Source organism: Salvia hispanica, chromosome 1 (assembly GCF_029641045.1).
Source record: "Salvia hispanica isolate PSC_SH4W2 chromosome 1, Shi_PSC_v1, whole genome shotgun sequence".
Lineage (NCBI taxonomy): Eukaryota > Viridiplantae > Streptophyta > Magnoliopsida > Lamiales > Lamiaceae > Salvia > Salvia hispanica.
The window spans coordinates 2500478-2623395 of NC_142692.1; the positions used below are offsets into that span (position 1 = coordinate 2500478).

Consider the following 122918-nt stretch of genomic DNA (forward strand, 5'->3'; position numbering starts at 1 on the left):
ATGTGAGTCCTTTCAAGGAAGTGTTTTATGAGCTAAAACCTGTAACTAAAACCTTTGTGTCAATGGCTGATGACAAGAAATGTGAAATTCTTGGTATTGGCACTGTGTGTTTGAAGTTTGAAAATGGTTATGTGCTTAACTTGAAGGAAGTGAGATATGTTCCAGATCTGTGTTATAACCTTATGTCTTGTACTGCTCTTGAAAATGAGGGTTTGGGGGGAAAGTGGGGAGAAGGCTGCATGAAAATCTGCAAAGGGTCTATGTGTCTGTTCAAAGCTAACAAAAAGTGTGGTTTATATGTCTGTACTGCTGTGCCTCTTTCATGTGAAAAAGCTTATGCCAATGTTGTTAAAAATGATAGAACCATGTTGTGGCACAATAGGCTTGGTCACATGAGTGAAAAAGCATGCCATCCTGTCTGATAATGATGTCCAAAGTGAGTTGCCCTTTTGTGATTCTTGTGTGCTGGGTAAACAGCATAGGGTTTCATTCCCTACTACTCCTGCACCTGCTAATGTGAGTAAATGCATTCTGGAATACTTGCACATGGATGTTTGGGGTCCAGCTTCTGTGTCTTCTCACTCTGGTTGTGTATATTTCTTATCTGTGATTGATGATTTTTCAAGAAAAGTTTGGTGTTTTTTGATGAGACACAAGTCTGATGTTTTTGAAAAGCTTAAAACTTGGAAAATCTTGATAGAAACTCAAACTGGAAAGAAAATTAAGGCTATTAGAACTGATAATGGTCTGGAGTTCTGCAATAATCAGATGGATGATTTATGTGATGGTTTTGGAATTAAAAGACATAAAACTGTGCCATATACTCCCCAGCAAAATGGGGTTGCTGAAAGAATGAACAGGACTCTTCTTAAAAAGTGAGATGCATGCTATCTAAGTCTGGTTTGTCTAAAAAATTTTGGGGTGAGGCTTTATTAACTGCTACTTATTTGGTGAATAGGTCTCCTTCTGTGCCTTTGGTTGGTCAGTGTCCTGAATATGTGTTCTATGGAAAACCTCTTAATTTTTCTCACCTAAGGGTCTTTGGCTGCTCTGCTTTTGTGCATCACAAGTCTGATAAACTTGAGCCTAGGTCTAAGAAAGGTGTTTTCCTAGGGTACCCTGAGGGTGTTAAAGGTTATAGGGTCTGGCTTAGGGATGAACCTGGGTTTAAGGTCATCATAAGCAGAGATGTAATCTTCAATGAAGATGAATTCCCCTGCTTAAGATTGACAAGTACCCCAGATCCCATAGATGTGGACAATGAGCCTCTTAGTGAGGTGGAGTCCATAGACTCACTCACTGCTGTGGAGCCTCTCAATGATGCTTCAAGTGAGGTGGAGCAGTCCTTCTGGAACACCTATCCAGCCTATATGCCTGATGAGACACCTAATGAAGGACACCCAAATGATGTTCAAAATGATGTGAATGCTCAAAATGTTTGTGACAACCTGTTTGATATGCATGATAGTCCTGCTAGAAATTTTCCTCCTGCCCCTGTTCAAAATGTGATTAATAGCCCTGCTGGTATTCAGAATGCCATTGAAGTTCCTAACTTACAGGATTATGTGCTTGCTAGAGATAGAGCTAGAAGAACTAATGTTAAGAAACCTGTTAAGTTTGATGGCTTTGTTGGTTTAGTTGCTCTTATAAACTTAGCTTTCAATGTTCATGAGTCAGATGGGGATGAACCCCAAACTTACAAGCAAGCCACTAAATCTAAATTTTGGAGTCAGTGGCATAAAGCCATGGTGGAGGAAATGCACTCTTTAAAAATTAACCTTACTTGGATTCTTGTACCTTTGCCTCCTGGTGCATCTGTGGTTGATTGCAGGTGGCTTTATAAATTGAAAAATGAGGTGGAGGGCCTCAGGTACAAGGCTAGACTAGTGGCAAAAGGCTTTACCCAACAAGAGGGGGTAGATTATACAGAGATTTTTGCCCATGTTATTAAATTTACCACTGTGAGATTAATACTTGCCTTATGTGCTCATTTTAATTGGGAATTAAAGCAGATGGATGTTAAGACTGCCTTCTTGCATGGTGAGTTAGATAAACCTATTTACATGAAACAACCTGAAGGCTTTGTTGACCCCAAGTTTCCTAATCATGTGTGTTTATTGAAGAAGGCCTTGTATGGTTTGAAGCAATCTCCCAGGCAGTGGAACATCAAGTTCAATAATTGTATGCATAAGTTAGGCTTTGTTAGAAGTACCTTTGATGCATGCTTGTATATTAAAGATCTTGCTTCAGTTCCTGTGTTTCTGTTGCTATATGTGGATGATGTTTGATAAGTCGTATTCTAAGCCTTGGTTACTGGTCAGTATGTCGTGAAATACATGTATTATCTGCAAAACAGTTGCTTAAGTGTGCAGGATTGAAGGATCCAAGTCAGTAGGTGACGATTCGTGTGACGCAAGTGAAGAGGGCACTAGAAGGGTGCGATACTGACCAGAATGCATGCCAGAGAAAAGGCTCGAGATGGAGAAGGAGGATAGCTGGGATGATTATTTTACAAGGGCAAAAAGGTCAAAATGCGGGAGAAGTCTACCCTAAAAGCAAGGGTAAGCCTCCCTATAAAAGAAGCCATTTGGAGAGAGAGAAGCAGTTCGGTCCGGAGTTTGACAATCACACTTAGTAGAATTCTCTCTAGAAGATCCATCCTTCAGCATTATCTTACCTCTCGTTCCTCGCCACAGCCATGGTCACTTGACGTCCAAGCATCTGCCGGAGAAGTCATCAGTTCGCCTTTCCAGCCAGTTATCGCAGTAGTGTAGTAGTATCATCGCCCGGAGTGGCACAAACAATCTTAATCGCTTTCTTAGTTAAAGTTTACTTGTTTTCATCGCTAGTTATTCTGCAAACACTCATCGTTGTTGCCCTTTTGAAGTACTTTGTTAAATTCCAGCCTTTTCATTATGAAGTTTCTATTTCGCATGTCACTTTGGTTTGAGTTTGCTTCATTCTGCCTAGGGAAGTTAGATTTAGTTATTGCTTTCAATTTCTAAGTGTTTTCTTATCGGGAGTTGTTGATTTGAAGTGGTAGCTAAGTTGGTCAAGTTTTCACGTATGAATTTCTTTTCTGCGCCGTGATTACCACCTTGCATGTCAGTCAGTAGAAGTAAAAGTTGCAGTTTACCGTTTAATTTAAGTTTAAGCATTTTAATCGATGGATCTCGAGTTTGAATTCATGAATCTAAAGTTTAGTTATGGTGTCTGTGTTCATATGATTTTTGTCAATACTTGGTGAAGAAGAAAACGTCGAAATCAACTTTATTTGGTCCACTTTTACTTTTAAGTTACTTTTTACTTTTGTTCCCTACTTTTCAGAGGTACTATCCAGACTTGTCAGAAAGCCCCCAGCCATCAGATACACCTTGTTTTCTAACTTTCCTCTTTTAGTAACTGTCTACTTTCCATATGTCTCTGATACACCTTGTCCCCTACTTTCACGAACACTCCCACATGTCCGTTATTTTTTCCGCCTACTAGTCAGTAGAGTACTACCTTATTTCCTGTCTAGGTAAAATCTCAACCCAAGCGTGGTAGCTAACCAAACACCCAAGGAAAGTCACCACAGTTATCTAAACGTGTCCATCCTCGTGGGATTCGATCCTTACCTCCGCTATCCTAATCAGTAGAAGTGGGTTGAGGAAATTTGTTTGAAGTCAGGTCTCGGTCGTCGTATCAACGACTCAGCTGGTTCGGGAATCTCTTCCTGATCAGTTGGAATACACTCCAATTTCACACGCGAAACCATCGAGGACCAAGAACCGACCACTTCAAAAATGGCGCCGTTGCCGGGGATGGATGGCGTTCATACCTGTCATTGTGTGTGATCTTTTTTGGTGTACATACTGTTTATAAATTTTCTTTTCTTTTTGTTTTCAGTTTATGAGAAGTGGCTCGGCTCCTGGCCAGTGGAGACCAAGGATACTTCCCAGAGGAACAATACTCGTTACCACTCGTTCTGGCCTGTCGACAGCACTGTCCGACCTGGGCACGAGTAGCGACGAAGAAAAAGAGGAGCTAGAGTACCAGCTCCCGGAGCTTCCACCCCAACCAGTAAGGACACTAGTGAGGATAGCTGACCATGGTGAGGACGATCCCGAGCTCGCAACACTTACCGCACATGCCGACGGAGATCCCCCACAAGCCATAGTGGTCACCCCAGGCCAGACCGCCTGTGATGTGAAACCCCACGTTATCGCAATCTTACCGACGTACTGTGGGAAGAGCTACGAGGGACCATACGAATTCTTAAATGAGTTCTGCAAAATCTGTACGGCACAGAGGCGGCCAGCAGGAGCGAGCGAGGACGATTACCGACCGAAGGCCCTGCCCTTTGTCCTAAAGGGAGAGGCCAACACTTGGTTCATGCGCCTGCCAGCCGACTCCATCAATACATGGGCCTACTTCAAGTCAGTATTCCTAGCCGAATTTTTCCCATCTTCGAAGACAAGTGCATTGAAGAGGAAAATATCGTGCATAAGGCAAGAATATGATGAAACCCTGAGCGAGTACTGGGAGAAGTACATGAGCCTTCTGGAGTCATGCCCCAACCATCGCATGAAGGAGATAGAGGTGCACCACACCTTCTATGAAGGGATGAACAAGGAAACCAAGGATCTGGCAAATTCATCATCTGGAGGAGATTTCACCCAGTTGAGAGTGAGTGAAGCCAAAAAGGTGCTACGCAAGCTGTTGAACGCGAAGAAGACGTACGACAACGCGAGAGATGGGTACAGCAGAGAAAGGGTAGCGAGTGCTTCGGCTACTGACCAGGAGGAACGGATAGACTTGAAGATGGAGGAATTGAAGAAGGAACCGCTGACTGCATTTAAGCAGAACACTCCACCACCTTCTCCAACTGGAGGCCAAGAAGCCCCAGCACTACCGTATGATCAACCGGACAACTCGCCGGATGTGGAGCAAGTGAATGCCGCAGGTTACTACAATTCCAACGGCAATTGGATTCCGGGGAAACAAAGAGATGCACCGTGGAGGGACCACCAAAATTTCCGATGGGGAGATGGGAATCAGAATCAGAACCAAAATCAGGCTCCAAATCAACCCAACCCCCAACCGAACCAATATCCCAACCGTGGACCAACGAACCCTGACTACCAGTCTAACTAGGTAGGAAGAAACCAGCATCCTCAGAACCAAAACCCTCAAAATCAGAACCCGAACCCTACCTATGTGCCACCCCATCAGCGAAACTCTCAAAACCAAAACCAGAACCAATTTAACCCAGGGCCTCAACATAACACCCACTACCAAAACCAAAGTCAGTACCAGCACAACAACGACCAGTATAACCCTCCTGCCCAATATAACCAGTACCCACCGAACCAAAACCAACAGAATTTCTCAGGCTACCTGTCAAACCCACCACCTCAGTATAACCAGCATCAGAGCTCGAACCAATTCCATCACCCAAACAGGTCGAGGAGGTCCATGGAGGACATGATGGGAGAGATGCTTGCCTCGCAGCAAAGCATTAAAAATGACTTGCAGTCCAGTAATGAAATAATGCAAGGAATGCAAAGTGCCTAGAAGGAGCATAGGGCAAATATGGATATGATGAACAGGCAGTTGGCCCAGCTCGCTAACTCAGTGGGTGAAATGAAGGGAAACTCAGGGAAACTCCCATCTCCAGTCCATATACCGGAAAAGGCAAATGTGAGCAAGATTACACTGCGGTCAGGAACAGCTTACAACGGACCTCAGCTTAAGAACCCTGTCGGGGAGTCAAGTGGAGAAGGGGTGCTGAGCGACGTCATCCCAGCGGAAGAGCTCAAAAGGCCTCTGCCTCATGTGGAGGATCCGTTTTTTCTAAACAAGGAGCCTACCGCGGAAGAAAAGGAGGGAGAAACACAACCTGGGAATGAGCAACCGGGAGGGGTGATACCCACATCAGACCCGCGAACTCGGGAAGCTCAAACGGGAAATCCGCAAGGATTGACTGGAGAGGCTAAGGGAGAAAAACCGTTTCCATACCGGTTTGTGACAAAAAGGAAGAAGGAAAACCCTGTGGATTTCATGTAAATCTTTGGGAAGCTGGATGTCACCATACCATTTCTCCAAGCCGTGAGACTGCCCCCCCTGGAGAAGTTTATAAAGGAGTTCATAGCTGGGAAAGCCCAGGAGGATAGAAAGATCATGGTGGAGGGAATAGCGTCAACAATTGTACAGGAGAAGCTACCACCCAAGAGAGCCGACCCAGGTATGTTTACCCTACCCATAACGATTGGAGATGTGAAAATCGAGCATGCAATGTGTGATTTGGGAGCATCTATCAATGTTATGCCGCTATCTATTTATAATCGGTTAAAAGGGGTAAAATTGTCGAATACTAGGGTGTTGATCCAACTGGCTGATAGGTCGTGTATCAATCCTGAGGGTGTGTTAGAAAATGTGTTGGTCAGGATACAGAACTTTACTTATCCCGCGGATTTTTATGTCATTAAAATGAGTGAACCAGAAGCTAGGGAGTCTAGCGGGATACTGTTAGGAAGACCATTTTTAAGAACGGCTAAGACAATTGTGGATATGGCCGAAGGGACAATATGCATTTACTTTAATGGTGAGAAATTTGTCTTTGACATCAACGAAGCCATGAAGAAACCAATAGACTCTGAAAATCTATGTTATGTTGATGTAATTGACCCCCTAGTCCAAGAATTTCTTGAGACCGAATTATTGCGGGAAAAGCTCCAAGCCTTGGATGTGTATGCCCAGGCTGATGTGGAAGCAGCCGCATGGTGTGATCTGATCAGTAGCCGAGGGTTGACTGACGAAGAGATCGAGGAAACAATTATGAAATTCTGTCAGAAGTCAGAACTAGCAGGATCCGTAGGGGCCATGGTACCAGCCAGTATGGAGGAAAAATCAGATGCTGAACAGGACAAAAGAGGAGGATTCAAGGGAAAACCCTCTACCTACGGACACACTACCCCCGCAAGTGGAGTTGAAAAAGTTACCAGCAACACTTAAGTATGCCTACCTAGGGGAGGAAAACTCATTCCCCGTAATCATCAACAGCAGGTTGACTGAAGAACAAGAGGCAAGACTACTGACTGTGTTGAGCAAGAACAAGAAGGCTATTGGATGGAGCCTTACGGACCTGGTAGGTATAAGCTCGGACGTCTGCATGCACCACATTAGGCTAGAGGATGGAGCCAAGGTGCATAGGGACTCTCAAAGAAAGGTGAACCCAAACATGCGAGAAGAAATACTGAAAGAAATCTTGAAGTTGCTCTCACTGGGCATTATATACTCGGTGCCAGACAGTGAATGGGTTAGCCCAATCCATATGGTCCCCAAGAAGTCAGGGATCCAGGTAATCAAGAATGAGAGGAATGAACTAGTGCCCACCAGACTGGTTACTGGTTGGCGAATGTGTATAGATTACCGAAAGCTGAACGCTGCAACCAAGAAGGACCACTTCCTCCTGCCATTCATCGATCAAATGCTGGAGCGACTAGCTGGGAGGAAGTACTTCTGCTTTTTGGATGGGTATAGTGGATACTTTCAAATCTATGTGAACCCGGAGGACCAGGATAAGACCACGTTCACGTGCCCGTTTGGAACCTATGCATATAGGCGTATGCCATTTGGCCTATGCAACGCCCCCGGTACTTTCCAGCGGTGCATGATGAGCATATTCTCGGACTTGATTGAAGATTGTATAGAGATCTTTATGGATGATTTCACCGTCTATGGAGACTCTTTCGACTCGTGCTTGCAACATTTGGATATGGTGCTAGGAAGGTGTCAAGCAAAGAGTCTGGTCTTGAACTTTGAGAAATGCCACTTTATGGTTACAGAAGGAATTGTCCTAGGACACGTGGTGTCAGAAAAAGGAATCCAGGTGGATCAAGCTAAGGTGGATGTCATATCCAAACTACCCTTCCCTACTGATCAGAAAGGAATAAGAGGTTTCTTTGGCCATGCGGGATTTTATCGAAGATTTATCAAGGATTTCGCCAAGATTGCCCAACCACTCACCAGGCTTCTCCAGAACGAGGTGGAATTCATCTTCGATGAGCATTGCAAGGCTGCTTTCAACCTCCTTAATGAAAAATTGATTTCTGCACCGATCATTCAGGCTCCTGACTGGGATCACCCCTTCGAGGTAATGTGCGATGCTAGTGACTATGCAGTGGGAGCCGTGTTGGGTCAGAAGATAGACGGAAAAAGGTACGTGATATTCTATGCATCAAAAACCCTGAATCAAGCCCAACGCAATTATGACAATGTTGGCGGTTTTCTATTCATTCGAGAAGTTCAGACAATACCTACTGGGATCCAGAGTCATCGTCTATACTGATCATGCGGCGATCAAGTATCTCATTGCGAAGAAGGAGTCAAAGCCCCGACTAATCAGATGGGTGCTGCTTTTACAAGAATTCGACTGGGAGGTAGAAGACAAGAAGGGAGTCGAGAACAAGGTAGCGGACCACTTGAGCAGAATAATACAAGAAGGGAGCAGTGAAGATGTGAGGGATCGATTCCCGGAAGAGCATTTATGTGAAGTAATTTTCTCCGCAAGGAAGATCAATTGGGAAGAAGTGATGAGACTTACTGGTCAGGACGCAACAACCAAGGGTAAGGAGAAAGTGGGACATGAACCCTGGTATGCGGACTTGGCAAACTACTTAGTAACAGGAGAACTGCCAATGGTGCCAAACGTAACGAAGGCTCAGAGGATGAGGATCAAGAGTGAAGCAAGGTATTATTTCTGGGACGATCCATACTTGTGGAAGGCAGGAGCAGACCAGGTCATTAGAAGATGTGTTCTTGACTGGGAGCAACGGGATGTACTGACGCATTGCCACTCCTTGGCATGTGGAGGGCATTTCGGACCTAGGAAGACTGCTAGAAAAGTGCTAGATAGCGGATTCTACTGGCCAACCCTGAATAGAGATGCATACGAGTTCTGCAAGGGTTGTAACCGTTGCCAACTGACCGGTGGAATCTCCGCAAGAGATGAAATGCCGCAAGTTCCAGTAATAGTTTGTGAGGTGTTTGACATCTGGGGTATGGACTTCATGGGTCATTTTCCCTCATCTTATGGAAACTCCTACATCTTAGTGGCAGTTGACTACGTGTCGAAATGGATAGAAGCCAAGGCCACAAGCACTTGTGAATCTAAAGAAGTCACAAAGTTCCTCAAGAGTCATATATTCAGCCGGTTTGGGGTACCAAGAGCAATCATCTCTGATCAAGGGACTCACTTCTGCAACCGAACGGTCGAAGCATTGATGAAGAAGTACGGAGTTCATCACCGCCTATCCAGTCCTTACCACCCCCAAGCCAACGGGCAGGCAGAGATCTCAAACAAGGAAATAAAGAGCATCTTAGAGAAGACAGTCAACCCCTCCAGAAAAGATTGGAGCATAAGGTTGGAAGATGCTCTGTGGGCATATCGGACAGCATACAAAACTCCTATAGGGATGTCCCCCCTACCGCATCGTCTTTGGGAAAATGTGTCACTTGCCAGTGGGAATTGAGCACCGAGCATACTGGGCAGTACAACAGGTTAATGTGGATGCTAAGGCCTGTGAAGAGGAAAGGAAGCTGCAACTGCAAGAGCTGGAAGAGCTCAGATTGGAGTCATTCGACTCAGCCATGTGGTACAAGGAGAAAACAAAGATGTGGCACGACAAAAATCTGAGAACCAAGGATCTCCAAGTTGGTCAGAAAGTACTACTCTTCCAGTCAAGATTAAAACTAATGCCTGGGAAGCTCAAGTCCAAATGGGCAGGACCCTACATTATCACTGCGCTACGTGCTAATGGAGCGGTCGAGATTTCAGGGAGTATCCCTAACTCTGAACCTTTTGTCGTTAATGGACATAGATTAAAAATATATAGGGAAAATGAAGAAGTGTGTGTAGTGGAAGAAATTCCACTACACTTTAAGAGCGTCTAAATGATCAGTAGGAAAGGGGGTTGAAGTTTCACTTGGTCAGCGGCATAGTATTGTACTTACTGACCGGGTAAAACTTCAAATACCCTTAGTAAGGATGTAAATATTGTAAATATTTGTTATTTTAATTTAAGTCAAGAAAGAAAAACAACAAAAAGATTTTTTTTCGGATCTTAAATATTAATTATGAGTTCGTACTGACCATGAGGATACCACTTGGGTGAAACTCTGAATTATATTAAAGAGCCATTTAATTGCTTTGTTTCTATTTCTAGCTAATTGAGAAGAGGGAGTTGAGTAAAGTTTGAATTTTGGGTTTGTGCAGCTTTGCAGGCGGGTGTAGAGGCTGGGAGGCGCGTGAAGCAAGGACGTGACAGGCAACGTCCAATCAGCTGCCAGCAAACACAACCGCCTCCACACGAATCGTCTCAACCGGACTCTCTTCCCACCACCCTATAAAATACCCCACCGCCTACTTACCTTCACTTTACACTCTCTTTTCCACAACCGCAACCCCCACTCCGAAAACCACCATCCACTACAGAAACAACCACAAACCACCACCGGCACAGCCATGGCAAAGAAGAAGGCAACCATCAACCGAGCATCTACCGCCGGCGGGGCCTCGTCTGAACCCCAGACAGCAGCCGAATCAAGGCCGCCAAGCCCACAACAGGCACAACCACCGCCGACGACACAAACTCCGGCGATGGTTCCTTTAGACACATTGGCGGCGTTTCTAAGCCAACATGACCCCAACAGAGACTGGGCAACAACCCTAGCCGGATTTGGCTTAACCGGAGGAGTGCCGGCGACATTAAACCCTACCCCAACCACAACCACAGAAAATCCACCCACCACCACCCCAAAAACCTCAATTCCAACGTCCGAAAAATCTTTCCCCAACAATTGCTGCACAAGCAGAACCCTCCCACCCTTCTCTCATACACCAAACAGAGCCGCTGGACGTCAGCCCTCTTTCCGCCTATCAAGATCCCAACTGGGGAGAAACAGAAGATAAGGAAGGTGGAGGGAGAGCAAGCGAGAGCAAGAAGGATGAAGCAGAGGAAATTAGGGCCACTGAAGCAGAAATCGATGCAGCGAAGGAGGAGATAGATCTGAACGAAACAGCCAAGAAGCAAGGGTTAATGACGGGTGAAGAATTTCAAGCGGTTTTGGGAAAAGGGGATCGAATCGTGGTGAACCCTGAAGGGGTGGCTGAGGTACTGGACCTCGCATCCCAGGCAGTAGGGGAAGAGGAAGTAGCAAAGGGAGAGGAAAAGTCGGAAGGGACAGTCCACAAATCAGTGGAGGAGAGGACAGACGAACAACGGGAAAAGGCAGAACAACCTAAGGAAGAAGGCCAAGAGCCAGAAACACATTAAGAGGAAGCCTCAGTGGTGACTAAACCCAAGCCAGTAAAGGGGAGGCTAGTGTTGAAAAACGAACCCAAGGCAGAAAGGCAGAAACCCCAAAGAGTGTCACATAGATGTTTAGGGATGTGGACGTCAAACAAGGCAGGAGCAAACACCGCAGCAGATGCAGTGGAGGTTTCGAGTGATGACGAGAAGACTAATCCTACAAAACCTGGGGAGGAGCCCTCGAATGCTAGCCAGGAGGACACCCAATTGGCAACAGGGACAGTATCAGCAACGCCGACTGACCAGGAGGAGAATACTGACAAGATGGCTGAGGGTCTGGACCTCGCATCAGAGTCAGTAGGTCGGGAGGAGGCAGCAAGAAGTAATACTAATGCCCGCATGGTGGCCGAGCCTACCGCCCAGGAGGACACTTCAACACAAGCCGACGAAGTAGCAGAGGCAATGGATATCGAAGGAACCAAGAGCATTCAGGAAAGGAAGAGGAAGGGGAAAGCCCCTGTCAAAACAAAACAAGTAAAGAAGAAGCAGCGCACTGCCAATACAAGCATAGTGATCAGAGAGCCAGAAGAGAAAGAGAGATCAAGTGACACAGACTACACTTCCAGCGAGGATTCTGACTCAGAGAGTGATATCTCTCTGGAAGGAGAAGACTATCACGAGCAGCAGCTCCCAGACAACCACTTTGAACTAGTCCACCCTCCGGTAGAAAGGATCGTGTACCGGCGGTGGAGGGTAACGCTCACTGATGAGCTTATGGAGGACATGAAGCACTTCGACACCCAAAAGCTTCAGGACACATTTGACGACAAGGATGACAGTAGCAAACAAGTCAAATGCGGAAAGGTACTCCATATACCCTCTTTGGATGAGTTGTCTGTACGTGATTCTTTCCTGGCCAGTATAGAGGCATTGGGCTTTAAGTGGCTGTTAGATAATAGGGACCCAGAGATATCTGTGAGATTAGCGAAGGAGTTTTTCACCACGTTTAGGTTCCAAGTAACCACAGACCTAGACGAGGTGTCAATCTCCTTTAGGATATTCAGTGGTGAACTGTCGATGAATTTGATAGAGTGGACTGTCATATTGGGAATGTGTAGCCTGGAGGAGGCTATAGGTCCGGACTGGAGAAACCGTGAGAGGGGGGTACCGAGGCGTCATATAGAATTTGAGCCCCAGGAAGCCTGGGAGGAGTTAACCCACCCTAATGCTGGCCAGTTCGCCTCCACAAAATCCAGATCCACCCACTTCAACAATTCCATGCTACGATTGGTGCAGCTTTACTTAGGCTACAACCTGCTGGGGCAGAGTAACTCCGCCGCCAGAACGTCCATGACTGAATTGTACCTTGTGTGGTGTGCTAAGCAAGGAAGAAAACTACACTTGGGATTTTGGACAGCCTACCAATGCCATCTAATAGCCACATACCCAGCCAGAAACTTGTCTCTCTGCAACATCTTGGGAGCTTTTGTGCGCAACAACATAATCATAACGGAGGCAGAGGATTTGTCTCCAATGTACATGGTCGACGCTCCTGGCCTATTTGATGTACCCTTCTTTGTCCGCACCAACTTGGTATACTACAGAGAAGGAGTACCCCAGTTCTACCCAATGGGAGAAGCCCCTGGGGGAAGGGCACAACAAGGCCAGGAGGTGCAAGCTGCCCCGATCGACCAAGCGCAGAGGCTGAGGCAAGAGAATCTGGAGCGGGCAGTGAATGAGCTGGCTGAGGAGAACAGACAATCGCGGGCAGAGATGGCGAAGCTGACAGCACTGATGGAGAGCGTACTAAAAGAGTTTGCAAGAGGGAAAGCAAGCAACGAAGCCGGACCAAGCGGACATGGAGGACAAGAAGCTGGAACCACCGGACCTGAGGAAAAAGAAGGTGATGAGCAAGAACAGGACGATGACAACCAACCCGGACCTGCTGAGGAAGAACCAATGGACCCACCTGCACAGAACCCTGCTCCAAGAAGGAGCAGGAGGAACATCTGATCGAACCACCCCAACTGACCAGTTAGTTTTTCTTTTTACTTTTTTTAGTGTCTCTTTTATTTTGTTATTATGTCTTTCTTTGGTGCATATGTTATAATGTTTTTCTTTGTGTTTAGTCGTGAGCATGTTATCTCACACTTAGCCTACTGCGTAGTCTAAGTGTGAGGAGTTTATATGTTTATATTTCATGTTTGTAACTATGTTTTTTCTGTTTCGTACATCTATGTTTATATCTGAAACTCTCCCACTTAGCCTATTGCATAGTCTAAGTGTGAGAAGTTTTTAGATATAATATGTGTTTGTTATACGTGTGTGTCCGTCATACTAGCCATTCCCACTTTTCACTTCACAGCCCGTATCTGGGGCAGACACTTGTGAAGTGAGAGGGGGGAGCAAATGGCCAGTATGACATATATATATATGTGTTATTTGAGTCAGTACATGTTAGTTTCTTTTTAGGGTTTGTTAGGTCTAGGAATTATGTGTTGTGTTATGTTTTATGAATGGGCTTAAAACTCAACTGCCTCGAACTGACGGTGAGGGGAATTGAGGGAGATAAGACACGCCGGAAAACGGAAACCACCTCCTCCAGTAACCCCTAGTCAGTATAGATGATGCGAGTATGAAGGAAAAACCCAACCCTTAGGTCAGACACGAAGGCCCTCTTAAAAGGTGAGTTAAAGGCCTAAGGTGGAACCACTTTCCACTAAATACTGAAAAAAAAAGAGAGGCTACCACATGATGTCTAGGGCAAGGTGACCGCGTGTAGCAAACCCTGAAGGCAGTAGGAAACCCCTCGAAAAAAAAAAAAAAAAAAAAAACTACCTTTAGAACCCCATTTTCTAGCTTGACTTATACCCCGAAATAACTCATCAGCCACTGGAACTGTGTGCGTGCAAGGCATGAGGCAAGGAAGCAACTGCCCAGGAGGACATACAAAAGGAACCAGCTGAAGAAAAGAAAGGCAAGGAAAGAAGGAGAAAATCGATCTGGAATTTCCAGGTCCAAAAAAATAAAGAAGGAATAAGGGTGGCAAAGCCACAAAGAAGAAAATTGAAGAAAATGGTCGCAGATACTTGACCACAAAAAGATGAAGGAGGAAGAAGGAATAAGGGTGGCGAAGCCACAAGGAAACTACTGACCAGTTGGAGGCCAATGTCAGAAATTGTCCAGCCGAAGAAGAAGCCCTAGCCAGAAGCCCGAGTGCACACAGTTCTCCCTCATCAAAATAAATAGTTAGTTTTTGAACTTAGAGCCTTAGGGACAACTACCCCAAACGCTACAAGCCACTAGCCCCATTACAAGCCTTAAAGACCTTCGGGAGCTGCATGTGAGATCTGAGTCCGAAACATCTGTGGTTTAGCATTGAGAGAAAACAGTCCTAACATCCCCTGTGAGGAATGAGTGACTGAGTGAACCCAGTGTTTGGCCTAGGATTGGGTGATCTTGACAAGCAGATATACTGACTGGGGAAGAAAAGGGGAGCGGCGGAAGTTCAAGGCTGCCTAAGGCCGGATTGCACCTGATCTCGAGGGAAAGGGTGGTTGAAAATATAGCCTGTTCTATGTGTTTAAGTTAACTATATCTGTATGTGTTTGTGTCGTTAGTGTTTTCTTTTCTTTTGCGTCAGAGTCTGGAGTCTAGCTAGGTAGAGTCGGTCAGGGGGAGTAACCAGGCTCGAATTCGACTTATTTCTTTTTGTTTGTCTTCACGCTTGAGGACAAGCATGTGGTAAGTGTGAGCAGTTTGATAAGTCGTATTCTAAGCCTTGGTTACTGGTCAGTATGTCGTGAAATACATGTATTATCTGCAAAACAGTTGCTTAAGTGTGCAGGATTGAAGGATCCAAGTCAGTAGGTGACGATTCGTGTGACGCAAGTGAAGAGGGCACTAGAAGGGTGCGATACTGACCAGAATGCATGCCAGAGAAAAGGCTCGAGATGGAGAAGGAGGATAGCTGGGATGATTATTTTACAAGGGCAAAAAGGTCAAAAGGCGGGAGAAGTCTACCCTAAAAGCAAGGGCAAGCCTCCCTATAAAAGAAGCCATTTGGAGAGAGAGAAACAGTTCGGTTCGGAGTTTGACAATCACACTTAGTAGAATTCTCTCTAGAAGATCCATCCTTCAGCATTATCTTACCTCTCGTTCCTCGCCACAGCCATGGTCACTTGACGTCCAAGCATCTGCCGGAGAAGTCATCAGTTCGCCTTTCCAGCCAGTTATCGCAGTAGTGTAGTAGTATCATCGCCCGGAGTGACACAAACAATCTTAATCGCTTTCTTAGTTAAAGTTTACTTGTTTTCATCGCTAGTTATTCTGCAAACACTCATCGTTGTTGCCCTTTTGAAGTACTTTGTTAAATTCCAGCCTTTACATTATGAAGTTTCTATTTCGCATGTCACTTTGGTTTGAGTTTGCTTCATTCTGCCTAGGGAAGTTAGATTTAGTTATTGCTTTCAATTTCTAAGTTTTTTCTTATCGGGAGTTGTTGATTTGAAGTGGTAGCTAAGTTGGTCAAGTTTTCACGTATGAATTTCTTTTCTGCGCCGTGATTACCATCTTGCATGTCAGTCAGTAGAAGTAAAAGTTGCAGTTTACCGTTTAATTTAAGTTTAAGCATTTTAATCGATGGATCTCGAGTTTGAATTCATGAATCTGAAGTTTAGTTATGGTGTCTGTGTTCATATGATTTTTGTCAATACTTGGTGAAGAAGAAAACGTCGAAATCAACTTTATTTGGTCCACTTTTACTTTTAAGTTACTTTTTACTTTTGTTCCCTACTTTTCTGAGGTACTATCCAGACTTGTCAGAAAGCCCCCAGCCATCAGATACACCTTGTTTTCTAACTTTCCTCTTTTCGTAACTGTCTACTTTCCATATGTCTCTGATACACCTTGTCCCCTACTTTCACAAACACTCCCACATGTCCGTTATTTTTTCCGCCTACTAGTCAGTAGAGTACTACCTTATTTCCTGTCTAGGTAAAATCTCAACCCAAGCGTGGTAGCTAACCAAACACCCAAGGAAAGTCACCACAGTTATCTAAACGTGTCCATCCTCGTGGGATTCGACCCTTACCTCCGCTATACTAATCAGTAGAAGTGGGTTGAGGAAATTTGTTTGAAGTCAGATCTCGGTCGTCGTATCAACGACTCAGCTGGGTCGGGAATCTCTTCCTGATCAGTTGGAATACACTCCAATTTCACACGCGAAACCATCGAGGACCAAGAACCGACCACTTCAATATGCTTATTATGGGACCTTGTTTGAAAACTATTAAGGCTGTGCAATCTTCTTTGAGTGATAACTTTGATATGAAAGACTTGGGAGATGCTCAGAAAATTCTTGTCATATGCATTGTGAGAGATAGGAAACAGTGTTCTCTTGTTCTGCATCAGGAACCTTATGTGTATAAAGTGTTGAAGAAATTTTAACATGTTTGATGCTAAGCCTGCTTCTGTTCCCCTTGCTGCTCATTTTATGTTGAGTAAAGATATGTGCCCTAAGTCTCAGCTTGATATTGACGCCATGAAGAAAGTCCCTTATGCTAATGCTATTGGATCAGTGATGTACTTGATGGTCAGCACTAGGCCTGACATTGCCTATGCTGTGTCTTGCCTTAGTAGATATATGGCAAATCCTGGTTCTGTTCATTGGGAGGCTTTGAAGTGGCTTCTAAGATATCTTAAGCACACTGCCAAGTATGGGCTATGTTACTCTAAATGTGATGATGGTGTTTTACTAACTGGTTTTGTGGATTCCAACTATGCAAATGACAGAGATAAGAGGAAGTCAACTACCTCCTATGTGTTTACTGTTTGCAGGTCATGTGTTAGTTGGAAATCATAGCTGCAGCATATTGTGGCCTTGTCTACTACTGAGTCAGAATATATTGCTATCACTGAGGCAATGAAAGAAGCTGTTTGGTTAAAGGGAGTTCTCTCTGAACTTAAGTTTGTGAATGAAACTCCTACTGTGTTTTCTGATTCTCAATCTGCTATTCAGTTGTGTAAAAACCCTATTTTTCATGATAGGACAAAACATATTAATGTGAGATTTCATTACATTAGAGATATTGTTGAAAAAGGTGAAATTTTTCTTCAAAAGGTGCACACTGACAAAAACCCTGCTGATATGGGGACTAAATGCTTGCCTGTTGATAAATTGCTCACTTGCATTAGGATTTTGCATTTTGATTGTGGTTAGCATGTGCATGTCCCGGGGGTAAGTCCTAGGTGACTCTGTGAGCCTTGGCTCTTTGAGATCACTAGGCATGAAAGACCTACAAGACTAGTTGATTTACCAGTAGGTGATCTTCTTGTAATCTTGTTAGGCAATGCTTTGGTTATTTCCTTGAATAATGAGCATTAATGCTCTCTGGTGTCAGGATCTAACCTTGTGGACTATGATGAAAATGCCTAAGCCTTTAGCCCATGCTTGGTTTCCTAGAATAAGAGTCCAAGGTGGAGTATGTTGAATATAAGTGGACTATTATTGCTTGGGCCTGATTTAATTTGTGTCTGGGCCTTTATCCATTCTTTGGACTTGACCCAGAAGCCCAGCTGCTTCTCCCTCTCACACCAGATGCTGCCACGTGTCTCTTCACTTGGATTGTGCTCTTCAGCCGTTGGATTAAGGGTTTGTGATGTGTGTTTGCTTATGTGTGAGACTAGCCGGTTTGTCTTCTCTCATTATTCGATACACTCTCTTTCTCTTCTCTACTCTCTGAGACTCTCAATCTTCTCTCTACTCTCCGATTGCCTTTTCCGATTGATTTCTAGAGATGATTCACCATTCTTGTGTGAATACTTGATCCTTGAGTTGTTTGGAAGGCAACTGCTTCGGTTGCTTGTAGTGTGAGAACTAGGGTTTCTGTTCTGAGGTGGTTCCAGTGACCTAATCCGGTGTGAAGGGGCGGTTCGGTGAAGGTTGTGACGGTGTGAGGGTAGACTCCAGTCGTTTCATCGTTGCTCCCTTGGATTTGGTTCTAGTTGAATAGATCTGGGCTATGTGGCGGGCTCTGAGCCATATTATGTGATCTATTCAGTTGTCTCTTTGTTATACTGTGTTGATTGTTGTTTAGATCCGCAAGGATCTTGTGTTGTTATACTAACAATCTTCTTGAGTGTGTAGGTGTATCAAGATGTCAAGATTACTCAAGAACCCTAGCTAGAACTAGTTACTGTAATTGTAATAGTTGTGAGGGATTCTCCTTCGATTCGGGCCAACTGTAAATCAGCTCAGAAAGATAAATCCAACGTATTATTCGAACTTTATTTTCCTTTATATTTATTTTTTTAAAATTACATAAAACAAAAGTGGTTGGAAACGTGAGTGTTGTTGGGCTAACCGCAGCATTGGCACTTTCCACTACGCCCACAGCACGGAGATCGTCCTTTGGGGCACTCAAAACCTCCATATATTTCACCTTCTTTATCTGAATTAAATCATACCCAGAGTGTAATTAGTTAATAATCTTTTTATCAAGTGAATATTTCACATTTTTTTATTAATCAAGAAAGTGTTTTGCTTCTTAATATTGAAAAGAGTGTCGACTTAAATCCATATAGTCATAATCTACTGATGAATTGCCAAGACCTGTAATCAAAATATTTTATGTTTAATTTAATTTGAATTCAATCTATTCCTTTAGATTCCACCAATCTAGTTCAAAGAATTACCTGAGAAATTTTGATTAACAGTGAAAGAAAAGGAGTGCTTACATGGAAATCGATCGAGCTGTCGAGCGTCTGCAACTTGTGAGAAAATGAGAAGAACCATAACTAAGAAAAGAGCCATAGTTTTGAACCTTAAGGAAACCATTTGTTGATTTGTAGATAACCTAAAGCAATGTATTGGGGATTTATATAAAAACTCAAGATCTACTTTTCCTTTGTTTGTCAAGTATATCCATAGTTAATTGGAGTCTAAAATCTAATACTCCCCACCCTCCCCCCCCCCCCCTCTCGCGATATGAGTCCTGATTTTCTATTTTAATCTGTCCACGAATAGGAGTCCCAATTCACTTTTATCATGAAAGGCAATAGAGTCACACATTTCATTAACTTATTATCTCATTCACATTTCTTTTAAAATTAAATCTATATACAAGTGAAACTTATATTCCATTAATTTATTTCCATCCATATTTCTTAAAACTCGTGTCGCCAAGGAATGAGACTCTTAATGACGGACGGACGGAGGGAGTAGTGTATTTTTGTTTTTCTCGTGTGGATTCCCACGGCTTGAAATTAGAATGAAGGGCGACTCGTTTGAAAGTTTGACTCTATTAATGACTATTGAATGCTCATTTGCGACAGATTGATATAGGTGACTTTGTATTTCAATGTGAATTTAGTAAATGTATATATATAGAATAATATAAGGAAAATAATACCAACATTTTAGTGGTGTCCATTTTTCTTATTACATATATAAGTTATACTCCTTCCGTCTCATCTCATCTCAAGTAATTAATTTCTTCCTGGCCGTTATTTAGCGAAGATGATAATAAGTAGTTAAAGTGAATAGAAAGTAAAGTAAAAGAGGAAATAATATAGAAGAAAGTCGTATCTATATTATTCTCTTACTTACTTTACTTTTTCTTCATCTTAACCATTGAAGATGACCCACTTTCCTTTTTGGTTTGTCCCAATCAAGATGACCTATTACTTAAAATGAAAACACCTTTATCTCTACTTTATTCTCTCTCTTACTTTACTCTCCCCTTTTACCACACAAAATATAACTGCACCGTGTCGCCCAAGGAAGGGGTCATCTTCCTTGGGACGGAGGGAGTATTTATTAGTACTCTATCATTTTCTCCAATCACGTGTCGCAGAATAAGCAATCACTTGAGATGAGACAAGATAGAGTATTTATGGAAGAAGGGAGTATAGATAGTTCAAATATGAAATTTAAACACTAATGAAAATTAAGGTACCATTGGTTTTGGCTGTCAAACAATATGTTTGTGACCAATTTTTTGGGTCCGCTACGATGCTCACACATAAGCAGAGACCAAGCAAATGTATTAAAGAGCTGAAGCCCTTAATAAAATTATAAAATTTATTATGTTTTATTAGATCTTCAAATTTATTTAAATTAAGGTACATATTATGCAAAAACTATCAACGATCTAAGTCATCCAAAAAAAATACTTTTAAATAAAAAAAATTACTACTGAAACCAATCATTTTTCCTTAACTAAAATCACCTGTAAAATCCAAAGGCTCGTTGCACACTGTTATTCATCAGTATAGGACTTGTTGACTCGTTCAAATCTAGTATCAAATGAGAAAATACTACTAGGTAATTTCTTTTTGAAGTATTGATATAGAATGCGTGGACAGTGGATGCAGGGAAAGATATTTAGGGCCCGTTCGCTTTTCCTCAATTGAAATAGCCATAATTATATGCAGTCAGTGGCGGATCCAGGACTCATAAATGGAGGGGGCGAAATGTATATTAGTAGGTGGTTTAGGGCGAAAATGACAAATTTTTTTCAATTTTTGGGGCAACGTCGGAGCAAACGGAGGGGACGGACATGGTAAATTTACGTCCGGATAAGAGGAAATTAGTTGCACGGAGGGGGCGACCGCCCCCTCTTGCCCCCCCCCCCTCCGATCCGCCACTGTATGCAGTGGCGGATCCAGGATTTTAGGTTTGGGGGTACAATAAATATCATAGCGAGTTCGACACCTCAAAGTACGAGTAACCGTTAGCAAAATTTTATAGCAATTCAAGTCATCTTCCGTATTAATACTCGTTAAAAAACAATTGACTTGGATGATTGAATATTTTTTAATATATTAGTTAAATTTTAAATTTGACATGAATATATTTAAGTAATTTTTTTTCTGTTTATAGTAGTGATTTTGGTTGTATAGAAACACATAAAAATTAATAGTATATACATTATTAAAGTAAAATTCATATTTTGCTACTCAATTTTATGTATACAATTCAATAACGCTAAATAAAGTATGAAATCATTCTTAAATTCAATTTATATATAATATTTATAATCTTATATTTCAAAATCTAATATTCCCTTGTATTTTCAAATTTATAAAAATATAAAAATTAAAACAAGAAAAATACTATTTCCACACAATTAATTAGAGAAAATTTTCACGCATTTACACCGGTCAAGACCAACTAGCAAAACAGAAGTGGCCCCCAACCTCATATGCAAAGGCGCACCCATTCTCTCTCTTTCACTTTCCACGCAATTCCTCCCCCTTTCTGAGAAATAACTGTCTTAACCTTGTTCTATGCTGCGTCCGCCCACTGATTATATGTCAACTTAATTGTATCAGCATTGTCCCACCAACTTGTAAATACACGTGATAGTTTGCTGTTCAAGATTTGACTGACAAGACGCAAGGCAATTCCAAGTGATAAGACATTTCCGACCCTACCAAAATGCAGATGGGGCGTGTGAATGGGGGGAAATCAAAATGATTGCGGGGCGTTTTGGTCATTCCAACGTCAATTCTGTAACACTGTAGCGTGATACTCCCTCCGTTCTATGGTAACGGAGGTAAAACTTTTTTATTTAAATGAGTTAAGTAAATAAAATAGATGTGGAAAAATGTATTGACTTTTATTAAAAAAGGGAAATGACTCTATTACTATGAAATGGACGAAAATGGAAAAACGACCATGTTACTATGTAATGGAGGGAGGATATTTGTAGCGAAATTTGTGAGGAACAGTGCGGACCGAAGCGGATATCGAGGACTATGCATAAAAATCTATTGGACACCGAAAGATACAAAACAAGAAAGCGATGGGAGTAGTTAGAGGGAAATTTCCATGCGCGTGCTATAAAATTTGCGTGATGAATTTATATACATTCCGTCCCACTAATTTGTGGTTTTTGTATCTGGACAAGAATGTGTACGCTGATATCATATGCCGTATGCGTATTACGTAACGTACACCGCATATTGTATAAATAAGATGATTCAAATAGTTTGTGTATTTTTCAAATTTTCGAACATGTAACTTTTCTTTTTAAATGAACATATTAATGAACATCGTAGTTTTAAATTATTCTCATATTAATTTAATCAGGATGTATAAATAAATATTCACTTTTTATATTATCAGAACTCAGAAGTAAAAAAGAATTAAAATGAAAAGAGATGAGACTCCGCAATTTGTATTGGGCTAGCCTATCAGGCCATAATGATTATAAAATATTGAACTTACATGGATTATCTTTTGGGCTAGCCCATCAGGTCATAGTGCATATAATATATTGAACTTATGAATTTTCTTGATAAGTATATTCTTGTAATGAAAAAATGATCGCTTTTCTCAAATTAAATTATTTAACTTAGTATTAGATGTAGAAATAAGTAATGTTCCAACATAAACTTGCAGAATAATCTGTAAATTACATTGTGCGGGTAAAGATTTGATAATTAGTATACTACTCCACTTCGCGTTAATTATTTTCTTCAATTTTCATGCAAGAAATTTGTTTACACAGCAAGAAAATAATGAGAAACTTTACGATTAATCAGGACAACTCAAAATTTTCAGGCAAGCCCAAAAGAAATTTTTTCAATTTTCAGGCAAGTCTAAAAGTAATCAATCTTGGGCTATTTTTTTTTCGGGCGAATCGTAAAACAACTAATTTGTTCAAAAATAAATCGTACCTTTATAAATAGATAGACTTTACGTTCCTTAAACTTTTTGAAATAAAATACTTCCTTCATCCCGCAGAAATTATTTATACTCTTTCCGTCCCAAGATAAAGGACTCACTTATTTTTTGCACTTGTTTTAGAAAAATAATATAAAATAGTTGAAATGGAGAAAAAGTAAAATAAGAGTAAAAATTATGTAGAGAAGATTCTCCTTTACATAATTTTCTCTCTTACTTTTCTCTCTCTCCAAAATGAGGGCAAAAAAAAAGCGAGTCGCTTATCTTGGGACGAAGGGAGTATTTCCTTTTTCGTCCGTCCCATATAAATAGTCCATATCCATTTATAACAATTAAAATAGCAAGGGAACGGCTTAACAATGAAATCCAATGAAGAATAGATATCACAATTTATGCTCAAAACGACAAGGGTTTAATATAATCCAAAATGTATCATGTCTCAATATTCTAAACAAAATGGAATAAGTTCAAACTCAATCAAACGATAAGAAGTTCATGTTTCAGCGGAAGCATCCAAGAGAAAAGTGAAGTCATGTACGATGACACAACTCCACTTGAAGTTTCAAAATGACCATATTATTATTCAATTAATTTGTTCAACACCGCCAACTGTTCGTCGCCGCTCAACCTGCACATAGGAAAAACACATGTAGGGCTGAGTACTTTAAACATACTCAGTGGGCTCATGTCAAAACATTTAATAGATATGCCATCCTTACCATAATGAACTCGAGTTTGCAGTTATAAAAGAATATCATCGAGTATCACAAAATAATTTCATAAACTGGTCAGTTAAACAATTTCCCCCATTTTCTCAACAATCAACAATTCCATAGTGCGACGAAAGTGTGGCCACACTATTCGCCCACGAGACCGGCCGACTAGCAAGGACGGCTCTCGATCCCAACTGTGTACACTAGCCTGATAGGGTTTGCGGCTCTACTCAGACCCAAATTCGTTTATATAGCCCTATAGCCTAATGGAGTGAACTCACATACTAGGCATCAGGCACACAACATTATCAAAACATTCACAGGCATGACATAACATTTAAACCACCCTTATAACACCATAATCATTATTTTTGTAATAAAAGAGTTTAGTAAATAAAGCCTACCTCGACTCCTTAGATCTCAAGTACGCTCTTCTTCTTGCTATCACGCCGAGAGCGCGAGTTATCACCTTTAATTTATGTGTATCACAAGTAAGTCTCAATCATCTATTCAAAATCATGCATGTTCCCAACGTTTCCCCTTTTCCCGTCGATTCGTTTTATATTACCATTCAAAAATCAAGACATGCTCATCATATCAATTTTATTCGCACCACAACTCCAGATCTATCAAAACATGTCACGCATGAGTGTTCTTCAACACATCTCCCACGCACACACAAACACACACGCACGCATACCGATGCGCACACACACACACGCACATCACTTCATATTTATCAATTGTTTTCCCCTTTTCACACAATCTATATGCATGAGGGTTCAAGAACACCGATTAATCGGTTAGATGAGAAAAGATAGATCAAAATACCTCTTCTTGATAAAAATAATTGGTAGAAACAAAGTAGAATCTTGATTCTTAAATAATTCTTGAGGCTTCAACTTGAATTCTTCTTAAAAGATGAAGAAATCTTGGAGAAAAATAGAAGAAAATTTGAGAGAGAGTGGGAAGAGGGAGACGTGAGAGAGGGAGAGAAGTAGGTGTGTGGTAGTGGTGGCTAGGGTTAGGTTTTCCACTCTTATTTATAGAGTTCAAGAATATAATATCTTTAATTAAATAAATTAAAGATTTGAGAAGATTTGGAGGAGTAGTTGGTGTAAATTTTGGGAGAAATAAAGGGAGTATTCGAAATCTAGGCTATTTAATTAGCCTATGATTTTATTTGGTATTTTACGTAGTAGAATAAAATATCACGGAGCAGAATAAAAATAATAATCCTCCCAAATAAATAGGAAAGTGGCGTGAAATATGCTTCTTTAGGATATGACAAGATCTCCTTAAATATGGTAAGATATGCTAGGATATTTGAATTTATTCATGGGAGGTAATAAATAAGGGATCAAATAATATAATAAAATAATTCCTTCTCCCATAAATAGGAGATTTTCGAAATCTCCCTGGAATAAACATGGGTATCGATTTTTCTCATGGAAAAATATGAAATAATTGGACTTTGGGTTTAACTTGGATAATTATTCCAAGCAAATAATTAAATCCAAGAAAAATAGGATTCCTCTCCAATAAATCAAAGGGGTTGAAAATTCCAAACAAAAGGTGTCTGATATTTATAAAAATCCTATTTAATCTCACTTATCCCATAGGAAATAATTCGCCACAATATATTTCACCCCGCATCAAAATATTTACACAATCACATAACAAATTTCAACCATTTTCACTTTCACCTTATATTCTCAACACATTGACCTTTCAACAGCCACGTCATATATTTCACATCTTTGACTATTCAACAGCCACGTCACATACTCAACATATTTGACTATTCAATCAATCTCATCCAAATCGCAATTAGGTCACAAAGAATCATGCAATTAATTCAGTCAACATTTAATCCACATACTTCATAGCATTAAAAGCATTTACTGCAAATATTTTATGTCTCGAAAATTAGGGTTCGAAAAGTGGGGCGTTACAAAGTATGTGTGAATGGTTTTGTTAGGACAGCATCTCGAAATATGGACAGAATATTACACTCCCTCCGTTCTATAATAATTGATGTGTTTCTTTTTGGCACAAACATTAATAAAAATTGTGTTAGGTGAGTTAAGTAAATGGAGAATAAAGTGGAAAATGGAAAAATGTAGAGAGATGAAGAGAGAAAAAACTCAAAAAGTAAGAGAGAGTAAAAAATATGTTGACTTTTATTAAAAAAGAATATGACTTTATTACTATGAAACGTATCAAAATGACAAAATGACTCTATTACTATTGAACAGAGTATACCAGAACACCAATTACCCACCACTTTCTTGTTAAAATCACTTTCTCTAATTGACTGCTTCATATCATCAATTGTAAGAAAATTTTGATAAATAAAAGTTTTTTGATAATGATGACGTCTCCACGTCTGCCACATAGGGGAAAGGGGTCTATAGTAGTCTGCCACGATTTTTAAATAATTTTTTCAGTTGCCTCGTAGTCAATAACTTAAGGAAAATTATGTGTACTTTTGATAAATAAAAATTATAAGAATAATATATTCAACTATTTAAATGATATCATTATTACGTGTAGTAAATTATGTCTTTAATTTTTACATATATATGCAATTACGTTGATGAATTTAGAAACGAGGCTTGATGCAATTTTTTGATATGGAACGATAGAAAATCGTCAAAGTTAGGATATAATTGACCATTTTTTAAAGTTATTGAGTACCAGAATTTGAACAAACTTCATGGTTTTTTTTGGCTATTTACCTTATAAAATATCTCTAAATATAATTTTAAAACATATTTTTAAAAAAGACATGGATTTTATTGTAAAATTGATAAAGTAAAATAGAAAAAAAAATAAGTGTGTTAGTAGAAAAGGTTCATCTCATTAAGAGAAATAAGTTTTCTTAAATAAATAGTTTGTATTTTTAGAAAAGGACTATAAAGAAAATAGTTTCTATATATGAGATGAAGAGAGTACTATTAAACTTGGAAAAAAAATGAAAAAAAAGGTAAAATTATACAACGTATGACATGGATGCAACCTGAAAAGGTGGTTTATACAATTATGTGAGATAAGTGGTTTATACAATTATGATTGGTTAAACACTCTACGGACAATATGTCTAGAGATTTGTGTTAAAATGACAACCCCTTTTAAAGTGACACCATGGCACCATTTATACAACAATATTATAAACGCTACACAACAATATTACAAACACTACACAACATACCCTATAGATCACTAAAGACCACCAAATTGTTGGCCGTCTTTTTCAGATTTTTTTTTATTTTGCCACGTGGCAGCTTATTATTCGTCCACGTGTACAAATAATTGGCTAGGAATGGTGGTATGGTGTTATTTTAAAGGGTGGTGGCACCCTAACTACCCTATAGATCACTAAATTTTTATTCTTGTATGTATAGATCACTAAATTTTTATTCTTGAAAAATGTGATAGAAGCCCAGAATTTTAAAGTGTTTAAAACGTCACCAAATTAGTCATCTATTTTAATTTGGACTATTACCAAATATTGTCTAGTACTCCGTACTTGTTAAGTTCAAAATGTCAAAAAACTCTTAATTAAAATAATCATTCAATGTTTGTGACGATAATATGTGGAGATTTAAATAAAATACTCTTTGAACAAGTGCTCCAAAGAATATTAATTTGATATATTAATATAAGTATTAAGTGAGAAATGAAATTGGACGGATATACAAATTAATGGTCAAAAAAGGAACCAAACTCAGCAAAAAGGGATTATTCCAAACAAAATGGACGTTTTATATATATATAGAGTATAGACATAGACGAATGCTCTACTCAAAATTACTACAAAATAAAAGCAAAAAAATATAAACATAGATACAAATAAGACTTAAAAAAGACAACAACTAGCTAATTTAGTTCATACATCCAAAGAAAAAGGTTGTAGTTGAGCTAGAATGTCAGCCAACTCATTTTCAACAAGAGTAATTGGCATTCTATCTCTTGGATTCTCCTTTGAGCATGACACACCGATATTCAAAATACGCCCAACAAACTCCATTTTCAAACCTCCCATCTCTAATCGTGGATCAATAATATCCATTAATCCATGTGGTAAAGCAGAGCTCACATATCTATGGAGATTTACCTCACCACCAAACAAATCATTTGTTGGTCTTTTATTTATGAACATCTCTAGAAGGATGATCCCGAAGCTATACACATCCCCTTGCATAGAAATCGAGCCAAACGTGCCATATTCTACACAAAATTTACAAGAAAAAGAGTTAGATTCAGGCTAAAAAGTCATCATTGAGTAAATTCGGAATATATAATTCAAGAATATACCTGGAGGGAGATAGCCTAAGGTACCCTTGATCCCAAAGGAACTCGTGTTGCTTTCATATGACGATGAAAGTATGTTTGAGGCAATCTTAGCTAATCCGAAATCCCCAACACAACCAACCATGTCATGATCTAAGAGAATGTTGCTCGGCTTCAAATCACCATGGATAATAGACGAGCCACTACCAAAGTGAAGGTATTTAATCCCATGAGCAATATCTAAGGCAATGTTAAGCCTCTGTATTATGCTAAGACTCTTCAAATCTTCACCACTTTCTTCCTTATTGTTGTGAAGCCATTTGTCTAGACTCCCGTTGACTTTGAATTCATACACCAATGATTTGAAATCATTGCCTTTGAAGTCCACACTATCACAAACACTTACAAGTTTCACCAAATTCCTATGCCTTATGCCTCCCAATACTCTGCACTCTGCCATGAATGTCTTTGACGCCCCTCTGACCTCAAGATTAAGCACTTTGACTGCTACAACTATGCCTTTCTCGTCATCGAGAACAGCTTTGTAAACGGATCCGAATTTCCCAGAACCAACCGCGTTACTTTCGGAGAATCCATTTGTTGCTTTGAGGAGATCTGCATAAGAAAGTCTCAATAACTGGCCACCAATAGCATCCTCCGATGAACCAACGGGACGAGGATTTTCTTTTGTTTTCTTGCACTTGAGAAATACTACAATCACAATGCACAATCCTCCAATAACCACTATTGGAATCAAGATCTTCCACAAAGTAGACAATTTTGCCTTGGAAGATTCCACTCCTTTGCAAGGAGGGAACTTCAACTCTTCAATTCCGCCACAAAAACCTTGGTTTCCATCAAGAGAAATTGAACTTAAGTTCGTAAAAACTCCTCTTGATGGGACTTCTCCTTGTAGCCTATTGAAGGACAAGTTGAGCTTCTCAAGCTTCAAATTCTCCAAAAACGAGGGAATTGATCCAGACAGATTGTTCTGCGAAAGATCCAACTCTTGTAAGCCCATCAAAGAGCTCATTCCTGGAATCTCACCTTGAAGAAGATTCTCATCGAGGTAGAGCCGTTGCAAGCTAACGCAACTACTCAAAGAGGTGGGAATCACTCCAGACAGTCTGTTGCTAGACAAGTCCAAAGCCGCGAGGTTTCTCAAAGAGCGAACTTCACTTGGAATAGAGCCCTCGAGCGCATTGTGAGAGAGATTAAGCACAATGGAAAGCGACGAAAGTCTCATGATTTCTCGAGGGATCAACCCAGTGAACTTGTTTCCCGAGAGGTCTAACTCTAGCAAGTTGGACAATTTGCCAAGACTGGAAGGCACATTTCCAGAAAGCTCATTCCCATTTAGCTGGAATCGACTCAAAAGAGTCATGTTTCCAAACAAGGATGGTAGTTCGCCTTCAAATCTGTTCCTACCCATAAAAAGATTATGCATATTCGAAAGCTTTGACATTGACATGGGAATTTGGCCATCAAGAAAATTTTGAGATAGATCAACCACATCAAGATTGACAAGGTTTCCAATTCCTGAAGGAATGCTTCCATGTATCTGATTCTTGTGTATATCAAACATATTGACAAGAACAGACAAATTGGCTAAGGATTCCGGCAAAGAACCACTCAACATGTTCTCACTAACATCGAAACGCTCTAACTTGGTCGAATTTGTCAATGATGAAATGAAGCTCATATCATCTTCAATCAAGTTTGATCGCAAGTAGATATTTTGAATCAAAGTAAGTCTCTCAAGATTTGGTATAGGTCCAATAAATTGATTAGAGGACAAGATGATCCATTCAATCAATGAAGCATTTGAAATGGAATTAGGAATTGGCCCACTAAATTGGTTTTGTTCAAGATAAAGAACAGCAAGATTAGGGAGTGTGACACCAATAGTGGAAGGAATAACTCCATGAAGACTATTAACAGAAACATCAAAATAATAAATGTTAGTTAGATTAAACAGACCATGAGGAATAGTACCAGTGAAATTATTTTGACTCAATTGAAGAAATGTGAGGCGGCCGAGGCGGCCGAGTGACTCGGGAATCTCTCCATACAATCGGCACGCTCCTAAAGACAGCTCTTGGAGGGTTGTTATGTTACCGATGGATGAAGGGATGAGCCCGGAAAATCGGTTACTTGAAAATAGTATAGCTTCAAGTTTAGGCAAGAAACTTAGTTCATTAGGTATGGTTCCGGAAAGGAGATTAGTGGAAAAAGCAAGCTGCACAAGGTTGATGCATTGGGACAAGTTTTTAGGTAATTCACCCATGAAAGAGTTGTTGCTAAAATCAAGAAACTCAAGCCTGCCTAAGAGAGTGATTTCTGCAGGAATTGGGCCTTCGAAAAAGTTGTTAGCGAGGGTGACGTTGGTGAGAAGAGAGAGGTTACCTATGTGCGGGGAGAGACTTCCGACGAGGCCTAGAGACGACAAGGTTATGGCGATGACTCTGTTGCCGCGGCATTGGATGCCTGTCCAGCTGCAGAAGGGGAGTGTTTGGTTCCATGAAGAGAGAGCTCCTTGTGGATCTTGGAGGCTGGATTTGATGGCTAGTAGTGAGAGTTGGTCTGTTTGGTTGGTGGAGCATGTTGTAGGTGGAAGAAGGGTGGTGAGGAGGAAGATGAAGAGTGATAGAGGAAGAAATGTCATGAGGTTTGCCATGCTCGTGAATGAGAGGTTAAAGATAGGGATTAGTTGCTAAAATATAAATTTATATTTATAATTATGGTGCTAGTTCGTAGTTCCCATGGGCCGGGACGGGACCAACACGAGACATGTTCCGGTCACTTAGTGGAACGAAGGGAGGCATGACGTCCCACAAATTTTAAGTACTCATCACGTCCACGAAAAATAGTCTCATTTTGTCATTTTGGGATGTCCATAAAAAATAGTCTCATTTCTAAAAATGGAACCTTCTCACGGGATGTCGGGCCGGAGTGTGGGCCGCAAGGCGACGGAATCCCTTTTTTGCTGCAATTATTAATCCACTATTAGAGAGAGGAGGTTTGAAATTGAACTTTATTAGTATAATTAGTACTGTTTAAAATATTGGGTGTCATTCTCAGATAAGAATCATAGAATTCAAATTACTCTTGTTATTAATGAATTGGCTGAAATTTTAGATCAACTATGACCTTTTGATTTATAAATTGAATGATTTTGGATAGAGCGCATTTTGTGAACACGTTGATCTTGTTGCTTTTTGTATTGTTATTTCGTTGTTAGCCATTTTATTTGACTGATTGAGCATTTCATAACATGTTAAAAAAACTATTTATCTTTGAATAAAATGATTTTCCTCATTTGCTGTATCACTCTCTCTATTTTAACCAACTTGTAACGCACTATTAATACTTCTATTTAGTGAAATTTTGATCTCTTTTTCAACCAAGTTGTATAACGTATTCATATGTAATTAGAAATTTTGATCTCTTTTGCAACCTACTTCCAACGCATTCATATTAATTTGAAATATGATCTCTTTTGCAATCAACTTGTAAAATTTCGATCTCTTTTTCAGCCAACTTGTAACGACTAACGCGCTAATATTAAATTAGAAATTTGGATAATAAATCGATAGGATCATAGGAGTCCCTTGTTGAAACTAATACTCCCTCCGTTCCACCACAAATGATAGATTTCTTTTGGACATGAAATTTAAGAAAATAATATATATTGAATTAAAATATAGAAAATAAATAAATAAAAAATGAAGTAAGAAAGAGAAAATAAAGTAAGAAAGAGAATAACATAAGAAATGGTTAAAATTTTGTTTTTATTAAATAAGGAAAATAACTTATCACTTGTAATGGGACAATCCAAAATTGAAAGCTGATCATTTTGAATTTTTCTATGTCTATATAAATATCCAAATCCTTCTTTGCTATATGCATTTTTTTCTCTACTCAAACACATTAAACAACATCTAAAAAATATCACGTGTTACCTAATTAACAAGTGTGACATCTTTTGTAGGAAGAAGAAAAACAATACTTCATCAATCTCAAAAGATTATGCACTCTTGGTTGGAAGCATATTTTAATGTACATAACTTATAAAATATGAGGAAGATAAAAATATAAAGTTAATAAAATATTACTAATAGAAAATAGGCCTTATCTTATTAAACGAAAATAAATTTTAAAATTAAAAAAGTTAATTTTTTCAGTTTATATGCCAGAAATTTTTTATTAAGCATTGGGGAAAATCAAAGTCAATGCTCTACCAATAAAATTTAATACTACAAAGTCAAGAACCAAGTCCATATGTTTGACAAAAAAGTATACCAAGAAAATTGGTAGTATCTGCCAATCAGGTCGTCTGTCGGGCTATCTTCTATTCGAGGACGTCAAAATCAGCCATTCATTGCAATTGTAAATAAAAGGTGGAGAAATACATCCAGCAAAAAAAAATTTTTTGTTAAATATATAATTAATTTTATTATTTTTATCTTAACTAAAATTAGAGGTTGCAAAGTGGACGCATTCTGAAAAGGCAAAAAGTTAAGTTAATTTATCCTTTATATTGGAACGATTTTTTTTAGCATATACTAAATTGTCGTTATTTTATGTTTTTAAAAAGTAAGTTTTTCTTTATCGCGACGGACTTTACTTACCTACTTTCCTACTTTTATAATTTGATATTTGTTTATTATTCGATATTTGAAGTTTATAGTATTTGATGATTAGAATTGATTATTATTGGGTTAGTTTTCCAAAGGTTACTAAACTAAAGTGTCTGTATCAATAAAGATATTAAATAAAATTTTATATAAAAATAAATAGGAGTACTAAACTTCAATTATATATCTTTCAAATAATATATTTAGCTCTTTTCTTAACTTAATAAATAGGTTTAAAATTATTTTGATAATTTAATTAACTAACTGATTTCTTACAAAAAATCTGTTATTTTAATTCATTATATATTGTCGAGGGATGCGCTATAATTAGGGTTGGGGAAAAATATCGAAAAAATGATATACCGCTCGTATCGTATTGAAAAATATCGAAAAATTATCGAATTTTCGGTATATCGTAATTTTCGATACGATACGGTATCGTATCGTTCGATACGATAACGATATGAATTTCCTTATATCGCGATATATCGTTATATATCGAATATATCGAAACATATTGAAATTCAATACATATTGAAGTTTAAAATTATAAATATATATAAATCCATATAATTCATTCATTCATATATTTAGAATATATATATATATATATATATATATATATATATAGGGATGTATTCAGGTCAGAACGCTAAGTATAAGTAAAACTCAAAACACTTGCAGTCCATTGGATCATTTGATCTAATGGTTAGATTAATGCCACGTGTCATCTAATAATGTAGAATTTTAGACTAATAATGTAGCTCGGATAATAATGTAGCAATTTAGTTGAATAATGTAGCATTTTAGTTTAGAAATGTACAGTTTTAGTCTTACAATGTACATTTCTAGTCTAATAATGTACCTCACCTAATAATGTAGATTTTTAGTATGATAATGTAACAAATCACAACCATCCAATCTAATGATCCAAGGGCTGTGATTTGTGTTGTGTTTTACACTAAGATGCTGTAAGGACCCTAACACACCCCTATATATATATATATATATGAAACCCTAATAAGAACACAATTTATTTTATTATGTTGAAGTTTTATTAATTTTTGTGTTATTTTGCAGTTTTGAAATTATATTTTTCAATATGCAGGTATTCGATACGATAACGATATTTCCGTATCGATCTTACGATATATCGAAATATCGATATGATAACGATATTGATATTATCCATATCGAAAGTTCGATATATCGAAATTCGATATGTCGAAACTTTCGATACGATAACGATATGAAATTCTTTCATATCGATATTTTTGATACGAAACACGATACAACGTTTTCGATACGATATATCGTATCGACCCACACCTAGCTATAATGATAACCCATATTTATGTGATAACCTAATAACCTATCATTTTATGGGTCAAAAGTATCATTTTTACTAAAAATGATATTTATACACAATAAAATGATATTTTTTCGGCATGCATAAAATGATACTACTTTTAAACCATAAAATGGTATTCTGTTCTATAAAATAATACTTTTCGTCCATAAAATTAGGATTATTAGGTTATCACCATAAATATGGGTTATCATATGATCACATCCCTATATATTGTCGATAAAATATATTTAAATTGTCTATGAAAAAGTAATAGAAAATTGAAATATTACAAGAATAAAGTATTTAAATAATACTTTAAAACTAAATATTGATTTTCCACTACAACAAAAAAAGACAGTCAAGGACATCTTTTAATACAATTAATGACGCTAATTTGTGTTTCTAAATTTACCACCAACGCTTCAAAAAGCGTCCTTATTATTAGTGTCTCAACTAAAATTAGAGAACGCAGATGGAAGCGTCCAAAATAATGAAATATTAGCTAATTTGTCATTCAGAAACATTTTCTTTTGCGTCTTAAATTGTTGTTATTTTCAATAAAATTTAACGCAAGTAATTGCGTTTCATTTTTGTGTCCCTAAAAGATAAGTTTTTTTTCAGTGTTCTTAAACATAATTACATAATTAAATTCATAATCACATTCCATTATCTCTAATATTTTACTCTCTCTACTTTGTATACTTTCATACTTTATTATCTATCCAATTAACTTATTAGATATCGTGCTCAAACGAAATGTATCACTTAATAATAAATACAAGAGGTATAAGCTCTTCATCTACTGTTATAATGTTGTACTTATGATTAAGAATATCACTCGGATCATCTTTCTCGATTTCAAACTATTCGGTCGAGTTAGTCGAGCTTTCTCTATTTTAGGCTAAAATGAGTTGATCTTAAACCATAACCCCTCAATTCTTTGGATTGCGAGTCCTTCAGATCATAATGGTTTCAATAAAATCTTAACATCTCCCATCTTCATCGACGGAAAGTAGCCTTAAAATTGAACGCCAGAGATTTTAATGCAAAATTAGAAACCGAGGGACAGAAAATTAAGAGAAAAAATGTTTAGAAATATTCGAACTTTATTTTCCTTTATTATTTTTAACAACATAAAATTACATAAAATAGAAAATGTTGGTTGGGCTAACGGCAGCATTCGCAATCGCCGAATCGAGGGCCAGAGCGAGGATAACAACATCCTGCGGGGCACTCAAATTTAAAACGTGCATAACTTCTGATCATCTTCTCACCATCTTTATCTGAATAAAATCATGTAATTAATTAATAATCATTCCTTCAAAATAATTTAAGTTTGAGTTCCAATCTATTCCTTCAAGTTCCACCAATCTAGTTCAAAGAATTACCTGAGAAATTTTGATTAAGATTATCAAAGAAAAGAAGTGCTTACATGGAAATGGATGGAGTTGTCGAGCGTCAGCAACTTGAGAGGAAATGAGAAGAGCCATAACTAAGAAAAGAGCCATAGTTTCGACCCTTTTGGAAACCATTTGTGGATTTGTAGAAATCCTAAAGCAATGTATTGGGGATTTATATAATTAGACCACCCGTAAAAATTCAAGAAGCAGCTGTTTTTTTTTTAAGTCTCAAATTTAATCAAAATAATAATTAAAATTGTCAATTAAAATAAGAGAATGGGAAGTCCATATTTCAATTAAATCACATATTAGGTGTTTTGGCAATATTTTTCAAGTTTTATAGAACTAAATGCACCACAACTCATGAAGTTTGTACATATCCGTGTTTCAGTTAATCACATGGAGTATTAGGCATTCAAAATTATACTCCTGTATTAGCTAAGTTGAGTCGTATTTTTTTAGGATGTTTCAATTAATTTGAATTTTTTTAGAAAAAATAAAATATTTAAGTATTCTTATTTTACCATTCTCCTACTCTATTTTTGTCACCATGAGAAGATCGAACCATGAATAAGAAAAGAACCAAAATTTCAATTACTGTGGAAACAAATTGGTACAGAGTAATAGTTTAATAATAGTTTAATAATAAAATGTGATTGAGAATAAATTAGTAGAATGCGAAGTGAAGAACATTATCATAGACTGTCCAAATAAGAAAATATAGAACAATTTAACTAGGATAGGAGGAAGTATTGTTTTTCTTGTGTGGATTCCCACGGGTTGAAATCAGCATGAAGAGTGTGAAGGGTGAAGTGTGAAGGACGAATTAGTATGAAAGTTTGACCCTTTTGAATGTGCCAGTGCCGACGATTTACTATTGACACCAATCATTTTCCTTAAAATCATCTAAAAAATCCAAAGGCTCGTTGCACTGTTATTCAAAGACTCGTTCAATACTACTACTATCAATTAGGAGTACTCTATCCGTCCTACAATAAAAGTCATATTTAATATTAATACAAATTTTAAGAAATACTAATATACTACCTTCGTATTTGAAACATAGAAATATTTGAATGATTGACACGGATTTTAATGCACAATTGATACAGTAAGAGAAAAAAAATTGGAAAAGTAAGAAATAGAATGAAAAATATGAATAAAGTAAGAGAGAGGATGAGAAAAAGTAGTGAAAGTAGTGTTAGTGGATTATAGGGTCTACGTCTAGAAATAGAAAGATTCTAAAGTATCTATTTTTAAGAGACAGACTAAAATGGAAATAGTTACTCCCTCCGTCCCGCATAATTTGTCACCATTTGACTCGGTACGAGTTTTAAGAAATGTAATAGAAATTGAGTTGAAAAAGTTGGTGGCATGTGGATCCTCCTACTTTTATATATTAGTTTTATAATAAAATGTGAGTGATAATGAGTTAGTGGAATATGGGGTCCACTATCAAAAGTGAAAGGTGACAAATTTTTAGGGACGGACAAAAAAGGAAATAGGTGACAAATTTTCAGGGACGGAGAGAGTACTATTTTTAAAATACGAAGTACTTCCTCCATCACATAGTAGATGTCACACTTTCCTTTTTAGTTTGTCCCACAAAAGATGTCACATTTCATCATTTGGAAAAAGATCCTTCTAACATCAATTATACAATTACTCCCTCCGTCCCGCTTAAAATGACACGTTTTCCTTTTTAGTTTGTCCCAATTAAGATGACACATTTTCTTTTTTTAGAAACTCTCTCTCTCCAATTAATACACCCAACCATTTTTACTTACTCCTATTAAAATATTCATTTTTCTTTATCTCTCTATTTTAATAATTATACCCACCTTTTCTCTCTCTAATTAAACACTTTAACCAACAACTCCTAAAACCCCGTGCCGGCCAAGAAATGTGTCATCTTAGCCGGGACAGAGGGAGTATATTTTTTCTTACCACTTAAAACACAAAATAACATGTCCTAAATCTCATGTCATCTCCCAAGTGTGACATCTACTATAGGACGGAGAGAGTAGTAAAGAATATGAGTTGAAAAAGTTACTGCAATATTTAGTACTCCCTCCGTCCCAAGAAAGTTGAGTAGTACTCCTTTTTAGTCCATCCCAACAAAGTTGAGTCATTTCCTTTTCTAATAAAAAACAAAAACATCTAATAAGTCGAACTTTATTCCTTTATTTACTTTACTTTCACTTATCTTTCCTAGTACTATTTTCATCTCTCCTATTTATTTAATACAAATTCTTAATCTACGTGCCCAAAAGTTTGGTATCAACTTTCTTGGGACGGAGGGAGTACACTTTTTTATATTGATTTTATAATAATATGTGAGTGAAGTGAATTAGTGGAATGTGGTACCTATTTACCATTTACGATAAAAGTGAAAAATGACTCTTGTTGTGGGACTGAGGGAGTACTATATACTCCATCCATCCGCAATTTATAGTCCCATTTTTATTCGACACAGATTTTAAGAAATTGTTTGAATTTGTAAAGAAAAAAAATGGGAAATGAGTTAGTGGAAAGTGAACCCCCTTTTATATATTGATAATAGAATGAAAGTGTAATAAGTTAGGTGAATGTTACCTAAAATAGAAAAAGGAAAATGAGATTTTAAATTACTGACTAGCAAAATGAGACAATTTTTTTTATAAACGGAGGAACATATACAAATAGATTAAAATGAGAAAAAATAATAATTTAATTCTCGAGTATTGATATAGAATGTGTGGTCTTAGGCAGTTTATGTATGGATCCATGGAAAATATAAGGTCAAAAATAAACATGTGGTCTTAGGCGGTCTATGTGAGGATCCAGGGAAAGATATTTCATGTCAAAAGTACACGTCTGCTATAAGAGCATCTCCAATAGTAGGCTAGCCGATTGACGTGGCTAGCCAAACCATTGGAGTAGGCTAGCCGAATTTCGGCGAAAAAACCGGCCAAGGTTAGCCGATTGCGTGTGGCTAGCCGATGCGCTGGCTGCCATTGTGGCGGCCCGATCGGCCAGCGCCGATTTTTAATTTTTTTTTTTTTGAAACCTATATAAAAGCGATTTTAGTTTCATTTTCATTTGCACCGCTTGTTTTAACGAGTTTTCTCTCTCTCTAACTTTCTGTACAAGAGCATCATCGAGCGATGAGTAACGCGGGTGGTAGCAGTGGTGGTAGTGGTGGGGATGCTGAGGAGTACGAACGGAGGATGAACGAGGCTATGGAGGCCTACATGAACCGCGAGATGGAGCGGTACATGCGTAGGGTGGAACAGCAGGCGATACCTCGCCCTCCAGGGGTTATCCACCACCGAGCAGTGATTGATCGGGATCACGCCGCTGCACATCAGCGGCTGTACAACGACTACTTTTCGGAGAACCCGCGGTTTCCCGCACACATGTTCCGGCGGCATTTTAGAATGCGCAGGGAGTTATTTATGCGTATCGTTGGCGCATTAGAGCGTCGATATCTGTGTTTCCGCTTCAGGCACGATGCGGTTGGCAGACCCGGCCACACCCTAATTCAAAAGTGCACGGCGGTAATCAGGTAGTTGGCCTACGGAGGCGCGGCAGACATGTGGGATGAGTACCTCCACATCGGTGAGTCGACAGCCCTGGATGTCTGAAGTATTTCTGTGAGGGCGTGATGAACGTTTTCGGTGAGCAGTAACTTCGAAGCCCTACTCCCGAAGATTGTCAGAATTTGATGCAGATGCACGAGGAGAAGCATGGGTTCCCCGGGATGTTAGGCAGCATAGACTGTATGCATTGGGAGTGGAAGAACTGCCCGACTGCCTGGAAGGGGGCCTACACGACCGGCTACAAGTCAAAGAATCCCACGATGATCCTCGAGGCCGTAGCTGATTATCGGCTGTGGATCTGGCACGCGTATTTTGGGGTAGCCGGGTCGAACAACGACCTCAACGTCCAGAACTCGTCTCCCCCTCTTCAACGAGAAGTGCCAGGGCGTCGGTCCAGCTGTCTCGTTTGTGGCCAACGGCAACCGGCATGATATGGGCTACTACTTGGCGGATGGGATATGTAACGACCCAAATCTAACAAAATAATAGCTAAATAATAATAATAGTTTAAATGCTTTGAAATTTTGAATAAATTAAATTATAAGATTTTAATTAGAATAAGTTAGTGTGTGGTGTAGCAAGAAGTATGTACTAAATACTAGAAGTGTGTATATAATTATTTATTTTGTAAAGTAGAATTTGAAGAGGTGGAAGATTTTTTACTCCCTTCTAGAAGCAACGTAAAAAAAAAAAAGAAAAAAAAAAGAAAAAAAAAAATCTCTCTTCACCCCCATTCTACATTATTTTTCACTCTCACTTTTCATAAAAAAGAACACACTGGAGGAACGCTCCCTTTGGACGATCGATGCTCCTCCGGCGACAGTGAGCAAACTCCCCTCATCTTCCTCCCTGACTTGATAACTCTCTACACACCCACACGCTGAACCATTTCTCTCCTTGCTGCATCGCCATCGTCGTCGGCTGCCCGACAACTTCCGTCGCCGGTTTCCGGCAATTCTAGAATAGACTTGTCTTCTCTTGAGTAAGCAAGTCCCTCACATCATCAATGTATTCAATTCCTGCTTCAAAATTTAAAAGCTAGGGTTCTTAAGTTAGTTTTTCCCCAATTTGGGATATTAAGCAAATTTGGGTATGAATTTAATAAATCAATTGTTTGCTAGCTTTCCTAAGTCTATTTTGAGTGAATGGAATATAATTGTTGAGTATGATGCTTGGATGTTGGGATAATATGGAATTGTGATTCCGATTGGAATCTTGTCCTACCAATTTGATTTACTTTGAGAAATTACTTTTCTTACAAAAGTTAAATCAATATTTGAGAAATATATATTTTATTTGTAAATCACATTTTGGGACAGCCTGTAGCTGAACGTGAAAGTTGATGAGTTTTATGTATTTTAGTTGAAAGATGTTTATAATAAGTTAGTGATGCACATCTAGGATTATTTTCCGAATGTTTGGACAGTGTTAGTGGATAAATGAAGTCCTTATACTCAACTATTGTAGTTAATTAAGAACTTAAGTTTATAACATTTTATCTATTTTTGGCTACAAATTATTGTTATGGCTTTTGGAACAAATATAAGATTATTTTCATAAGCTATGTGTATTAACTGATAAAAAGTGACTATGCTTACATTATATTTTTTGGTGATGGTGTTGATAAAGATTATGTATTGAAAGGTAATCCTGACACGAGCAAAGAGAACGTGATGGAGTAAAGTGATCCGGGAAAGCATTTTGGATTTCAAGGTAATAAGTCACATAATAATTTTTTTTTATATAACTAAATTAAGTTTATGTGATTGGGTAAAGTATATTCAGGTGATGCAATATGTGAATTGTTTAGGTGTGTATGATATGAAATGTAATAATATTGGAGGAGTTGAATTACATATGTGATCAAATGTGCAAGAAATAGTGTACTTGATTGTATTTACGCCTCGTGCTTGAGTGCGTGCTGTATATCTCTGTCTCTGATCTGCTCTGTCTACTCTGATCTCTGATTCTTTTATCTCTGCCTGATATCTGTCAGATATCTAATATCTCTGATCTTGATCTCTGATCATCTGATATCTCTGCTCATCTGTTATCTCTGCTGTCAGAGATATCTACCTCTGTCTCTGATATCTGATACCTTTGACATCTGTTATCTCTATCTGATATCTGTAAGATGTCTATACCTCTGTCTCTGAGATATCTCTGATCTGTATTATATATGTACGCCCTCATGGGTGGTCTGTGCGGAGCACTCCAAGTGACAAAAATCCGAGTATGCATCTGATATGAAATTGTCTCTGACCTAAACCGAGTACTCTAACCTCGCACTAAGTACTTGAGGTTGTATGAAATTTGTAAAATATTATGTGCTTGATTTAATATTCGGAGTAGTGGGTTATTATTAACTTATAAATCTGGTGAATTCTACAAGGTCGCAAAGAGTGAGGATATAAATTCATGATTTAGATGTTTATTTCTACCACACAAGTGTATGTGGATGTGAGAATGTCAGCTTTGAAATGACTTCTTGTTTAATAGTATATGTTTCAAATCATCTACTTAATTCGGAGAGTTTAACCCTATGATTGTGGAAGCTCACTTCCTGCTTTTCATCTTGCAGACTAGGTGATTAAGACTAGCTCTTTTGTTGTGCTGCTCAAGTCGAGTTCCTAGCCAAGCTTTTGATTTTGGGTAATCCTTTTTAGAGTTGCTAAATATGGCATATTTTGGAAGTGTAACATATCTCAAACATTATACAACTTCCTAATCTTGTGTTAAACATGTATATTTTGCGAATAGTTCGGGTTGTGTATATATGTATATATGCAATGACTTTTGGAAACAGGTTGATGGTTTAAATCCAGATGTTATATATCACTTTTATTTCGCTAAGTATAATAATATGCTTTATATATCTTATGCTTTATATGTATATATATAAATATACAAATAAAGAAAAATTTAGAACTTTCTATTAATTGGAGATTTACACTGGAATATGACATCAATTATCTAACTATTAAATTAATCCAGTAAGGGTGTTACAGGATATACCCTAGGTGGCCTGTCTTTGTGAAGACGATCAGGCACGCAAGTGATGAAAGGAAGGCCTACTTTGCGGAACGACAGGAGTCGGCATGCAAGGACGTGGAGCGCGCATTTGGTGTGCTCCAGTCTCGATGGGCGGCAATTAAGGGTCCAACGCGTTTGTGGGATGTCACATGCGTATCCCAAATAATGTACGCCTGCATTATCCTGCACAACATGATCGTCGAAGACGAAGGCGTACAACTGACTAGTTGGGCCAATGACGATGAAGCCGGTCCAAGCCACAGAACGGCCACCCCTAACGTACGACGTGGGGTACCTCTCGATGAAGCCGACCGCCTCATGGAATTTGCCGACATGCGCCAAGTGGATGCTCAAATTTAACTCCAAAAGGATATAATTGAAGAGTTGTGGGCACGGAGGACTGCACGGCGATAGGTGTTTTTCTTTATTATGTACCTTTTTAAATGTAAATTTTTTTTATCTATGTACCTTTTTAAATGCAATTAATGAATTTTCCCGTATATGTCTCGTAAATTTAATTCCGTAATTTAATCGTAATTCTAATTCCGTAAATGTAGTATATTTTGAATTATTTTTTTCGCGGCTGACCTATGGCTGGCCTAAATCTGATGTGGCAGGTGGATTTTTAGTGCTGCTGACGTGGCAGGGAGAGAGAGTGGCTGGCCTATGGCTGGCCTAATAGCATTGGAGATGCTCTAAATTTATTATAGTACATCCTCCGTTTTCTAAAATAATAAATCTTTTATTTTATTCTGTTTTTTAAAGTTATACTTTTATTTTAAGAAATAGACTCTACAAACCATTAACACTAATTCAACTATTTTTTCTCCCCGTTATGTTACTTTATTAAATTTTTTCTCTATTTTATTTTTATTAATTTTATATTAAAATTCGTAACGTTTCAAAGTTCATACTTTACTAAATAGTGAATAGTATAACAATTCATTTTCTTGGAGGGCACTAATTTAAAGCGAGTCAACGAAAGATACCCAATAAGAAAGCGATATTGGGGAGTAGTTAGAGGGAAATTTCCATGCGCGTGTAATGATATTTAAGTAGAAATTTTGATAATAAAACGATGGGAGTACCTTATGGGAAACTAGATGATGAATTTCTACAATTCCCCATTAATTATTAACCAAAAAGTAATCAAAGTCCTTTTTGAAAAAGTAGTCAAAGCCATTTTTTATTGGTAAATTAGTAAACATATATAAATTTAAAAAAAGTGCATCACAATACCGATCTACAGTTGTTTCTTTGCCTTTAAAGAAGCAACTATATACCGGTATATCACTGGAGGTAAAGTTATGACAAATATTTAAACAACAACATTAATCCTCCTACAGTTTAATGTAAGGGATTTTTTATTAGGTATTTGAGATATTATATTAGAATATTAATATCAAATTAAAAATAGAGTCAAGATGTTTGACAAAAGAAAATAATAAGAAAAATTTCAGTTAGTCAGGAGATTTTCGGGCAATTAAAAAATCAAACGTTTAGAAATAATATATTCAAACTTTGTTTTCCTGTATTTATATATTTTAACATCATAAAATTACATATATAAAACAGAAAAGGTTGGTTGGAAACATGAGTGTAGGGCTAACGGCAGCATTCGCAATCTCCGCTTCTGTCAAGTCGAGGAATCCGAGGATGACAACATCCACGACCACTGGGGCACACAAAACGTCCATAACTTCTGATCATCTTCTCACCTTCTTTATCTGAACAAAATCAGGGTAATTAATTACTCCCTCCGTCCCAGATAATTTGTGATACTTTGACCCGTCACGGATTTTAAGAAATCTAATGGAAAGTGAGTTGAAAAAGTTGGTGGGACGTGGGTCCTACTTTTAAAGTATTAGTTTTATACTCCCTCCGTCCCGGCTAAGATGACACATTGCTTAGCCGGCACGGGATTTTAGGAGTTGTTGGTTAAAGTGTTTAATTGAAGAGAGAGAATATGGGTGTAAGTATTAAAGTAGAGAGATAAAGAAAGATGGATATTTTAAATGGAGTGAGAACAAAGTGGTTGAGTGTATTAATTGGAGAGAGAAAGTTACCAAAAAAGGAAATGTGTTATCTTAGTTGGGACAAACTAAAAAGGAAAACGTGTCATCTTAAGCGGGACGGATGAAGTAATAAAATGTGAGTAGGAATGAGTTAGTAGAATATGAGGTCCACTACCAAAAATGGTAAAAGTGAAGTGGGACAAATTATATGGAACGACCCGAAATAGAATACTGGGTCAAATTATGTGGGACGGAGGGAGTAATAATCATTCCTTCAAAAATATTTTTTTAAGTTTGAATCCTATCTCTAGTGTCAAAGAAAAGAAGTGCTTACGTGGAAATGGATGGAGTTGTCGAGCGACTGCAAATTGTGAGGAAATGAGAAGAGCCATAACTAAGAAAAAAGCCATAGTTTCGACCCTTTTGGAAACCATTTGTGGATTTGTAGAAAACCTAAAAAAGCAATGTTATATAATTAGACCACACGTAATTACTGGAGCAACTAATTAAAATTCAATGTGTTTTTCGAGTATTGATATAGAATGTGTGGTCTTATTAGGCAGTCTATGTGTGGATCCAGAGAAAGATATTTCATGTAAAAAATAAATGTCGATTATAAATTTATTATAATGCATTCTTTAAGTAAAAACTTTTATTTTATGAAATAGACTCTACTAGCCATTAAAACTAATTTCACTATTTTTTTCTTCCAAATCCTCTTACTTTACTAGTTTTTCTTTTTCTTTTTCTTATTTTACTAATTTTGTATTAAAATTTGTGCCGTTTCAAGTTTCTGTTTTAGAAAATAGAGGGAGTATAACTTTCCAAACAATTCATTTTCTAGGAAGACATTAATTTGAAGCGAGTCAAAGAAAGAATTCTTAATAAGAAAACGATGGGAGTAGTTAGCGGGAAATTTCCATGCGTGTGTTATGATTATGAAATATTATGATACAAAAATTATACATGTACTACTCATTTTGATATAAAAGGAATAAGCACCTTATAGGAGTATTAATAATTGATGATCTGGGTTGATTATTATCTTATGACGGAGAGAAGCAAATTTTAGTATTCAATGGGGTAACTGTAACGTATTGACATTCAAAGTATAAATTTTGATTAGAAAAAGATGGGAGTACTTTGTGGGAAACTAGATGATGAATTTCTACCATTCCCTATTAATTATTAACCAAGAAGTAGTCAAAGTCATTTTTGAAGTAGTCAAATCCATTTTTTATTGGTAAATTAATAAACATAAAGTTTGAAAAAATGCATCACAATAGTGATGGTCATTTGACTTCAATTTGTTTACCGATATACGGTTGCTTCTTTAAATGAGTAAATATTTTTCTAGCAAAAAAAGAAACAATACCTCTATGTCAAACTACGATGGAATAGAACGAAGATAGGAATAAAATAAAGATAAGAATGAAATGAGGAATAAAATAAAGATATGAATGAAATAACAATTTATTTGCATTTTCTTTACATTTTTATCTAGTTCTCCCCTTCACTTTATCGTACTACACAAATTAATGATTAGAATAGAAATGTGAATCACATCCCATTATCTCTAATATTTTATTTTCTCTCTTTTATATACTTTCATGCTTTATTACCTATCCAATTAATTTATTATATTTCGTGTTCAATCGAAATGTATCACTTATGATTAAGAATATCAATTGGGTCATCTTTCTCGATTTCAAACTATTCGATTGAGTTAGTCGAGCTTTCTTTACTTTAGGCTAAAATGAGTTGATCTTAACCATAACCCCTCAATTCTTTGGGTTGCGAGTCCTTCAGATCAGAAAGGTTTCAATAAAATTTTAAATCTCCCATCTTTCGTTGACGGAAAATAGTCTTACATTTGAACGTCAAAGATTTTAATGCAAAATTAGAAATTGAAGGATAGAAAATTAGGAGAAAAAATGTTTAAAGTATTGTAAGTAGAAAAATAAAATTACTTTATTACAGAGAAATTTATCTTAATAGATAAAAAGTAATTTGATGGACAAACTTTATCTTCCTTTATTATATGGGATATTGACATCTAATATCACGAAACTTTCAAAAAGTTGGTTTTTTCCCACGAACTTTAAAATTGGCAAATAATATCACGAACTTTACCTCCAGTTTGTTTTTTTCCCACGAATGAAAAAATTCATGTTATTTAAATAGATTGAAAAACAATTTTGGAGGGTCTGCTTCAAGAAAAACTATTTTCAAAGATTGAAAAACTTGAAGCTCTCAAAATTGTTGTCGAGAAATTATGAAAACAAATCCGTATCATAATATTATTTGTGTGAATTTTTTCATTCTTGGAAAAAAACAAACTGGGGGTAAAGTTCATGATATTATTTGCCAATTTTAAAGTTCGTTGGAAAAAACCAACTTTTTGAAAGTTTTGTGATATTAGATGCCAATATCCTTTATTATATTTATTTATTTTAACAGCATAAAATTACATAAAACAGAAAATGTTGGTTGGAAACATGAGTGTTGGGCTATCAGCAGCATTGGCAATCGCCGCCAGAGGCAAAACAACATCCTCTGGCGCACACAAAACGTGCATAACTTCTGATCATCTTCTCACCTTCTTTATCTGAATAAAATCAGGGTAATTAATTAATAATCATTCCTTCAAAAATATTTTTTTTAAGTTTGAATCCTATCTCTAGTTCAAAGAAAAGAAGTACTTACATGGAAATGGATGGAGTTGCCGAGCGTCTGCAACTTGTGAGGAAATGAGAAGAGCCATAACTAATAAAAGAGCCATAGTTTTGACCCTTAAGGAAACCATTTGTGGAATTGTAGAATACCTAAAGCAATGTATTGGGGTTTTATATAATTAGACCACCCGTCAAAATTCAAGAAGCAACTGTTTAGGACGTTAGGCAGTCTATGTGTGGATCCGGTGTAATATATTTCATGTTAAAAATAAACGTCGATTATAAATTTATTATAGTACTTTATTTCCTAAAAATAGTAGTAATTCTTTCATTTTAGTATGTTTCCTAAAAGTAAAAACTTTTATTTTAAGAAATAGACTCTATGAATCACTAATACTAATTTCACCTTTATTTTTCTCCCTGGCTTTCTTACTTTACTATTTTTTTCTTTTTCTTACTTCTTCCGTCTCAAGTTACTTGAGTCGTATTTCTTTTTGAGTTGTCTTAAGTTACTTGAGTCATTACTATTTCTTTTACTTTATTTTCTCTCATCCCTATTACTTTATTCTCTCTTCTACTTTATTTTACTTTATTTAACTAATTAAACACAACTTTCTTAAATCTTGTGCCGAAAAAATACCGAAAATAACGTGAGACAGAGGGAGTAATTTTTACTAATTTTATATTAAAATTTGGGTTGTTTCAAAGTTCCTGTTTAATGAAATAAAGGGAGTATAACTTTTCAAAGTTCCTGTTTTAGGAAATAAAGAGGGTATAACTTTTCAAACAATTGATTTTCTTGGAGGACATTAATTTGAAGCGATTGAAAGAAAGAGTTCTTAATGAGAAAACGATGAAATTTCCATGCGCGGGTTTTAATACATAATTGATAAAGTAAGAAAGAAAATGAAAAAAATGAATAAAGTAAGAGAGATGAAGAGAAAAAATAGTGAAGATAGTGTTAGTGGATTGTGGAGTCTACGTCCAAAAGTAAAAAGATTCTAAAGTTTCTATTTTTAAGAGATGAGACTAAAATGGAAAGAGTTGCTATTTTTAAAATATGGAGTAGTAAAGAATAGTGAGTTGAAAAAGTTAGTGCAATATGTAGTAAACTTTTTTATATTGATTTTATAATAATATGTGAGTGAAGTGAATTAGTGGAATGTGGTACCTACTTACCGTTTACGGTAGAAGTGAAATGTGACTCTTTTATGAGACCGACCAAAGTGGAAAAATGTGACTCTTATTGTGAGACTGAGGGAATACTATATACTCCATCTGTCCACAATTTATAGTCCTATTTTTATTCGACACGAATTTTAAGAAATTGTTTGAATTTGTAAAGAAAAAATGGGAAATGAGTTAGTGGTAAGTGAACCCTCTTTTATACATTGATTTTTTTTTAATAAAATGAGAGTGTGATAAGTTAGATGAATGTTACCTAAAATAGAAAAAGTTAAATGAGATTTTAAATTATTGACTAGCAAAATGAGACATTTTTTCATGAACGGGGAAACATATATAATTTAATTTTCAAGTATTGATATAGAATGTGTGGTCTTAGGCAGTCTGTGTGGATCTAGGGAAAGATAATTCATGTAAAAAATAAACGACGACTATAAACTTATTATAGTACATCCAATGTTTTCTAAAAAGAATAATTTTTTTATTTCAAGAAATAGACTTTACAAACCATTAGCACTAGTTCAACTATTTTCTCTCTCTAGTTAATTATATTAAACAATTCATTTTCTTGGAAGACATTAATTTAAAGTGAGTCAACGAAAGATACTTAATAAGAAAGCGATTGGAGTAGTTAGAGGAAAATTTCCATGCGCGTGTTATAAAATTTGAGTGATGAATTTATATACGTTCCCATTAATGTGTGGTTTTTGTATCTGAACAAGAATGTATACGCTGATATTATAATTTATATGCGTATTACGTGCACCATATATTGTAAAAATAAGATGATTCAAATATTTTGTGTATTTTTCAAATTTTCGAACATATAATTTTTGTTTTTAAATTAACATATTAATGAACATTGTATTTTTAAATTATTCTCATATTAATTTAATCAGGATGGATAAATAAAATTTCACTTGCAAATTATAAGAAGTAAGAAAGAATTAAAATAAAATGAGATGAGACTCCGCAATTTGTTTTGGGCTAGCCTATAAGGCCATAATGATTATAAAATATTGAACTTACATGGATTTTCTTTTGGGCTGGGCTAGCCCATCAGGTCATATTGCATATAATATATTGAACTTATGAATTTTCTTGACAACTATATTCTTGTAATAAAAAAATGATCGTCTTTTATGAAATTAAAATATTTAATTTTGTATTATATACATAAATTAGTAAGAGCATCTCCAATGGCAATAGGCTAGCAATAGCATAACCAAAAACTCCTCCTACCACATCATTTAGGACTAGAAACTCCTCACGCCACATCATCAGGACAAGAATTAATTAAAATACAAAAAATTACATAATTAATTAAAATACCTAAAAAAAATAGTATAAAAAAACCGCTAGCCGGTCGCTAGCCGATTTTGGAGGTTGCAATGGAGGCTAGCCGAAATCGCGCTAGCCGGTCGCAATGGAGGCTAGCGGATAGGCTAGCCTCCATTGGAGATGCTTTGTTCCAACATAAACTTACATAATAATCCATAAATTACATTGTGAGGGTAAAGATTTGATATAAAAGGGATAAGTACCTTATTGATTATTAAAATTTGATGATAGAAGGGTTGAGGTGTGTGATCAAATAATAACTAAGTTATTGTAATAACTAATTGCTAATATCAATTTTGTATGTTTAAAATATCAAAACAAATACATAAATTTATCAATCTTCTTGTATTGATAAACTTATGTCTTTGTGTTGATATTTAAATTTACATGTATATTGATATAATTATGTCTTTGTGTTGATAATTTTAATATACAGAATTGAAAGTTATTAGTTATTACTATAAATTCGTTAGCACACTAACGCAACACGAGGGGTTGATATTTAAGCAGAAATTTTGATTAGAATACGATGGGAGTACCTTGTGGGAAACTACCTAGATGATGAATTTCTACAATTCCCCGTTAATTATTAACCAAGAAGTAATCAAAGTCATTTTTGAAGAAATAGTCAATGTCATTATTTATTGGTAAATTAATAAACATAAATTTTAAAAAAGTGCATAACAATAGTGATAGTCATTTGACTTCAATTTGTGTGCCGATTTACGTTGCCTCTTTGCCTTCAAAGAAGCAACCGTATCCGGTATATCGCTAGAGGTAAAGTTTTAAACAGCAGCATTAATCTTTCTACAGTTTAATGTAAGGGATTTTTTATTAGGTGTTAAGAATATTAAAATTATTTTGCAAACACTAAAAATCTTAAGATCAAATTAAAAATGGAGTCAAGATGTTTAACAAAAGAAATAATAAGAAAACTTTCAGTTAGTCAGGAGATTTTGGGGCAGTTGTAAATCATAAATTCAACGTTTCAAAATATTCGAACTTTATTTTCCTTTATTATACTCTACATTTAATTATTTTAACAGCATAAAATGACATATATAAAACAGAAAAGATTGGTCGGAAATGTGAGTGTTGGGCTAACGACAGCATTGGCAATCTCCGCGGGGTTGGTCTAAGCCAGGTTTTTGAGGATAACAACATCCTCTGGGGCACTTAAATGACTCAGGATGAATACGTGCATAACTTGTGATCATCTTCTCACCTTCTTTATCTGAATTAAATCATGTAATTAATTAATAATCATTCCTTCAAAATAATTTAAGTTTGAATCCTATCTCTAGTTCAAAGAAAAGAAGTGCTTACATGGAAATGGATGGAGTTGTCGAGCGTCTGCAACTTGTGAGGAAATGAGAAGAGCCATAACTAAGAAAAGAGCCATAGTTTTGACCCTCAAGGAAACCATTTGTGGATTTTTGGATAACCTAAAGCATGTATTGGGGATTTATATAATTAGACCACCCGTTAAAATTCAAGAAGCAACTATTATTTTTTTTGAAGTCTCAAAAGTTATCAAAATAATTATTAAAATCATCAATTAAAATAAGAGAAATATAAAGTAAGAGAAAGAAATCATGGGAAGTCCATATTTCAAGTAAATCACTTATTAGGTGTTTTTGCATTATTTTTCAAGTTTTTTACAACTACAAAGCACCACAACTCATGAAGTTTGTACATGTCCATGTTTCAATTAAATCACATACTTGGGTATATTCAAAATTATACTCCATCTATATCAGCTAAGTAAGTCGTGTTATTTTTTAGGATGTCCAAATAATTTGAATCTATTTTTGGCAAAAGAGTAAAATGTCTTAGTATTCTTATTTTGCCACTCTCATACTTTATTTTGCATCAGATGAGAAGATCGAACTAAAAAGAAAAGAACCATGATTTCAATTATTGTGGAAACGAATTGTGGATTTATTGAAAACCTAAAGAAATGAAGCTAGTATTTAATTTGTCCCAAAACTGAGCAACCATGTTATTATATGCAAGCTGAAGAGGCGCAGACGCGCAGTGATGGAACTACATATATGGTGGATAGCATAGCAATTTTGTAATTTTATAATCCTTTGATATTTTTATGTTAAAATTATAATTTTTTTTATAAATATTACTCTATCCGAGAATTTAATAACTAGGAGTATAAATTTAAGTTAGTTAAATTTGAGAATATTTTAGTTAGTAGTAGTAATTTAATATATTTTGTTCATTTCTTTATAAGAGAGAAATATTATGATACAAAAATTATACATGTACTAATCATTTTGTTAAAAGGAATAAGTACCTTATAGGAGTATTAATATTTGATGATAGGGGTTGATTATCATCTTATGAGTACTGAGAGAAGCAAATTTTAGTTTTCGATGGGGTAACTGTATCCTATTGATATTTAAGTAAAAATTTTGATTAGAAAAAGATGGGAGTACTTTGTGGGAAACTAGATGATGAATTTCTACCATTCCCTATAAATTATTAACCAAGAACTAGTCAAATCATTTTTGAATAAGTAGTCAAAGTCATTTTTTATTGGTAAATTAATAAACATAATATTTTTAAAAATGCATCACATTAGTGATAGTCATTTGACTTCAATTTGTTTACTGATATACACGGTTGCTTCTTTAAATGAGTAAATTTTTTTCTAGCAAAAAAATATAAAACAATACCTCTATGTTTTTCTACAATGGAATATAATGAATGTAGGAATAAAATAAAGATATGAATGAAATGACAATTTATTTGCATTTTCTTTACATGTTCATCTTGTTCTCCCCTTCACTCTATCGTACCACACAAATTAATAAATAGAATAGAAGTACGAATCACATTCCATTATCTCTAAACATTTATTCTCTCTACTTTATATACTTTTATACTCTATTAACATGTTAAATTTTATGTTCAAACGAAATGCATCACTTAATATTAAATACAATAGGTATAAGCTCTTCATCTACTATTATATTGTTGTACTTATCATCAAGAATATCACTCCGATCATCTTTCTCGATTTCAAACTATTCGGTCGATCGAGCTTTCTTTATTTTAGGCTAAAATGGGTTGATCTTAACCATAACCCCTCAATTCTTTGGGTTGCGAGTCCGGCATTTCCGAATGGTTTCAATAAAATCTTAACATCTCCCATCTTCATTGACGGAAAATAGTCTTAAAACTGAACGTCAAAGATTTTAATGCAAAATTAGAAATTGAGGGATAGAAAATTATGAGAAAAAATGTTAAAGTATAGTAAATAGAAAAATAAAATTACTTTATTACAGAGAAATTTACCTAAATAAATAAAAAGTAATTTTGATGGACGAACTAATGAAAAAAAATATAACGAAATGAGGTAATGATTTGATCTTAACCATAATGTTTGAAACTAAAATATAAAATCACACATTTTCAATTTTTGTAATTGTTCCATAGTGGTTAAAATCAAAATAACTATGTCAAAATCAAATATGCTATGACAATAAAATCATGTCAGTTTAAATATATTGATATATTTTAATTAATATTAAATACATAATGACATCGTTTCTAAAAAACATCGGTTTTTTTTTATATCATTAATTGATTTTGCTAATGAGTTTTAATTTTAATCATTGTGAAAAAGATTAAAAACATTAAAAAGTTTATATCGTGTTGTCTCAAATGAAGACGTTTAACTTCGAATTGCATAAATTAGTGTCGTTTAATGTATAACTTACATATATATTTACATTGCTAGAGGTAAAGTTCTGACAAATATTTAGCAGCAAAGTTTATAGTTGTAACCCCCCAATTAAGCAGAATATAACTTACATATATATTTACATTGCTAGAGGTAAAGTTCTGACAAATATTTAGCAGCAAAGTTTATAGTTGTAACCCCCCAATTAAGCAGAATAGAGATGTCACTAAAACCTACCTACATTCTTATATGATAAATATTAATTGAAAAGTTCAGCTGATTTCAAAATAAAATTTCGAAATAGACAACACCTCCACTTCAAGTTTGAATTCAACTCCAACATAGCTTTTTTTCAAGTCCTTACTTCTATATAAACCTAATAAAAAAAAATGCCAACAACGAAGATATCTTGCCAACAAGACGACGTATTCAAAAGCTTTACAGTCAACCTTTCTATACATACCAAAATATTTGTTTATACAATCTAACAACTCACTAGCCAACTAGGTCCCTAAGTTTCAAACTGGTTGTTTTCTTCCTTTTACAAAATAGTAGCTAGGATATTTAATTGGTAGCATCCAAACCCAAGTTTAAGGATGATCTAAGCAAAAATCCACATAACATCGTGGTCACCATTAAATCCACACCAACAGCTAGTCTTCACCCAGTTTGATCTCCAGCACCTGAAACCATTTGAAAAATATTTGGGTTGAGTGCCAGAAAACACTCAGTGGGTATTACATTCGTTCAAACATACTTTCATGCTTAAAAATAAACAACGATAAACACACTTTATAACAAAGTTTACCCTTCTTCATTGGATAAGAGACTCAATGTGATCACATGAATACTTTACGGTTACTTATCTAGACATTTAGTCACAAAGTAAACCGTCTATGCTTGAAATTCGGAATTCCTCTTGCCTGAAGTCTCAAATATCCAATCATTTTGTAAACAATGTTATAAACACAGTTAACATGTTCACATGGCATTTTAAAACATGGTTTTGAGTTATAGAAAAACCCAATCATTTTGTAAACAATGTTATAAACACAGTTAACATGTTCACATGGCATTTTAAAACATGGTTTTGAGTTATAGAAAAACCCACCTTGACGATCTCAGAGTACAGTGCAATATGTGTGAAAAGTTCCTATCCTGCCAGCTCGTCTCGACCTACAAAGTTTGTAATTCTAACTTAGAATTCTAGTGTAGGTCCATAAATGACATAAGTTAGGAATTTCCTAGTAGATGGGATCATTTGCAGCTAAGCTTGTCTCGAACTGCGGAAGAGATATTGACAAACTAAGTCAAGCTACTGACTTGATTTGAGAGTTTAGAGTATTCAAAAAGAATCAAAAGAAAATGAAAAGGGATTTACTTCTTTATTATAGAACCCAGTGAACTCTTAAAATGGAGTCAAATTATAAATTTTATTTTTTGGCATAACAAAACTATTCCCTTCATTTTTTGTAACTTTCGACAGCAAAACGGTAAATCAAACAATATCAAAATGAAGACCCGAGACAAGATTCTCGAAGCCTATCAGAATAGGTTCAACGTGATATAAAAATACACGAAAAATCCATGATTTCACATAAGGAAAGGGTTGAACAGGTTGCTGCGTCGCACAGCGGCGACCTTTCCCCTTTCTTTCCCAAAATTTTAGACCAAAATCCAGAAACAGGGAATACTTATCTAACCTATACAGCAAGAGGAAGAATTGTGGTACAAATTTCATGGGATTTAACTAATTTGTTTGGCAAAACGATGACCACTTTGTGAAGAAATTATAATCCATACCTCTTAATCTTTCTTTTTCTTCCCCTTCTCCTTTTCTCCTTCTTTTTCTAAGGTTTTGATTCTGATCTCTCTACTAAACACTCACGTCTCTACATATGTACACTCAGTACACTAATCTAAGTTAGAGGCCTTCCAAATGTTTAAAACTAATTGGTAGCTTGAGATAAGTTTGAGCAATTTCTATAGTTAATATAAAATTGGGCCTAAGGTTTAGAATAAATAAGAATTAGATCAAATGGGCTTCAGTTGCAACATAAATCAGGCCCAATTATCATGAAAGAAACTTTAGTCAATCCCAACAATTCTTCCTTAAATCTAAATTCTACCTTCCAACAAAGATCCTCAACTAAGGTCATGACTTTTCTTATGAATGAGATGTCTCTAAATGCATAGAACTTAACCAAAAAAAATTATACTTTGGTTCTAAGTTGACAAAATTTTCTTACTATATAGTATTTTAAATACTATATTTTCCGGAGTGTTACAATATTTCTACAGTTTAATGTAAAGGGATTTTTTATTAGGTGTTTGAGAATATTAAAATTATTTTGCAAACATTAAAATCTTAATCAAATTAAATATGGAGTCAATATGTTTGACAAAAAAATAATAAGAAAACTTTCAGTAATTGTAAATCATAAACCCAACGTTTAGAAATATTCGAACTTTATTTTCCTTTATTATATTTATTTATTTTAACAGTATAAAATTACATAAAACAGAAAATGTAACGTGAGTGATGAGCTAACGGCAGCAATGGCAATCTCCGGCTCGTTGTTGCTGGACATCGCGAGGAGAACAACATCCTCTGGGGCACTTATGTGACTCCATACGTGCATAACTTCTGATCATCTTCTCACCTTCTTTATCTGAATAAAATCATAATAACCATCCTTCAAAGTAATTTAAGTTTGAATCCTATCTATTCCTTCAAGTTCCACCAATCTAGTTCAAAGAATTACCTGAGAAATTTTGATTAATACTTCAAAGAAAAAGAAGTGCTTACATGGAAATGGATGGAGTTGTCGAGCGTCTGCAACTTGTGAAGAAATGAGAAGAGCCATAACTAAGAAAAGAGCAATAGTTTCGACTCTTTTGGAAACCATTTGTGGATTTGTAGAAATCCTAAGGAATAAGTACCTTATTGGAGTATTAATAATTGATGATAGGGGTTGATTATTATCTTATGACTGAGAGAAGCAAATTTTAGTTTTGAATGGGGTAACTTAACGTATTCATATTTAAGTATAAATTTTGATTAGAAAAAGATGGGGAGTACTTTGTGGGAAACTAGATGATGAATTTCTACCATTCCCCATTAATTATTAACCAAGAAGTAGTCAAAGTCATTTTTGAAGAAGTAGTCAAAGTCATTTTTCATTGGTAAATTAATAAACATAAATTTTATAAAAATGCATCACAATAGTAATAGTCATTTGACTTCAATTTGTTTACCGATAGACGGTTGCTTCTTTAAATGAGTAAATTTTTTTCTAGCAAAAAAATATAAAACAATACCTCTATCTCTTTATATGACGGAATAGAATAAAGGTATTAATAAAATAAAGATATGAATTAATTTGCATTTTCTTTACATTTTTATCTAGTTTTCCACTTCACTTTATTGTACTACACAAATTAATGAATAGAATAGAAGTACGAATCACATTCCATTATCTCTAATATTTTATTCTCTTACTTTATATACTTTCATACTTATTATCTATCCAATTAACTTGTTAAATTTCGTGTTCAAACGAAATGTATCATTTAATATTAAATACATTAGGTATAAGCTCTTCGTCTACTATAATAATGTTGTACTTGGGGCATCCACAATGGGACGTCCTAAGCGACGCCCTATGCATCGCCAAGTCAGCATTTCATCCTCCTCCTATTCCACCTGCAGTGGGCGGACTATAGCCCGCCCTAAGCGACGCCCTAAGCATTTCACTATTTTGTATTTATATTTTTATTATGTTTGCAAATGTAAATAAAAATATTAAACAAATAAAAACAACACAATTTTTAGAAATTCTAATTTTACTTAATTAAAAAAAAAAGTTACAAAATAAGAAATAAAAAAAAACTGAAAATACAAAAAAAGGAGGCTAGTCTAAAGAAGTCCCAACTTGCGGCTGAGGCCATCGATCATCCGCTGGATGCCCTCGATTTGAGCCGGGTTGGTCGCCTGCATGAGGGTGTTGTGCGCGTCCAACAACGTCCGGTAGTCGGAGGAGGCCGCCAAATCCGCGTACGCATGGGCCGCGGTCGAAGTCGCAGACGGCGTTGAACTCGGGGTCGGCGACGGGGCTTGCTCAGGCGGCGCGACGGAGGAGGATGTGGCCTTGCCCTTGCCCTTGGCAGCCTTGACGCCGGGAGGACATCGGTGTGCCGGAACTCTCATCCTCGAACACCGGACTGTTGAGGTCCATCGGAGACGCGCCGCTGTCGCTACTTGTATAATCATTGAAGGTGCGCTTCGACGCCCTTCTCCTCGTCGCCGTCGATTGGGGAATCACACCACCAATGAACTTTTACTTGTCCCTCAAGAGCGCCCAGGACTGGTAGTGCTTGAAATCGCCGTACAATGAAATGTACGACTGCATCGCTTTGTCCCGCACATCCGCGAGACTCTCGCCACTGGCCTGCTCCCTCTCGCACTTCTCGTACTCCGACGCGAACAAATTTACCTGCTTCTTTATTTGATCCCAGTGCTTGCGGAGCTGCTCCCTGTGGCGCTTGTACGCGTTCGCCGGCTTGGCCTCATTGTATTTCTCGTCGATGCGCTCCCAATATGCAGTCACCCTCTGGTTGTTGGCGTACACCGGATCCTCCGAAACATCAATCCAACATCTCGTCAAGACGATGGATTCGGGGTCGGAGTAGTTCGTCCTGCCCGGGGCGAACTCTTCACACACCTCCGTTGTAGGCAACTTCTGGGCTCGTGTCTTTGTCCGCTTCTTCTTGGTGGCGGACCCGGAAGTGGCGGCGGCGGCGGGCCGGTCGCGAGGTGAGGCGGCGGCGGAGGGGCGGTGTGGAGACGGCTCCAAATCGGACAGCCCGTATGAGTCGGTGGAAAAGTCGGGATCGTACTCGGCGTTGGTGTCGAATGACCGGTATTCGTCGGGTTCTGTACCCGGCCATCGTGCACCACCGAACATCGGACTATTCGGATAATCTCCGGATCCATTTTGCTTGAAAATGTAGTGAATTTGATGGTAGTGAAGTGAGAAAAATGAAGTGTGAATGAAGTGAATTTGATACATATAGGTTTTGAAAATTTAATAAAATTAAAAAAAAAAAAAAACTAAACCGCGTCGCATCGTCCGTGACCCATCGTCCGCCTCGTCCACAGTGGCGGACGATGCGACGGACGACATCGTCCGTCACATCGTCCGCCCCATTGCGGAGGCCCTTATGATCAAGAATATCACTCGGATCATGTTTCTCGATTTCAATCTATTCGGTCGAGTTAGTCGAGCTTTCTTTACTTTAGGCTAAAATGAGTTGATTTTAACCATAATCCCTCAATTCATTGGGTTGCTGCGTCTGGTAGGTCAAAATGGTTTCAATAAAATCTAACATTTCCATCTTCATAGATGGAAAATAGTATTAAAATTGAACGTAAAAGATTTTAATGCAAAATTAGAAATTGAGGGATAATTAAGAGAAAAAATGTTTAAAATCTAGTAAATAGAAAAATAAAATTACTTTATTACAGAGAAATTTACCTAAATAGATAAAAAGTAATTTTGATGGACGAACTAATGAAAAAAACATAATGAAATGAGGTATGATTTGATCTTAACCAAAACTAAAATATAAAATCACACATTTTCAACTTTTGTAATTGTTCCATAGTGGTTAAATCAAAATAATTATGTCAAAATCAAATATACTATGACAATAAAATCATGTCAGTTTAAATATATTGATATATTTTAATTAATATTAAAAACATAATGACATCGTTTGTGAAAAAACAGCGGTTTTTGTTTTCACATAATTAATTGATTTTTCTAATTAGTTTCAATTTCAATCATTGTGAAAATGTTTATAAACATTAAAAAGTTTATATCGTGTCGTCTCAAATGAAGACTTTTAACTTCGAATTGCATAAATTAATATCGTTTAATATATAACTTTACATATATATTTACATCGCTAGAGGTAAAGTTCTGATAAATATTTAACAGCAACGTTTAAGGGATTTTTTATTAGGGGTTTGAGAATATTAAAATTATTTTGCAAACATTAAAATCTTAAAATCTCAAATTAAAAATAATTAGTCAGGAGATTTTCGGGCAATTGTGAATCATAAATCCAACGTTTAGAAATATTCGAACTTTATTTTCCTTTATTATATTTATTTAATTTAGCAGCATAAAATTACATAAAATTAACAGAATAGGTTGGTTGGCAACGTGAGTGTTGGGCTATCAGCAGCATTGGCAATCTCCGGCTCGTTGGCGGCCAGGGGGAGGATAACAACATCCTCTCGGGCACTCGAATCCAGTACGTGCATAACTTCTGATCATCTTCTCACCTTCTTTATCTGAATTAAATCATGTAATTAATTAATAATCATTCTTTCAAAATTTGAATCCTATCACTACTTCAAAGAATTACCTCAGAAATTTTGATTCAAAGAAAAGAAGTGCTTACGTGAAAATCGATTGAGTTGTCGAGCGTCTGCAACTTGTGAGGAAATGAGAAGAGCCATAACTAAGAAAAGGGCCATAGTTTTGACCCTTTTGGAAACCATTTGTGAATTTGTAGAAAACCTAAAGCAATGTATTGGGGATTTATATAATTAGACCACTTGTAAAAATTCAAGAAGCAACTAATTAAAATTCAAGAAGCAACTGTGTAGGACTTTAGCAGACTATGTGTGGATCCGGCCAAAGTCCTAAAAACAGTAGTAATTCTTTTATTTTAGTCTGTTTCCTAAAAGAAAAAAGTTTTATTTTAAGAAATAGACTCTACGAATCACTTACACTAATTTCACTTTTTTTTTCTCCCCAGTTTTCTTACTCTATTTTACTCCTTCCGTTTCTTTATAGTTGAGTCATTTTATTATTTCGGAAAGTTTCTTCATAGTTAAGTCGTTTCCTTATATGGTAACTTTTTTCTCTCTCTTACTTTACTTTCTCTTACTTTATTCACTTTATACTTTATTCTCTCTACCTTTCCTCTCTCTTACTTTTTTATCTATTTATTTAACACACCTAACATTCATTTTTAAAACTCCGTGCCGAAAAGTTCCGCCTCAACTACGAAGAAATGGAGGAAGTAATTTTTTTCTTTTTCTTACTCCTTCCTTCTCAAGTGTCGTATTCCTTTTTGAGTTGCCCCAAGTTACTTGAGTTATTTCTATTTCTTTTACTTTTCTCTCGTCTCTCTTACTTTATTCTCTCTTCTACTTTATTTTACGTTATTTAACTAATTAAACACAATTTTCTAAAATTTCGTGCCGAAAAAAATGCCTAAAATAACGTGAGACGAATGGAATAATTTTTACTAATTTTATATTAAAATTTGGGTTGTTTCAAAGTTCCTGTTTAAGGAAATAAAGGGAGTATAACTTTTCAAAGTTCCTGTTTTAGGAAATAAAGAGGGTATAACTTTTCAAACAATTGATTTTCTTGGAGGACATTAAAGAGTTCTTAATGAGAAAACGATGGGAGTAGTTAGCGAGAAATTTCCATACGCGTGTTATGAAATTTGAGTGATGAGTTTATATACGTCTCCATTAATCTGTGGTTTTTATATGTGAACAATATATATTGTATAAATAAGATGATTCAAATATTTTGTGCAATTTTCAAATTTTTGCAAATGTAATTTTTAATTTTAAATGAACATATCTATGAACATCGTATTTTTAAATTATTCTCATATTAATTTAATCAGGATGGATAAATAAAAATTCACTTGCAAATTATAAGAATTAAGAAAGAATTAAAATAAAAAGAGATGAGACTCCCCATTTTGTTTTGGGCTAGCCTATATGGCCATAATGATTATAAAATATTGAACTCACATGGATTATCTTTTGGGCTAACCCATCAGGTAGTGCATATAATATATTGAACTTATGATTTTTCTTGATAACTATATTCTTGTAATAAAAAAATGATCGCTTTTTCTCAAATTAAAATATTTAACTTTGTACTCTTAGATACATAAATAAGTAATGTTCCAACATAAACTTACAGAATAATCTATAAATTCCATTGTGAGGGTAAAGATTTGATAATTAGTACTACTCCACTTTACGTTAATTATTTTCTTCGATTTTCATGCAAGAAATTTGTTTAGACCATCTCCAACCTAGCGGTGCCCAAGGTTCAGGACCGGCGGTTACGGTACGGAATCGCCGGTTCCGATTTTAGAAATTATTAAACCGGAACTGAACCGCGAGGGTGTTTCGCGGTTACGGTTCCGAACCGGCAGTTTTTCGAACGTTTTTCACAGTTCCGAACCGCCGATTTTTTGCGGTTCCGGCACGGTTTCAGTTTGTAAAATTTTGAACTTGAACCGAACCATGGTTCAAAAATCAACGGTTTCGGTTCGGGTAAATTCTCACGGTTTCGGTTCGAGACCGTAACCGGCGGTTACGGTTTCGGTTTTAACCGTCGATTCGGTAAACCTTGGGCAGGTCTACTCCAACCATCTACACCAAACTCAAACTCATTTTTGAGTATACGTTACACCAAAAAGTAGTTTTACTCCAACTATTTACACAAAATTTACACCATTTTTGGTTTTTGTCTCACAGAATATTTGCAGTAACACCATATTTGGTGTTGTTTCAAAAAAAACACTAAAAATGGGTTTGAGTTTGGTGGATGGTTGGAGAAGATTTCTACCTCAAAACTCATTTATGGAGTACGGTTGGAGATGGTCTTACCCAACAAGAAAATAATGAGAAACTTTACGATTAATCAGGAAAATTCAATCAATTTTCAGGCAATTCCAAAATTAATCAATCTTGGGCTATATTTGATTCGGGCCAATCGTAAAACAACTAATTTATTCAAAAAAAAAAAAATCGTTCCTTTAGAAATAAATGGACTTTGTGGGCTGAATATACCACAACGCCAATTTGGGCACTCAAAACGTGCATCAATATCCATCACCCATGGATGCAACCAGCAAAGGTGCATGTGACTCCAAATAAAAAAAGAGTAAAAATTGAATGGTACGGACATAATGTCTAGTATTGTCTTCAAGTAATTACAATTACAGAGAGAGAGAGAAATTGAGGAGATAAGTGGTTTATACAGTTATGATTTGGTTAAACACCCTATGGACAATATGGATCACAGAATTTTTATTCCTGAAAAATGTGATAGAAGCCCCGAATTTTAAAGTGTTTAAAACATCACCAAATTAGTCATTAATTTTAATTTGGACTGTTACTAAATAGTGTCCCGGTACACCGTACTTGTTAAGTTTAAAATGTCAAAAAACACTTAACTAAAATCGTTCAATGTTTGTGACGATAATACGAAGGGATTTAAATAAAATACTCTTGAACAAGTGCTCCAAATACGATTAATTTGATATATTAATATAAGTCAGAAATGAAAGTGGACCAATACAAATTAATGTGCAAAGGAACCAATCTCAGCAAAGAAGGATTATTCCAATCTATATGAACGTTTTTTTTTTTGGTACTAAACCTCTAGACAAAAAATTAAGAGCATCAGTAATACGGATTTGGGATTTGGATCCCCTGTTGTGGCTCCAGGCATAGCAGGGGCTGCTATTACACACAACATTATATTTAATAATAAATTATAATATTAAAATATTATTTAAAATAGTAAATTTTTTTTGTTTTAAAAAACGATTGTGTGCAAGAGCAGCTCCTGCTGTGCTTCAAGCACAACAAAATATAACAGGGGATCCAAACCCTTAGTAGTTAGTACACATAAATCTCGAAACAATAACTGCAAGATCAATATACGAATGTTCTACTCAAAATCACTACAAAATAAAAGGAGTCAATATAAACATAGATACAAATAAGGCTTAAAAAAGAAAACTACTAGCTAATTTAGTTCACACACATCCAAAGAAAAAGGTTGTAGTTGAGCTAGAATGTCAGCCAACTCGTTTTCAACAAGAGTAATTGGCATTCTATCTATTGGATTCTCCTTTGAGCATGACACTCCAATACTCAAAATCCTACCAATAAACTCCATCTTCAAACCTCCTATCTCTAATTGTGGATCAATTATATCCATTAACCCATGTGATAAAGCAGAGCTCACATATTTGTGGAGATTTACCTCACCACCAAACAAATCATTTGTTGGTCTTTTATTTGTGAACATCTCTAGAAGGATGATCCCGAAACTATACACATCCCCTTGCATAGAAATCGAGCCAAACGTGCCATATTCTGCACAAAAATTATAAGAAAAAGAGTTAGATCCAAGCTAAAAAGTCATCATTTAGTAAATTCGAATATATCATTCAAGAATATACCTGGAGGGACATAGCCTAAGGTACCCTTGATCCCAAAGGAACTCGTGTTGCTTTCATACGTCGAAGAAAGTATGTTTGAGGCAATCTTAGCTAATCCGAAATCCCCAACACAAGCAACCATGTCATGATCTAAGAGAATGTTGCTCGGCTTCAAATCACCATGGATAATAGACGAGCCACTACCAAAGTGAAGGTATTTAATCCCATGAGCAATATCTAAGGCAATGTTAAGCCTCTGTATTATGCTAAGACTCTTCAAATCTTCACCACTTTCTTCCTTATTGTTGTGAAGCCATTTGTCTAGACTCCCGTTGACTTTGAATTCATACACCAATGCTTTGAAATCATTGCCTTTGAAGTCTACACCATCACATACACTTACAAGTTTCACCAAATTCCTATGCCTTATGCCTCCCAATGCTCTGCACTCTGCCATGAATGTCTTTGAGGCCCCTCTGACATCAAGATTAAGCACTTTGACTGCTACAACTATGCCTTTCTCATCATCGAGAACAGCTTTGTAAACCGACCCGAATTTCCCAGAACCAACCATGTTACTCTCAGAGAATCCATTTGTTGCTTTGAGGAGATCTGCATAAGAAAGTCTCAATAACTGGCCACCAATAGCATCCTCCGATGAACCAACGGGACGAGGATTTTCTTTTGTTTTCTTGCACTTGAGAAATACTACAATCACAATGCACAATCCTCCAATAACCACTATTGGAATCAAGATCTTCCACAAAGTAGACAATTTTGCCTTGGAAGATTCCACTCCTTTGCAAGGAGGGAACTTCAACTCTTCAATTCCGCCACAAAAACCTTGGTTTCCATCAAGAGAAATTGAACTTAAGTTCGTAAAAACTCCTCTTGATGGAACTTCTCCTTGTAGCCTATTGAAGGACAAGTTGAGCTTCTCAAGCTTCAAATTCTCCAAAAACGAGGGAATTGATCCAGACAGATTGTTCCGCGAAAGATCCAACTCTAGCAAGCCCATCAAAGAACTCATTCCTGCAGGAATCTCACCTTGAAGAAGATTCTCATCGAGGTAGAGGCGTTGCAAGCTAACGCAACTACTCAAAGAGGTGGGAATCACTCCCGACAGTCTATTGCTAGACAAGTCCAAAGCCGCGAGATTTCTCAAAGAGCCAACTTCACTTGGAATAGAGCCCTCAAGCGCATTGTGAGAAAGATTAAGCACAATGGAAAGAGACGAAAGTCTCATGATTTCTCGAGGGATCAAACCAGTGAACTTGTTTCCCGAGAGGTCTAACTCTAGCAAGCTGGAGAAGCTGCCAAGACTAGAAGGCACATTTCCAGAAAGCTCATTCCCATTCAGCTGGATTCGACTCAAAAGAGTCATGTTTCCAAACAACGATGGCAGTTCGCCTCGAAATCCATTCCTTCCCATAAAAAGGTTATGCAACTTCGAGAGCTTTGACATTGACACGGGAATTTGGCCATCGAGAAGATTGTTAGACAGATCAACCACATCAAGATTGACAAGATTTCCAATTCCTAAAGGAATGCTTCCATGTATCTGATTCTTGTGTATGTCAAACATATTCACAAGAACAGACAAATTGGCTAAGGATTCCGGCAAAGAACCACTCAACATGTTCTCACTAACATCGAAACGCTCTAACTTGGTTGAATTTGTCAGTGATGAAATGAAGCTCATGTCATCTTCAATCAAGTTTGAATGTAAAAAGAAATCTTGAATTAAGGGAAGCCTCTCAAGGTTTGGTATGGGTCCAGTGAATTGATTAGTGGACAACACAATCCACTCAATCAGGGAAGCATTAGAAATGAAACTAGGGATGGGCCCACTAAATAAGTTTCCCTCAAGAAGTAAAACAGCAATGTTAGGAAGTGTGACATCAATACTAGGAATAACTCCTTCAAGACTATTAACAGAGACATCAAAATATATAATACTAGATATGTTAAACAGAGCATGAGGAATGCTACCAGTGAGGTTATTTTCACTCAATTGAAGAAATTCAAGGCCGGGGAGGCGGCCGAGTGACTCGGGAATCTCCCCGGAGAAATTGCATGATCCTAAAGACAGCCTTTGGAGGGTAGTTATGTTACCAATGGAGGAAGGGATAAGCCCGGAAAAGTGGTTTCTTGAAAAGGATATTATTTCGAGTTTTGGCAAGAAGCCGAGTTCATTAGGTATGGCTCCGGAAAGAGAATTCAATGTGAAATCAAGCCGCACGAGACTGGTGCAGTTGTAGATATTTTTTGGTATTTCACCTATGAAGGAGTTGTTTCTTATATCAAGAAGCTGAAGGTTGGTTAAGAGAGTGATTTGTGGGGGGATTGGGCCGCGGAAAGAGTTATCTCTGAGGGTGATATTGGTGAGAAGAGAGAGGTTACCTATGTGCGGGGAGAGGCTTCCGACGAGGCCTAGAGAGGGCAAGGTTATGGCGACGACTCTGTTGTCGCGGCATTGGATGCCTCTCCAGCTGCAGAAGGGGAGTGTTTGGTTCCATGAAGAGAGAGCTCCTCGTGGATCTTGGAGGCTGGATTTGATGGCTAGTAGTGAGAGTTGGTCTGTTTGGTTGGTGGAACATGTTGTAGGTGGAAGAAGGGTGAGGAAGAGGAAGAGTGATAGAGGAAGAAATGTCATCAAGTTTGCCATGCTTGTGGTAAGAGGATAAAGATGTGGGATTCATGTTCATAGTTGAAAATTTATATTTATAATTAATTTCGTTAGTTGTTTGAATTTAGATTTTGTGGACTAGTAGAATCTCATACTTTCATTCATGATTCATTGAAATTTAGGTGGAGACGAGACAACCGTATACATTGACTTTGAATTATGCAAATGACGTTAATTAGAACAATATACTCCCTCCGTCTCATAGAAATAGATCATTTAGAGTTGACACTAGTTTTAATATGTAATTAATAAAATAAAAGAGAAGGAAGAAAAGTTGTTAAATTATGTAGTGGGGTGGGAGACCATAAATGATAAAGTAAAAGAAAAGAAGAAAAAAAGTTTATAATAAATAGATATAGACTATTTTTATAGGACAGATAAAAAAAGAAATATGATCTATTTTTATAGGACGGAGGAAGTATTTCATTTTGTCTAATGTGCGAAAAAGGTTAAATCTAAAGTCTAATGATTGGGTAATTGACTTAATGATGGGGAAATGTGAAAAAATGGACGTGGATTAAAGCTTACACTTAATTAAATATACAAAATGTAGAGTCATAATCGATCAAATGTGTAAACTGTGAACTGTATAATATACTTAAACTAAATTCAAGTATCAATCATATTACTAACAGTTTTATTCAACTATAATATCCTGATATGTTTGTATTTAAACAATATTTTTATAATTTTGTTTTTCTCTAGTATTTATTTATCATATTGGTGTACATTATTAGATTACTTTTTACTTGTAGAATTTTTTTATCCTCAATCTCAACTATCATTACATAATTCATAAAAAAATGTAGTTGTTGAACATGTTTGAAGGGACTTATTCAAACGGGAACTCATTTGATTTAAATTTATTTTATTTGAAGTTTGAACCTTACAATGGAATACACGGTCTTCGAATATTTTAAGTTTTTCAAACTTTACCACAAAAAAAAGTCTACTGCTTTAAATTATATTCATTTAATATTTTATAGTGGCCTATGTTAGTGACTTATAGATATGGTTTGACAGTTCTATTCACACTTGACAACTTGCATTTATCCATAGCAATGCGCGTCCAATATGATAAAATATGTCGTTTTTCGCAAAATCTTATCCCCATCAAGAATTTATGTTAATGATAGTCAAAACAATAACATAAAAATTTATTAAATTGTGACTTGTATGATGCATATTTTTATGAGTTATTGGCCACTCTATAGCCCTTTTCATATGGCAAAAGCAAAATCCATCTAGATATATAAATTTTTAAAATAGTAAGTATTAGTTATTTTAGACTATTAGGCCTCCATACGAAATTTTTCATGTAATGATATTATCTACAATGTTATTCGAATTACTTAAATAAACAATTATATAGAGTTTAAATTATATTTTACGAGTGCATTTTTATATGCCGCATGTGGGTTGATACCATTGGCATTTTGGGCCTATACACTATTGGAAACGAATCATAGGCCCATGACAATATATAAATATTACAGTACTCATTTAATAAAAAAAATTAAGAAGCAATTTTACTTGAATGTGACAAAATTAAGTGATAATATTGAAGATTAAATTATATTTAAAAAAATTGTAAAAAATATATTGTAAATATATTTATAAAAAATATGAGTATATGATAAGTTTATTAAAAATATATACCCTTTAAGGTATTAAGGGTATTTTCGTCCAGAAAAACTTGGAAATAGTAAAAAAGTACTTCAAATGATATTAACTCATAGTTGTTGGACCTCAAATGATATTTTCAAAGTTTCCAGACTTAAAATGATACTTTGGCAAAGTTTGTGGACCAAAAAAGATGTTCCCTATAAAAAAAATGTTCCAGGATAATAATATTATATTCATAAAGATACATACCATATTTGTTTCAAATCTCAGATCAAGTTGTTTAAATTCATTTTATTTAACTTAATAAATATGAAAGAATACATAATTTAATTTTTATACAATTTGTAAAATTGATCATGTATACAATAATTTTTGGTGTACCAAAATTCAAATAAATAGATTAAACAAATCAATATAACGACCTTTTCAATACCTCATTCCTATTGTCGGTTATATTGACGTTACTTATTTTTTGACCCTATCTCTTTTGGCCACTGAAATTTACCTCGACATTGACTCCCTTCGTATTCACTCAACGGAATCAAACTCAGGCTTTACCTAACCTTTTTGTGAACAATTATTTTTATTTCAATTTCATTTGTAACGTACTATATTTTTCAATTGGGTTGGTAACTGGTAGCCCTTCGCAGTATTTTCCTACGAATATTTGTAATTAATATGGATTTTCTAGTCAAACAAAGGGAAAATAACCTTAAATTTCACCAATAAGATTTTAAAAAATGATTGAATTAAAGAATGAATTGAATTTCGAACAATTCAACCTCCAACACATATTGTAAACGCACACACTTTGAATTTTAGGGCTTACATGCCTATTCTATTTGATTGTCATGATCATTAATGACAAAGCCAAATTAAATTAACATTTTTTTGTGACATAGTAAATTATAATACCAAAATAAAAAAAATTGAATAAAAAAATAGTAATTCTATAATATGTGGTCTGAGTTGTATGCACGACCAAACATATGAATTAAAAACATGACCACGTTATATAAGAGAAGCAATGAAACATTTAAACAATGACTAGTTCAAGGACAAACAACTAGACAATAATTATGATCAAGTCTTGTGATATTTTAATAGATTTTGTACATATAAAAGTAATTACTCGAAACTAAATTTCTATTAATATTCCTTAATATTCATATATTGCAAAAATAATTTTCTAATAAGTAGTTAAACTACCAATTATAGCTACAAATAGCAACATTGTGACTTATGAGGACTTGTGATGGATGGAAGGTTTAAATTTTGGGGGAGCAATTTGTGTATTTTAATCACAAATCTAAATTTTAGATATAAATGGAGTTTTATCTTATGTAATTACTCAAAATAAATAAAACACAATTTAAAAGGACATCATGCATTTTTTTAATAGAAATACTTCAGGGTTTTCCGGCATATATCATGTGAAGAACTAATCTATAAATATGGAGTGGAAACCCCACGATATCTTAATTACAAAATCTTAATAATTAAACACATTTATTTTCTAGTGGATAGAAATGATTACAAGAAATGTATTGATCGCTCTTTTCTTAGTTACAATTCTTCTTATTTCCTCACAAGTTGGAGATGCTCGAGAACTCTCTGAGAAATCCAATAGAGTTTCGTGTAAGTATTTTCTTAATCTAAAAAGTTTCAAAGTCGTGTTGCCAATTAATTTTGCTTCTGTTTTCATGTGTTCGTGCATTACTTTCTTTGTAGTCATTTAAACAAAATTTTGCTTTTAGATGTATGTTGATCAGCGTATTCTGAACTGCTTCTGTACTGTTGCTCGTCATTTTTTTCGCTTAAATGTTTTGTAATACATAAAAAATGACGGTAAACGAATTTTTTTTTTTTTTTTAGTAAACGAACTTGAGCAGCTAGATGCGGATCAATATGAGTGTGGAGTGCCCGGCTGTTGTGGAAGTGACACGCTGAGATTTTGCCGCTGCTGCCGTTAACAACTTTTAAATTTTTATTATTATTTCTGGAATTTCAGTTATGTAGCTTGGCTGATTAATAATTGTTATAAACTTGTATTGAGATGCTTCCCAAATATTCATGCATAACTTAGTTTCTACATTTTCGAGCCAAAAAAATTGTACAAAATCTTTTTTTTATTTCAATTTTGGTCTTTCAAGTTCAATTGACTTGTACAACTATGGCTTGGGTTAGTCCTAAAATCGACTCAAGTTCAAGTCGAAGGTGGATCCGGTAGGAGCTGGACGACCCTACCATCAGCTCACGAAGGTTAGAAAATTCCATTAAACTCCAGAGTTGTCGCAAACACCACGGTCCGACAGCTCCGCTCCAATAGTTTTTTTCTTTGTCCGTCAACTATTGCCAGTGATGACCAATGCACTGTCTCTACTTTTTTTGACCTCACAAATTTTATCATGAATCCACATATCAAAAATCAAAATCATGATTATGGTTAAGTCACGAGATACATTGATCTTTAAAATTTGTATTTCAATAAGATAGAAACTCCTATCCAATCTAATAATCATAAAATAGACGTTGTTACCAATTCTTCATAAAGTATACAACTTCATAGTATTAAATAAAGACATATATATAATCAGCACACAAATTGGTCTCTTTGAAAACATTGTTACCAAATCTCACCTAATCGAAGACTATTAGCAATACGTGCTTTAGTTTGATCTCCAAAAGTGATCGTTCACCAAAAATTTATTATAAATGTATACGAAAATTAAACTAGGAGTATAATTTTTGCAAGACACAGAAGCAATCACATGTCAACTGCAGAAGTTGCAGATTTAATGATGAATGTCATTATAAAATATTTTTGTTACCCACTTTGGTATCAATAATTTTTCTATGGACTTGCAACCATTAACTCTATATTTTAATTACTTTTATCCTAATATTAACTTAAATTAATCATTTTAATCGATTTATATTTTCTTCATAAATAGTTATATACAGTATATAAACTATAGTTGACAAAAATATATCTTATAAATAACTTGAATTCCTCAAAGTTTTACTTTATTCAATTTATAATAATTAACCAAAATTAAAAATATAAGAATTTTTTTAAAAATATACATAAAAAACTATTTATGCTAGATTGCTAGCCCAACCCGATCCATTTACCGAATGGACCTAGGTTTGGCCCAATTGCTTTCAAAAGCTAGTACAAACCACTTCAATTACAGGCCTGAGCTTCATTGGGTCTGTTAGATGAGTCTGCCCATACCACTTGACAACTCTAACGTCGTTATGTCAACATGTATCAACGCAAGGCGACGCTCACATACCACTTAATGTTCCATGTCTAGTATGGGCTAATAACATTTTGGGCCTATACACCTTAGATATCGAAACATGGGCCCAAAACAATATCATATGCGCATAAATATCATACTAGTGAGATTAGGGATATCCGAAAATAGGTATAAGTTTGATTTGATTGTGAGATTTGTGTAAGCTTGTTGTCTCACCTAATTGCATTAAACATAAATATCATTAAAGAAATTGGGAAGATGAGGTTTTGTCACCACTTAGCTTCTTTCTTTCTCTCTTAATTCATCCATTTTGTTTGTTTTATCTCTCATATTTATTAATTGCGCCATCCACAATTGAAATTATTTTTCATTAACAAATAAACTAATAAAAAATATTTATATATTAAAATAAAAATAAATATACTAAACAAAATAAGTACTCCTATAATATTGGGTGAACATATGTGAACAATGGTCATAGAAAATATGGTTTTGACTTTGTCTAACCCTTTTTTACTTTGTCTAACTCTTTTCTCTGTACGCACACACATCATAACCATCACATTCCCAAAGGTCAATCAAAACCAGGTCTTTACCAAAATCATTTTGTGACAAATTATTTTTATTGCAATTTCGTTTTTAATAATGTACTACTACAACTTTCAATTGAGTTGGGTGCCTTCACCGTATTTTTCTCCTTGTGGATATATATTATTTTCTCTAAACTTTATATTTAGCCCAGTTCGATGAAGAGCTAGTCCAACGATGAAAAAAAATTTGTCTTTTGATACTAGCGACTATCTTTTTCACCGTGTTCGAGCCTATTTGCGATTGGTCCAACTTCCTATCTTGACAAATAAGAATTCCTCACCATTAGACTTTTTCAAAGTTGAGTTTCAGTAAAAATAGAACATATGTCAATTCTAATGACCATACAAAAGAAAAAATCTTACTATAAAATATATCTTCACATAAATAATTAAAAGCAAAAATTCAACATACAACTTGGTCTCTTCATAGACATATTGCTCCCAAATCTCACCTAATCGGAGACCAATAGCAATAGATGCCTTAAGTTGACCGCTAACAGTGATCGATCACCGAAAATTGAAGTATAAATATGAAAGATAAACATATCATTGTTTTCAAGTCATTGCAAAAAGTTTCATAGAATAATTAATTTGATCAAGAAAATGGGAATCAAAGCAATTGCTTTTGTTGGCCTTTTCTTAACTATGTTTCTTCTACTTTCGTCACAAGTTGCAGAAGCTAGGCAATTCAATCTCATTTACTCTGCACAAGTTGAAGATAGACAAATTTTAGATTTTTACAGAACAGTTCGCACATGTAAGTATTTTTAATCATCTCCGGATTTATTTATTTTTTGTTCGAGAAATCCAATTTTTTTTTTATCACATGAAAGTATTTTTTGAATAATTGTATGATCCGAGTATCACATGAAGGATTATAATTTGAACAAAATAAAACAGTTTTGAGTTAGAGTGGATTGAAGATATGTATAGCATGAAAATATTATTTATAATTGATTTACTAACACAATTTATTTGAACTCATTAGTGAAGCAGTATGAAGATCTTCCAACATATCCAGAAGCTCCATGCAAATACGGCTGCAAATGAATACAAAAACGACGACGTCTCATTGCTGCTTTTATTTTATTAATATAGTATCATGTTTCTATTTTTTGTAATATTGTGAAAGTTTTTGGAATAAAAAATCACTCAGCTGTAATATGGTCGCCCATGGGCCACATAATTAATATGATCATCTAATTATCTTGCATCTTCTTTTAGTTATTGTAGTTATGGAGGCCTCGAGCCACAAAATTAATATGATCATTTCGTTTAATTATCTTATATTACAAGATTACTTGTAATTAATCAAAATGACGGATTCATGTAAATTGGGTTTGGGGTCGACCAACCCTTCCGTTAGCCCCTTTCGACCTTTAGAACTGCCGCTAACTCCACTGTCTAACGACGCTCTTATTCATTATGTTCGACTTCACAAATTCCGGTTTTAGATAGATCAATTATTACGTGTAATGATGCCTACTCATCACTAAATTATTCTTAATTGATAGCCTTATAAAATACTTCTGTTTCATCGTTATTTGAATTAAAAATAAAAAGAGTAATATACTACAATAACGACGCATATCAATATTTTCTTTGGCTTCACTTTTTTTTGTGAATGCAGACACTTTTAGTTCTAAGATGTATATTTACATTTTCTAGTCAAACATAGAATGACTTACACATCTTTCCTCTTTCGAAGTTTTTCACTTTTTCTTGGTTTCACAATACAAATTTTTCCATACACCAATATAGAATTCACTTAAATTGGAGCACATTTCAATGTGATTTGAAGTGTGAACTTAAGCTACATAAATATCTCCTTTTTATAATCACGATTCTGAAAATCGAAAATACAGTACAACTATTCAATAAAATTATGATGCACAATAAGTAGTGTAAATATTCATACATTAGTAGTATAGCAGTCAACAATGTAATAAGATGGCAGCAAAACAAAGAACGATAAAATTGGAACGATAAGAGAAGATTAGCAGGATGACACGAATAAATCGAGAAATGGCGTATGCAAATGTGTTCTCACGCTGCGGTTTTGAAGAGTTGCCTTAACGTCTCAAATATCTCCTCTGCTGTTGCCCCTCCTTTCACGTAGGCGATGAGCGGGCTGTCTCCCGGGACTATATCGTCTCTTAGGTAGCTTCCTGACGTCCTGAGCAGCTCCTCCGATCCTTTTCCCACCACGTCTTTCATGATCAGAGTCTTGTGTGTTCCGGATATCATCTCCTCATAATCGGTGTCCCCAGTTTCTCCGAGAACCACACACATGTTTGCCACGTTTAGTCGCCAACGCACAAACAAATACCTATTCGATAACAAAATCACCTCACCACCATCGAAAATAAAACACTAAAAATCACCATAAAATGGATAAGATTGGATACCTGAGAGCCTGTGATCGTGACGCGAGAAGAGGAACGGCTTGCATTCTTGTGGAATTCCGGCAATACATCAAGTGGCAACGAAGACCCCTCATCCGAAGCTTCTGTCTCAAATCGTCTACTTTTCTGGCCTGTCCAAAAACCAAACTCAAGTTCATCTCTTCATTCAAATAATTTTAACTCAAAGAAGATTTCGTATTTTTAGAACTGACCTTACTGAGATCCTTTATCACGTACGACAGGCAATGAGAATTGCTCGATTTAACATCATGTTCGATAACACCGGATGAATGGCTCGATTTCAGTCCCTCTGCCGTGTTCATTAGTTTCCAGATGGTCTTCTTTAAGCCTTCTGAACCCCATCGATACTCAATATGCGTCGCGTAGTCTGGATCAGGACAGTGCTTTCCTCCCTCCTCTGTGTAAGTGCCAGGATAATACACTTCACTACCACTGCTGCATATCAAGGCATCAAAATCATTTAGTTTGATATTCCCCGACTTCAAAAACTCGGACAGCTCGGACATTGGCATAGCTGTCGACAATGCAACTCCCGACTGCCTTCCAAATTGTGCATCCAGCTTGATTGCCTTCGAGATCATCTGGATCAGACTGATCATCTTCTTCTCTGGCGCTCCATCGCTGTCGTAGCAGTCAATCGCTAAGACTATCAGTTTACGTCGTTTCCTCAGCACCGGGTACTTGCTCGGTGCATCACTCAGTTTCCTGTCAGCATCGGAGTCTCGTGCCCCTGGCTCCGGTTTGTTCATTTTGCTCAAGAGTTTCTTGACCTGGTCTTGCACCTGGTTGTCGCCAGAGGCTGCCATGTCGAGTGACTCGTTCAGCGATGTTTTGTCACCGTCTAGGGACAGCCTCAACGACATATCCGTGACGTCTTTGAGTGAGTCGTTTAACGAGTACTCTGCAGCTTGCTCGTCTGCTGGAGTGTCGGTCTGCCACTGCGGGTGCCTCATCCGACACGCTGCCACCCTTGTCAAGTATGTTCGGCAATGCTCTGGCCATGAGAAAAGATGAATGTTCTTTAAGCCGTTCTTTCTGCATTCGTTCCACAAGTTTTTCTCCGACACTAACTTAAGAAGTGCATCAGCAATCGCGTTCTGATCATGAGGATCCACGAGAAGACCATTATGAAGGGCCTGTATCATATAAAAACAACTGCATCACTAAACAGATCACCTCATTCGATATAAAAACAGCATGTGGCAGCTTTATTACCTGATGAATATCCACCGGTCCGCCATTCTTCGTTGCCACCATTGGAAGTCCATGAGCTGCAGCCTACATTTCCGAATTACAATATTCACATCTTTTTATACCAAATCCAAATATCAGCAGTGCAACAAAAAACGAACCTCGATTAGTGTGAGTCCAAAGGGTTCAATCACAGCCGGATTTATGAAGACTCCCTGTGACATTCATATTCAACATAATAGTTGTATGATGAAAATTCTGATGATTAATGTTTCAAACAAACCTTCGTTTTGCCAGCTAACCGGTATATCTCTGGAACATCACATTGCTTGTGATGCTTAGGGAAAGCCACTTGCCCATAAAGGTCATACTTATCGATTAGCTTCAATACAGTAATGAGCACGCTGGCATTGCCCCCCGACATTTCATCTATATCGTCCCTGTTTCCCATTATAAGAGTCTGCAATGAATGCCATAGTCATACGTACAATGTCATGAGCCAATTTTAAACCATAAAGTAAAAAAACAAACTGTGACAGCTGACTTACAAGATTAGCAAGCTCACGCAATGGCCTGCACTCACCAAAGGCTTTCACAAGAGTCGTTATGTTCTTTTTTGGATCAGGACGCGACAGAGCTAGAATCATTGGCTTGTGTGGATTGGTCAAGAACCGCATCACCTAAGGCGACCGCGCAAGAAATTGGTATGAAACGTCGACCGGAGTGCATTATTCTGATGGGAAAGGAGAGTATAAACAGATAGGATGCTTACTTCTGCCCATATAGGAGGTACTGCTTGGGTCGATGAACCTTCATTTGTTAGTGCCGCAATGTCGCCATCACCTTCAGCAATATCTTCTTGAACCACGACGTTGCTGAAGTCCATCCCGGGAGGAATAACCTGCAAGTAAAAATGATTTTGAGTTCGATTCATACCCTGGAAATCAACAAAAAGAGTATTATTACCGCCATTCTAGGCATGAAACGACCGTGAGAATTGACCCCGCGTCTCATTCGAGCCCTCAAAACTTTCTCGAGCTTTACATCAAAACCATCATACAGTCCCCACTGTTCCTCGATCTCCTGTTTAGTACTCGTGATAACCAACTCCGCAGCATCTAACGAGAGCTCCTCTCCTTCGATCCTCCTCATAATCCTGTACGTGGAATTAATATCCTCTTTCGACTGCCTACCCTGCTTAAGCAGCTGTTCTAGCTTGTTTCTACCCAGAGAGTGCCCTGTCAAGACCATCGGAACGTTTAAGGCACCTGAAAGGAGAGCAGCACTATCACCTGCGTCCGCATAATGACCGTGGATCACGTATGGCCAGACCGGCTGCCCCCCACCAATTTGGTCGCCCAAAGCCTTCGACATATTGAGAATGTGAGCGAGTGCTCCATCAACAAACTCCAGGATATGAGGCCATAACAGCTCTTTGCTAAGATACTTGTCTCGGGTCCCGAATGGTATCCTCACAATGTAAGCCCCACTGCTTTCTCCGAGGTTGGCTTCCTCAGGACCGCTACTTAGCATTTCCGTGGGCTCACCATAACTCCAATCTACCTCTGAAGACAAAACTTGCCTTGTGAAGAGATCTACTCTGTACACACCGGGCATCTTAGCAAGTGCTCGAGCAAGTTCCACAACATATTTTATCTATCATTTGAACTAAACTAGTTAGTGTAAGAACTTGACAAAAAAAATCATTGGTTATATATAATACCATTATGTATACTATCATTACCTGACCACCGGTATCAGAGTCCCGACCAAGTTCCATATTTTCACCACGGACAAGTCCATGTAGACTAACCAAGACGACAAATTCAATCAGATACTATAATGCAGAATCAAACTACATTGACAGAAGATATTAGTGACACCTTATGAGAACAATATAAAGCTTCTTCTCCTTGTTACTATCGGACCATACTTCCAAGGTTGAGAAGTTACGATCCAAGTGTTTCGTGGGGCTGTCGGGTTTAACAGGCTCTATAACGTCTCCCTTCTCGCCATCAGACAGATCTTCGGACATGTCATCCGTTACATCCTTGCGGCCTTCCTCTCTTTCCCCCTCCCTTTGCGCTATACGCTGCACATCCTCCCATTCCAACTACCAAACACATATGTTAGTTAAAGCCATGATAGTAGCAAGACTTATATAGACATTAGACAGATTAAATAACCATAAAACCATTCCAAGATTCATACAATTAATGAAACAACTGTTGGATATTTTGGTGTAATTGGATTAACTTGATTGATCAGTATTGTTATAATGATACATCATTTAAGTATAGAGGTGCGGAGTGCACGCTTATTTGAATTCATTATGATGTCCAAGGGGCGGCAGCCCCTGTTGTTTTCTGAAAGTCAAAGGACTAATTTTAGTGTAATTGGATTAACTTGATTGATCAGTAATTTCTGAAAGTCAAAGGACTAATTTGCAATTTCGGAAACCTTTTGAAAATTAGTTATTTTCAGTTATATTCCCAACAGATGCACTGTTTCATCAGCAGGTACACTGGTTCGTCTTCTTCATATTCTGATCGATTCTTCTGGTTCTGTAAAATCTCGAATACACATATGAATTTTCTGCATTCTCTGAATTTTATCCGATCAAATAACTTTGGTAGAACCACCGAAATTGATTTGATCTGAAAGTGATTATCACGACTTTCAGATATCCGTTTTTCTGTTCAATAATCATTTTCAGATATCCGTTTTTCTGTTCTATATATTGAATCTCCCTAACAACAACCTCAATTGACTTATGAAACTAAGTTTTTCTTTGTTATTGTTTATTAAAGTAAATAGGAATAGACACTATGTGACCATGATAGAAGAAAATTCTGAGGAAGGAGAAAAAGTTAACAGAAAACAAACAGTATTTGACAAAAAACACTTTTTACTATTCCACTAACAAAGAGATACTATTCCATTTGAAAAAGATGTAAAACAAAAATTGTGTATAAAACAGTCAGAATCAACAAAAGTCATTTAAACATAATCAGAATTTCTCCGGTGCTAATCACGATTAATCCGATGAAAGCGAGAATCGCAGAAAAATGGAGTAGAAGAAAAACTCTCTCTCTCTCTCTCTTTGTGGAAATGGTATAGTACCTGTTTCTTCTTGCGGGCGAGGTGCCAAATGCGCCAGCACATGTTCTCGAGGCGGGAGCTTCGGTCCCTGGTGTTCCTGGTGGCGACGACCTTGATCCAGGTGCGGTGGAGGTCGCTCTCGTCCACGCCGGTCACCACCTCCTCCACGAAGTATCTGGTCGGATTGAAGCCGTCTCTCTCGGCCACGGTGACGGCCGGTTTCTGCTCGTCGATGGCGGAGGCGCCGCTGTCCAAAATCGCCTCCAAATAACCGTTTATCCACTCGTTTCCGGCCATCGGTTGGGAAATGGAATGAGTTAGAGAGTGTGTGTTAAATTAAAGGGGAGGGAGGGAGTTGACAATTCACATGCAAGGAGGTGGTGTTAAATTAATTGTTGGGTTTTCGGTTTCGCTTCTTTTGGTTTCTCGTTTTCATTTCTTCTTCCTACATGTGATTCTAGTGAGAGTTAGAAAATGGTGAGTTGGTTTGATGGGATTGTTTGTGGCATGTGCAATCACTGTGTGTGAATTTTGGGAAGGGAGGGAAGAGACGGAGGAGGTGGGAGGGAGAGAACCACATGGCAGTTACACGTGGGTCCCATCATATACACGTGGCACTTTACTTACATTCTTTCTTCCATCACCTGTCTTTGTCAATTTAATACTCCCTTGTCTCTAGGCCTGCTTATTCGGCCGGTTCCGGTTCTAACCGGATCGGTTGATCGGTTAATCGGTTTTAAATTTTCATAAATCCTAGAACTGGAATCGGAACTGGAACCGATCGGTTAAGAATCGGTCGATTTCGATTCCGAACCGGAACCGATGTGTAATTTTAATCCGAATTTATTTATAATGTTAGATAGTTCAATACTAAAAAAATAATAAGCCAACATCTAGAAATATAACAAATAATACATAAAAAAATCAAGTAAATACACAAAAGTACAAACCAACAATACAATAATATTCATATATGGATAAGAGTGATGTCAAGTGTAGTAGGTCGGATTAGTTTATGTTAGCAATTTTTTAATAAAAAAAATTAGGAGTTCTAAACTTTAGCAATTTTGTTAAAAAATAAGTTTTAAAATTGAATTCCATTTCCCCTTTTTGGCTAAACAAATATTCAATGGAATTTCTAATATAACTAATTGATCTTGTTGTGACTTTTTGGTTTATAACGGAACAATTAATAAATTATTCACAAACATGTTAAAATCATATGTTAAATGAATTGTTACATATATTTGTTATAAAGTTAAATTTCTATCATATGAAATGATATTGTAATTGTATAAGTTCTTTTGGAAATTAAAAACAAACTTATGATATCCTACTCATTGTAGTTAGTTCATCAAAAATTGATTGGGGAAATAATTGTAGATTCAAAGTATCACGGTTTAAACATTTTAAATACTTCAGAAACAGAGCTCGCAAATCTAACACTTTTTAAATCTAAAAATCACGCAATGTTTCAAATTATTTTATTTTAATTCAAAATTAATTCTATTAAATTAGATTTATTAGTATATTAAATTATAAAAAAATAAAATTGAATTATAATCCGGTTCCCGGTTAGGAACCGGAACCGACCGGTTCCGAACCGGAACCGGTTTTATTTAAAAAGTTGGAACCGGTACCGGAACCGGAACCGAAAAATTTGGTTCCGGTTCCTTAATTAACCGGTCGGTTCCGGTTCCGATTCCGGTTAACCGAGAAACGGAGAACCGTTTAAGCACCCCTACTTGTCCCCCATAATTTGTCACCATTTAACTTGGCCCAGGTTTTAAGAAATATAATAGAAAGTGGGTTGAAAAAATTAGTGGCATATGGATCCTACTTTTATATATTAGTTTTATAATAAAATGTGAGTATGAATGAGTTAATGGAATGTGAGGTCCATTACCAAAAATGGTAAAAGGGAAAGGTGACAAATTTTAGGGACAGACGAAAAAGGAAATAGGTGATAAATTTTTAGGGACGGAGGAAGTAATTGAGAAAATTTAAGTACGATCGAAATTTGATCTAACTTCCTAAAAAAAAACCTATTATTCATAAATTTAAAACTCACCAAGTAATTCATCCTATTCAAACAATGGAGTAATAATTTTTACCCCCTCCATTCCAACAATAATAATGTCAAAAAGTGCTAAATTTTGATAGATTGATTTAAATTGCAAATGAGTCAGAAATTGGGTATTATACTCCACTGCGCATATTATTATTAGTAAAGCAAAATATACAATGAAAAAACATCATCAAGTAAAATTCACCAAGGTATTGCCTATTCTATTTAGCTAGCCTAAGTATTGTGCCTTAATATAAAATATTAATAAAATTTCATGCGAATATATATGCTGTGGGAAATTAAGAGAAAATACAATGTTATCTTTCAAATTTGAGTATTTTGCATTTGTGGCGTTTTCTCCTCTTAGTTTGCTAACTTTTTATTGTCTGTGACAGTTATTTGAAACTTCTCCTAGAAATAAAAAAACTATTATTCATAAATTTGGTTGACGAGGATGAAAAATAAAGCCGGGATGTGACTTTTTTACCTATAGTTGTTTTCGATTGAACATTTTGTTTTTATTTATACATTGAATTTGTTGTTAATTATTGTAATGTACTTATACTTTATTGCTCACCAATTTCAACTTCAAACGTTTCTTCAGTGTATATATAAAAATAAGAAAATAGTATGTGGTACAAGAGTATCATCCAAGCTGAAAATAACCACAATCAACCAAACTTTATCTTGTTGTCATCTTTTGCTAAGAATAGATTCAAACAAGTAGCTTTCGCAATGGCTTCCATCATCTTGTAATAATTTTGGTGATTCTCATCAATGGCACATGATATGAATGACTCAAACTCTAAAACAAAATAGCAACCAAAGCAATTACTCTAATGAAATAGGCATATTTTTGTGATACTCTATAGATTCCAACTATATAGGGAGTGACATTATGCCAATTAAAGGAAAGGGCATCTACTCATGTTTCTTTTATCACTTTTTTGTTCTTTCACTAGATTGTACTTTGCACATGCATGCATATGCTAATAGTGTAGTGTTTGGTGTGTGCTTTTGCATGCTCCCTCCATTCCATATTAATTAAGTCATTTTCTATTTTAGAAAGTTCTAAGGTAATTGATCATTTCTACTTTTGAAAAAAATAATCATCTGTCTTATTTTATTCTCTCTCACTTTATTCACTATCCACTGAACACACTATTCTATCAACCGTGCTGAAAAGAAGCAGCTCTATTAACAAGGAACGGAGGGAGTTATTTTTGTTTCAATTTATCAAGTACTTTCTCCGTCCCATTAAATATGAAAGCTTGCTTTTTGACACGAGATTTTATGTAGTGTTGTTTTGTGAGTTAATTAAAAGAGAATAAATTAAAATGGTATTTCCATTTTACGAAACGTTTCATTTTCAATGGGACAACCCAAAAGGAAAACATTTCATTTTCAATGGAACAGAAAGAGTAGTATTTTGGTAGACGATGAAGTCATGAAACCAAACCTAGTTGAATTTTTTTCCATCTATTCAATAGGTCAAGAGTTGGAATCAACCCCACAATTAGAGATAAATGGGAAATCACTCCTGATCCTTTTTGTTTAAAATAATAATTTTAAATAGAGTTCATATATACATATGTGAGGAGGATAAATGTTTGTTTGATTTACTAATAATCATTAAATCTTCAATCTATTAATTTTAAAAGAAGTATCTCATCAATTGAACTGTGCTTCGCAGGCTAAACTTGTGTTTTTGGGCCACAATAGTAGGTGTGGACATAATCTCCATTGCTCAGTTGCAGAATGATTGTTTAGCCCATTTTCTTTCTCCTTGTTGGGCTTTAGTCGATTTAGTAACCCAATATCAATCAATTAAACAATTCAACTCAATTTAAAGCATCATCCTATTTAATTTCGAAAATAGGCCATGAAATACTACTTATTCTCATATTTTAACTTTGACGATTTATTTTCATTCTAATTTTATCATTCAAAATAAACACATCAATGGTTATTTTTTAATGTAACCAAATATAGGGGCATAAAATATGTTCTAACAATAAATTATTATACATATATATGTGATGGGTAGTATAGATGCATAGATTTTAAACATTCGAGATATATTGCCCAAATCTGGACAAAACCATTACATTGATCAAAACCACTGCTCAGAGAAAAGAAATTACTAAAATTTTAATTTCTTTAACTTTTTTAATATAAGAAAGTGTAGGAAGGTAGTAGTACTATAAATTATCAGCTTTAATTTGAGGGTATGAAAATATGGATTGGGTCGGATTTGAAGAAAAAAACCGTCATCAAATTAATACTCCTATATTTTAACTTTACCTTATAATTAATATAACAATAAATATAAACATTCATGGACTAAACAAAATTAAACACCCATAATTTACGAGGGGATACGACAATTTCTTCTATCAACATGTCATGTGCATTTTCTTATTTTCATGTGGTTTTTAGGCTTCTAGCTATGACCGAATTGTTAAAATTATAATAAAAAATAACTTTGACTATGGGATGCAACCTAATTGGTTAGACCAATCTATATTTGATAAAATATGAGATTAAAAGAGCAAAAAAATAATTAAAATAATAGTAGTACTCCTAGTTAAGAGTTAAGATTGTAGTTATGTTTAGCAGTGAGCCAGAGTGATAGTATATGTTATAATTGAGATGATGTACTATATGATTAATGTGACGCGAAATGGTTTAAAGAGAAGAAATTAATTAATTTTAATGGATAAATTTAAAAAAAATGTCAATTTTCATGAATGGGGCATTAAAATACACCTATTGCCTGGCTATTGTATACGAATATGATAGAATAAAAACATATTGATTTCTAATCAATAAAAAATATATTGGGATCGAAATGCTAATATTTAACATTTAATTCCTATTTCCTAAACACCAACTAGTGTTACTATAATTTGAAGTTGTTTGACCAGATTAGCCGCCTTAAAAAACAAAACCACATATTTAACCCGAATTTAGCCGCCATAAAAAACAAAACCACATATCTTAACCCGAATTTACTGATTCAATCTGACAATTGACAATTTGATAGATTTCTTCTCATGTGAATGTGTGAACCAACAAGTCGTCGCGACAAAATTTATTCCATTTTATGCATTTTATCATAGTATAATGAAACAAAAAAAAAAAAAAAATACCATACTATCATACAAGATTGAACAATTTTTAAATAGTGGTGATGTCTGCCTAATTGTTCGAAGGGGAAATTTAAATTATCATAACTATCCAATTTTTCTAGTCAATGCGATAAACTCAGTTGGCCGTGCTAGCAATTTATGTGGCTAGAGTTATGATCTAGTTTTGCTAGGTATTTTAGTGTCGATGAATGATTAATGAGAGAAAATAACTAAAAATACCAACAAATACTTGTAGTTACTGTGGTGTCGCGGAAGCAATTTCAATGTCGAAAGAATTGACAACATCGTGGAAGTTGTACTAGCACAATTAGCAATAAATTGAGAGAGATCATAATAGAGATACATATTGACAGTGACACAAAATATACAATGCTCAATGCATAAACGTAGGTATTGTCAGACGGAGAATATATCATTTCTCGTTTGTTCTGGCGGCATGCTTAACACATGCAAGTCGGACGGGAAGTGGTGTTTCCAGTGAGAACTTTTAAAATTTAAATAATAAATTATGAGTTTTAAAATATTCTCAATTATCCCATCTAACAAAGTTTGTTTTACTATCATTTGTTTCAAGAGTCTTATACTCAAAATCACATTATTTAGTTGTCCACGCCGTCCCATTAATACCTATTTGCGTCACTGTTTATAGTTACAAATAAAAAACTCATGGACAACTGAATTTTCTTTTAACTTTGTACCAAAATTTTAATGGAAAGTGAAATTTACCAAAATACCCCTGGCACTTCCGTGTGTGTGCCTATAAATTGTTGAAAGCTTTCTTGCAAATTTCACACCATTAATCAAGCACAAAAAGGTGAATCACACCATTGTTTTGAGCAATAACGAAAATGGCTTCCGCTAACTTTCGCCCACCCACCACCGCTTTCACCCCTAGCTTGTGGGCTGAGAATTTCACTACGTTTACATTCGATCATAAGGTATATACTATATCTATATAGTATTATTGTTTATAAAATTTCAATTCGACCAAAATTAACTACTATATCTATATATATTATTGTTCATAAAATAAAATATTTTTCGGGCAGCTGCAGAATAAGTATAATGAGGATATTGAAGCTCTGAAGAAAGAAGCAGCAATCGTTTTGATGGCTGCAACTTCGTCTGAACTGATTGTATTAGTCGACAAGCTCGAGCGGTTGGGATTGGCTCATCATTTCGAAACTGAAATCGAAGAAAAGCTCCGACAAGTCTATGATGATTCCGATGAAGACTACGATCTGTTCACTACCGCCCTTCGATTTCGCTTGCTCAGACAACATCATTATCACGTATCTTGCAGTATGTCATTCACTTTTGATGTCTTAAGGTCAATTTTTGTCCTAAACATATGACCAAAATATAAATTTGGTCCAAAACATTCACTTTTTAAAAAACAAGTTAATAACAAATGAAATCTTTGTTGGAATGGTCTTTTTTTACGGCTCTGTCAAAAAACTAACTGTCATACAATTGTGCAATTAGTGTTGACCTAAGTTTTTTGATGGAACCGTAAAAAAAAAGACAATTTCGGCGACATTTTCATTTGTTATGGACCCGTTTTTCAAAAAGTGAATGTTTTTTGCTAAATTCGTATTTTGGTCATATGTTTAGGATCAAAGTTGATCTTTACGTACTCCTTTTGAATAACGAAGTTTTTACATAATTTTTTTGATACATATTACTATTGCCCTATTTCAATCGAATAAAATTGGGATATGGATTATCATATTGAATTAAAATTTCGACATAAATATAATATAATGTTATTGAAACAGGTGTTTTTGACAAATTTGTTGAGGAAGGCAACAAATTGAAGGGAAGCCTTTGTAGCGATGTTGAGGGGCTTCTAAGTTTGTATGAAGCCGCTCATGTGAGGATTCACCATGAAACTATTTTAGATGAAGCACTGGAATTTACAAATCATCACTTGAATCGTATGTTGCCAGAATTAGAGTCTCCCATGAAAGAGAAAGTGGAGCAAGCTCTCCAACTCTCCATTCATCGGGGGCTTGCAATCTTGACCGTCCGTTTTTACATTTCCCTGTACGAATCAACGGACGATGATCCTCTCCTCGTGAAACTAGCCAAATTGAACTTCAACTTCTTGCAGAACATGTATAGGAAAGAGCTCTCCGAACTTTCCGGGTAAGATTAAAACTGATGATACTATACTAGATTTTACAGAGATTAGGTACAGTCATATAGACTAAAAGTGACGTTCCATCTCAAAACCCAGGGACGCAACCGGCCTTTGTCTAGGTGGGGAAATTCCCCCGTCAAAACCAATTAGTAATAAGAAGAGTGATCTGCTAAGTATTTAAATTGATCTTTATTTTTATTTTTATTGTTAAAGTGAGATAATTCACGTGTGAATATCTCAAAAAATTGTATAATTACAAATGCACACCCTTGAATATGGGTTTTTAATTTTAATTCAGATCTTAACCACTAATTTAATCAAATTTAGTCTGATTTTTGAAGGTGGTGGAATAAATTTGAGCTTAAGTCGAAATTGCCATTTGTAAGAGATAGAGTAGTAGAATGCTATCTTTTGGGAACAACATATGGTTATGAAGCTGAATACAGTTGCATTAGACGAGATGTTGCCAAAAGTGTGCTAATGGTTACTGTTATAGATGATATCTATGACAATTATGCTACACTTGAAGAAGCTCAACTTTTTACTCGGATATTGGAGAGGTATGTAAAATATATATTCTGAGAAATGTCATGCTACATTTGCATCACTTGTGAGTATCTTATTGTTTAGTCTATGTCAGCGTTAGTTTTTTTTCATCAATTTGATTTTATTATAATACCTTACAATAATCATTATTCATGCATGTCAATTAGTTTACTAATTACATAAAATCAAAACTCAAATTTTCATTTCTCTATAGTTTCAAATATACCTCGTATGAATTAAGAATTAATCGAATTTTGATCTTTTGTGGAGTAATATGTAGAATAACATTTCTCTCAATAAATATAATTAATCTGATGTAGAAGAATCTTTTATATGTCACCTTCCTTAGATGCAGATCTATCTTTTTGTAGCTAGATCCACAAACATGTGCACACGAAAAATAACTCTTAGAAAATTTGTAACTAATTAACCTTGAACTATAATTTAATTTGTCTCAGGTGGGACTTTGATGAGATTGATGTACTCCCAGATTACATGCAAATTGCATATAGATTTATTATGAGCATCTTTCAAGAATTCCAACATGAAGCAGCCAAACAAGATAAACTGTTTGCAGTTCCTTGTTTCATAGAAACAGTATGTCCCACACTTTTCATTTTCAATTTCAATTCCTTCCCTCTTATATGCGACACACTTTGGGATGTTCCCATGCACAAGGGTATTTAAGTACTTTTATGAAAATTTTAAGATGTAACTATTCAATTAGTTAAATTTGGGAATCAAGAATTCAATCCATGTTAAAGTTTTCATGCACAAGGGTATTTAAGTAATTTTATGGACAATCTATTTTTATTTTGATTTCAAAAGAAATATCGTTGAGAGACTTCTGTGAATGTCTATTTGGACCTACAACGTGAAATGTCTGACTCTGTCACTAATAATCATTATAATCAATTGTTTCATATAGTAATTAAGTTGTGGGGTTGTGTATACATAGGACCGCATACATGTTTAATTTGACATTTAATTTTTTGAAATTGTGTTATATATGGGCAGGTGAAACAACTTGCTAGAGCTTACAATCAAGAACTGAAGTGGGTTATGGAAGGGGAAATGCCTTGTTATGAAGAATACATGAAGAACTCAGTTATCACAAGCTGTATTTATGTGATGTCAACAGCTCTAATCCCCACTATGAAATCTTTCAATCAAGAAACAACTCAATGGCTGCTTAGCGCCCCCAAAATCTTGACTTCCACTGCTACATTAGGAAGGCAATTGCAGGACTTGGCCAGCCATGAAGTAAGCACTACTAAATAAGAATAAACTCTAATATATACTGCATCTGTCCTGGCTAAGATGACATATTTTTTAATGGACACAAGATATTATGAGTTGTTGGTTAATGTGTATAACTGAGGAGAGGAAAACGTGGGTGCATGTAAGTACGGTTAAATAGAGAAAGATAGAGTGTTGAATTTTAATTGTAAAGAGAAAAAAGAGGTTGGATATATTAAATGGAGATATAAAGTTTACAAAAATAGTTTGTGACCTCAATTTTAAAAAATATAACCTCGTTTCCAAAAAATTTTAAGTATTTAATACTTTACACATTAATGTTTAACATTGTCATGCATGCAAAATTGCCTCTATTTCTTATAAATATAGATAATGATATATATGTGTATATATGCATGTGAAGCGCGAGAATAAGAAGGGAGAATTACCTACGGTGGTGGATTGCTATATGAAAGATAAAAGCGCATCGAAGCAAGAAACGCTTTCCAAATTTATGGATTTAATTGAGATTGGATGGAAGGATGTGAACGAAGAATTGGTGAAGATAAAATGTGTGCCCAAAAATGTTGTGGATAAAGTTGTAAACTTTGGTAGGATAGCAGAAGTGCTCTACAAGAACAAAGTGGATGGCTTTTCCTATCCAGAAAAGCAATTGGTATCACACATTGCTGATCTCTACGTCGATTTATTACACGTTTAATTGATTATTTTAGTGTACGTTTACTTTGAGATATGATGATGAGGAGATAAGACCTATTTATCACTTTGATTTGACTATTTTGAAAATTGTGGTAAACTATTTTGAATTTTGGACAACCTTTATTTCCTTTAAATGTTACAGAAAAATAACATCGCTTAAATATTACCTTGGGACGAAGAGAATATATGATATAATTTCAATGGCTGTAAAAATCGTGGATACCTACTCTATGTCGCCGCCGCAGTCTGGCGGCACCACAGAGCAGTCGCTTCCTCTTGTATACTTCGACATGATATGGCTCAACTCCATCCTGACCGAGGATCTCCACTTGTACCCGTTCAAATGCTCCCGATCTCATTTCCTCAACACCATCGTCGTCCAACTCAAAAACTCCCTCTCCCTCACTCTCGGACACTTTTACCCTCTCGCATCCAACATCATCTTCCCACTAACCCCCTCCGCCATGCCTGTCACCGCCGTTGCCTCCCTCGCCCTCACAGTCGCCACCTCTGACGCCGACTTCGCCACCCTAGTCTCGGATTCCCCTAAACCCGCCGTCGAATTCCATCAATTCGTCCCACAAATGCCGCCGCTGCTTAACTCCCCCACCGACATCAGATTCAGCGCCATCGCAATCCAACTCACCCACTTCCCCGGCGAGGGAATCTGCGTGGGCCTCACAATCCATCACTCAGTTTGCGACGCCAACGCCCTCTCCCGCTTCCTCCGCTTGTGGGCCGCCATCAATAAAGACGGCGGCCGCGAAGATTCTGATTTTATACAGAATCTTCTCCCTTCTTACAGCCGAGATTCCATCCAAGATTCAGACAGACTTACCCTATTCCATTGGAATCAAGTCAAGAAAAGCAAACCAACTTTTTCACTAACACTCCCTCTTCCCAATTTCAACAAATTAGTCCGAGCAACGTTCAAAATAAGCGACGCCGAAATCAAGAAGCTCAAGAGCTTCGCCATGATCAAGAATCCTTCCACTTTCGTCGTCGTCTGCGCTCATCTCTGGACCTCCATGGCCAGACTGGACGACGACGACAACGACAACAACAACAACGAGCCTTGCTACTTAGGCTCTCCCATCGACTGCCGCCGCCGCCTCAACCCGCCGCTTCCCGACGACTACTTCGGCAACTGCGTGATGCCATTGCTTGCCTTCTCAACACACGGGAAGATAAAAGGGAATGGAGGGTTTGCGGCGGCGGTGGCGGCGGTTGTGGCGGCTATCGAGGTTGTCGGAAAAAGCACGAGGGTGTCGGAGTTTTTCGAGAATCGATCGGAAATAATGTCGGAGTTGATCGGGAAGAAGGCGGTTTGGGTTGCGGGATCGTCGAGGATCGATCATTACGGTGAAGATACGGATTATGGATGGGGGAAGGCGGTGAAGTTTGAAACTATTCATACTGATTTTCAAGGAGCAGTTCATCTTTGTAAAGGTAGGGAAGGAGGAGTGGAGATTGGGTTGTCTATGGAGAAGGGTAAGATGGGTATTTTTGCAGATGTGTTTAACAAATTCCTACACATCAATAGCAATTTGTGAATTTATGTGTTTTTGCAAGTAATTTCATTGTGGGAAGAAAAATAATAGATAGAATGATTGTAACTTTATTTAAATTTGTTTGGAGGCTAATAAAGTGGGGAAAAGTAGTTCTTTTTTTTTTTTTAATATGTTTTAGCATAATTAGCTAATGCCAGCTAATACTCTCCTCGTTTTATAGTAATAGAGTTATTTTATTATTTTGGTACGTTCCATAGTAATAGAGTTATTTCCCTTTTTAGTAAAAGTCAATCCATTTTTTCACACCTATTCACCCTGTCTTAATTTTTTCTCTCTTCATCTCTCTATCTTTTTCATTTTCTACTTTATTCTCCCTTACTTAACTCACCCAACACAATTTTTTCTTAATCTCTGTGCCGAAAAGAAACGCCTCTATTACTAAAGAACGGAGGGAGCATATACTTTCAATTATAAGTTGCTTATAATTACTGGTAATACAACAACAAATTCTTAACTTTCATGGAGCTCAGTTGATAACATGGATTCTACATCAGCCAGAAAATTTGTCACTCCATTATCTCCTCTATAAACATGATCAATATATATATAGTTCAATCACGAAAATCAAAATTCCGATATTTTTTGCCATCTATACCTTTTGACTTTGGTCAAACACCTTATTAATTGTTAATATTCTATAGTATTATTTTTATTAAATATTAACAACATGAGACACATAATAGAACTTTTGACTAAATTTAGCCCACCATTCACTAAAAATGTTGTATCAATTCTTTATAGTAATATACATTTGGCATAGACGAGGCCGAATTTCAATTGATGTGGAAATCGTCTAGAGCTATTCATATGGATTAAACTAATATTTAATTCTATTCAAAATTTAGATATATATGGATTGCACTAGAGTGATAACTAATTTACAGTAATAATTCAATTCAGTGTATTAAATTTATCAACACAAAGATATAAGTTTATCAAGACAAGAAAATTGATAAATTTATGATGTTTTTAACATACAAAATTAATATTAGTTATTAGTTATTACCATAACTTAGTTAATATTTGATCACACGCCCAAATTATTACAATTATATGTTTGTATTCTAAAATTATAATTAATATTATTGCTAGCCGTCCAATTAATTCATCTGACGTAAACTGGCCCTATTGACATTCCCTAGTTTTTGTTAAACATTTAAGTTGATTTTATTTGAACACCCCCATATATATACTTATTGATTTATTGTAATAAAATAAAAATATTAAATGAATACATGCGCAGACGTGAGACGCGCTCTTAGCGGTGTTTGGTTATTAAAGTATATTGACATTATTAATTAATAACGCAATTGTGGGACATTACATGTGCAATTATTGATTAATTGTAACTTGTTTTACTACTCATTGCCCATACGATTCGCGTGCCGTCGTGCGCGACTTATTTTTTTGTATTTTTTTCACATAAAAAGAGAAATCTTGTAAAGTCCAAATTCAATCTCTATAAGGATCATTAAATCATTATAAGTACTTCCTCCGTTGTAATAAAAATGATCCTTTTCTTGGACAATATAGGATTTTGTATACTTAAATTTTGTAAGAAATTAGAGAAGAGATAAATATGTTTTTATTTTTAGTATATTTGATCTTCTTGGTTAAGATAAACAAAAAGAGAATTGGATCATTTTGGGTAGAGATGAGGTAGCTTATAGACGGCTATAGCTACTTAGTTCTTTCGTCATCTATTAACTGGCATCAATTTCTTTTTGGGTCCATCTCAATTAGTTGACACTCTTACTTTTTTCTACTTCTAGTAATAGACTCATATTTCACAAACTAATTCCACTTACATTTTATTACAAAATTAATATATAAAGTAGGAATCATATTTCATTCACTTTTTTCATGATTTTTCACTATAATTTTTAAAATTCCTGCCAACTCAAATGGTGTCAATTAATGGGAGATGGGGGAATATAAAACAACAAATTCATAACCTTCATTGAAGGCTCATCCTATTGCTCCAAACATCACTTCTGCACTAATCGCAAGACATTACGTCCTTTGATTAATTCCCCTCTCTATTAAACATTGTCAATTTATAAACTAGTACTGGATTAATTAAATTTGCTTCCCTATCGCATGTCTACACATCTTTAGTTTGTCAATTATAACTCTTTGCACATTACTATTTTATATTCACATCATGAAACACGTAAAGTTACTTACATCCATTGTTTAAAGAGACCTTCCGCCAACTATATATGGAGTAATATAGATTATTCCTCATAAGGGAAGCATAATTTCAATGGCTGTAAAAATCGTGGAGACTCACTCCCTCACGCCACCACCCTCCGGCGCCGATCAGTCACTCCCTCTCGTATACTTCGACATGACATGGCTCGACTTCATCCTCCCCGAAGCTCTCCACTTCTACCCCCTCAGATGCTCCCAATCTCATTTCCTCAGCACCATCCTCGTCCAACTCAAAAACTCCCTCTCCCTCGCTCTCCAACACTTCCACCCTTTATCATCCAACATCATCTTCCCCCTCACCCCCTCCGCCATGCCCGCCACCACCCCCGCCGCCCTCCCCCTCACCGTCGCCATTTCCGACACCGACTTCGCCACCCTAATCTCCAACTCCCCCAAACCCTCCGCCCAATTCCATCAATTCGTCCCACAAATGCCGCCGCCGCTTCACTCCTCCGCCGACATCCGATTCAGCACCGTCGCGATCCAACTCACCTTCTTTCCCGACGAGGGTTTCTGCATCGGCCTCACCGTCCATCACGCCATTTGCGACGCCAACACGCTCTCCCGCTTCCTCCGCATGTGGGCCGCCTTCAACAGAGGCGAAGATTCAGATTCAGATTCTATCAAGAATCTTCTCCCTTCCTACAACCGAGATTCCATCCAAGATTCCAACAGACTAACCGTATTCCGTTGGAATCAAGTCAAGAATAACAAACCAACGGTTTCACTAACCCCTCCTCTTCCCAGTTTCGAAAAATTAGTCCGAGCAACTTTCAAAATCAGCGATTCCCAAATCAAGAAGCTCAAGAGCTTCGCCACGATCAATGATCCCTCCACTTTCGTCGTCGTCTGCGCTCATCTCTGGACCTCCATGGCCCGATCGGATGACGACGATAACGCCGACGACGAGCCGTACTACTTAGGCTCTCCGGTTGACTGCCGCCCCCGCCTCAATCCGCCGCTCCCGGACAGCTACTTCGGCAACTGCGTGATGCCTTTGATTGCGGTCTCCACGCGTGAAACGCTGAGAGGGAATGGGGGGTTTGCGGCGGCGGTGGCGGCGGTTGTGGCGGCTATTGAGGTTGTCGGAAAAAACACGAGGGTGTCGGAGTTTTTTTACAATCGATCGGAAATAATGTCGGAGTTGATCGGGAAGAAGGTGGTTTGGATCGCGGGATCTTCGAGGATTGATCACTACGGTGCAGATGCAGACTTTGGATGGGGGAAGGCAGTTAAGTATGAATGTATTCATACTGATTATCAAGGAGCTGTCCATCTTTGCAAGGGTAGAGAAGGAGGAGTGGAGTTTGGGTTGTCAATGGACAAGGGTAAGATGGGTATTTTTGCAGATGTGTTTAACAAAAACCTCATCTTCAATAGCAATTTGTAATTGGATGAATCGTCAATAAAGTCAATTGGTTCTGCAATTTCTAATTTGCAAAATTATTCTATATATGCATTGTTTTCTTTATTGAGAACATCGTTTAAATTATCTTTACGTTACACTCACTAATAGTTTTCTAGCTATCATATCAAATGTGATTTCATTAATTCTTTGTTGTAAAATAAATAGGAATAGATTTAAAATTAATGGTTTTATTTATTTATTTTTGGAATTGGGAGATGGAGCGAAAATTTGAGCATTTGTTTCCGACCATGTGACTTCAGTATTTTTCTACTCGTTATTTGGAAACTACTTCCTCCGTCCCACATAATTTGAGACACTTTGACCTGGCACGGGTTTTAAGAAATCTAATGGAAAGTGAGTTGAAAAAGTTGGTGGGATGTGAGTCCTACTTTTAGAGTATTAGTTTTACAGTAAAATGTGAGTATGAATGAGTTAGAGCATCTCCGGTGGTGGATTTCCACTAGGACTTCCCACAAAAACCTCCTGCCACGTTACTAGGACTTCCACTGGGACTTCCCATCCTACTGCACAATGTAGGACTTCCACTAGGACTTCCCGCAATAAAATAAATTCACAATTACTCAATGTACGGAATTAAAATGTCAACGAACTGTATTTATAGAGTTTTAAAAAAAAATAATTAAATTTTAAGTCGGACATCTGACTGTGACGTCCGACCCACGCCACAATGGCGGACGTCCGCCCGCCCGTCGCGCGGATATCCGAGGACATCCGACGTCCTCACGGGACGTCCGTATCCGAGGCGATGTGTTCCAATGGCGGACGTCCCGGTCGCCCGTCGCGGAAGTCTGACTGGCCGTCCGCCGTTGGAGATGCTCTTAGTGGAATATGAGGCCCACTATAAAAAATGGTAAAAGTGAAGTGTGTCAATTATATGGAATAATCCAAAATGGAATACTGGATCAAATTATGTGGGATCGGTCGAGGAATTTTGAAGTGGAAATGAAATTAAATTCAAGAATATATCCGCGAATTTAATTAATGGTTCCATCTATGTCATCGTACAAGGTAGGTAGGAAGATTAAACTTTACTTTCAACGGAAACTAATGATGTTAAGTGGGGACATGATGGCTTTTTATCATAATGATTGATCCAAAGTGTGCATATATATAGATTTGATTGGATGATGAGAGTCTTATTATTCGCTTTGTCCCATATATTCATATTTACAATTTCGGTAAGTCCACGTAATATTGTTCGTTTTGTTTTGTTTTTTTTTTTTTGTTTTTTATTTCTTTTTATTATTATTATTATTATTATTATTATTATTATTATTATTATTATTATTATTATTTTCCAATTTTGATAAGTGGATTTATCTTCCATTAACTCATTATACTGTATATAAAATTAATACTTTCATCCATCAATAAACTTCTCATTTTGACATTTTTTATCTGTCCAATAAATTTCCCATTGCTTTTATAATACCTTTCGTAATGGACATCGCATTCCACTAATTTTATCTTAACTTACTTTCTACTCCTTTCGTCTACGAAAAATAGACCATATTTGTCATTTTTTGTTGTTCACAAAAAATAGAACATGTTTAAAAAATGAAAGTTTTCAACAACTAATATCTCATTTTTTTCTTCTCTTTCTTTACCAATTCCACATTAAAACTCGTATCATTCACAATGTGTCCTATTTTTCGTGGGCATAGGAAGTACTATAATTCTTAAAGCTCGTGTCCAATCTAATGTACCCTTGCATTAATGGATGATCAAGAGACCATATACAAGTGAGACTCACCTTTCCGTTAAAATTTTCAAATCTCTATTCTTCACATTTCTAAAAACCCAAGTCGTGTCAAATGTAGATATAACACATCGATCCAGGGGCGGAGCCAGGAATTTGTAGGGAAGGGGGCAAATTTATATACGAAGGAGTATTAAGAACCTGCGGAGGGGCATTTAGTGAACGATTAAAAGCAATAAAATTAAAAATGAAAAAAATATACATATGGTAACAAATATGAGGGGCAAATGCCCCACCTATGCTTAAGGTGGATCCGCCCCTGCATCGATCCATCCAACCCTGAATTGGGTGCGTTTATGTTTTTTCACAGCTTAGCGTGTAATTAACATGTTGTGTTGAAGCAGATTGTCATTAATCATTAAGTGAAATTTTTTATATCATTCCTTATGTGGGCCCTATAATGTAAATTTACAATAACACCAATATTAGTCTTCACAAAATTAATTATTCGCTATAACCCATCAAAGCATCAACACTAATTGGAATATAGGAGTACAATATATGGTAGTAACATCAAAGCCCATTTCCAAATTCCACCACTCGTCCTCACACATTAATTGATCATAATCAAATGTGTAAAGGAAGTGGATCCACATAGAGAGATGCAATCAATGGGCCCAAATACTTTTCAGGGTAAGTGAAGCCATCTTCTTTATTAGTGTAAGTGATCTCAGCCATTCGACCATAGTTTAGGAGTTGTTCCATCATTTCCTTAGGCACTGAGCTACTTCCTTTAACCCACTCTGCAGTTATATCTTTCCATCCATTCTCAACAAGCTCCACAAACTCATTAATCGCTTCTTGCTTCGACACGCCTTTGTCTTTCATGTAGCAATCCACCACCGTCGGCAACTTTCCTTCCCTATTCCCGCGCTTCATCGTCAAATATAAAACTTGTCATTTGCACTTATGGAGACGCAGAAAAAATATTGGTAAGTTGATACGAATATACTATAAGAATTTAATTTGATTTATTATTGGAAGTAAGAGTCAAATTTGGTGACTAAAATGGACAATTATTTCATTTTTACTAAATGTACAAACATTATGTAGTGTGACTTACTTCATGCGTGCCTAAATCATCAACGGTTCGGCCCAATTTAGCAGTGGAAATGACGATTTTGGGCTCACTGTGAAGCCATTGAACTACTTCCTCATTAACATCAGATGTCATGCCAGGGATAAGAGATGTGAACATCACAAAAATACAGCTTGTAATAACTGCATTTGTCATATATTCCTCAAAACCTGGCATTTGCCTTTCCATAATCCACTTCTGCACTTGATTATAAGCCCTACCAACTTGTATCACCTTATTGTCACCAAATAAAATGAAACATATGAGTTAGTTCTTGAAATTAATTTAAAACAAACTATAGTACAAATTCGTAAAAAAGATTAAGAGGGATTCTCGTGTAAGATTGTTAAACGGATCAAGACTCATGTTCTATTCTCACAAAATATCTTCGAACTTGTGAATTTTTTGTGATTGGCGGTGATTGATCCAGAACATAAATTCATTGATTGAAAGTAGTAATTAGTGAACAAACAAACGACCCAATTTCATATTAACGCCGTGCGTAGGTCTTTAAGTTTAATGGAACCATATGAATATCGGATTCTCGTGCAAGACTGTCAAACGGTTCAAACACTGGTGGACGCAAATGAAATGCTCAAGGGGCTTGAGCCCCGATCAAACTTAATTATAAATTATTGAAGTTTATAACAACCTAGGGACAAAATGGTAAAAGTTAAGAGACCGGGACTTTTGTGTCAGACTGTCAAACGGGTCAAGAGTTGTCACTTTATGTATGCATACATGTAAAATTCATGTATTAGCTATAAGTAAAACTTACTGCTTCTTTGTAGTAAGGGACAACATAGGGCTTTCCTGGCTTTTCTGCTTCAACTACATAATCTTCATATTCACTTACAAAAGCTCTATACACAACTTTCATGAAATCAGGGAGCACATCAATCTCATCCAAATCCCACCTAGAAAAATTTAAAGGTACTATATTAGTTTTGATATTTCTCCAATTTTTTATGAAATTATAGAAAAAAGTGATTGGTTAAAGAAACACATAAAAAAAAAGAAAAATATAATATACCTCTCGAGAATGTGGGTGAAGAGATCATTTTCTTCTAGTGTAGCATAATTATCATAGTTGTCATTCATAGCTGAAACAAGTTGCATGTTTTTGGCAACAGCTAATCGAACATAAGAGTATTTAGGTTCAAAGCGTAACCCATTTCCCCAGAGATAACACTCCACAATTCTGTCTCTTACATGACCCAATTTGCTCTTTATGTCGATTTTATCCCACCATCTTCACCAAAATAACATCAAACAAATCAATATTAATAAGTGGATAACACTCCCATTATAAGGTCTTTTAAGGGGACGAGGAGCTCATTTCTAACAAATAATCAATATCCATGCACCCCTCATATATATAGTTCCACTCCACAATTTAAAAAATCAGATGAAAAATCATAAATTTGATATTTTTTTCACAAATGTCACGTCATCAATTTGAAACACTAGGCAACATAGCCAACTTATTACAACTAGGTAACCCAAATATTTTCCCTATGGGAAATTTGAGAAAAATGTTAAAATATACTCCCTCCGTCCCAGAATAAGAGTTACTAATTTTCATTTTGGTACGTCCCCAATTAAGAGTAGCACTTCACTTTTACCATAAATAGTAAGTAGGTCTCACATTCCACTAACTCATTTCACTCACATTTTATTATAAAATCAATATAAAAAAGTGGGTCCCACATTCCACTAACTTTTTCAACCAACTTTTCTTTACATTTCTTAAAACCCGTGCCCGGTCAAAGTGCTACTCCTAATGGGGGACGGAGGGATTATGAATTTTACGGTCAATTTTTAAAGTTGCAGGACGGATAAGAATTTGACTAATTCATGATTATTTTTTTTTAATTTCTCCTAAGTAAAATATTTCTTGGTTTACCTTGTGAGTTCAGCCAATTCTTTCCTATAGATATTCTGCAAGAAATTGAAGTTGAGTTTGGCTAGTTTGAGAAGAGATTCATCGGTTGCTCCTTCTCTTTCGTAGATGGAAATGTAGAACCGGATGTTTAATAATGGAAGGCCTCTATGAATGGAGTGCTTCAAAGATTGCTCCACTTTCTCTTTCATAATGGGAGACTCATCTAGTGTTGGTAGCATTTGATTCAACTGATCAACTGTGAATTTTGCAGCTTCGTCTAATGATTTTTCGTTGTGAATTCGGACGTGAGCTGCCTCGTACAAACATAGGATGCCTTCGATGTCGATGCTATGGCTTTCTGATCTCCATTTGCTGTCTTTATCGACGAATTTGTTGAAAACATCTGCATCATCCCAACACGAAATGCTAAGGAAATCCTTTGCACGAACAAACACGACCCATACATATAAGGACACAATAGCAACGAACGACAGTCATACAAAGTCTAAATACTCAAAGTTTATCGACAAACGCTCGAATAAGTGGTAACTAGTAAATAAAAAAGTTAGTAAAAATACTAACACTCTCTTTGTCCCATTGTAACTGTGTCGTATTTCATTTTGGATTGTTGTACTATAGTCATGTAATTTTCTTTAATATAAAGATTTAAAAAGTAATACATTCAATCGTTTTTACTTTTCTCTCAAATTATCTTACTAAATACTCATGATAGCGGGTATGACACGAAATTGTCGTGTCCTATCATGTCGACAAAGACTCCAACATGTAACATTTGATAAAAATCTATGTATCATGTCTAAGGTTAGGTATAATTAATGTCAAACATTCGATAAACAATAAATTGATTTTTTTTTTTTTGAAGTTTTGTACTGGTCAACTTCTTATTGGAGTACCACAAGTCCATTCTAAATTTTATTACTGATGTCGTTAATGAATAGAATATGCCTCGTAATCTTCTAAATATATGTGACATTGAAATTAAGTGTATCATAATATTAGTACATGTTATTATAGATATATTATTAGATTTGAGAAAGTGATGTTTACTCTCCTAAATATATGTGACATTGAAATTAAGAGTATAAATAATTTAGTACATGGGACAAAAAAATAAGTGACATACCACAAGAAACAGGATACTGATGTTGTCTTAGCAAACGAAACCGAAGCGCAGTAGTGAATACATCATAATCTTCTTCTTCTTCGGAATCATAAATTTGTTTGAGCTTCTCTTCGATTTCGTACTCAAAATGATATGCGACACCCAAACGCTCAAATTTATCGATCAATATCATCAATTTCGTAGATTCCACAGCCATTAACATATTTCCTATTTCTTTCTTTAATGCTTCCATTGCCTCAGAGTACTTCTCCTGCACCTATATAGACCATTATTTCGGTCGGTATATACTTCAGCGCTTCCAATAATAAAACCGTATTTCAATTTACCGACATATGCAATTCGTCGGTAATACCAAACGAAGATGAGTGAATTTCTTAATTTATATTATTTGCAAATTAAACTAATGAGAATATCACAACGGATATGTATTAGTGACGAACTACATAAATAAATAAAACAAATTAATATTAATTGGTACCTTATTATCGAAAGAAAATGTAGAGAAAATGTCGCCCCACATGCTTGGCTTGTATAAGACAATGGGAGGGCGGATATGCCTCACGTTGCTTGAATCATCACTCACCATATTTGCTGCGGCCATTTTTGTAAATTAAAATAGTAAGCTTAATTAGCTCTCTTAATTTGTGCTTATGATTTTGGTAAGTGGTATACTATGGAAAGAGATCATTCGCCTATATATAGATGTATGCACTAGTTTAGTTATGACGTTGTTTTTTGTTTTTTTTTTTTTTCCTTCTTGTGAAAAGTTATTACTTTTATTTTTTTTAATGTACAAATTTATAAATTATATGTTCAAAGATGGACCATGAGCATAGTAGACGTAGTCAAATTTCACGTGAATTATGCAATATAACGCTGCTATCATATGGATATGAAGACCCCCCAATCTCGTATTAAAAATATTCAAATATTAGTTGGAATTTATAATTATGCTTAATCTGGGCAGTGGAATATAATAACAGAATTGTGAAACTGACTCACATTGGATATGGGCCGTGTTTATATAGTTGGATATGGCCTATGGGCCGTATTTATATATGTGGATTTTCGTTAGTTGTGTATTTGTATAAGAAAAATAAGTACTCCCTCCGTCCCACTTAAGTACGTTTTCCTTTTTAGTTTGTCCCAATTAAGATGACATATTTCCTTTTTAGGAAACTTTCTCTCTCCATTTAATACATTTAACCACTTTTTCTCACCTCTATTAAAATATTCATCTTTCTTTCTCTCTCTATTTTAATAATTCTACCCACCTTTTCTCTCTCCAATTAAACACATTAACCAATAACTCCTAAAATCCCGTGCCGGCTAAGGAATGTGTCATCTTAGCCGGGGCGGAGGGAGTAAAAAATATGGGAAAATTTTATTACTCCTAAGTCCTACTCCTAGGCCTGCAAATTTATTCCGCGGATTTCAGGTATACCCGATCTTGACCCAATACCCGACGGGTTTTGGGTAATCGAAACTCGAAATTATGGGTTTGAGTACGGGTTTGAGTAGTTAATGTTAAGATTTTTCGGGTTTAGGGTACCTGAAACCCGTATTTGGGTACCCGACTAATACCCGATTAAACCCGATTAATTATGTATATGGGATAAATATTTTTATTTAGTATAGGGCCTATGGCCCATAGGGTTAATCTAGGGTAAATATATTTAATCACATGTAGATTTATGCCAAAAATTTCTTTATTTCAAAATTAAGTAGTGTCTATTTTTGTCAAATGTCTATTATATAATAGAATCATAATCTAGAGAAAGCTAAAGCATTAGAATTGAAGTTTAGATTTTTAATAATAATCAATAAATAGTATTGTTGTGTTAATTTTAATAATTTCTATTCCAATCACAATATAATTTATATAAAAGAATAAATTTGAAATATTCTAAGTTCGGGTTTATGTGTACCCGATTAGTTAGGTTCGGGTACCCGCACCGGGTATTAGAGCATCCTTAACCCCGTCCCGGATTTGGGCCGCAAGTCCTCTCCACGTCATCATTCCCTCAAATTAGGGGTTCCAGGCCACAACTCCAATAACCCCGCAGGCCACAACTCGGGCCATAACTATTCATTTGCACTATTACAACTACAACCTATTTTACTCGTAAAATAGAATATGTTGAACAATTAAAACCGGAAAAAATCATTTTTAATTCAAAATTAATTAATTATAAACAAAAAAACTTAAAAAGTAGAACAACGTAAAAAAAATGCAAATTTTTTTACTACTCCCTCCGTCCCGCTTTAGCAGTCCCATTGACTTTTCTGCACTCATTTTGTAAAAATGATAATAAATAGTTACAGTGGAGAAATAATAAAGTAAAAAAGAGAATAATATAGAGAAGAGTCTTATCTACATTATTCTCTTTTTTATTTTATTATTTCTCCACTTTAACTATTTATTATCATTTTTACAAAACGAGTGCAGAAAAGTCAATGGGACTGCTAAAGCGGGACGGAGGGAGTATTATTCATCTTCCTCTCGCCCCTCTTCTTCTTCTTCTTCAAAATGCTAAAAAAAAAAATGCAAAGAAAATAAAAAATTGAGGCTCGTCGCCCCTTCTTCTTCCTCTTCAACCCTCTTCTTCCTCTCCCCATCCCTCTTCTTTCTATTCCAAATGCAAAAAAAATCAGAAATTGAGAGGCTCCATCGCCCTCTTCCTCCCTCTTCTTCCTCTGCCACTTCCTCTTCTTCCTCCAGAAATTGGGGCCCGGGACGGAAATAGCTCACCTCCAACGCCGGCCGGGCCGTATTGCGGCACGTCCCACGCCGTGTAACGCCGAGCCGGGCCGGACCCCGGGAGCGGCCCAGGGACGCAACTACGTCCTCGGGACCGTCCCGAGCCGTGCCGCTCTCCCCTCCAACGCTGTTCTCGGGCCGGGACTCGCGATTTGCGGCCCGGCCCAAGGATGCTCTTAGGGATCCGAATTCACATCTGGGTCGGGTATTGAGTATGATATTTTTTAGATTTCGGGTTCGGGTACCCGAATTTACAGGCCTACCTACTCCTACCCAATGGAAAAGCGGAAAATGAAAGTAAATTTGTAAATATGTATTTTCATCTTTCCACTAATGAGAAAGCATATACTCCGCATTTCAGGCTTGAAACCTACGTAAATGGATCCAACCCTATTAGTTTTGCATGTCAACTTTCATGCATATTTTGATTGACAAAATTGGATAATTTTCCTTTTAACAATGAAATTAACCGATTCAGTAATTTCCAATAGTTGACTATAATAGTGGCTCTTGTTTTTTTTCACGGCACAGCTTATTACACGCGATGTTGAAGCAGACTGCAACTACGAGAATTGAAGTGGATGGTGTTAGGACCATCGACTGTACATTAGTTTAAACAACCTTTGTGAGCGTCACAACAAGCAAATTATTCACCATAGCACCAACCCCAAAAGCTATATTACATCACAACATCTTATTACAAAAGCTCATTTCCATCACTCCACACACACACACACATATATGAGCATTCTAGCTTGAACATGTAAACATCAACCTTAACACTCTATGATCACCAATCTAGCAAAGCAAAATGGCTAAATAAACCAAGTTGCCCCACATTGATGTTTATTATAATAAGCATGCATATATAAATAATCAAACGTTGAGAGGAAGAGGATCCACATAGAGAGATGCAATCAATGGCCCCAAATACTTTTCAGGGTTAGTATAGCCATCTTCTTTACTCTTGTAAGTGACCTCAGCTACGCGGCCGTAGTTTAGGAGTTGTTCCACCATTTCCTTAGGCACTGAGCTGCCTCCCTTAGCCCACTCCGCGGTAACATCCTCCCATCCATTCTCAACAAGCTCCACAAACTCATTAATCGCTTCTTGCTTCGGCACCCCTTTGTCATTCATGTAGCAATCCACCACTGTCGGCATTTTCCCATCCCTATTCTCGCGCTTCATCGTCAAATATAAACTTTTAATTAGTCATCACAAAATAGCCTCATTTAACTATATATATGTAACAACATTATTTATGTGGTACTATAGTAGTGTCACATACTTCATGGCTGCCCAAGTCTTCGAGGGTTCGACCCATCTTGGCAGTGGAAATGACGATTTTGGGCTCGCTCAGGAGCCATTGAACTGATGCTTCATCAACAGATTTCATGCCAGGGACAAGAGCTGTGAACATCACATACATACAGCTTGTGATCACTGAATTTGTCATATATTCATCAAAACCTGGCATTTGCCTTTCCATAATCCACTTCTGCTCTTTGTTATAAGCCCTACCAAGCTGTTTCACCTTAATAATTGTCACCAAAAAAAGGTTATAAACAAACAAACAAACATAAGGTGTAAATTTACATTAGCTTATAGTAATCCTTACTGCTTCTCTGTAGTAAGGGACAACGAAGGATTTTCCTTGCTTTTCCGCATCGACCACAAAATCTTCATATGTACTCATGATGAATCTATAAACAACTTTCATGAAATCAGGGAGCACATCAATCTCATCCAAATTCCACCTGAAAAAAATTTATGAGTATTACTCCGTATTAGTACAAAATTTGTATGTTTCTCCAATTTGTAAAAACCAAAATAAAAGATCTATATTTGTCGAAGAAGAAGATAATATATGAGTTAATAACTTGTACTAAGTCAAATCGAGACATATAAGGATGGACGGAAGCGTGTGTTGATGTACCTCTCGAGAATCTCGGTGAATAGATCATCCTCTTCAAGTGTAGCATAATTATCATAGGTGTCATCCATAATCGACACAAGTTGCATGTTTTTTGCAACAGTTATTCGAAGGTAAGAGTATTGAGGTTCGTAACGAAACGCATTGCCCCAAAGATAACACTCCACAACTCTGTCTCTTGCATATGGCAGTTTGTTCTTTAAGTCAAATTTATCCCACCACCTTCACCAAAAAATAAGGCATGTTAGCATTTTTGTATTTTACTTAAAATTTAGTCCCAAAAAAATCATGTTATAATGAATTTTACCTTGTGAGTTCAACCAATTCTTTCCTGTAGATATTCTGCAAGAAATTGAAATTGACTTTGGCTAATTTGAGAAGTAATTCATCGGTTGTTCCTTCTCTTTCGTAGATGGAAATGTAGAATCGGATATTTAAAATTGGAAGGCCTCTATGAATGGAGTGCTTCAAAGCTTGTTGCACTTTCTCTTTCAAAATAGGAGACTCTGATGCTGGAAGGATGTAATTCAATTGATCCAATGTGAATTTGGCAGCTTCGTCTAATATTTTTTCGTTGCGAATTCGGACATGAGCTGCCTCGTACAAACTTAGGATGCCTTCGATGTCGCTGCCATGGATTTCTGGTTTCCATTTGTAGTCTTTCTCGACGAATTTGTTGAAAACATCTGTGTCATCATAAGCATATATGATCGTGTGAGATTATTTTAAGTTTCTTTGAATTTACCATGCAATATAATATTCGGTACTACTAAGTCTAAGAGGGTCGTATCGTTATCGTGGCGGCACGGTACAACAAGACCAAACCCAAACATGACAAGATAAAGAAATATTCGATGCAAACATGGTACAACACGTACAAAACATGTTACTATCACACTATTATATTTGAAAGTGGTGTTTGTTTACCCTACTAAAAATACTTGATATAAGTATATAAACATGAGTGAAATGGACTAATAATAAGTGCAATATAATACCGCAAGAAACAGGAAACTGATGTTGTCTTAGCAAACGAAACCGAAGCGCAGTAGTGAACAAATCAGAATCTTCGTCGGCTTTGGAATCATAAATTTGTTTGAGCTTCTGTTCGATCTCGTTCTCAAAATGATATGCGACACCCAAACGCTCAAGTTTGTCGATCAATATCATCAATTTTGTAGACTCCACAACCATTAACATTTTTCCCGTTTCCTTCTTTAGTGCTTCCATTTCCTCAGAGTATTTTTCCTGCACCTACACATGACACCAATTCCATCCATTAATATCTTCAGCATTTTTAAAAATAAATACTACTCCATCTTTAATTTATTTACTTCAACAAGCAATTAAACAATACAAAAGGTTACCGACGGATTTTCCATCGGAAATTCTAAGAACGGACTATATATACGTCGGTAAATTATAAAATATGGAGTACCTGATTATCGAAAGAACATGAAGAGAAAATGTCACCCCACATGCTTGGCTTGAATAAGACAATAGGAGGGCGGATATGTCTCACGTTGCTTGAATCACCACTCATCACCATATTTGCTAGAGCCATTAAATTTCTTTAACTAAAATAGTAAGCTTAGTTCTCGTAGTTTTTGCTTCTTTAAGGAGTATTATGATTTGGTAATGCTATGATATGGGAATAAAAGATGGTGCTATCATTCACCAATTTATAGATGTCATGTGTGAAAAGTTACAATTCACCATAATTATTTTTTTTAATATGAAAGATCTTAGTACCATTTAAAGATATTAGATCTAAAAGAAAATGAGAAAAAAAAAAAAAAAAGTTTGTAGTATGAAAAGGACCATGCCATGAAAACTGGACTAAACATGCAAGGATCTCGTGGCATCCATCGGAATCACATAGAGCGGTAAATAATTGTTTTTTTACTATTTGTTAATTGGTCATCATGCTATATTGAATGATGTCCCTGTCTCATAATAGATGACATACTTATATTACATACTTATAATACCTTGTTTATCAACAAAAATCTTACCAAATCCATCCACTTTTTTAATTATTTAATTAATTTCTATATCCTTCACATCATCTTCCACTTCATTAATATTTATACAATCCAAACACACATTTTATTATGGTTTATTAATGACCACTCAATCTCATCATTATATATTTAGTTTTATATTATTTTTTAATAGTAATATTATTATATAAAATATTTATTACTGCGCAATAAAATTTATAAAAAAGCACAATAAAAGCTAAGGAAATAATCTTAGGAACAATTGAAATTTTGGAAATGATAGAAATTTTGAGAATCATAGAATATATTATTCTCATCATCCTCCACGTAACCGTTTATCCACTCGTTTCCGGCCGTCGAGAGAGAGAGAGAGAGAGAGTATTGTAGATAACTCTTCTATATATTATTCTCTCTTTTATTTTACTGTCTCTCCACTTTAATCATTTAATCTTATTTTTTTTTAAATGAGTGCAGAAAATTAATGCCTCTATTATTATGGAACGGAGAGAGTAATTTGGAAGAAAAAGCAGAAAATAAAAGTTAGCGTATTACAAGCAAATAACCCAACTTTTTAAGACATGTTTAATTTCGGACAATTATAAATTGCCATCCATATTTTACATAATTTTCAGAGAAAAAAGAAGAAGGACCGACTTGATCGCTTAACATGTAAGCTCGATAGGCTAGTCTGATTTCTAATCTGGTTGTAATTTCCCAGCCAAAGCCTTCTAATTTTAGTGGGTTAATCGGATCAACTCATCAAATTCGCATCGAACTTAAATTAACATCCCTAACTAAGAGACAACATTATAATATATGCAAGGAAAGGTGGCGATTATATATGAATATCTCATAGTCTCGTAGTATTAAAATATTTGCAAAATTAGTGTGATGTCTTAAGCTAAGAGTGGGAATTTGTACAGGAAACTAAGCGATAAAATTACATATGTAATGAATTAAAGGTGGTGGATTATGTATGAATAATAATGATATCATATGATTAGGAATATCTCCTAATCTCATATTAAAATATTTGCAAAATTAGTGGGATGTCTTAAGCAAAAAGTGGGAAATTGCACAAGAATCTAAGTGATAACATTAAATATGTAATGAATTAGAGGTGGCGGATTATGTCTGAATAATACTGATATCATATGTATATGAATATCTCCTAGTATCAGGGGCGGACACATGTATAATAAGGGTGGGGCTAAAGCCCTTAATTAATTTATTTTCTAACTTTTTTTCTTCTGTAAATTTTTTAAATTTATCCAAGTTTAACAAAAATTATTATGTAAAAGTCCTGATAAATATTCTAAAATATCCAAATATATACTTTAAAACAAAATTTAGAAATTTGAGCCCTTATCGTTATTTATTTGCCTAGTCTCATATGGAGTATTAAAATATTTGTAAAATTAGTGTGATATCTTAAGCTAAGAGTGGGAAATTGTACAGGAAACTAAGCGATAACATTACGTATGTAATGAATTAAAGGTGGCGAATTATGTATGAATATATTTTTATATGTGTTAGGTAAGTGGTCAAATAACACGTGAATTATGTAACATAATGGATATGAATATTAAAAAAATTAGTGGAATTTCTTACGTTTTAATAGAATCCAATAGGCACCTGACTCGCATCATTATTGGGCCGTATTTTTAATTTGTTTCTTAGATATTGTTGATTGTATAAAAAAAAAGGAAGGAAAAGAAAATATATGAATTTTTTTTATTATATTTTAGCAGACTTCATATTTTTCTGTTACATTCTTTACTAGGAAAAAAATTACTGTTTCAATATTGGAAACTTAGCACATCAATATGTAATTTATCACTCAAGAAGTGCCCCCATCATAATTGTTGCTACCATTCTTGGCTTAAAATTTTTCACCCAAGAAACCATTAAATGGATTTTAGCAATTTATCAAGCAATATTTCTCAAGTCTATCATCAAATAAGATACAATTAATATAATTAACAATCAACACATTTGCACTTTAAGTGAGAAAACTCTTCACCAGACCAACCCTTGCCTTAATTCTTGAGCATCTCCACTTGTGCGAGAGAGAATCGACTTCCAACATCCTTCAAACAACCTGTAGGAGCATATCCAACAAGAAAAGATGTATAATAGAAGTATATTATCTTTTTACTTTTTCAAAAAGTGAAATATACACTTTTAAAAAGTAATACATTCCAAAGGAAAAATATATATAGAAAGGTTTAAAAAATAATTAACAGTACAAAATGTATTAAAAAAATAAAGTGTGATAATACCTTCTCCCTTGGAGAGTGGTTTTTTCGTGAAAAGAAGACAAATATGGTAATTATAATACCTCTCCATCAACGGAGAGGTAAATATACCTCTTCAAAATGGAAACAGGTATAATACTTTCTCAAATACATTTTCCTTTGGAGAATGATATTTCACAGAAAAAAGGTAAATAAGGTAATTATACGACTTTACCTCTTCATTTACCTCTCTTCTCTCGGTAATATTCTAATACGCTAAATGCCGTTTGCATGACTGCAAGATAAAGCCCTACTAGACCAACAAAAAGAGTAATAACAGGCCAAGGGCTATTAAAATAGTTACGTTTCATGTTAGCCCTCGACATGTTCCAGGGTTCTGTGCAATGCTTATGCACATCCTCAAACATCTTCGCATACACGAAGCTATTCCCCGGTTCAGCCACCGAATCACCCAGCGTGTTCACCATCTCCACTACCTTATCTTCATCCCCTAACCAGTTGTGGATGAGCCCATTTCGAGACAAGTATCTCCACATCCGTAGAGGAATCAATGATGCAGTCAAGGAATTTGACGTAATCAGTCACGAAGATGTTTTGATTATGCTCAAAATATTGCTCGTACGCAATGAGGTTCTGCAAGAACGACTCTGTCCTATCCTCGATGGTTAGTGGCGCCATTGTCATCACCCCCTTTTTGAATCTAATGTCGAACAACGTCTCTCCTCTTGATTGGTTCTTAAACTCGACGTAAGCCTCCTGAAGTCTTGTCGCGCTGCTGATTAACCGCAACTGCGTTCCTAGTGTTATTACCTGGTGACTGCTTCCTCCGCCCGAGCACTGGGGAGGAGGAAGCCAGCTCCGATGGAGGAAGTCGAGCAAATGCTTCACATGAAAGATATATAGACCAGGTTAGCTAGGTTATTCGACTTTAATTAATTAAGGTAGAGAAAAATAGAAATTAAACATGTTAACATAGAGTCTACTGTCCGCCATTAAATGACTAATTTTTCTTATTTTTAATAATCGCCGACATATATCTCATTTCATTATTAGTACTATTTTTATAAAATCAATATATGTATATATAAAATAGAGACCACATTCTGATAACTTTTTTCTAACATAACCTGGCGAGGATCTACAATCGGCATTGGCTGGCTGCACTGTCCAGGATAGAGACTGGTGAAGAAGTTGAAGAGAAGGTTCCAAAACGTAGAATGCTGGCCAGGTGCCTCGATGAGGTCGTAGAGCTCGCACAACACCAAGAACGGCAATTGATTCTCAAAGAGCATGAGATCACGCTTCAGGCTGTTGATAATCCAGTTCATTTGGAAGATGGGATCATTCTCCTCCCTCAAAATCACTGTTTTAAACTTGCGAACTAGCTGGACGATAAAGCAACCATCTAGAACAAGCATTTCAATGAACTCGGCCGGGGTTAGGGCTTCAGGCAGATCTGCGTAGCATCTTCTTGCCTCTGCTTCTACTCTGCTTACAGCAGCCACGAACCTTTTCACATCATTCAGTGGATCATTTGCGTCAAGCAGCTGCTTCAGGTAACGCAGCTTGTGGCCTTCCATCCTCTTTAGATGCTCATTATTATTATGATAAGGGCCGATGGCGATCACCTCGGGCTCGTAGGCCTTCGGGTTCAGGTCGCGTAAGTGTCTGTGAACTCTGTAGATTGTGCATTCCGGCTGTGCCCCGGAGACTTCTTTCAGTTTTTCATTTATCCCTTGAGTTATGCTATCAGGATCCATGTAAAGCTGAAATGTGAGAAATTTCTATGACTATAAGTCTCTAAGCAAGAGGAGTGTATGTTTTTAAAGAAGTAACAAGCCTCTAAAATTAGTTTATACTAACCGTAGATCCCCGACAGAATTTAGGCTTTCTTCATCTTTACATGCTGCAAAATTATCAACAAATGAATGCTGTAAAGTTTAGGCTTTCTTCTTCTTTAAAACGAGATGAATGATTGGAGGGTGTACCGTATTTTAACACAACTAACAACGCATTGATTTGATCTAACATGTAATTAACAGTGCATTGATTAGATTTAACATGAGTAATTACAAATTTTTGTATCGTGCAGTGCATTGATATTCGCAGTGCTGTAAATTTATAAATAAGTTAGGTGCGTAGACAAATTTCACGTGAATTAGTTCGATTATTATGCTTAATCACATGGATTAGGTGGCGGATTATAAACAAGTTGATCACATGGATAAGTACGAAGATGCTCAATTCTTATATTAAAACGTTTGCAAAAATTAGTGGGATTATTATACTTAATCTGGATTGTGCAATATAATAAGGGCTAAATTCTATAAATAGGCCATTCTGGAAAAATGCTTCCATCGACAGGGTTTTTTTTATTTTTGCTTCTATTACTGGGTGTTACGCATTCTTAGAATGCGTAACTTAGGTGAATCGGAAAAAGAACAGAAAATCAAACTAAAAACGCATTCTTAGAATGCGTATTTGTCTGTTACGATCACGTATCTTCCATATCCCAATTAATTAGTTAATTGTGATTCACCATATCTTTATCATATTTGTTTAGTTATTATTAGATTTGATTTACTCTATTTTCGTAGGATATCATTGTATCCCCACATATTATAAATATGTGGAGTATTTGCACATGAAAAGGCAATTAATGAAATCATTTTTACTGTCCAATTATTTGGCTTCAAGAAACCCTACGTTTCTTCGTATCCTTTGCTGCCGACGAGATCTTTCTCGCGCTCAGCTCTATCACCGGAGATCACCGCCGACCCAAGCTTTTGGGCGCCGGATTTATCTACGGGTCGAGTAACTCACTCGCGCTCAGCTCCTCTCGCCGGAAAACACCGCCGACCAAAACCTCTTGGGCGCCGGATTGTCTACGGTTTCCGTTTCTCGTCGTGGGATTGATCGTTGAGGAAGTTGATCCTTAACAAATTGGTGCTTTCATCCCATACTCTTCCTCTATCTTTGTCATCCATATCCCCCAAATTATTCACCATTATCACAGCCACCTACTCCTCCATACTTCCACTTACAAATATTCCACCGAAGAGAAGCTACAATTCCCTCTCTTACACCTATCACCTTATTTCATCCATATCAATTTCTCACCAATCAACAAAAGAGGAGACGTTCTTCACCAAAACAAGAACACCGAACCCCTTCTTCGCAAAGAAGCCACTCCAACTTCAATCTTTTCCTTATCATATGCAATATCAGCCCCCTCACTAGATGAACCCTATTATTGAAAAATTTGATCGCCTATTGGACATGATGGAATCCCGTATTGACGCAGCAGATCGGCGCCTGGATAACCTTTGTCGGAAACAATACCCCAGCCTGCACCAATCTAGGCGGTCACGCAACATCCCCGACGGGTATTTCAGCCGCCATCCGGAGGCTGCTGCCAATCACTTCTTTGGCGATCCTCGTGCGCCTCCACTGCCGGAGCCACCGCCACATCAGACTCCAGCCCCGTCGTACGCGCAAACCCGCCGCAGCTATCTGCCCCACAGTCAGCTGCCGCGTCGAACACAGCCTTACACCTCCGGGCCGTCACACTATATCAGCGAAGATATGTACAGCCCACAATCGTATTGGGACCCGCCTAGCGTGATTAGAGACACCTACCAGCCGCTGCACGAGCGCTCTAATTCCAGGCGGTATTCTGCCCGACAGAATGCCCACCAGCCGCCGCGCAACGCCTCCACCTCTGGGGATCAGTTTCTGGAGCAGGAACAGCCACTCCGACAGCCACATTGCTTACGCAAAGCCAAGCAGCAGTTTCTGCCTGCAAAAAATCTGACTTGCTAGGATCTGCCAACCCCAAGACGCCAATCCACGTGTTGGAATCTGCCTTGTATTCAGCAGCGTGCGTCGGCTTATGAGCCGCCAGCCCCGACCGGCTGGCCTCCGCGACGACAATCGTCGCCCGTGTGTCAGCCGACCTGCTGGGACCCGTTGGAACAACAGGGATACCCAACGCTTGTGGAGCCCCTTGACCGTCGTGTGCCAGATTCCAACCTTTGCCGCAGCCACCACAGCCGCATCGCTACCGGAGGGAGGTTGATGAGGACAGATGTTATGGAGAGGTCGTTCCTCACACGCATTCGCCAGCACTTAACGGCGATGGGGAGTTTTATGATTCAGATGACTCCATATTAGAGGAGGAGCTTTGTGATTCAGAGAACTCCATATTAGAGACATCAGTACAGAAACTCAAGGATCATGGCTTGCTTAGTGAGAATCGGGGATCTAGGGAAGGTAGAGATGGCAGACTCGAAGACCAACAAGTTTCGTCTTTTGTGGAAGTCTGCCCACCGCGCAATCCCGATATGAGTACAGAGAAGGAGGAAAAGACATTGTTGAACGATGTAGACGAGGACGATTCCACTAATGAAGTGATGAAGGTCGTCGCCTCACTCAATGTTGTTCAAGTGTCATCCAAAAATGTTGTTGGAAACTGTTGGAGCAAGAAAGGAGATGCTGCTTACACTGGTTTGCCCGTCATTGCTTGCGTCGGTAATGTACCAAGTATGAATCATCGATCAACATTGCTCGACTCCGATGTAAGGTTGATCCCTCCGCGGAATGACATGCCATATTTGAGCATTCTTGGAGGTGATAAAGGAAGATATTCAGTTGGTCTATATGTGTATGATCCAGGAGGAAACGGCTCGCTAAAGCTTTTGCTTTCAACTCTCGTCGTTGGTTTGTGGTTTTCACCTTGAGGACAAGGTGGATTTCAACCGTGGGGGAGTTGTTACGATCACGTATCTTCCATATCCCAATTAATTAGTTAATTGTGATTCACCATATCTTTATCATATTTGTTTAGTTATTATTAGATTTGATTTACTCTATTTTCGTAGGATATCATTGTATCCCCAAATATTATAAATATGTGGAGTATTTGCACATGAGAAGGCAATTAATGAAATCATTTTTACTGTCCAATTATTTGGCTTCAAGAAACCCTACGTTTCTTCGTATCCTTTGCTGCCGACGAGATCTTTCTCGCGCTCAGCTCTATCACCGGAGATCACCGCCGACCCAAGCTTTTGGGCGCCGGATTTATCTACGGGTCGAGTAACTCACTCGCGCTCAGCTCCTCTCGCCGGAAAACACCGCCGACCCAAACCTCTTGGGCGCCGGATTGTCTACGGTTTCCGTTTCTCGTCGTGGGATTGATCGTTAAGGAAGTTGATCCTTAACAGTGTCTTACTTGAACAAAATTGGGGCAAATCGCTTTCAGAACAGAAACACACAGACGGGATTCTTAACCCTCTTCTAGAGAGAGGTAAAATACCGTGGGGGGAGGGGGAATCTTGGCGGCGGCAGGTCGACGGGAGCGGCGGCGGCGGCGAAGAAGCAGCGGAGTCCAGAATGCGATTGGAGTGAAGCTGCGTCTGATATTTTGTTCTGATTTGCCCAAATTTTCTACTTTTATTTTTCTGTTATTTTTCTGCCAATTTATTTATTCACCTAAGTTACGCATTCTAAGAATGCGTATTCAAATACGCATGCCTATTTATAGAATTTAACCATAATAAGAGAATCCAATGTGAGTCTGACCCACCTTAGATATATATGGGCCGTATTTAGTTATATGCTTATTTGATATTGTGTTAGTGTTGATTTTCGTTGTTTGCAAATTTATAGTAAGACAAAGAAGAATAAAATATGGGAAAATTTTACGTTTTAGCAGTTCCCGCATCATATTCTACAGTATGTTTTGCTAGAATGAAAATATCGTAGGTTGTGTTGGCCTAGTGATAAAATGATTAATTGATGCCTAGACCAAAGGTTATGGGTCTGAGCACTGGCGGACTAAGGATTTCAGCTCTTGGTGGTCCAACTGAATATTAACAACTGTAGAGTAATTTTTTATATTAACAAAGTGTGGTGACAATAACTCCCTTTATCCCACTAAATGTGAAGCATTAATTTTTCTGACTAAATTTTATGTAGCGTTAGTTTAAAAGTTATGAATCTTCACTATATAAATATGAATATGAAGAGTCTCATTATATAAGATACGAATGTTGGGGTGCTAATGAGTTTGAGTCTACCGCAATAAGGCCTTTAAAATTTATATGTTTATTTTGCCAATCAAGAAGAAAGAAATGGAAAACTTCAGTATCCATGATTGTTATCAATGAACTAGGGGAAAAGAGGTTGCTTGATCCTTAATGTGTTATGATTTGAGAAAAAGTGAGAAAAGAAAGAGGATAGAATAAAGCTGAGAACTTGTGAGAGGAAAATTGAGAAAACTGTAAATGCAGATATTATTCAATTGATAACAATAAACTCTCGATTGATATTCTTCTTAGTCTTACTCAACCGAGTATTTCACTATATACCCTTTTCTACTAACTGCCTCAAACGGCCTAAACAAAATGAGAGAAAGCAAACAGAAATTAGCAACAGCTTTTCCAGCGGCTAGTTCATTCTTTGAACTCTCATTCTTCTTTTCTTCACTTGGGCTTACTTCCTTAATTGGCTGGGCTACTTATACACACCATTCTTCACAAATGTTTTCACATCCTCCTCGAACATCACCTTACAGTGCACTTGGGTGCATGCGGGCCGAATCTGGGCCCAACCCTGGGTCCGATTGAACCCAGCCCAAAACCCTACATGGATTCAATCCATTTTATGTAGAAGAACTATCACTTTACATCAGAACAATAATCAAATTATAAACTTCCTCCGTCCCGGCTAAGATGACACATTGCTTAGCCTGCACGGGATTTTAGGAGTTACTCCCTCCGTCCCCCATTAAGAGTCACACTTTTCCATTTCGGTCCGTCGCCAATTAAGAGTCACACTTCATTTTTACCATAAATAGTAAGTAGGTCCCACATTCCACTAACTCAATTCACTCACATTTTATTATAAAACCAATATAAAAAAATAGGTCCCACATTCCACTAACTTTTTTAACCAACTTTTCTTTACATTTCTTAAAACCAGTGTCTGGTCAAAGAGTGACTCCTAATAGGGGACGGAGAGAGTATTAGTTAAAGTGTTTAATTGGAGAGATAAGGTGGGTGGAAGTATTAAAGTAGAGAAATAAAGAAAGATGAATATTTTAATAGGAGTGAGAAAAATTGGTTGAGTGTATTAATTGGAGAGAGAAAGTTACCAAAAAAGGAAATGTGTCATCTTAGTTGGGACAAACTTAAAAGGAAAACGTGTCATCTTAAGCGAGACGGAGGGAGTAATTATTAGTTTTGATTACATTACAAAAGCTCAAGTTCCACAACTCCACACACACACGCACATATACTAGCTTGAGCAAGTAACTCATCAACCTTATTTATAGCTAAATAAAACAAGATGTCTCACATTGATTATAATCAAATGTGCAGAGGGAGAGGATCAACATAAATAGCTGCAATCAATGGCCCCAAATACTTCTCAGGATCAGTGTAGCCATCTTCTTTATTATTGTAAGTGATCTCAGCTATTCGACCGTAGTTTAAGAGTAACTCCACCATTTCCTTAGGCACTGTGCTACTTCCCTTTGCCCACTCCGCAGTTACATCTTCCCATCCATTCTCAACAAGCTCCACAAACTCACTAATCGCTTCTTGCTTCGACACGCCTTTGTCATTCATGTAGCAATCCACCACTGTCGCCATTTTCCCGTCCCTATTCTCGCGCTTCATCGTCAAGTATAAACTTTTAATTAGTCATTTAACTATATATATGTAACAACATTATTTATGTGCGTACTAGTATGACTTACTTCATGACTGCCCAAGTCTTCGAGGGTTCGACCCATCTTGGCCGTAGAAATGACGATTTTGGGCTCACTGAGGAGCCATTGAACTGCTGCTTCATCAATAGATTTCATGCCAGGGACAAGAGATGTGAACATCACATACATACAGCTCGTGATCACTGAATTCGTCATGTATTCTTCGAAACCTGGCATTTTCCTTTCCATAATCCACTTCTGCTCTTTGTTATAAGCCCTACCAAGCTGCTTCACCTTATTCATTGTCACAAAAAAAGGAGCATTAACTTTTATTTCTTGGAATTTATAATAGATTTAGTCAAAGGGAATATTGACAAAAGGGATGGAGAAGTGTTTTGAACTTTGATGAAGGGTGTAATTGTAATTTCACAATATACGATTTCGACTAATAATAAGGCTTACTGTTTCTCTGTAGTAAGGAACAACGAATGATTTTCCTTTCTTTTCAGCATCAACTACAAAATCTTCATAAGTACTCATAATGAATCTATAAACAACTTTCATGAAATCGGGGAGCACATCAATCTCATCCAAATTCCACCTGAAAAATTTTAAAAATGTTGAATAAGTAACTTTTTTAAATGCGCCTCACATTCTACTGTCTCACTTCACCTATATAGCTAATATATAAAAGTTGTACCAAGTAAAATTGGGGCATTTAATGATAGGCAAGGGGGTGTATTAAAATGTACCTCTCGAGAATCTCGGTGAAAAGATCATCCTCTTCAAGTGTAGCATAATTATCATAGGTGTCGTCCATAATCGACACAAGTTGCATGTTCTTGGCCACAGTTACTCGAACGTAAGAGTATTGAGGTTCGTAGCGTAACGCATTGCCCCAAAGATAACACTCCACAACTCTGTCTCTTGCATATGGCAGTTTGTTCTTTAAGTCAAATTTATCCCACCACCTTCACCAAAAAATAAGGCATGTTGGCATTTTTTTATTTTTCTTAAAATTTAGTAAAAAAAAATCATGTTGTAATGAATTTTACCTTGTGAGTTCATCCAACTCTTTCCTGTAGATATTCTGCAAGAAATTGAAATTGAGTTTGGCTAATTTGAGAAGTAATTCATCGGTTGTTCCTTCTCTTTCATAGATGGAAATGTAGAATCGGATATTTAAAATTGGAAGGCCTCTATGAATGGAGTGCTTCAAAGCTTGTTGCACTTTCTCTTTCACAATGGGAGACTGATCTAATGTTGATAGCATTTGATTCAGTTGATCGACTGTGAATTTTGCAGCTTCGTCTAGTATTTTCTCGTTGCGAATTCGTACATGAGCTGCCTCGTACAAACTTGGGATGCCTTCGATGTCGTTGCCATGGTTTTCTGGTTTCCATTTGTAGTCTTTCTCAACGAATTTGTTGAAAACATCTGTGTCATCAACATATGATCACGTAAATTATCAATTGTAGTACAAAAATTAGGTCCATCCTAGTAAGTCATAAATATATTCAACATTATACTATATATAAGAGTATATATAAATTAATTGTTGCCATCTAAATTAAAATAAGTAAGTACGTAATACGTGACATATATACCACAAGAAACAGCATACTGATGTTGCCTGAGTAAACGAAATCTAAGCGCAGTAGTGAGCAAGTCATCGTCGACGTCTTCATGTTCCTTTCCCGATTCATAAATTAGTTTGAGCTTCTCTTCGATCTCCTTCTCAAAATGATACGCGACACCCAAACGCTCAATTTTGTCGATCAATGTCAACAATTTCGTAGACTCTGCTGCCTTTAACATATTTCCTATTTCTTTCTTCAATGCCTCCATGTCCTCAGAGTACTTCTCCTGCACCTATACACACCAATTTCGTTAGTCGGGTATCTGCATCGTTTCTAAATATAAAATTCATATTTTAAATTATTTCCAAATTAAAAGGTGATTATGGCACGTACATATCACACCATGTTCATTGGAAATTATAAAATACCTGATTATCGAAAGAAAATGTAGAAAAAATGTCACCCCACATGCTTGGCTTGTATGAGAGGGTGGGAGGGCGGATATGCCTCACGTTGCTTGAATTAGCACTCGAAATATTTGCTGCAGCCATTTCTACAAAAATAGTAAACTTAGCTTTCTTAATTTGTGTTTCTCTAATATTATAATTTTGATAATGCTATGATACTGAAAGAGATCATCCACCAATTTATAGATGCACCTTTTCTTTTTTTATTTGGAAAGGTTGTAACTTATAATTATTTTTTAATGTTCGAATTAAAAAACTATTAAGTCTATAGGTTCAATGATGGACCACGTCGGCTGGTCGCATAAATGGGCATAGTATAATATGCAAGAATTATATCTAGCTATCTGAATAAATAAATTTTTTGTGCAATTTTAACGAGTTTTAGAATGTTTTAAAATAGGATGTTAGACGAAAAAGTTTCAATTCATTTTAAATGTTTTATTAATGTACGAGACGATGTCTTCTGATGATACTCAAATAATATATTAACAATAAAATGAGGAATTTTTTCATTTTCATTTTTTTTTCTTTTATTATTTTTAGAACATAATGTTTTCAACATCACCAAAAAATAATTTTTAAACAATGAGATGAATAAGAAACTCTGATATTTCATAATTTAATACTATCATCGTTATTTCTTTCATAAATTTTCAGTATACAGCCACAATTAACACAGTTACAGAAACGATTTAAAATCATATGAATACAAAATAATATAATTAAGCAATTTGCTAACTAGTTGCGAAGAGTGGAAAACTAATTGTCCCTTTCAATAATTCAACCATTATTTTCGTATGCAGAGACAACATTATAATATACTAGTACTGTTCAATCACGTGAATTACGTGGCGGATTAGGTATGGATATTCGGTATTCAATTACGTGAATTATACTGATATCATATGGATATGAATTTCCCCTAATCTCATATATTAAAATATTTGCAATAATTAGTGGGATGTCTTTTGCTTGAGAATTAATTAGTGTTCGATCACTCTTTTTCGTCCCATATTATTTGTAGAAATACGTAAAATACTAGGGGTAAACAAATTGTGCTAATAATAGTAATTGTATAAAGTGACTACTTATTATAATTAATAATTACTACCTAATAATAGTAGGAGTATTATATTAGGTGACTGCTCATGTGACTGCGCGTAGTGGGATGTCATAAACCTAGCATGGAAAATTGTACATGAAGCTAAGCAATAACATTATACTATATGTGGCTTATGTATGATTAATAATGCTGATATCATATGGATACGAATATATCCTAATCTCATGTTAAAATACTTGCAAAAACTAGTTGGTTGTCTTAAGCTAAGAGTGGAAAATTGTACATGAAACATGACATTAGTATAAGGAATTAAAGGTGGCGGATTATGTACGAGTATATTTATATGTGGGTTAGGTATGTAGTCAAATCACACGTGAATTTTGCAATAATCTTACGGATATGAATATTCCCTTATCGCATAGTATTAAAAAAATAGTTGAATTTAATACGCTTTAAGAGAATCCAATGGGCACCTGACCCGCATCAGATATGGGTCGTATTTAATTTTTTATAAGATATTGTGATTGTGTGGATTTTTGTTGATTATAAATTTATAAAAAAAAAGAAAGAAAATATAAGGAATTTTTGTTAGTAGGAGTATATTTTATCAGCCACCATATTTTCTATCACATTCTTTACTTAAAAAAATAAACTTAACGTATCAATATCGGAAAATTTTCGGCAACTCAAACAATAATGTCTAAACTCCTTGCCGCTAGGACAAAGGCTCTGGACTCAATATCGGAAAACTTAGCACAATAATATTCCATGATAATCTTATTAAGAATTTGATTGAAATTAACCCATTATCAAATCGAAATATTAATAATGCTGGCCCTTGAGAATTAAAAGTAGGCCCGAAAAGAATAGGGTGGCCCAGCACGACGTCCCCAGCACAGTCGTCTCTGGGAGCTCGCCGCTACCGTAGTGGTCGCCTTGAGGATTTAGGTCTCAACTCTTTATAGTATATTTCGTAAGCCAAAAAAAAAAAACTCTTTATATTTTGTATATTCTTTTCTCTTTTAGTTTCTATATAAATTTTTTTATATATATATAGTACTTCCTCCGTACATGAAAAATAGTCTTATTTGGCTATTTAGAATGTCCATAAGAAATTGTCTCATTCAGGGGCGGAGCCAATAAATTGTATAAGAGAGGGCAAAGAATTGTATATTTTCTCAACAGCACGTATAACTTTTCTTTTGCTTTTCTTCTACAAGTTCCAGAGCTTTGGGTCTTTAACAGTCAATGACTTTTTGTTTTCTTTTTCAAAAAATAACTAGGTTTTATTAAATATTACTCCTAATTACATGTTTGACTTTTCATTTTTTTTTTCAAATGGAGCAATAAAGGTTTTTCTATTAAAATACTAAGGGGGCAAAGTAGTATAAATACACATATTATAGTGATATTATCTATATATCTTTGTATAAATGGATAACATAGGTGGGGCAATTGCCCCATATATATATACACTAGATTCGCCCATGGTCTCATTTTAAAAAATGAAAAGTTTCTCTCACACTTTACTTACTCTTTATCTCACTCTCCCTTAATTTACTCACTTTTTTTCTATTTATATGAAAAGATGGAGATGTTTCTTTAATTTGACACATATTGTCATGGAATATGCTACATCGCTACTCACTCTACTTCTATCATGTTGGGGTTGTTCGTGATTTCTAGAACGAGGACTATGTCTATATATATGGGTATTTAATTCATTAGATGTATAGAATATATGAAATTTTGATATGTGAGATTTAAAATAATCTTCAAAGATTCATCTCAGTCTAAATAGAATAATCGATGTCATTTAATTACTTATTGTTATTAATCAAATCCGAATATTTAGTTAATTTTTACACCTCTTGAATCAGAAAATTTTACTACTTTAATTTGATCTGAATATTTCATTACTCGGAGTTAATTAATCACATGATTAATAAATTAACTAAATTAAGAGATTTAGTAAAATTTGATCCAGAGATTAATTACTTAATTAAATGTAGAATTTCAATAACAAATATAATTAATCGGATTTAATTATTTAAATAAATCCAGCGATTTAATTACAGAAAAAAATAATTCAACACTTAAATTAATCCGAACCCCAACCAAATAATAACCTTTAAGATGATGATATAAAGGTACATAATTATATCCAGTCCCACTTTTAGTATTACTCGGCCCAACCACGAGTTAAATAGTTGAGGCCCAAACTCCATTTAATTTGAAGAGACCGATCCTACATTGCTCTCCCTCTTCACCGCATTCAAATTAACCCATTATCAGGAATTTTTGTTAGTCGGAGTATATTTTATCAGCCTCCATATTTTCTATATCACATTCTCTACTGAAAAAAAAAACTTAACGTATCAATATCGGAAAACTTAGCCCATCAATTTTCCATGATAATCTTATCAAGAATTTGATTGAAATTAACCCATTATCAAATCAAAAGATTAATAATGCTGGCCCTTGAGAATTAAAAGTAGGCCCGAAAAGAATAGGGTGGCCCAGCACGACGCCCCCAGCTCTGCCATCTCCGGGAGCTCGCAGCTAGCGTGGTGATTGCCTTGAGGATTTAGGTCTCAACTCTTTATATTTCGTAGGCCAAAAAAAAATGAAAAACTCTTTATATTTTGTATATTCTTTTCTCTTTTAGTTTCTATATAAAAGGTTTTTTTTATATATATAATATTTCCTCCGTCCATAAAAAATAGTCTCATTTCTCTCTCACACTTTACCTACTCTTTTTCTCACTCTCCCTTAATTTACTCACTTTAATTTTCTCTATTTATATGAAAAGATGGAGACTGTTTTGATGAAAAAAATCTCACTTGCTCACTGGTGATGTTTCTTTAATTTGATACATATATTGTCATGGAATATGCTACTCATCCTGCTTCTATCATGTTGGGGTTGTTCGTGATTTCTAGAATGAGGACTATATATATATATGGGTATTTAATTCATTTATGTTCACCAGTGCGATCTAGACAAATGGTCGAAGTTCGAGGTTGATGATGTGTTGGAGAACTGGGGATAGATGTGACTGGGTTAGAGTACTACTATCGGATTCCTAGGATGAACTTCGAGGATGGAATGGTGCGGCTTTTTGACAACAAGTCTGCAATCAAAATGGCAGAGTTAGGGGTCAGTGTTGGGGTGATAGATGTATATGTAATTCACCCCGGGGGTGTTTATGAGGTGTTAACAGGCTCACAGCCTGTTAGTCAATTAACACAAGAGGAAATTAAAAGTCCGGTTAGAGAGCGTATATACGGTTTAACCGCAAGTGAAGACGATAATGGTGATGCTAAGGGGTATGGTAATGGTGATGATGGGGGGTCTGGTGATGGTGATGATGAGGGAACTTACAATGGTGAGGACGAGGGAGTTGGTGAGGGTGAGGGGGCTGGAGTAGGTGAGGGTGAGGGATTTGGTGGAGATGATTGGTTAGTACAGAGTTAGGCCAGTGATTACGAGGTGGTGAGTGAGGAAGAATCTGACGAAGAGAGGCTTGTGGCTGTGAGGGGCAAGGGGAAAGGATCTTGAAAGGGGAAGAGCAAGAGGAAGGGAAAGGCTGAGAAAGTTGGAAAGGGAAAAGGGAAGGCTAATGCTGAGGGAAGGGCTGATGTGAAGGGAAAAAAAGGGAAAGTGAGACTGCAAGAAGAAGGGAAAGGAAAAAAGGGAAGACTGATTCCGATGACGACAACGTGGGGCACAGCCTACATTTGTGGATAGCGACTATGATCTAAGTGATTAGGAAGAGGGCAACTTCATGACTGCTCAAGTTGAGGGATGGAAGAATGTTGTGAATTCCATGAGAGTCCTTGGTGATTTATATGATGGTGGGAAAGTGACATTCTTCAGAGTGATTCACCTAGCTCGGATACCAGTGAGGATGACTTGGCGGACGAAGGTGAATATGATGTCATCCAAACTCTGAGCCGAAGATATAAGCCTGCCACGGATAGAAATGATCCAAGGTTGGAAGTGGGGTTGCAGTTCAACTCCAAGGAAGATTTTACAGACCTTATACGTCATCAAGGTGTCCAGTTGGGTAAGAAGTTGAGGCTAAGAAGAATGACAACATTC

General features: G+C 36.2%; 10 protein-coding genes, 7 long non-coding RNA genes and 2 pseudogenes across 17 annotated transcripts; 7 read left to right on the forward strand and 12 right to left on the reverse strand.

Moving 5' to 3' along the window:
* The first annotated feature begins 12068 nt into the window (after nucleotides 1-12068).
* On the forward strand, nucleotides 12069-13429 carry LOC148933069 (uncharacterized). Its single transcript, XM_089063335.1, has 2 exons — nucleotides 12069-12965; nucleotides 13424-13429. The coding sequence occupies exons 1-2, from the start codon at nucleotides 12069-12071 to the stop codon at nucleotides 13427-13429; spliced, it is 903 nt and encodes a 300-aa protein (XP_088919461.1).
* A 3314-nt stretch (nucleotides 13430-16743) lies between these two features.
* Nucleotides 16744-17730, forward strand: LOC125221461 (secreted RxLR effector protein 161 pseudogene; annotated as a pseudogene).
* An 821-nt stretch (nucleotides 17731-18551) lies between these two features.
* Nucleotides 18552-19234, reverse strand: LOC125218046 (uncharacterized). Its single transcript, XR_007175863.2, has 2 exons — nucleotides 19032-19234; nucleotides 18552-18745 (listed from the first exon to the last, which is right to left on the reverse strand). It is a non-coding gene; the product is annotated as an uncharacterized LOC125218046 (long non-coding RNA).
* Nucleotides 19235-27443: 8209 nt separating this feature from the next.
* On the reverse strand, nucleotides 27444-30680 carry LOC125221460 (uncharacterized). Its single transcript, XM_048123580.2, has 2 exons — nucleotides 28020-30680; nucleotides 27444-27932 (listed from the first exon to the last, which is right to left on the reverse strand). The coding sequence occupies exons 1-2, from the start codon at nucleotides 30670-30672 to the stop codon at nucleotides 27592-27594; spliced, it is 2994 nt and encodes a 997-aa protein (XP_047979537.2). The 5' UTR covers nucleotides 30673-30680; the 3' UTR covers nucleotides 27444-27591.
* A 4376-nt stretch (nucleotides 30681-35056) lies between these two features.
* On the reverse strand, nucleotides 35057-35548 carry LOC148933070 (uncharacterized). Its single transcript, XR_016135577.1, has 2 exons — nucleotides 35416-35548; nucleotides 35057-35266 (listed from the first exon to the last, which is right to left on the reverse strand). It is a non-coding gene; the product is annotated as an uncharacterized LOC148933070 (long non-coding RNA).
* Nucleotides 35549-39678: 4130 nt separating this feature from the next.
* LOC125193312 (uncharacterized) lies at nucleotides 39679-41662 on the forward strand. Its single transcript, XR_007171561.2, has 3 exons — nucleotides 39679-39946; nucleotides 40609-40677; nucleotides 41546-41662. It is a non-coding gene; the product is annotated as an uncharacterized LOC125193312 (long non-coding RNA).
* Nucleotides 41663-53339: 11677 nt separating this feature from the next.
* Nucleotides 53340-54844, reverse strand: LOC125223805 (uncharacterized). Its single transcript, XR_007176782.2, has 3 exons — nucleotides 54717-54844; nucleotides 54025-54089; nucleotides 53340-53596 (listed from the first exon to the last, which is right to left on the reverse strand). It is a non-coding gene; the product is annotated as an uncharacterized LOC125223805 (long non-coding RNA).
* Nucleotides 54845-55365: 521 nt separating this feature from the next.
* LOC148933071 (uncharacterized) lies at nucleotides 55366-55935 on the reverse strand. Its single transcript, XR_016135561.1, has 2 exons — nucleotides 55723-55935; nucleotides 55366-55585 (listed from the first exon to the last, which is right to left on the reverse strand). It is a non-coding gene; the product is annotated as an uncharacterized LOC148933071 (long non-coding RNA).
* A 3113-nt stretch (nucleotides 55936-59048) lies between these two features.
* On the reverse strand, nucleotides 59049-59482 carry LOC148933072 (uncharacterized). The gene is made up of 2 exons (XR_016136113.1): nucleotides 59385-59482; nucleotides 59049-59274 (listed from the first exon to the last, which is right to left on the reverse strand). It is a non-coding gene; the product is annotated as an uncharacterized LOC148933072 (long non-coding RNA).
* A 3207-nt stretch (nucleotides 59483-62689) lies between these two features.
* Nucleotides 62690-65903, reverse strand: LOC125218944 (uncharacterized). Its single transcript, XM_048120759.2, has 2 exons — nucleotides 63219-65903; nucleotides 62690-63132 (listed from the first exon to the last, which is right to left on the reverse strand). The coding sequence occupies exons 1-2, from the start codon at nucleotides 65863-65865 to the stop codon at nucleotides 62780-62782; spliced, it is 3000 nt and encodes a 999-aa protein (XP_047976716.2). The 5' UTR covers nucleotides 65866-65903; the 3' UTR covers nucleotides 62690-62779.
* Nucleotides 65904-71938: 6035 nt separating this feature from the next.
* On the forward strand, nucleotides 71939-72578 carry LOC125218037 (uncharacterized). Its single transcript, XR_007175861.2, has 2 exons — nucleotides 71939-72125; nucleotides 72357-72578. It is a non-coding gene; the product is annotated as an uncharacterized LOC125218037 (long non-coding RNA).
* A 663-nt stretch (nucleotides 72579-73241) lies between these two features.
* On the reverse strand, nucleotides 73242-78567 carry LOC125222319 (putative sucrose-phosphate synthase 2). The gene is made up of 12 exons (XM_048124850.2): nucleotides 78109-78567; nucleotides 76869-77098; nucleotides 76730-76793; nucleotides 75952-76641; nucleotides 75758-75886; nucleotides 75534-75665; nucleotides 75269-75445; nucleotides 75147-75200; nucleotides 75010-75072; nucleotides 73986-74930; nucleotides 73777-73904; nucleotides 73242-73697 (listed from the first exon to the last, which is right to left on the reverse strand). The coding sequence occupies exons 1-12, from the start codon at nucleotides 78382-78384 to the stop codon at nucleotides 73415-73417; spliced, it is 3171 nt and encodes a 1056-aa protein (XP_047980807.2). The 5' UTR covers nucleotides 78385-78567; the 3' UTR covers nucleotides 73242-73414.
* A 5588-nt stretch (nucleotides 78568-84155) lies between these two features.
* Nucleotides 84156-87956, forward strand: LOC125217922 (gamma-cadinene synthase-like). The gene is made up of 7 exons (XM_048119496.2): nucleotides 84156-84245; nucleotides 84357-84609; nucleotides 85086-85455; nucleotides 85792-86010; nucleotides 86455-86593; nucleotides 87014-87259; nucleotides 87660-87956. The coding sequence occupies exons 1-7, from the start codon at nucleotides 84156-84158 to the stop codon at nucleotides 87954-87956; spliced, it is 1614 nt and encodes a 537-aa protein (XP_047975453.2).
* A 133-nt stretch (nucleotides 87957-88089) lies between these two features.
* On the forward strand, nucleotides 88090-89536 carry LOC125221459 (anthocyanidin 3-O-glucoside 6''-O-acyltransferase-like). Its single transcript, XM_048123579.2, has one exon. It carries the CDS (start codon nucleotides 88156-88158, stop codon nucleotides 89506-89508), a length of 1353 nt encoding a protein of 450 aa, XP_047979536.2. The 5' UTR covers nucleotides 88090-88155; the 3' UTR covers nucleotides 89509-89536.
* Nucleotides 89537-91781: 2245 nt separating this feature from the next.
* Nucleotides 91782-93169, forward strand: LOC125221456 (anthocyanidin 3-O-glucoside 6''-O-acyltransferase-like). Its single transcript, XM_089070227.1, has one exon. The coding sequence runs from the start codon at nucleotides 91793-91795 to the stop codon at nucleotides 93128-93130; it is 1338 nt and encodes a 445-aa protein (XP_088926353.1). The 5' UTR covers nucleotides 91782-91792; the 3' UTR covers nucleotides 93131-93169.
* Nucleotides 93170-95356: 2187 nt separating this feature from the next.
* Nucleotides 95357-99673, reverse strand: LOC125223847 (gamma-cadinene synthase-like). The gene is made up of 7 exons (XM_048127146.2): nucleotides 99514-99673; nucleotides 99036-99291; nucleotides 97913-98294; nucleotides 97040-97258; nucleotides 96785-96923; nucleotides 95992-96240; nucleotides 95357-95801 (listed from the first exon to the last, which is right to left on the reverse strand). Exons 1-7 carry the CDS (start codon nucleotides 99634-99636, stop codon nucleotides 95496-95498), a joined length of 1674 nt encoding a protein of 557 aa, XP_047983103.2. The 5' UTR covers nucleotides 99637-99673; the 3' UTR covers nucleotides 95357-95495.
* A 2790-nt stretch (nucleotides 99674-102463) lies between these two features.
* Nucleotides 102464-105331, reverse strand: LOC125185210 (gamma-cadinene synthase-like). The gene is made up of 7 exons (XM_048081710.2): nucleotides 105168-105331; nucleotides 104728-104983; nucleotides 104037-104415; nucleotides 103733-103951; nucleotides 103415-103553; nucleotides 103085-103330; nucleotides 102464-102978 (listed from the first exon to the last, which is right to left on the reverse strand). The coding sequence occupies exons 1-7, from the start codon at nucleotides 105291-105293 to the stop codon at nucleotides 102673-102675; spliced, it is 1671 nt and encodes a 556-aa protein (XP_047937667.2). The 5' UTR covers nucleotides 105294-105331; the 3' UTR covers nucleotides 102464-102672.
* A 2308-nt stretch (nucleotides 105332-107639) lies between these two features.
* LOC125199923 (UPF0481 protein At3g47200-like) lies at nucleotides 107640-109765 on the reverse strand (annotated as a pseudogene).
* Nucleotides 109766-115182: 5417 nt separating this feature from the next.
* On the reverse strand, nucleotides 115183-117893 carry LOC125199919 (gamma-cadinene synthase-like). The gene is made up of 7 exons (XM_048097766.2): nucleotides 117713-117893; nucleotides 117312-117576; nucleotides 116760-117141; nucleotides 116457-116675; nucleotides 116167-116305; nucleotides 115753-115998; nucleotides 115183-115666 (listed from the first exon to the last, which is right to left on the reverse strand). Exons 1-7 carry the CDS (start codon nucleotides 117833-117835, stop codon nucleotides 115361-115363), a joined length of 1680 nt encoding a protein of 559 aa, XP_047953723.2. The 5' UTR covers nucleotides 117836-117893; the 3' UTR covers nucleotides 115183-115360.
* Between the last annotated feature and the right edge of the window lie 5025 nt (nucleotides 117894-122918).

Coding starts and splice junctions, on each gene's coding strand:
- LOC148933069 (XM_089063335.1), top strand. CDS start 12,069: ATGGAGGACATGAAGCACTTCGACACCCAAAAGCTTCAGGACACATTT.
- LOC125221460 (XM_048123580.2), bottom strand. CDS start 30,672: ATGGCAAACCTCATGACATTTCTTCCTCTATCACTCTTCATCTTCCTC. Junction 27,933..28,019: donor CTTAGGCTATCTCCCTCCAG/GTATATTCTTGA, acceptor AATTTTGTGTAG/AATATGGCACGTTTGGCTCG.
- LOC125218944 (XM_048120759.2), bottom strand. CDS start 65,865: ATGGCAAACTTGATGACATTTCTTCCTCTATCACTCTTCCTCTTCCTC. Junction 63,133..63,218: donor CTTAGGCTATGTCCCTCCAG/GTATATTCTTGA, acceptor ATTTTTGTGCAG/AATATGGCACGTTTGGCTCG.
- LOC125222319 (XM_048124850.2), bottom strand. CDS start 78,384: ATGGCCGGAAACGAGTGGATAAACGGTTATTTGGAGGCGATTTTGGAC. Junction 76,794..76,868: donor CTTTATATTGTTCTCATAAG/GTGTCACTAATA, acceptor CGTCTTGGTTAG/TCTACATGGACTTGTCCGTG. Junction 73,698..73,776: donor TCACGATCACAGGCTCTCAG/GTATCCAATCTT, acceptor GTTATCGAATAG/GTATTTGTTTGTGCGTTGGC.
- LOC125217922 (XM_048119496.2), top strand. CDS start 84,156: ATGGCTTCCGCTAACTTTCGCCCACCCACCACCGCTTTCACCCCTAGC. Junction 84,610..85,085: donor TCATTATCACGTATCTTGCA/GTATGTCATTCA, acceptor TTATTGAAACAG/GTGTTTTTGACAAATTTGTT. Junction 86,594..87,013: donor TTCCTTGTTTCATAGAAACA/GTATGTCCCACA, acceptor ATATATGGGCAG/GTGAAACAACTTGCTAGAGC.
- LOC125221459 (XM_048123579.2), top strand. CDS start 88,156: ATGGCTGTAAAAATCGTGGATACCTACTCTATGTCGCCGCCGCAGTCT.
- LOC125221456 (XM_089070227.1), top strand. CDS start 91,793: ATGGCTGTAAAAATCGTGGAGACTCACTCCCTCACGCCACCACCCTCC.
- LOC125223847 (XM_048127146.2), bottom strand. CDS start 99,636: ATGGCCGCAGCAAATATGGTGAGTGATGATTCAAGCAACGTGAGGCAT. Junction 98,295..99,035: donor TCAGTATCCTGTTTCTTGTG/GTATGTCACTTA, acceptor GGGATGATGCAG/ATGTTTTCAACAAATTCGTC. Junction 96,241..96,784: donor TCCCTTACTACAAAGAAGCA/GTAAGTTTTACT, acceptor GGTGACAATAAG/GTGATACAAGTTGGTAGGGC.
- LOC125185210 (XM_048081710.2), bottom strand. CDS start 105,293: ATGGCTCTAGCAAATATGGTGATGAGTGGTGATTCAAGCAACGTGAGA. Junction 104,984..105,167: donor CATGTTCTTTCGATAATCAG/GTACTCCATATT, acceptor TGTCATGTGTAG/GTGCAGGAAAAATACTCTGA. Junction 103,952..104,036: donor GAATTGGTTGAACTCACAAG/GTAAAATTCATT, acceptor TTTTTGGTGAAG/GTGGTGGGATAAATTTGACT.
- LOC125199919 (XM_048097766.2), bottom strand. CDS start 117,835: ATGGCTGCAGCAAATATTTCGAGTGCTAATTCAAGCAACGTGAGGCAT. Junction 116,676..116,759: donor GAGTTGGATGAACTCACAAG/GTAAAATTCATT, acceptor TTTTTGGTGAAG/GTGGTGGGATAAATTTGACT. Junction 115,999..116,166: donor TTCCTTACTACAGAGAAACA/GTAAGCCTTATT, acceptor ACAATGAATAAG/GTGAAGCAGCTTGGTAGGGC.